Genomic DNA, 124,236 nt, shown 5'->3' with positions numbered 1-124,236 from the left:
AATGCCCAAGAGCGATAGTCCTATCGCGCCCCGCGCGACGCATGCTGCGTGTGCGAGATAAAGCGTGCGAGAGTGAGCTGATGATTAATTAATTAAATTATGGGGTTTTACGTGCCAAAACCACTTTCTGATTATGAGGCACGCCGTAGTGGAGGACTCCGGAAATTTTGACCACCTGGGGTTCTTTAACGTGCACCTAAATCTAAGTACACGGGTGTTTTCGCATTTCGCCCCCATCGAAATGCGGCCGCCGTGGCCGGGATTCGATCCCGCGACCTCGTGCTCAGCAGCCTAACACCATAGCCACTGAGCAACCGCGGCGGGTCAGCCGATGATGGTGGCTTGGTGCGCGCCGTAATCGCGCGCGTCTAGTGTGGCAGGTTACGCCATCTAGCGCGTGCTAAAGGAGGAGAGCGCGCATCTCCTCCCCTGATGCGACCGTGGCTGCGCACGCCTGTTCGCGCATCATATCCTGGAGGTATAATGTGTAGTGAGCCGAGATGGCTGGTGGCTTAATTCGCGCTGTATTCCCGCGCACTTAGCTTTGGAAATCGCGTAATCTCAAGCTTCGGAGACGCGGTGAAGACAGACGCATGGCGAAGCGTTCTCACCCCTTCCATCTGCCGGCGCTCTTCATTACGCCAGCGTTGCGACGGCTAGTGCTCGCGATCGTGCAGTAAGATCTGTTAAAGTTTGCCCGAGTGCGCGGGACAACAAGCTTCTCAAGTAAATTAGTAAGCGAATGTCTGCTGCAATTTACATGACCAATAAAATTACGAACCTTACTTCGCGCAGTTGTCATAGCTATCAATGCTTCGCCTTGCGGGCGGAACAACCACTTTTTATTCCCATATTCGTAGCAAAGGTCCATGTCAGAATAGTCTCAGACCCACACGATACGTTTTAAGTATCATTACATTAAGCACTGCTTAAACTTTTGAAGCGCTTTTCATTCATTCACTTTATTTTTTCGATTAACGCATGGAAGGCGTGAAAACACTTATAGGAACAATAACCAAAGGTTAGTTAATGGTGCGAGACTGTCGCGCACAGTTGTGCACACAGCTTCTAAAGTGGGCGACCCAGTAACACCTCCCTTGCTGCTAAAGTACCACTATACCGTTTACGCCGCCAAGTGAACATTTACGCACGCAGAGTGAGTTGGGAGGTGCGAGAAATCGAGTGTCCGCAATTATTGGGAACATCGCCGGCTTCGAAGGTATGTAGCATACGAGCTTGCAAGAAGTCGAACGTTCGTAATTATTTGGAACATGGCCGCTTCGAAGGCACGGCACACTATATAAACGAGGACAAGCAGTCGTGACCCAGTGGGTACGTATGCCCGACTCGGCTGTTGGACGTGCGTGGTTCGATTCCCACCGGCAGACACCCACCGGCTTTACAAGACGGGCACAAGCTGTACACCGGGCCAGACGTCCAGCCTTCCAGGGATGCGTTGCTTGGTAGAGGTTAGTACACGCCGCTATGCTAGGTGTGCAAGAACCAAGACGAACAAATATATAGGGGAGAAATTTACGCTCCGTTTCCAGAAAATGACATAGGGTCTTATCTTTTTTTCCTCCTCCTGTTTTAATGTGTACCGGTGCTTCTTCTGTGCTTCTAAACAGTGGGTTCACGGCGAGCGTGAAGGGCAAATTTAAAGCGCCATCCTTGGAGACCCTATCACCCGTCTTACATACAACTTGTTGAAGAGATCAAGCGCTCGAGTCCAGCCACTCGCGCTCTAACTGAGCTGTCAGGAAGCAGCAGCAACGAATGTCCAAGCGACGGGTCAACTCAGCCCTTTTCGAATTCGTGTAAGCATCGCTAAAGCAAGCCTAACGAAATAGATGGTGCACATGTTACACGTGTGCACACGTCTGAAACATCGCTTGCTTGAGGAGTTTAACTTGACCCTGTAGGGTGCTTGAGCGGGGAGGGAATCAGGTGGAGTTGGCGAACTGCTCGCGAGAACAGCTATAGCTGCGAGAAGGGCACATTACATTACATGGTCGTTAAGGACACAGAAGTCTCTACCATGAAAATGCGCTACACCTGCTTTTCGTTCTTCCGCGCTTCAATAAAGTAGTAGATCATTTTGCTGCTGTAGTAGACACGAGAAAGAGACGCGCTCTTCGAGGCTTGCCGCCCGCACAAACACGCACACACGGCAGAAACGTTACTGTGACGTCACTTCGAAGTAATACAACACGGCCGCCGTGGCGAACGCGCACCGCGCCCCACCAACTATACGAGGACTTTTTTCGCACCGTCAACGAACAAGCGGGTCCACGCACCGCCCCGCGTGACCATGGTCGGGGTAGACGGGCCACAAGAAGCAAAGGCAACTGAGTGACGTATACGTGCACGCATGGCTTGCAAGTTGCCCGTGACGTCGCATCTGCCGACTAGTACCAACACCACCTGGACAAGAGAAGGCTTGAGCGGTCGGCGAGTGACGTCACGGAGAAGAGGCTGGCAGCGTGCTCGGGGATACGGGTTGAATGACGGGATCGCGCCCGTATGGGCAACGTTAACCAGAGCGCAGTTATCGTTTCTTTAGGCATGGTTAAGCAGATGGCCCGCAGAGAACAGAGGGTGTTCCAAGATTATTTTATTTATGCAAAGCTATTTACGAGCTGCATTATTAAAAAGCCCGCCCCAAAAAATTAAATGGTTCAACCTTAAGATTGAGAACGAATTTCGGGTAAATGATGACAGGGAGCATGGCTTATATTGAAAAGTCATAGTGCTGCCCTCTTCTTCAGAGTAGCTTCTTTGCCTTGATTTATCGTCGGCGTCACAGAGTGCCGTTCATGCGACCACAAAAGTTCAACAAAATGTTGGCACTGCACGATAGCACATATCTCATGACAACTTCACTAATGTGCGCTTCTTCACATTGGGGACACATGTATTTATCTCAGTCTAGATTAGGCTCTAAACGAATAATTTCGCATTGCCATTTGTTGGGTGTGTTGGTACACTGACTTGGAAAGCATATTTAGCGCCAGCGAACAAGGAAAGGAGGGAGACGACACCACAATTTCGCTTTCGAGGCATTATTACCGACAGTACCGCAGTCCACATATTTACAACACCTCAAATAAGTTTAGCAACGGAGGTACGAAACATTCGTGCAACTATTAACAAAAAAACAGCTGCCTTATTCCACGGAATTCCAGCTTCTCTCTTCCTTGCCTTAGCAATGGCACCCAATATTGTGCCATTGATCTTGCGGAAACATGAACGCATGATTTTTCGGCCCCGAACTGTAACTGCTCCAGCAATTGGGCATGCAGCACTTATTAAGAATATCATGGCATGAACGTAATCCACATTCCGCGGCAATGAAGGCTTGCCGGACACACAACCGTAATCGCAGCACAAGCGCAGAGACTACATGCACGGTTAGCGTCCAGAAAAAAAGTGCGTTCGGAAACACGTCGCAGCATGCGAGGACTTTTCTAACCCTGAAGCTATCCAAAGAGCGGCAGGGTTCCCGGAACTAATCGAATTGTTATCACCGTCGTCACCCATGGCACTCGGTCTTCCGCGTCTCATTTTCAACACAGGTGCGCTGCTCGTAGCTTTGTAGCACGCTGCACGGAACTTCTATGTGGACCTCTTTTGCGTGACGTACCTCACGGGGAGAGGGTACAGCCAGAAGGCCTTAAGTTCTCTAGAGGGGGTTGCTACTACGTGCGGTGGTTATGGACCACTGCGGCGGCCGCAACATGGCCGTGACCGCGCAACGTATGCGAGCGGTAAAGTGCACGATGGTGTGACGCGAACTCCCCAATCTTTGGCTCAGAGTGCCGCCAAGTTCGAGTAAACAGTGTTTGATGAAGCCGAGTGCTACTCACAGCTGATCGGATCGACGCATTCACGACACAGGGGGGAAATGCGGCACCGATAGATTGATTCGTACGCGTCGATACCGGGAGCAGAAACGACTACCGATGTCAGCGTCTTCCCGGAGATAACTCACGATAACATCGTTAGCTATCTTGTGTTCTCAGCCAACATTGTTATCCCCGAACAAACAAAAGTCTACAAGTCAATGGTATCTCAGAACTATTCTGCGAGCGGACGGGTGAAAAGCCTATCGGCGAAACGGTTCCAGAAAAGTAAAATGCCCCTACTTGAAGGTGTATACTGAAGCTTTCCTTGAAGTCTCAACTTCATGAGTGCATTCAGTGCAACGTGTCTTGTCAGCGACTGTTTCATCATCGATCGATGGAGTAGCATCTGCATGGGTACACGGTTCTCTATCCGCATTCTCTACAAACGCCTCTGCCGCGGCAGCGCGCTTCTTCACATGTCGCTTTCCTGGCGTAGGTGACACATGGAACTTTCGGGGTCGGTGTTGTAGCCCGGTCGAAGGGTTAGGTCGCACTCCATATGCGCATCCTCGAAAAGCTTCGACGGCGTCTTCGCAAATATGTCAAAAAAAGAAAGCGTATCTTGCGTTGTATCAAAGTAAAAACCCGCCTCGCGTGTTCCCATGATAGACACGTTGCCTAGTTTTCAGGCACTTTTTACGAGCTTTGCCTGTTACGAAGTATTCGTCACAAACTCGAACGCTGGGGCTCGCTGCGTCAAGATTCGCACGCTTTGTCCCAAACTGCGCCTTGCGCTTAGAGACTTTAATGCGCTCGAAACGTTCGTGTTGGTTAGCTGATAGCTTCTCTCTCCGTTTACTGTCACTGCGGTTGGGGCACCTTGTACAGCAGTGCAGATGACCATCTTAAATCGAAAAATGCACGCACGACGTCCACTGGCCATGCGGTGGTCACTGCATTCTAAGATCTTAGCTTGTACGAAGGCAGCGGCAGGAAACGAGGACGATGGTGGCACATAACATGACTCGACATGTACAGTCTTGGACACAAATTAATGCACCCCCAAATAATAACGTCGCTGCCCTTCGGAAAGTGAGCTCAAGCGAGCCTGTTACGGAATTATACACGCGATGTCGCAAGAGATTTGTGTTTGCTTGGGGGTGCAGGGGTCCCACTCGAAGCGGCGCTAAACGTACTCGGACAGCTAAAAAAAGGAACACAAACAGAAAAAAAACTACAATACAATATTATTTTTCGTCCGATACTTGTAATGATCATTACCTGCCACTGTGACTTGGTGCCGATTACGTTCGAGTAACGTAATTATGACGCTTCTGAGTGCAAAGTTGTTCGTTCAATTACAAGCCGTCGTGGCCGCGTTTCGACGGCGCCGGAAGGTTGGACGCTCGTATGCTGAGATTTAAAGGCGAGTTAACTAGGCGGTGAAAGTGAATCTCGCGCCTCTCCGTACGGCGCTTTTTGTAGCCAGTTTGGCAGCTTTCGTACATAAAAAAGAAAGCCAATCAATGTCGGTGTGCAATGACACTCAAGGGTGTGGGCTCACAGTACGTCTTCGCGCACGGCGTCGCCAAGTGGCCCCCGAGAAGTGGAGCCTCACGACGCGGCACGACGGCGCACGGCGATAGACCCACCGCAGGTTCGAGCACCGAGCCGAAAGACCTGGACGGCTTTGGCCGTACGCATGGGCGCTCTCCCAGGAACACACGGCGTCCAGGACAGTTAAGGCGTTTATTGATCCCCAATGGCCAACATGTGCCAGACTGCACCCAAACACACGGAGTACACTCGGCGCCCGCGGTTCCCGATGGCGAGGAAGGCGGGTTACACGCCGCGTCGAACAATGGTTTACGCGCGCGGGCCGAAATGCGTTCGCAAACGCTACCTAGCGCTTCCCGTCACCGACAATGGTCTGCGACGGTTCGGACACGCAAAATGTGACGCACTGAGCACCTGCGACTACCGCAAGGGCGGAACGCAAAGCCACTCAGCAAGCCACACTTACGCAAGCTGACAAAGCACGTGAACGTCCCCAGGCCGGGGCGTTGGGGACACAAATAGCTGGTCGCTCACGTACCTTGCAGCTTGCCTCTCGTGACCGGCGCTCGTCCCTCTCGCAGCACGACTCCCCCGCGCACCGCGATCGTCCCCAGTCGGGGCTTCTTCCCTACGTCACGCCCCACGACCCAATCGCAGGGCCGCGTAGCATGACGTCACGGGACGCGGCCGCGGCGCCCGGGGAAAACGGCGCGCGGTCGAGGGGTAGGCATTTGGGAGAGGTTTTCCTCGCAATGGCGAATAAGTCCGGAGCCTTAGGCACAGCAGCGACTGCGCCCCGGTAGACCGAAGGACTCCCACATCCCTCTCCCCTTAAATGTCCCTACCAGCTGAGAAATAAGCCGGCGGCATGTAACACAAAGGAAAAGTCCCCTGTATCAGCCAGCATTAGATATTGCAAGGACGGCTACCCGTGGGAGTCCTTCGGTCTACCGGGGCGCAGTCGCTGCTGTGCCTAAGGCTCCGGACTTATTCGCCATTGCGAGGAAAACCTCTGCCAAATGCCTACCCCTCGACCGCGCGCCGTTTTCCCCGGGCACCGCGGCCGCGTCCCGTGACGTCATGCTACGCGGCCCTGCGATTGGGTCGTGGGGCGTGACGTAGGGAAGAAGCCCCGACTGGGGACGATCGCCGTGCGCGGGGGAGTCGGGCTGCGACAGGGACGAGCGCCGGTCACGAGAGGCAAGCTGCAAGGTACGTGAGCGACCAGCTATTTGCGTCCCCCCAACGCCCCGGCCTGGGGACGTTCACGTGCTTTGTCAGCTTGCGTAAGTGTGGCTTGCTGAGTGGCTTTGCGTTCCGCCCTTGCGGTAGTCGCAGGTGCTCAGTGCGTCACATTTTGCGTGTCCGAACCGTCGCAGACCATTGTCGGTGACGGGAAGCGCTAGGTAGCGTTTGCGAACGCATTTCGGCCCGCGCGCGTAAACCATTGTTCGACGCGGCGTGTAACCCGCCTTCCTCGCCATCGGGAACCGCGGGCGCCGAGTGTACTCCGTGTGTTTGGGTGCAGTCTGGCACATGTTGGCCATTGGGGATCAATAAACGCCTTAACTGTCCTGGACGCCGTGTGTTCCTGGGAGAGCGCCCATGCGTACGGCAAAAGCCGTCCAGGTCTTTCGGCTCGGTGCTCGAACCTGCGGTGGGTCTATCGCCGTGCGCCGTCGTGCCGCGTCGTGAGGCTCCACTTCTCGGGGGCCACTTGGCGACGCCGTGCGCGGAGACGTACTGTGAGCCCACATTTTGGCGCCCAACGTGGGGCCCGAGGAAAACGGCGCGCGGTCGAGGGGTAGGCATTTGGGAGAGGTTTTCCTCGCAATGGCGAATAAGTCCGGAGCCTTAGGCACAGCAGCGACTGCGCCCCGGTAGACCGAAGGACTCCCACAAGGGATAGTAGCAGATAATGCATATTGATGGCAACTTGCACTACTCGTGCTCGCACAACGTGTACGCCAGACATCAATACAGGTAAAACAGAAATCACGCGTAGCACTTTGGTAAAGCAAAGCAACAAGATACATGGCGCGCGTACACACGAACACAGAGGCCGAAACAAAGCGAGCTACCGAAACACTGGCTTCTCCGCATAAACACTCCCGTTGTGGTGAAGCCAGCTGTAACGAGTGAGGAAGATGCACATTTCACGCACGCGCACATTGACAAATTTTCTTAGGCGCGTCGCAAGAACTGAGTTGAGTTTAAGGCTGTCACATAAGAGGTCTTAAAAACGATAGGAGTGGCAGTCAGATAAGGCGTTTTCGCGTGGCGGATAGGTGTGCCCTTCCAGAACCTAACGCGTCGTTTGCTGTCGCCCCCATGCCACCTTTTGTAAAGCTAAGCATTTGCCAACATATTTTGCCACAGTGGTCCGACGACAACACGGTAGACGAGAGACACAGCGAATCGCACGCAGCTCAATATCGACTGAGCTGAACCATACACCCAATCACCCCCTGAATATATCGAGTATCACATGCGCGCCCGAGGCGGTCGCGCCCTTGTCGTGTTGCGTGAGCCGGAAGAGTTGGGGTCGGGCACGTCAAAAGGCTGGCCCATGCCATCGTCCGAGTCATCCACGCTGAGGGCGTTGCTGAAGGAAAGAACAGGTTCTTATCGAAAACGAAGGGTACTGGGTTTGTTTACAATATCTACCTGAGGCATAGAGAACGTTACATCTCAACAGTCTAGCATGCCTGCGTTGTAGTACCACTGAGGACGATGCGGATAGCTATAGGGGCTTGTTGGTACGGCATATCTTATTTTGTTGTAGCGCAAGATGAACAAGGACAACAGACGTGTATCAGATGTGCCTTTCTGTTGTCCTTGTTCAGCTTGCGCTGCAACAAAATAAGACCACTGAGGAGCCGAAAAAGTCGTCTTAAATCTCCTCTGTCCTCCCGAGGTCCCTAGGCCCGGGAAATCTGCCGTCACGCCTTCGTCCAATCGGAGCGTCCAAAGTCGCCGAAGCCTCGAGGGCGAGGGTGAACACGATCGCTCCGGCACCTTTGTTCACAGAACACAAGCGGAGAAATACCCTCGGAGAACCCTGGTCACTGCTCCAGAGAAAGGAGGGGGGACGCTCGGTTGTCACGCTTGACTCAATTGGCGCGTCTTGGTTCCTGCGATGGCCCAGCAACTGGCTGGCGTGTCTGTCAAACGACCTTGGCAGCAAGCAGGGGCCGTGAAGAAGCGGCTTGGAACGCCCTTTTCCAACAGTTTCTTGGTCCCAGCGTCGGCGGCAGAGAGAGAGAGAATAAACATTTTTATTAGTAAATGCAGCGGGAGAGGCGTCCTCATTCCAGAATGCCTTGAGCTCGGGCCGCGTCCTGGGCCCTCGCAATCAGCCGTTGCTGATCCTCGAGGTCGGAGCTGGCCAAGGCTCTCTCCCAAAGCTCGTTAGTGGGGTAAGGGCTCGGATGATTGAATGGTGCCGCTCTGCAACCCCCTACTATGTGCCTGAGGGACCCGGGCTCTGCGCAGAAGCGGCATTGCGGAGAGAATTTTGTAGGGTCTATGAGGTGATTTCTTGTTGGGTGGGGGAAAGTATTAACCTGTAGAGCTCGGAGGAATCGCTCCTGCTCTCTAGGTAGTGACTTGTGTGGGGGTGCATATGTTCTGCGGGTTAGCTTGTAGTGTTGTGTGATGTCTTGGTAAGAGACTAGAGGGTGCATGCGCTCGGGTTCAGATTCCTCGGCGTCGGCTCGGTGGGTCAGATCTCGAGCCACGTGGTTGGCGACCTCGTTGCCAGGAATGCCTTGATGAGCTGGCGCCCAGATGATCATGACTGATCTCGTTGGCGGCTTTTGATTGATGATCCGGAGTGTAGTGGCATGAATTCTGCCGCTAGCAAAGTTGCGGCACGCCTGTTGGGAGTCGGTCACTATGACTTCAACCTCTGTTTGGGAGAGAGCGAGGGCTATGGCCGCTTCCTCGGCTTGGAGGGGATTGTTTCGTGTGAGCGAAATGCTGCTCCGATGTTCTGTGTTGACGACTACGGTGGCTGTTGTGGCTGCGCGTCTGGAGTAAGAAGCCGCGTCAGTGTAGGCTGTAGAGGGTAAAGTTCCGTATCGCTTGTGTATGGCCAGGGCGCGGGCCTCCCTTCGCTCTGCGTGGTGCACTGGGTGCATATTGCGAGGTAGAGGACGTACGGTGATGTTTCTCCGGATGACATGGGGTAAGCTCACAGCCTGAGGCGGCGGATGGCTCAGAGGGGCAGAGAGCCCCAGGCGTAAGAGAATGGACCTCCCTGCTTCCGTAATCGCCAGCCTTGTTCGCTGACTGGATAAATGTGCCTCGATCAGCTCCTCGGCCGTGTTGTGCACACCTAGTCGTAGTAGGCGCTCTGTGGACGTACTGATTGGCAGACCCATCGCCTGCTTATATGCCCTTCTGATCATTGTGTTGATTTTCTTGAGTTCCGCCTCGTTGAGTAGTGCGTACGGAATAGCGTAAGTTATTCGAGACACGACGAAGGCTTGGACAAGCCGAAGCGTGTCCGCCTCCCCCATGCCTCTTGTCTTGGTTGTTATTCGCCGGATCATGTGCGTAACTTGGGCTGTTGTATTCTTAAGCTTTTGAATTAATATTGTATTGGTGCGATCCGACTGGAAAACCATTCCCAATATCGTTACGCTCTGAGACGGAACGATGGTGTGTCCCTCCAGTTGTATGTTGATAGTGGGCGAGTCGCATCTGTGCTTCTTTCGCGGTGAGACCAGGAGTAGCTCCGACTTTTGGGGGGCGCAGCTGAGCCCGCATGACTTAGCATAGTCGCTCACCACGTCTGCAGCTTCCTGCAAGCGGTTCTCCATTTCTCCGATGGGCCCTGTGGACGACCAGATGGTAATGTCGTCGGCATATAGGCCATGCCGGATCCCTGGGATGTTATCGAGGAGCGGCGGTAGCCCTATTAGGGCGATATAGAAAAGTAGAGTATTATTAGTAAGTATTAGTAAGTAAGTAAGTAAGTAGAGTATTAGTAAGTAAGTATTAGGGCGATATAGAAAAGTCATTACTGCGCCCTGTGGTGTGCCTCGCCCGCCCAGTGGGAAGGGGTTTGTGGCTTTGTCCCCGACCTTTAGGATGGCTTTTCTATCTGAGAGGAAATCTCTGATATAGGAGTACGTCCTGGCCCCACAGCCCAGCGCGTTTAGCCTCTGTAAGATTGCTGTGTGCTTCACGTTATCGAACGCCCCTTTAAGATCTAAGGCGAGGATAGCCGTGGGGGAGTTGCGTGTCGCTGGTACAATCACCTCCTCTTTCAGCTGAAGTAGGATGTCTTGAGTTGATAGGTGTGGACGGAATCCTATCATCGTTGTTGGAAGTTTCCCCGAGTCCTCCAGGAATGGTTGTAACCGATTGAGAACGATGTGCTCTAGGAGCTTTCCTACACACGAAGTGAGGGAGATCGGTCGTACGTTCTCAATGGTTGGTGGCTTGCCTGGCTTCGGTATCAGACGAACCTCGGCTATTTTCCAGTCCTCGGGAAGGTTTCCTTTCCTCCATACTTCATTAAGATGAGCGGTAAGCTCTAGTAGCGAGGGGCTGTCAAGATTTACGAGTGCCTTATCGGCAGTGTGGCATCCATCAACACTTTATTCGCCAAACGTGTCTCGATCGCCTTGGTGTCACCGCTGGTCTGTCCGAGAGGCCGCATTGTTAGCTTTACGAAGAGATTTGTCGCAGTCGGGCAGGGGAGGGTGGAAGGTCACTTTCACACGCTGTTCGATCGTAACAGAGCTTCTAGGCCTGCAGTTCCGACGTGAAAACAAAGAAGGCCATCGTGTGGCCTGAATACTACTTTACTGTGGCGCTCTTATTTATACGCCTCCTTAATTCTTACTGGCACCCAAATGCGGTAGTCACGCGGTCACCGCCTACTTCCAGCGTTCATCGGTAGACGTCATGCCGGCGGACGGTACATACCGGTATTATACATTGGTTGTGCACCGATGTACATTTTCCGTTATACACAGGTACACACCGTTTTACACTGGTTGTGTGGAGTGTGTGGCGGTGCTGCGGGTGTGCGTCCGAATAACCGAGTGGGCAGTGTGTTCGAAGGGGCTGCTTGGTTCATAGTCAGAAGAAAAACAAACAGCGCGACACCGTATGAGCGAGCAAAGAGCACAGGACAGAGCGCTTTGTCCTGTGCTCTTTACTCGCTCGTCCTGTGTCGCGCTGTTTGTTTTTATTCTGAATCGAGTGGGTCTGTAATATCTGGCTCTGAAAAATCCGTCGCCGTCTGTATCTTTAAAGCGAAACTTTCTCAGCAAGCTATCCATTTTCCTGACCGTGGCTGCCGCTTGCTCGTGCGTTCTCGCCGAATAGCTCACACTCAGCTGCGAGACGAGGCCGCCGTCTAGGAGAGAGTGCCGCGTGTAGTGATTCAGCCCTATTCTCACCCCACCGTCGCTCAGGAAGACATCGTCTTTGATCGACTTAGACTGGTGGTTGAATAAAAAAAACTGAGGTTTTACGTGCCAAAACCTGCATCTGATTATGAGACACGCTGTAGTGGGGCACTCCGGAAATTTGGACCACCTGGGGTCCTTTAACGTGCACCTAAATCTAAGTACACGGACGCTTTCGCATTTCGCACCCAACGCAATGCGGCCGCCGTGGCCGGGATTCGATCCCACGACGGCCCCCCATGCTTTGCAGCCCAACACCATAGCCACTAAGCAACTGGTGGTTGAATCGCTTTCCAATTTCAAAGCAAAGCTTTCCCTGCGATCTCCTCTACTGACCGTGGTGTCGCTTGCTGCTGCTGCTCGTGCGTCTTCGCCCAATAGCTCACACTCGGCTGCGGTAAGGCGGTGCCATGTAGAAGAGAGTTGCCGTGCGCAGCGATTCAGCCCCATTCTCACCCCATCGTCGTTCAGAAAGACATCGTCTTTGGTCGACCTAAACTGGTTGAATCGCCTTGTAGCTTTAATGTGAAGACGGCGGGGTCATCTAGAAGTGATGGCTCATACTATACTTCGCCCACAGCCGTGGAAGGTAGAAGGTGGGAAGACGGTCTGCGCATACGGGGCGTTGATAGAGAGGGCGAAAGGCGGCCGCGACGCGGAGAGACGGCACCGGAGGAGATGGCCTCACGTTGCGCATGCTTCGCGCCTGGACGGTCGCATTTGCGCCTCCAAGGGGAGGTAGGCTATTCTAAACAAATTGCGCAGAAAGTAAGCTTGCCTTTTTCAACCTCTATAAAGCTGGTTGCGTTCAAAGGTGCATTGCACTACAGAGATCCTTCGGGGCACCCTTGCGCCAGATGAAAACGTGCGCGTGAACACTGCCTCGTAAGCTTCGCTGTATTAGATTCCAACAGGGCACGTTGAATGTGCTACATTCTTTATAGAATTTGAATCTGTCCTAAACTAGACAGGAAGATAATAATAGTAAATTAGTTAATGAAAATTAAGAAATATTGTAAAATCATCCGTGTCATTACAACCGTAAACAAGTTCTAAAATTTGGACTGTTTACGATAAACTCGTCAAAGTTGGCAGCTATGTTCATACTTCTCAACCGAAGTTCTTACGAGCTGTTGGAAGTTTATCTGATACATTTTTACAAAGCATAGGTTATACTACCTTGGTCCAAAGTGTTGTGAAGAACAGAAACAAGCAGTCTATTTTCGTCAGTGCACGAAGTTTCTAAAGCAAGCACCAAAAGAAGATAGAAGCAGCTCTCGGTACTTGGGATATACAGAATTTCTAGTAGAGTTATGAATTTAGGATTTTCTGATAGGCTTTTAAAGGTGTGCATTCATAGTTTCCAAAATATATAACCAGATACATAGAGAGAATTAAGCTTAGACAAAACTTTTTATTTAACCCCTAAGTGTTTTATTATTTTATCCAAAAGTCACCTTACTTAGCCTTTTTTATGGCTTATTTTCAAACTTCACTCCATCAAAAACCTTTTCAAAGCTTTTTCAACCAATTTGCTTCGTGTTATAAGTGTCAAAATGCTGCATCATTGTCGGGACAAGTAAATTATGTCTTTGTTTTTCGAATCATCACTTTGGTAAAGAAGCGATGAAAAGACTTTCCCTCTGTTTCCCTGTCAGAGCAGAACAATGACTTTCCTTTGCATGTGCAAGCTGTCAGTGACAGACACCATTGTTTCAAATCTGCCAAAAGGCTCAAAAAGTGTGCTATTCCAAGAACGGGGTCTTTGAAGGCTGACAAAGTTCTGCCATCTACGAGCAGAAAACTAAATGTGTATACATACGTCTCCAGCACTGACGAAATGGCTGCCATCTATGTTGTAGAACATGAAGACTAAATCAATGCAGCCTTCCAGGTGTTCCAGGCGCTGAAAAAGTGCCGACATCCAGGTAGTAAAACAAAACAGAGCAGAATAACTGCATATTTCAAATGCTATCGCTGCAACCATCCGTGTAACAGAAGAAAAACGAAGTGGACATGCCGAGTTCATCCAAATCACTTTGAAAACGCTGTTACTCAGTTGAAGAGCTGAGCTCGTCCAAAACATTTAAGGTGTTAAGGAAGTTTTCAGTTGCATGTAAATCTTCCATGCCTGTCGCTAGGTGCAACAGGTGAACCATGCATGCCAACTAGCATACCGGTGAGTAAACGGGAACTTCTTTACTCCCTTACGGAGTACCATTCAGCGAATGGACAACGTACAGTGTGCAGCTCTCTGCCCCTTTCCATTACACGATCCCGACTGTATTCTCGGAACCACGTGCACCCAGACACCAGCATCGCCGTTTGCCTTCCAAGCACTGTCCAAGCTGTCATCACTGCCTGCAAATGCAGCATGCAGGGTTTTAGCGTGTCGCAGTTTAAAATGAACCAATTCCAGTAAAGTATCGCTACATGCGGCTGGGCTGTTATCGTTATTGTAATAGTAAACAAGATAATAAAGACAGTCCTATCCTGTTTTTCATATAGTTTTGTGTCCTGTTACACCAATAAGAACCCCAGCAATGAGTGTCCGTGAAGCATCTATTTCATTGGCCACGAATGAACTTCATTACGTATGAATCGACAGGTGATGGTGATGTTTCTGGAGAGAAAAAGTAAATGGAAAAATAGAAAGTAAAATTGAGTACAGTACTGTTATCTAGAGAAAGCATGAAGGAAAGTGGTATGGCTGTTTTTCTTAAAAATGAAAGAGCTTGCGTTTCGCAAGGCTTATTATTGTGTTTCTTATGTTTCTCTTGGTTTTATAGCAGATAATTTTTCAACTAAATGCAATTGAATTAATGGTGTGTTTTCTTTCACTGCATTTTTTTCTTGCCGTCTACGCATGCTGCGCATACGAAATCGGGCGACATCGGCACCGCCACTGAGCGAAGGTAACAAAAATGGCCGACATTGCAAAACGTAAAAGCACGTCAAAAATGCTCGAATTGACGTAAAGTTTCTCAGGGAGGTTCCTGTAAAAAAAGTAAATTCATGGCTTTGAAAAGAAAATTTGGTAAGTTTTGGTCTGGGTGGGAATCGAACCCAGGCCTCTGGGGTGCATTTTTTCCCGATGCCGCAGTGGCTCCACAGTTCTGGTTGACTAAACCTGTGCCTAATGCGTGCGTCATTGCACACGTCATGTCGAAAGGTGTGGCCTAGTTCATGGGTCATTGGGTGCGTGATGGCACAGCCACCAAGGAGGAGGTGGCACCAAGTCATGAGTGTATAAAATAAAAAGCATTAATGTCCAATTATTGTGAGGCGCTCCCTAAGGAGCGGTCATCTCCTCCTTGCTATTCAACATAGTAATGAAGGGCTTATCGGAGAGGCTCAGATCCCTTCCTAATATAGGCTACTTGCTATACGCGGAAACGATACCACGATCTGGTGCCCGGGAGGATCACTCGCAGAGGTAGAGCACGTGCTGCAATCAGCCTAGATGAAGACACAGGCCTCCGACTGTCCCAAAACAAATCTGAGTGGTTACTGTATGGGCCGGCCAGGCAAGGTGTTAGAGGGCTCACCCCCCTTAATCAACTTCCCATATCCCTCTTTGCAAGAAACGAGCAGCCCATTCCTCAAGTCAAATCTATCCGAATCCTAGGATTACTGATTGACACAAGAGCATGTATCGCCAAAACGCTCACGCGCATCACGGGCAAAACCAAAAGCATGCTGAGACTCGTTGCTAGAGTATCCGGACAAAAGAAGGGACTAGGTGAAGATAACCTCCTCAGAATCCATCACGCTTTCCTAATGAGTCACATCAACTAAGTAGCCTTGGCCCTTAACTGGACCAAAACCGAAAAGAATAAGCTTAACATTTTAATGCGCAAGAGCATTAAAAAAGTACTGGCGTTACCAGTAACCACTCGCTCGGACAGGTTAAGCAAACTCGGTAGGCACAACGACACTGATGAAGTGATCCAAGCGCAGGTCACCGCTCAGTTAGTCAGGCTCTCGTCAACCAGGGCAGAAAGACGCATCCTAGACGGGGCCTGCATGGCTCCCAGAATTCTCAACGAGCAGGAAATCGCCTTATCATTCCCCTCGCGGGGCTTTCTCAGCTGTATCTCCACAGACATCAATTCAAACTGTCCGGATTGTAATGAGGTTTATTGTTCCTTAGCGCACATGCTCTGGCAATTGCCCGCATTACCTAACGGATCCAGCAAAGCCGACTGGAAAGAGGCACTCCAGAGAACATTGCTCCAGACACAACTACAGGCAATCCAGAAGACCCAAGAAAGGGCGGAACATCACGGTATTCCTGCCCCAACTTGGACGCGGCCAGCGGCTTTCGCGGGTCTCCGATAGAAGCCCCCGCGGAAACTCCTCAGGATCGAATAAAGTTCACTGTCTGTCTGTATGTCCAATGGAATGCAACTCAGCGGTCCTTTGAGTTATGAACTTCTCGCAGGCAAGTGAGTGCACTGAGACGCATGGTGCATCTTGATTTGGCCTTATCGAGATGCAGATAGAACATAGGCGAGAACTTGTGCGGTCAAGGAACACACAGAAAAAAACATCTGACCAAAGGGTCTATAATGCTTTTGCATTTCTACACATATGCAGACTTAGAGGTCTCTACCTAATTTTTAATAATCTGTTCCTTTTCGTTGGCATCTCTTTCATGTTTCTTCGGAATCAACAAACGGAGCGCAACATTTTTCACTGCAATATATTTAAGATCACGAAGCCATTTTGACAACACAGACAACATGACAACATGTAGTACACAAAGCTCATCAGTTGCTGTACAAAAACAATGCCGATGACAGGGCGATCAATGAACCAAATGCAACAAAAATGAAGAGAAAAAAAAAGGTATGTGGTGAAGATTAAATGAGAACATGTGCAAGTTCATGCTCATGGGCTTAAAGTGCCAGTGAGTAATTATGTGTCAATGAACCTGCATCGCCAAGGTTGAGTGGAAATGTCTCACACAAATGCTACATTAGTTGGTTATGCTACCATAAAAATAAGGTACAAAAAAATAGGCTTTGGTGTCAATGCAGCACAATTATTACAACCTTTAACACTCTTTCCTAGAAAGGAGCTCTACCCCAACGAACCAGAATTAGAGGTACAGGGAATATACACGAGCACATGCTTTTGCGGACAATAAGACTTTCTTTTCCCCCCACTGACAGAGAGATTTGTCCCACTTCTCAACCTGCCAAACAGGACAAGGTATTGCTGTAGACTGGGCTGTTCTCTACAATAACATGAGCTCAGGGGTTCAGAAGAAAAGAAAGCCTATTACAAGAGGAAACCTACGAGATGACATGTCAACATGTTACACATCAATCAGTACCTCCTAGGGGACAACAATATATTCATATCACTGATTAACACATGGCATGAATGAATAAATGCAACACATTAAGACACTGAGCACACTACTACTAGCACTGCGCATTCAAACAAAACATGTACATGCAGTGGAAATTGCGCAGCACCAATTTAGCCATGACAAACTATGTGGTCATGACTAGAGCAGCTATCAGTGCACCCTCTCGAAGGAACCCCAATGCAGTTGCTGAAGAGTGTGGGAAGACATCAAAGCATGTCTTCAGTAAGCGTGATTTTGTGGTCACGCTTACTATATTTACACAAAATGCGCTTGTGTGGACTTGTGCAAATGAAAACTGCTGCAAAACCCAGTTTTTACTGGTCCAAGCACGTCACAGTTGCAAAGTTCAGCATATGTCATGGGCCTAAATTGAATAGTTCCTTGGCAGGGAAACTATGAAATGCCATCATACCTTGCGAGCTAATTGCTATTTCTTGCTTACTGAATGACAACCTAGTTTTTTTTATCAGAACACGACTGACACTACAGTGAAAGGTTGATTGTGCGGGAAGGCATTGGCAGAGTTAAGGCAGAACTACCTTAACTGTCTTTGACAGTTAAGGTAGTTCGTCCTGCACACAGAAGCTATTTGCTATTTTGCTGCTGTGCCGATATGCTCAGCATGCCATCATCTCGCCTGCTGATGCAATCCTTAACAATACATTCTAACATATTGTTAGGAATTGTTAAGCACTCGAGTGCAGTGCTGCAGAGTAAGCAAAAAGTGATACCGCAGCAATCAGAAGACTTGGGGTGATGAGATCAACATTATGTGGCACACGTGTTTGTGGGGCTGCTGCTTCCAGCAAGCATTGTCTATCAGACTGAGCACAAACACAAAATATCACCTGCTTGACTTCGCAGTGCACCAATCAAGTGCTCCGAGTTAGAACTACGAACATCTGTACATGCCAGCTACATGTGCATGTTGATCCTACATTAGTGTATTACTGAGGCAGTGGCTGCAGTTGTGCTGCCAGCCAAAATATACTTCTGTCTTGCCCTGATATGTTACAAAGAGGGGATGGAGGATTTGCATTTTTTTTTGCCTTCTGCTAGCTTCCCTAACAAATAGTGTGGATTTGCCTTTTAAAGTTACAATGATGTGAATTGTTTCAGTCATGAAACTGATTTGGGGTTCCCTTGAGAAGGATGGACTTATCAGCCATTCAAAAAATAAAGAAATACAATATGTACAAGTTAATATACAATACATGTAAACAGCTGATGCTTCATCTGGACTGTTAATCAGTTTCAGGTCACAACACATCAAGATGACTGTACACTGTGGATCAGCATGATGAAAAGCAAGCAGTTTATGTCTTTTGGTAAACACCACCTTCGTCATTAATATACACCCCCATAAAACATACACCGCTACTAAAGAATGTGCAGAAACTGCACACATATTCATCTGAAATGAATGTATGCTGTTTGAATCAGTGGATTAGAAATTAACCTGGCATAGTTGTTCTTGAGCCTCATGTATTTATTTTTACAGTCTTCCCATTACGCAGAAAAGTGCCAAAACACACCACAAGCTTTGGCTACACAGTTCTTGGAACATTGTCGTTTTATACCATAAGACGTGACAACACTATTGTACAGCAAACCAGGGTTCCTACATCAATAAGCTGATGACATAATTAATGAAACAAAGCATGAAGGAACTGTGAACAGATGACGAATAATTGTTTTCCGTCATATTGGCCCCAGCAGGCTCACAGGCTTACCTTTCAATGTTGCCCATAACATTACACCATTGCTTTCTTCACATGATAATGACTGCAATGTTCAATCCTCGTGACGATGCCCCACACTGAAAATGGATGCGAGAGCTGCACCACTACCTCCTGCACAACAAGCCTTGCAACAAGTAATTCAATGCTGTTTTTACAATTTTACACAACTCCACAGGTTTCTGATGTCAGCGAGGAAAACCAAGCATCCAACGTACTTTGTGCGAGTGTCCATCCACCAACACAGTTGTCATCGTTAACTCGGAGAATGCTACTACCATGATGGAAGTCAGAAACCAGATGATTCAATCTCTAGAAATTTCTTATTCAAAAACTGCTCGACAGTTTCAACAGGGTGGACAGCTACATTATGGCAGTCAACTCAATATGACTGTGCCATCTTCTATGCATTCGATAAATTTACTCTTCATTGCCTCACGGACAAGGGCTCTAGAATACGAATCCTTCAACGTTCACACCTTTGACTTGGTCAGTGAATACAATCAGTATTTTATCGCAAAACTAGACAGAAGGGAGAGAAGGGACCTTTGCTAACCACTTGAATATGACAAATACCAGCTTCGTTTGTCCTTGCTCAATCTTGAATGCATTGGAAGTTTTATATTGAAGCTGCAGTGCTTCCAAGAAATTGGCTGGCTTGATGCTGGCAAACAAGATTACCCAAGAATGCCAGTATGAGCCAATATTGCAATATACAATTGCCGCTTGTTTGCACTTGCTAGCATAAAATTATTCAGTGATGCTGCTTGTAACAGCAAACAGTAATGGAGAGTAGACACATTTGCACTAACATAATGCGGCAACTAACAAAACATCGACAATGTCTAAAATTTCAGATACAAGGGAAGCTAGGCGGCGGTTATTACGGAAACTAATGATGTATCATGCAGCAGACCGTGTAGAAGTCTGCTGCCGAAGCAGATCGAGCTGGTGGCCTTGAAGCCCTTAGATAAGCACTCCCGACAAATAGACATTACCTGAACCTCATTTCTCACTTGCTGCATGCTTGCTTGATTGCTGACTCTCGCCCTCTAATGTGCATGCGCACATCTGCATTCCCCATAGGACACTAAAAAACTGGCTTTCCTGTGTGATTCGGTTAATTCGTGGTGGAGGTCGCTGAATTTTTAAGTGTGAAATAGCAGTAAAAATCTATTGCGTTTTATGCAGAACACAGTTAAATATATAATGCAAGGTATTTTTTATGGTCTAATAGATCTAAAGAAAGAAGCAGTCGTTCACATTATATTCGTGCAAATATGTTAATACTTGAGATGGGGAAGCACCTTATGCAAATTGCTACCTTGCAATTCTATAAGTGAAAAGACGCTTGAAGATTACAATTTAGTGCGATCAACAACAGCATAAACATTTACGAAGGCACCATTCCTCATATGAAAACAGCAGCATCAGTACCTGGAGCACAATGATTGCCATATTCTCCCGCGCATAACCCAGTCATGACAACCGACACATAAAAAGCAAAACATGGAATATGCAATATGCAAAAGTAACCACATGAAACAATGCCTCATTATAATCAGGAGAGAACAAGTATCCAGAAACAATTTTTTGTACATTCGGGCAACAACCATTTCCCAAATGCTCTTTGCACTGGCACGGTTGATAGCAATGCACAACGTGTTGCTGTGAAGCCAAATAGCAAGGCTAAATTTTTTTATCGCTTCATCACTTGCATACCTGCTTCGAAGTTCAACTTCTTAAATTTCTAGTGCAGGGAGGGAGTACACGAGAAAATACAGCGTATGTATGCTATGTGCTAAATCGAGGCAGTGTAGAAAAGTGTGACAGGCCTGAGGATGCTACAACTGACGTAAGTTTTCTTTTTTTGTATATCACAAGAAAATAAATGCAGATGTGAACATGCCAAAATATTCTTTGTAAGACAGATTTTGCTCAAATGATTGAGCAGCGGAATGATGTGAAGTAACCTTGGAAAACTTGGAATTAAAAAATTTTCTGTTTTTGCTTAAAGGGATACTGATGACAAATACTAAGTCCAACTACAGCAACAGATTGTGGCCCAGAAAGCCTGCCAGTGTCCAGTACCACAGTCGTTAACAAAATTGCAAAAAGAAAGGGCAGGTTTCCTGACAAAACGGGTGAATGTAAGGTATAAAAATGCAATCTGTAAGTTACTGCCGACAAAGACCCCTGCGTGTTGATGGCGGTCTTAAAGGTCATGCTTTGGCAGAAACCGCCACCCTTGTGAGTATGGTACCCTTGCGAATACCAAGAATGTGCGGGGTATAATACCCCAGTCAAACGACCAAATTAATGACACTTCAGTGGTGTGATGCTAGATGGCAAAGCGAAGTGTCATTTGGTATTGATGACAATGACGATCTATGAAGCCATAGTGGTTGGTATGATTCTCGGCATTTTGAACTTTAGAAAGGGTTACCGTTTCATTAGGAAAAAATAGAATGCTTATTTATAAGAACCTTTGCGATTAGAAATAGAAATACTATGATCCCATTAACGTGTATACTTGTTTTGAGCCAATAAAAGCAAGGAACATATGAAACATTCCCAGGGTCAAAATGACGGAATCGACGGAAAATGAACATTTCAAGCCTGTTTGGGCTTCATTGACGACGCAAAGATGCTCATAACAAATGAAGTCACGGAAAAGTGGTCTAAGAATTAGTGCCGACTCATCTGTGGCATTCTGTGAGCATTTATTTAAATGTTCTTGAAGCACGGTTACCGAAACTACACACTTGATTGCAGCAAAGTGAGTTTGTCAAACACACTCACTGGCAAGTGCACACCGCAGTAAGTGTCATTAGAGCTTTCCATCTCATAGAGTGACACTAACAGCGAAGCGAACTCGCTCAAAGTGTCACTAAATTTAATCGTTTGATTGGAGTACAAGACCACACTGGGAGACGATTCTGTACTTCTGAAGCGGTGGTGCCAATCTAGTCCACACATTTACATATTTTCTTACAAAATCTGTGTTCTAGGAAACATTATGCTTTGTACATTTCAAAATACTAGTGTGACACGTTAACAGCACCTAATATTTGCCTTTACTGTCCTTTTAACATGGAGTATGTAAGCGATTTCTGCTTTGAAGGTTTACTTTGTTGGAACACTTGGCCAAATTTGCGCAAGAACTTGTAAAAAAGGAAACTTGTGTGTTGCCTTTGCCTGCTGTCCCTTGCACCATCCATCATTCCGGCTCGTTCTATAAGGAGGCTACTATGGTGGTGCCACCTCGTTGTTACGCCGACCCTGCATATCCCTCTTTGCTGAAACACAAGCACTGACATTGTGCATAACAAACCACCCTTAAACCAACAAGGCATCTAACTCACGGTGCACAGGTACCGACAAATGGATCCGTACTGCACAAAAGTTGTGAGCTAAGGTTCACTGACAGCGAGGGGAGGCTGTTACACTCATGAAAAAGCAGCAACAGAGTAGCACAAAAAGGTAGCATTAGTGACTTCTTAGTGGTGTGAAGTGATAGATGGGCAGGCGGGGTGATGGCAGAAACACTTTGCAGTTGCTTGTGCTGCCCTGAAGGAAATAAATTTCTTGCTACAGCTGCCATTCAACAGTTCACAACATTCATCACTTTAAGCACAGTACAGGAAATCTCAATTTGATGAAGAAATAAAGCAGTCTTCTGAAAAAATCGAGGCAACCATAAAATATTCCGCGCGTAAAGTATATGCAGTTCCTCACAATCATAATGAAATAAAGATATAATTAGCACATCCCAAATGCAATCACAGCATACTTGGAAGGTGCAGAGCAGAAATGTGCGAGTCTGTCGGAACTGCCGTAACGCGCGCTGTAAGAATTCCAAGTAACCAAGGGAACTTGTTGGCATGCAGGCATGTGGCCACAAATGTAGGAGATCTGTATGTGACACACGCTGCCAGCCTCCAATTATGTTGATGACCATCACAAGCAACGTCTTCCAAATAAAGCGTACAATACAAGGAGGCATGTCTATGCTTCACAATGAGGTGGATTTCATTGACACAAAACTAGCAATGCCGGGCGCACTGCTAAAGGGACGGTGGCACAACTACCGCTCTGCGTGCTTGGTCAAACTTCTTGAGCTTGCTTTGAGAACACGCCACAGTGGGTGCTTCTGATACCAAGAATGTCTCAGTGACACCAGTGATGTGCTATGGTACTGGCTCATAAAGGGGCAGTGCGTGAATTTACAGTGGGAAGTTCATCTATGTAGTTGATGCATACAACAATGTCGCAACCTGGGCAACACATTGCTATACCAGTACTTCACAAGGAAAGACAGGGAGCACAGGGACAGGCACGCAGGAGCAACACAGTGGGCATGCAATGGGTGAAAAATGGCCACACAATGGAGGTCAATGAACACACGTCAATCAGCAAAAAAGGTGAGAAAGAAAGACTGAGTGGGAGACGCACTTTCAAAATCCGGTGCACTTTCTTTTCTGGCGGCGGTAGGATCGGGAAAGATGTGGTGCTGATTGATTCACTCCGAATGACGCAGAATGACACGCAAAAACTGTGTCGACCAGCACACATGGTCGTCGTCTCTTTCGCAGTGGTGTAACTGTCTGCCAACTGTGCTTCCCGAATCACGATTCTTTTCCACTGTGCAAGGCATGTGCCATAGAACACAGCTTGAGTAGGGCTGCACTGTACTGGGTTCAAGTCTTCCACTTCATGGACAGAAAACAAGCCTTTTCAGGTCTCTCATAGCGATGACCGCCCATGAGGCAAGGCAGTCACTGTAGCAGCACTGAGCATGAATCAGCAAGATCCAGCTGGAAAGCAAAGAAAAGACGATAAAGAATTGTTCACATTCAATGTGCATACATGCATACACAATGGAGGGAGGATAGACACTGAAATTTAATGCAAAGGGATAGACAGTTGGGCGAGTTGGTACGGTAACATGATCTTGGCTTCTAGTGCGAAGTGAATTTAGTTCAGAGTTAGCGCTCGTCCTGTCTGCTCCTTTCTGTGTCCGTGTTTCACTTCGCGCTAGAAGCCAAGATAATGTTACTGAAATTTACTTGGGCCTTGCCGTCACCCTTTGTAAAGCCTTGCACAACATATAAGCGATAAGTTTACTATTATTAAAGTGAAGCTTTTTTTGCTTCTTCCTTCGACTTTTGCGCTGCTGCTGCTGTTTTCTTGCACACCGTGTTGGGAAGTGGCTCAGAGAGTGCATATACATGGCAGGAGCGTGGTAGAGAGGATAGGCGATGTGAGATACTCTTTTGGACTTTTGCACTGCATCGAATGTGCACAATGCCCTCTGAAGCTCCCCGAGTGTCACCACAATACCCTCAGATGGCTGTAATTATCCGTGACCCCCTGCAAAAGCATTGCAGATACTGCAACATTCTACTGAAGTGCAACCGTCCAGAAGGGAGATATATAGAATGGCAGAGAGGAAGCGGGAAAGGAGGCAGAGAATGGACAGAACACATGCAGCCACGAAACTCTTGGCACTCTTCGCCTGCAACTCGCATACATGGAGGGAGGGTGGGAGAGGGAAAAGGCAACATGAGAAGGCAAGGAAACACTACTACTTGAGTGCTTTGATTCATGTGCCCCCAAGGCATCCTAGCTCCTACTAGACACGACAGTGGTTGCACAAAAGCTGGATAAATTCATGTTCAAGGTACGGTACAGTACACTTCTGCTATATCTGAAAAATAAACACCATGCAACTTTGTCAAGCGGACAACTGACGTACAGCCTGCAAACTCAAAGCCACATTAAAGCATCGTAGAGTCTAGGCACCGCACTTAAATTCAACACTTCTGTGCCCGCCGTGGTAGCTTTGTGGCTATGGCGTTGCTCGAGGTCGCGGGTTCAATCCAGACTGCGGCAGCGACATTTCGATGGGAACAAAATATGAAAACGCTCATGTACTAAAGTGTAGGTGCTCGTTAAGGAACCTGAGGGGGTCAAAATTAATCCATAGTGTGCCACTATAGCGTGCCTAGTAATCCGGTTGTGGTTCTGACACATACAGTCCCACAATTCAAGTGAAGTTTAACACTTCTGCCCCAATGCTATGTTGTAGTATAGTGTCGCCCCCTGTCAGATCTATGTGTCATCGCACATGTATGATTTGTAGTTGTTTAGCTAGATGGCGCACCCCCCTTCTGTCATGTGATGAGCATTGGACCAATCGGGAGGTGTCATCTGGCGTGTGAACCCTTTATTAGAAATAAACGGCCGAGGGTGGCCGAGTCTTCGTTCCGGTTTTCGTCGGGAGCAGTTGGCTCCGAGTCTCCTTCACTGCGCCGGCGTTAGCCGCGCGTTCGCTGGTCGGGGCCCCCCGCTTGCCTGCCGCTGCCGACACAACATCTTTTGGCGACGAGGATGGGATTCCTGCGACGGTTCCGACCGAAGCCCCGGGAAACCAACGAGCTTCGTAAGTGAAGCGTCCCTTCCGTGTCTGCACGGCCGGCAAACGTCGCCGACGCACTTGGCGTCGCGAGGCTTCCGAGCCTAGGCCTACTCGCCCCCTTGTTCTTCCGTGCCCCATTCCTGCGGCGAGCTCCGGCTTGCCTCCGGCACTGTCTCCTGCACGCTACCCGGCATGGCTTTTACGGCGAACCTTCCCGTTTTTCTTGAACTGCCCGGCCCACCGTTAATTCCCTGGTATCGCTGGAAAAAAATTTTTCAGGCCCACCTCGAAGCGGCTGGCGGCGGCGACTGGACGGACGCACGACGAGCGTCCGCGCTCGTCAGCGCTCTCGGGCGTGAGGGACAACGGAAGCACTTTGCAGCCGAGGAGCAGGAAACAGCAAGGCAGTTAACCAGCGCAGCGTCAGCTTCAAGCGAAGCAGAAAGGCAGTCGACCAGCACAGCATCAACGTCAAGTGATGCGGTCCCGCCAGCGTCAGAGTTTCCGAGACTCTTGCAGCGGCTTGACCGGCTGTTCGCCGCGTCAACAAATGTCCTGGCGGAACGGCACGAATTCACCAGCCGAAAGCAGTTCGAGGGAGAAGGATTCCTGGAATTCGTGACCGCATTGAAGGAGAAGGCGGTACAGTGCAACTTCGGCGCAAGCTATGACGAGCGCGTCCGAGACCAAATCATACATGGGGTAGCGAACGTCAGCGTTCGCGAAAAGTTGCTGGCTCATGGCGAAACCCTCTCCCTGGACAAGGCAGAAGAAATTGGACGCTCGTTAGAAGCCTTGCATCGAGCGAACCACGCGTTCGGCTCCGAAAATGTACGAAGAATCGAGGCATCGCAACTTGGCGTTCCGTCGACGAGCCAAGATGGCCGACTTCTTCCGGGGAGCCGCCAAGATGGCCGACGTAGTCCGGGAGGCCATGAAGATGTCCGACTTCTTCTGAGAAGCCGCCAAGATGTCCGACTTCTTCCGAGAGGCCGCCAAGACGACGGACTTCTTCCGAGAGGCCGCCAAGACGACGGACTTCTTCCGAGAGGCCGCCAAGAGGACGGACTTCTTCCGAGAGGCCGCCAAGACGACGGACTTCTTCCGAGAGGCTGACAAGACGACGGACTTCTTCCGAGAGGCCGCCAAGAGGGCCGACATTTCGCACGTGGCTCCTCCGGGAACCGTGGTGCATGCGACCGGTGTGGCAGCACGAAACATTGCCACATACAGGAATTGCCCCGCAAGGAACCGGCGGTGCAACGCCTGCCACACGTTGGGCCATTTTGCATCCGTATGCCGAAAAACCCGTATTGTTCAACACGTCTCTTCCGCAGAGACGCTGTCTTCAACTTCCGCAGGGCAGCCGTCCGCGTCTGTCTTGATGGTAAGCGCTTTTGAAAAAAAAATTTGGAAGTTCCGGTCGTAGTGAACGGCGTCTCCATGCGACTGCCGGTGGATACGGGAGCGTCTGTCTCATTGATGACGGCCGAAGATTTTGGAAAGCACTTTGGTCGACAGCACCGACTGTCACAAACAGTGGACTTGAAAAATTTCTCCAAGCAACGCATCGACATTCAGGGCCTGTTTCAAGCCACTGTCCAGTTTTTCCAAAGGTCATGCTCCGTCACGTTCCACGTAACGACTACAGGAACATCACTGCTGGGTTTAGACGCCATCCAACGCTTGGGCATACAGATCGACGGTACGTCGCTGACATGTCGTCTACCATCGCTTCCTTCAGTACAGAGCCCCACAGGTGTGCCTCCGGGTTTTAATCACCTTTCCAGTGACGAGTTCGGTCTCGTCAACAACTTTGTGCACCGAATTCATCGGCAGCAAGATGCGAAACCAGTATCGTCAAAGTTGCGCCGACTACCCCTGGCTCTCCGTGACCAGGTCACAAATGAATTGCGACGTCTCGAGGACTACGACATCATCGAGCGCGTCGACGCTTCTGAGTGGGTGTCTCCACTCGTGGTGGTGCGCAAGAAGGATGGAACCATGCGGCTCTGTGTAGATCTACGGGAACAGGACAGTCTCGTGTCTCACATTAAAGAAAGGGTCTTGCAGAAACAGTGGCAAACTAAGCAGTGTATAGACAAACGTAGAGGTGCTCAGGCAACTCGTATCAAGGTGGGCGATACCGTCAGAATAAGATTTAACGGGAAAGGAATTTTGAAGTACAGCAAACCTCGTAAAGTCAAGGCCCAGATAGGACCATCTACTTTTCTACTCAGTGATGGGAAGACGTGGCATGTGTCTAAGTTAACCCTAGTGAAGAAGGATCCAACAGGTAGTACATTGTGTACAAGTGACAAAGATTTTTTGTACTCGTATTCAAACCTGGATAGTCATTCCGATGACTCGTCTGGCGTGACATCATCCTTTCCTAGGCATCACTTAAGTAGTGCATCTGACTGTATCGCTTCCGAGTCTACACAGTCAGCAATCGTTTCTGATTCCGTGGGGGAATCGGTAGCATCCCAGGACTTGTTGGGACTTCGAGAGGAGCGTCCTGGGCAACCCTCTCCAGCTTCGAGCGACAACCACATTCAACTTTCCAACCAGGGGGAGGGAAGTAGTAGTGGGACGACTAGGTCTTTAAGGTCGACCGATACGCGTCGCAACCCCCAAAGTTCTTCTGAGGTACGCACGCGTCCTCATTGTAACAGAAAACGGCCTCCGTGGCTCGATGATTTTGTTTATGTAGTGTAGAGCGCATTGCCGTCTTTGAAATGCCACGGCTAGGGGCCTTGTTGTGACATTTAGGAGGCAGTTCATATTTTTCGTTCACACAGGTAAAATGTGTTCCTTGTTGCGGTGCAGTGAGTTTTGTGCCGTGTTTCTTGTTGAACTTTGTTTGAGTGACTGCCTATATTTTGGTGCCCAAGACTGGTGCGCGTGTATGTGAACTTGGGCAGGGACGGATTGAATTTGTTGTGGACTTAAGTGCGTGCTTTGTGTGCAACTGGTGCGCGTGTGTGAACATGGGGGGGAATGAACTGAAATTGCCTTTGGACTTAAGTGCGCGTCTTGTGTGCGCGTTTCACTGTATGTTTACTTTGTTTCCAGGGGGGGATGATGTAGTATAGTGTCGCCCCCTGTCAGATCTATGTGTCATCGCACATGTATGATTTGTAGTTGTTTAGCTAGATGGCGCACCCCCCTTCTGTCATGTGATGAGCATTGGACCAATCGGGAGGTGTCATCTGGCGTGTGAACCCTTTATTAGCAATAAACGGCCGAGGGTGGCCGAGTCTTCGTTCCGGTTTTCGTCGGGAGCAATTGGCTCCGAGTCTCCTTCACTGCGCCGGCACTAGCCACGCGTTCGCGGGTCGGGGCCCCCCGCTTGCCTGCCGCTGCCGACACAACATATGTACCGTGTGAGGCAATGACAATAGTAAACTTCTCGGAGGTTATGAGCAATGGCGGACAACTTTGGCTCAAACAAACACGTCTCGCTGTGTGTTCTGTATACTACAAAGACAATCAGCAGTAGTGCATGTGAGGTAATATTTACCACCAACTCACCACTCTTGTATTGCACTAAACGCTGCAGAAATGAAACATTCGCCGCCAACGTCACCGCTCATTATCGTCAATCAAAGCTAACAGCACAGAAAGCTTCGCTTACGTCGATTCCCACAGTGCGTGGGATCCACATAATTTTTTTTTATTCAACAGTTTGCTTTGCAGCATAGAATGTTTGGCGCGTGCAAGTTATATATATGTGTATAGTTGGTCATGTCCAATGAAATCTAACTAGGGTCTATGGTGCCGACCATAGATCCACATAAGTCAGGTGGGTGGCTTGGTTGTAGGCCCACTTTTGACAGGTAGCGGTGTCTTGATGAGTGCAGTCTAGGGCAGTTCCACAACAGGTGCGGTAGATCTGCAAAGGCAGCTGGGTGAGGGCAGAAAGCACAAGTTGCACTGAAGGCAGACCTACGGTCCTGAGCCCATAGACAGGTTGCAGTTGGCGTCAATGCAGCACCCACACGTATCCTTCTTAATGCAATCTCTTTGCGGTGGAAGAGACCGGGTGGGAAGTCTGATCCACATGGAGTAATCAATGGCCATGTGGAGTGTCAAAAGACTTCCTCTTCTGATAGCCAGGTGAGGGCGGGGTGTTGCAGGAAGAGTGGCAGTGGACATATCATTGGAGGTCAGTGACTGGCTGCGTCTGCATGATGTGTCCTGATGAAGGGTATCGAAACAATTCGCATAGTGCACAGGAACATTGACATTTCACGGTGTACTTTTTCTGACAAAGGCGATCCGTTCAATACCTCGCAAAGGTCTTTCACTGCTTGGGCTGAATCTGCGAACATAACTAGTTTTGATGTTTCTTGTAGTTCTCATTGCAAGGTGGTGAATGCATCACATATAGCCTGCAGCTCGGCGAATATAGACAGCAGCATAAGTGGAATGTAATAGTGGCAGTTTACAGTTAATCAAGCTGTATCAAAGGTTCCCCACGAAACCTAGTTTTGCAAGCAGCTGCAAGAGATGCCCTAAAATTTAGTTTGTACTCTATTTTTTAGATGATGAAGTCAGCATCAAGTCCAAGTAAGGTGACTTGTCTAGCTTGGCACTTGTCTGTCCCTATAAAACTTCCCGTGTTAATACGAAATAAAGCAAACATTACCTATTCTTGTTTCTCAGTTAAGATATGTCTCTATGGAGGTTCTGTGTGCTTTCAAAGCTATAAATCAGGCTTGCAAATTATGCATCATGGCAAAGCATGCTATTGACAACATGGAGAGATGCAAGCACAAGTAATTGTCAAATGTGGAAGAAAAACTGCCCTTGCTTGTGGGTAGGCCTTCCAAAATTGTTTAAAGGGAAGCAGGCTACTGACCAAAGTAAAAATAGAAATAAAACGATGCTTTGGGATCCATACGGATCCTGAAGCATCATTTTATTTTTATTTTGACCTTGGTCAGTGACCTGCTTCATATTAAGCAATGATTTTACCTGACCAGACGGTATTCCATCGAACTCTTGGCTGCCTTCCAGAATGTGGCAATGTTTTCACGACGCTTGCCTAGCTTCAAGCATTAGCGCTCGTGCTTGCTTTCAAGTCCTTTTGCGCAATCAGTTTAACTCATGCGGGTGCTCATGTGTTCAGAAACGGCTGCTCTGGGCCCCGTGCAACACTGGTCACAGTTGGCAGATTGCTTTGCCATGGGAATCACTTGAAGAGCCCCCAAAAGCGGTTGGAGTTAACATCATAGGTCGCCATACTCACTCACGAGTGCATTGACTCAGAATCTTTGCATACACAGGCACGACACAGATCATTAGTGAGTGATGAAGGGCACGAGTGAATGTGAGTATTAATGACAGTGGGCGCTGGTGAGCTAGAGTGGAGGTGACTATCAATGGAGTGAGTCCTGGTTAACATGAGTGCGAATGGAAGTCAGTGGCGGTGATTTTTGGTGGACATGAGTATCAACATGAGTGACTGCTGGCGAGTCGGAGTGGATGTGCTAGTGAGTTAGAAGTGACATGAGTGTGATTGCGAGCGGGTACAGCACTAACCACTTCATGCTTTGCCTTGGCTTTGAATTGTTTTGCACGCCTTTTGGAGAAGCATCTTCAAGCTAATTCGTACCTGGATGGCCTAGAGTCATTGAGATGGTGCTTCGGAGCTGGCTTTGATGTCTTCGAGCAGGCTGCGTGCCGCGCTCTCCATGCTGGCTTGAAGCTGCTGCCCAGTCGGATCTATGGAAAGGTAACACAAGGACAGCAACCATCGTTATGCCATGTTCACTACAGTCGAACCTATATACAACGAATGTGAATATAATGAATTATTCAATTTAAAATGTTCCTTGTTAACAACAGCATTTTATGGATACAGTTGACTTCTGTTCATTCGATCCTGACGGGGTCAGCAAAAACATCAAAACGTCCTGACGGGGTAAGAAAAAACGTTAAAACAGACCGCTGCTTCATTTGGCAGAATTGGCCCGATTATAACATGTCATCGAATTGCACGCCCATCCACTGTGTATAGATTTAATGTAGAAAGCTAACATAGAAATGATTAGAGCTCCTAAACAAAGTAGACGTCAAACAGGTACACGATTTTTAATAAGTAAAGCGTAGCATGCCTCCAATTCTGGCTATAAGAAAAAGACGAAACCAGCAAACTTTACCTTCACAAAATGCAAATTTATTTACTTAATGTTCACCACCGTCACTCCCAGACAGCACTTTATCGCTATTTATGAGGAGCCACAAGACGTCATCCTCCGTATGGTCTGCAGATCGTGTCATATTCTGCACTTATCAAACGACTCCGCAACAACTGCAAACGGGATGGTGGCCAAAGCCTAGACTGACCAATTCCCTAGTTTGCCCTCTGACGCATGAAATTCTCGAGAACGCCAAGGTCATGCGACATGACTAGCTGTTGCTAGCTTAATATGTAAAATAAATGATTGTTTGAACGTGCTTTGGTAATTAGACTACAAGCAGTACATGGTGACATTATGAGACAAGTTTTTCTGTTGCCATCCACGGTTGCCCATCTTGTGATGAAAATGACAATGATGCTGGCTAGGCTGGATCAGAGTGTAGACTGTTGCGAATGCGGTTTTGGTTTCAAATCAGATGGCACCGTGCAGGCAATTTTCAGATGAATTTTCTTGGCGAAAAGGGTGACGCGTCTGATTTGGGTAAATAGTACCAGGACCGCGAATACCAAATAGTAGATTTCAAATCAAATATCAAATCGAATTAAGAAAAAAAAAGGCGTTTATCACAAAATTTAGTGCTCACAAATTTTGGTTCAAGAAAAGATAGTGCTTCTCATTCTCGAGAGTCTCCTCTCCTAGCATTGCATAACAAGAATGTAACAAGTTATCAGTAACTAGGGCACACAGAATTCAAAATATACAGTACAGTTTACTCTTGTTAAACGCAACTCCAAATTAGCACTGATTACAGATCAATTATAGTGTATGAAGGTCTGGAAAATATTTTATTGCGGCAGCAATTATATGGACACCCCAAGCGAATTTTCGCTGTCGTCGCTGTGAGGTTCCATATATATTTAGGTACATGTAAGGTATATGCCATGGCATGCTATATGTGATGATGATGATATGTGGTGTTTAATAGCACAAGGGCCAGGTATGGCCAAAGAGCGCCATGGCAAATGGTAAAACCATGCTATATGTCATGCAGTATATGTGGCTCATATTGCCATGCCATCCTATCAATAAGGTTGCTCCTATCAGGTCTTACATTTTTGAAAAAATTATTCCTCAGAATTTTGAGAATGGCAGTCCACAAACAAATGTCACAAAACAAAACACCGACAGCACATGCCTTTTATCTTAAATCTTCTCAGACTTTAATACGAAAAGTACGAAACAATAACAGAGCTCAAACATGATAATGATGTAATTTTATCGGCACGGCTGTACACTGGCTCCGGGATCGGCCCATAAAAGACGTTTTAAACATGCCTGATATGGAAAAGTGGTGGTAAAGCCACTAAGAAAGACATTGGTTTTAATTAATAAACATAAATGATATTATCTGATGGCAGAGGACCATTCAAACAGAGGACCCCTAGCACAACAGCTTGTTTTTACTTAGTCCGCATGCATTTGCTTCAATTCATACTGCGACTACAGCTATGAGTCTTACACTTCGTGTAATATTCTAAGATGTTGATATTGCATTTATTGCATTGCCCTTATGGTGAAACTGAAATTTTCTTATTAACAGAATGTCTGTTGATTAAAATATAGAGATATTTTCCCTACGAAGTTAAAGAATTAGTGATGTTATGTTGTACCGAATAACATTGAGGTTCTCAGTTTAATAGCGGACCTGTGTCCTAGGGCAAACTTTTAAAGCAGACAAAGTTTTGCTTCTCCGTTTTCTTCCAAAATACAGAAGGGTTTTCCTATCTTAACCGCAGGTAGGTTAGAATAAGGCTAATCTGTGTGAAAGATGAAAGCTCGGACCGCGCATCACGTGACACGATCACCTTTATGCGCATAGCTATTGTTGGCTGTGCAAGTCCATTGCGGTAGACATCGATGGTCAACAGTATTGTATTTACTCGAATCTAACATGCACTTTTTTCCCGATACAATGGGTCTAAAAATTGCACGCACGTTAGAATCGAGTACAATTAGACCCACTTATAACGATACCGGTTTTAATATATCGGTTATAACAATGAGAAGCTGCTGCAACGGCGACTTTTGTATGTTTTCCATGGTGAAATAACCCGCTTACTACAATGCCCTGATGCAGCATTATTGGTTGTAACGATGAAGTCTGGCTGCTGGGTGTCCGAGCTGAAAGGCGGTGAAATGCGAAATCCTTGACAAGAAAAAAAGAAAATGAGAAATTTGAGCCAATGCACGATGGGCCACTGCTCCAACAGCCACCGCCACTCATTTTCCAGCCATCTCCACGCAGCTCTCTTCCGTCGCCCTTCCACCCCTGCGAACAGGAATGGGCTGCGCCCATAACTCTATGCCGCCTTACCCTTCAAAACATGAATGGACTGTGCCAACTGCATCGCAAGCAGATTGCTCGCATGTTGCTCGCTGGCTCCTCATTCAGCGCAGTTCTGCGAACAGTTTAATCGCTTGCGTTCGTCTTTGTTGGTTGTGTCAAAGCTGTTCCTGGCCAAGCAGTTTCTCAGCTTAACTTGACCTGCTGCCGAAACAGAAGATGGTTGATCCACCCGCTGATCATCGGCAATGCACGACGTTGCCGGTGAAAAGAAAGTGCACGGCTATAGATTTGGAAACTAAGTGCTTCTAACCAATGAGACGATCGTCGTGAATGTGCTTGCATCAGATAGCAACGGCGGCAACGATGACACGGTAGGGCAGGCTGCCTCAACGTTGTCCTCACAGAAGGCCCGGCAGATGATTCAGTCCCTCTCGGGCTTTGTTTTCGGAGGAACCTACCGCTGCACTACATGGAGCACTTGAATGCCTTAGAGAAGGGTGTCGGCAAGCTTCGTGTAAATCATGCATGGCTGACGAACATAGGTTTTCTCGTGCAAGCCAGTGAGAAGTACGCGGCAAGATCCTTGTGGTGATCTCTCCTCAGCGTTTCTTGCAGATTTGTCAAGCTGACAGGCTCACACAGCTGCTTCCTCACAAATTTTAAAAGGCCCCATTTGGGGCCAACAAAGCGACGCCCCGGCTGTGCTCGCACACATGTCACTTGCTACCTCTTTGCAGTTGTTATGGCAGTGCCATTCTTTAATGCCAACAGCCGTGGTTTGTTACATGCAATTGGAGCGCCCAGGAAGCAGTTAAACGAGTGAACACAATCAGCAGCCGGGGGGAGGAAGGTTGTGGGAAAGAGCACCAGACTCCCCACCTATACAGTTTTCTCACATAAGCTCTGCCATCCCCCTATTCTGATTTTTTTCATGCAACCTGGTTATATAACAATTATCGGCTATAACAACAGAATTTTCGTGGCACTTGAAAATTGTTATAAGTGGGCTCAACTATATGACCCCAAATCTGCGAAGCGTGTACGGCCGCTTCGTACGCGCTTTGAGCCTAGCTGCTGTAGCTTCCTCCAAAGAATGGCTTAGGTTGGTCCACCTCCCCGTCTTCCCGTATTCTGCGTTTCTTCTATCAGCATGGAAGTGCTGACTGCGAAGACACGCTGAGTACATCACAATGCTGCAATTAAAAGGAAAGCGATCATGTGTGCGGAGACGGATGGAAGTTGGGCTGCCTCCTGGGCATTCGGAGTTCCTGAAACTTGCGTGCCAGACTGGTGCCAACAGGAGAGGTGTTCCACTCCGGTGGCTGCTGCGTACGGTGTGGCCCCTATCTTGAAAGCGATCTGTGATGGAGATAAGTCTATGCATCTAGGCGCACCGCACTGTGTTCTTGTCGCTTAGTTCGCGTTGAAGCGAGAAGTCGCACAAAGATCAATTCGCTCAGTCCTGCTACCGCACTTCCACGCTCCAGAGTTTTGATAAAGAGTTTCCACAGTCATTGAGTAAGACGTGTTCATGTTTGCTTGGGCGCACTTGACGCCATGCTTGTTAATTTAATTAGTAAGCGAATGTCTAAAAGTTTACACAGCCGATAAAACTACAATCCTTACTTTTCGTGTAGCTGTCTACTAATTTGCTATTGCAATCAATGCTTCGGCTTTAGGGTGAAGCTGCACTAAAGGCGAAGCTGCAACTTTATGTATTTATTGCGACTTCTGTGCATTGAGAGTAAATATTTCTTTTTCCAAATGAGAGAAAGTTGTATTTTTGTATGAAATAATGAGATGTGCGGTACTGTAAAGAACTTTTTTTAGGTCACGACAAACGTGTGTGCGTTACAGTTCAGGGCGTTTTTTTCTCCTTTCTTTAGGATACGGAAAATGACCATACGTTACAATCAACGGCGTGTTAGAATCGAATAAATACGGTAGGTGCCTTTTCATTGTTAAATTCAGTCTGATTTGCCACATGCCAACGATTGAGAAATCGGGAGGTTACGGCAAGTTTGCGAAACGCTGCCCCTAATCTATGTAGCTGGGCAGCCAGCGCACTAGTCACATGACACTTTCATGTCTGCTGTGTAAGTCCAAAGTGTCTTGTGACGGGTTGCACAAAGCCACAAACAAGAGACCAATGTGCATATACTAACAGCGCTAGGGACGACAGGCCGCAAAGATGGCGACTATGAGATGCTATGTTGTTATCCCATATACTTCTCGCTTTGGCTTGTGAGGTGGTTTGTCAGCTTTCCGGGTGTCATGTGGCTGCTGTGAATAGAACTATATCGATTCGGTGACAAACCGCAACTTTAGTCATCGAAACCCGACGAATCAGCGTCAATTAGGCAGTGTGGCCGTGACGAAAATTCGTCACTTCCATGTGCAAATGACCGCAAGCCATTATGGAATGCTTGCCGCTAATTTGTTTGCACACGTGACTCATCAGTGATTGGTCCCAAGATCATGTGTACGGGTTAGACTGATGGCTACTGAGGTGGCATTAAGTTTGTTCTGGTGGCTAATCGGCCCGATCTTTGCATATGCTTTCTCACTTTTCAAAATACCTGCTGCTTTTGGCAATGTTCCGCGTCATATTATTGTTTCAGTCGGCCCTTTCGACCTGGAAGAACCTTGTACCGACAAGGGCAGCCCCCGGCCAGAGCGGCACCGTTCTGTGAATTGTGGTATTCAGGCGCAGTGTGAGTGATCCTTGCATCAAGCCGACGTCTGGGAATGCTCGCAAAGACAAAGTCTGCAACCATGTCTGCAGCATGCTCGGCGTTCCTTTTGTGACGAAAACAATGAAGGGTGGTACTCGCTTGCGTGGCTTCATGCAAGAGAGGCTCCATGGCTCATGCGACATGCAGCGCTGTGCTAGTCTCTACACCGAATGTAAAAAAAAAAAGTGAATGTTCAATTCGCGAATCAAATTATTCGAACTATTTGATTCAATTTGGTGATATCTGAGTGTTCACACACTCCTAGTAAATACTGTAATAATTAATTGTGAGCTACCATTCTCACTTTAAGATCTTCCTGTGGAAGGCTGAAGGTAGGTATTTTTTGACGAGAGATGACTTAAGTTCAACGCATTCACTGCAAACCAAGTGACCCTAAGACAGCCACTGCCGCTATCAAAGTCCCCACTAGGGTCAGGTGCGTGGGGCTGAACAGCCAAGTTCAAATTATCCGACCAAAGTCAATTTCAGGATAGATAGGCCCATAGAAGTGCACAAGCACTGGCTAGCACCTTCAAATTAACTGAAAAATTGAACTGACCAGAGTAGAATTAACGGAAGTCTACTGTAGATGCTTATAATGAATAATGAATATAATTAAGATATTTTTGTGCAGAAAACAACTTCTATGCAATGACTTCAAACTGTACTGTCATTTTTAGCAGTTTCACATTAGATGGGGTAGATCTTTTACAACAGAAAATGTTGTAACCTGCCATAGTAATGGAAGGGCTTTGTTGCTGAGCTGCTAAGTCCGAGGGCACTGAATCAATTTTTGGCCATGGCGGCTGTACTTCGATGGGGGTGAAATGTAAAAATGCCCGTGAACCGTGCATTAGGTGCACGTTGAAGATCCCCAGGTGGTAAAAATGAATACAGAGTCTCCCACTACGGCGTGCTTCACAATCATATCATGGTTCTGGCATGTAAAACTCCAGAATTTAATTTTTTGATTTAGAAAAATTGTAGCAGGTTATATATCAAAATTTTTTCATCCTTTTCAAACCTGTCAAATATCTTCCACTTTTTCTTCAGGCTTTCTCCAATCATTATTAAAATAGATTCAAATTGAGTGCTGAACAAAGCTTTGCAGTAAGGGCACCATAAAGCTAAAAAAAGCACTTGTGCTTGATATTTTTTATTTCTACTGTTAGTGCTTTAAGACTCTTACGAGCATAAAGAAACAAACTTCATATAGATACCCAAAACAACTACAGATGTTGAACAGCTTGCTAGTTTTGTGGCGAGATCTGGGGGTGGCTTACAACATCCCAAGAGCTGAGAAAACTCGTAATGGTTATGATTTTAAAAATACAGACAACTAATGCACATGACAGATAGTCGGTTTGATTTTCATAATGGTTCTTCATGCACTGCATTTTACTTGACATACGCAACTGGGCAATTTTCATTTGCTGCATTGTAGGGCTACGGTGTGAATTCAACCAGCGAAGCAGAGCAGCAAGCGCAACCCACCGGTAGCCATCATTTCGTCTGCTACACAGTCGAGCTTCTCCGATGCATCTGCTTCCATGATGCTGTCCAGGAGCTTGTAGCTCTCCTCATTGTCCCCTGCAGAAACACCCACATCAAAGAGCTGTGCATGCTTTCACCAATCCTGCTTGCACAACTGACCACACAGATGTCACTAACAAAGGCTACAATGAAACTATTTGGGCCATCGGCAATGTTACGCTGAACAAGGTAGATCTAGTCAGATCACTGAAGCTAAGCAACAATGTGTTTGCTTAGACTCTGGGAATGCCAAGTGTTGATGGTTTCTTGCTGTAGAATAGTCAGGTCTTGACCTTGGGCAGGACAGTAACAGCATTCACAGTTGTCCGCATTCTACCATCTTCAACAAGCACTACTGTTAATAACAGCAGTAGTGGGTTTTGCGTGATGAGAAAATGATGTCATTGAGCATTACTAAGCAACACTGGTGCACAAGACGTGGGGTCATCTTTTGTCCATCCCAAGCCTTCATTTTGTCCTGTCCAGTTTTCGACTGTCTCAGCTAGTAGCACCTTGTAGGCGAAATAAAATAAGAATTTTATGCTATGCTAGTGGGACACCATCCGCAAATCCTCAAGTGAACAAAATAGTTGGATGGGGAGGAATAGGCAAACATTAGCAGATAAAACATTTCGCTGCGATGATGATTACAATGTATCAAAAATCGAGACACTGGCTTAACGAGGAACCTTATTCCAGGTCTCCCGGGCACCTATGGCAGACTCTGGTTTTGGCCAGTGTGGGCTTTTCAATCTGCACTGAAATTTCAGTTCTGAGCCATTCTTGTATTCTGTCCTGTTGAAACCTACCTGCAGTGCGGGTGAATTGATTTTACGAGACTGCTCAGTGGCAAGATGGTTGGGATCAACGGGCAATGTGGCACACATTGATGGCTATTGGCCAAGCTCAATCTCCCGGAACTGTTGCGGTCAAAACAAGGTGGGCATGGCAAGTGCACCGGATGAGCTACTTTCCTTCACAAACCGTGCTTCCCCCTACTGAAGTCGAGTGACATGCGCAAGCACATGGCTGGTTCAGGAACTCCTCATCCAGGGGCTTCAGAACCAAGGGGGCAGTGGGCACAAGAACCCCCACAGGTTTCTTTTCAGGGGTTTGAGGGGGAGCAGAACCGCCCTAACAACCCTGACGGCTGACACCCTTTTGATATACTACATTAAGCATTGGTTTGACAATAAAACAAAAAACAAAAAGTTGGCGCAGGTGAAATGAGCTGCAGATCCCACCCCCACACTCATATATCACTTCTGGAGCACTGCTCTCACACTTGGCTCTCAATTCCACTTAGCGCTGTGTTGCTATGGCAGATGTCTTACAGGCCCACTTCGAGTTGGATGTGAGCACTTTGCTTACACCAATTGCTGAGCTTGGTAAACTGCTATCCTGTCAGATTAGAGTAGCGTCTATGCATAGCCTACTGTTCTTGCAAAAGCCGTAACCTGTTAAGCTGCGAGTGTATCGCTGTCAAAAAAATTTCACGCATAAACAGGCAAAGGCATACAGAAGAGAACACAACATGAGCACCACCTCCAACTAAAGGTTTATTTCTGAAAACATGGGTTATATGCTGTTTATATATTGAAAGTATATATACAGTCAACAACAAATTTTTCGGACATGCTTAATAATTCGGCTGCCTTTACGGCACCGCCATGTACCCCAAGAGTCAATACATAATTTAGAACGCCGAAGCCCTTCACCGTATGATTTCCATTTTGCCATGACCGCAGGTTCGAAACGGCAATAATCGAAACCACAAATGCAGCCATTTGGATTATCTCGCAGCATTGAACCAGCACTCTTGCACGCCCATCCGCTAGCAGCCGTAGCCGCTGTGGCAACACGAGGCCTAGTTGCTTCAATGTTCGCCGCCAAGCTTCTTGCTGTTCGATGCAGCGTTTTTCATCAAAAGAATTCCACGCTGTCAGCAATGGCCCCGACTCCGCCTTTGTAATCCTCGCTGATGGCTTCGAAGCACATAAAGTACGGCACGGGTCAAACACTGCATAGTGCCTGCTCCCGAAAGCCAGCTTCGCCGCAATACAGAATTGTTAGGCAGTCGAGCATAAGCAATGTATTGCGGTGATGCACACCAAGAGCGGAAAGGGGCCACTGTTGTGGGACACAATATACATTCTTTAATTATACATGCCGGCATCCATCATTTCCTGTCACAGTACAAGAACTGATACTCCTAGTAGGTGTACTGGCAGGCCTTCAGAGCTGTTTCAGACGGGCCTGTGGTGATTACAGCTCTTCGGGGCAGTAAGAGGCGTGTATTCTCTTGTACTGGCAGGCCTTCAGAGCTGTTTCAGACGGGCCTGTGGTGATTACAGCTCTTCGGGGCAGTAAGAGGCGTGTATTCTCTTTTCGTACTGCCCGATTTTTCGGACATTTTCACGGCACCAAGGAAGTAAAAAAAAATCAGATGTTGACTGTACATGTTTTCCAAAATAAACCATCAGTTGAAAGCAGTGTGCTGTTCCCTTCTTACATCTTCGTCTATTTATGTGCCAAATTTTTCGGCATGAAACAATACCAACTTGCTGTGTAGCATCTCTGTCGTCGATTGTGTAGCAACATGTCGTCGATAATGATACAACTTTGGAACCTTCTCTGCGCTATGTTTGAGAGTCAACAAACATTTCTGCAGTGTCATACACACTAAGACCTCTACTGACCGTCGCATGCTTGGTGAGTGCTGTGTAAGCCAATTTCTACAGAGTGTAGCCACTCAACAACTGTGGTGGCCAACTTACCAAGATTAAACTGTTCAAGCAGTGTAAGAATTGCCCATGTCACAGTGCTTCACACCTACACATGCATTAGGAGAAAAACTTAAGCACAAGGGAAGTAGCTCAGGGGTTACTGCTGCTAAGCATGAGGCCGCCGGTTTAATTGCCAGCCGTGGATAGAGGCCACATTCCAAAGCAGGCAGAATGGAAAGACGTTTGTTTACCTAGTATTGGGTGCACGTTAAAGAATCTAGTTGGTAAAAATTATTCCAGAGCCACAGCTTCTTAGCTTTCTTGGGAAGTACGTAACATTGACTGCAGAGCAGCCAACAGGATGGATTTGATCTTGCTACAAATGAAACCGATCCGTTCTCACAACAATGCTCTTCAGTTTCTTCTTCGATCATCGCGAGTTGCCAAAGCCCTCTGCCAATTGGTCTGTTGAGCGTGCCCGTCTGCCTCAACCCAATGACACAAAGTCAGGCATTTATGTGCGATGCTTTTCTCAAAAAGGAGTCATCTACTCGTGATTGATTGCAAGTATATTCATCCTACACTCCACACCTAGTACCACGTGACCTCTCTTTTGCTGGCTGTATGCTCTTGATGTGCCATCACGCATGTACCATGTGACCTCCCCCTTTATTTATGCAAGCTCCCTCCCTAACATGCTATGTGCCTCCAGTGTAAACACCAATTCTACAAGATTAAGAAGAAAAAAAAAATTTCTAGTGGAGACTCGAGGTGTAGCGATAGAATGTGGGAAGAGGTTAAGCTTGGGAAAGAGTGGTGAGGCTACACTACGGAGGTGCTTTATTTGCTCTCGGTTTCATTGCAGCCAGTTCGCCAACGCAAGGAGTATGTGCCCGACGGTACACACCAAAGCACTCCACTGCATTACAGAACACCGCAACACAGTGACACATGAAAATGTCACTCACATTTTATGCGTGCCACCTCCTTGGAACCTGGAAGAGCAAACAAAATGAGAAGAAGAGGTCAGAAAGTCTAATATTTCTAATAAGGGGAACTGCCAGGTGACACTCGGAAGGAAATGAAAGCCTCCTTTGTGTGAACCAATTAGTAATATTGCTATTTGAGCTTGATGGTGATCCATAAGAACAGTAAACATAGCGTGTCAGTTAGTGCTAAGTGTGTCCAGTTCATTCATTGTTTGATGTTGTCTGCAATGGGTTTTGTTTACTGCTCTTTATGGACCAACGAAGTGTCAGTCAAGCAAATTTGTTGGTCAGGCTAGGTGATACCATATACGCTGACCATTTGTCCCATTTACACAAAGCCGATTTTGAGGGCTCAGACAGCAGTACTGTTTTGTGTTGGAAGTGGGCCGTGCAAGAAGCTACCCTTAAAGATCGCAATAGGCTGCCACTTACTAGGACCCAACCCACCTCGATATTCCCTTGCACCAATCCCCTAGCAACATGGAACCTACGTCTAGATTCAGGATTGACAACCCAACTTTGTTGGCTTTATGCAAACAAGGCTGTGTGTGTATATATATATATATATAGCTTGGACATTTTCTACGCAAGATGCAAAATATGAAGCAGCCAAATTTGTTTTCGAGAGAATGGTGATTCATTCTTGGAGTGCCGACTACTGTATATTGTGTTGATAATTCAGTCCTGCATAAATTGCTCTTCTGACTGAACTGCTGGCTTATTCGCACTTAATTTTACACTGAATTCATCTTCACGGTGGGATTTACCCACATGCTTAGATGCAGTGCTTGCACGTTCCTCACAGAAGAATTTAGATGTACAGACGACTTCCTTTAATTTGACCTTGATGAGACGGACTAAATTGATAGAATTATCCGGCGGGGCGACTTGCCCGATTCCTAACATGCCCCCGAACCCAATTCGCGCCACCTTTTTATGTGTACAAAGTATAAAACTAACACAGAATTGATATTAAAGCTCCCAAGCAACGTTGAAATGCAACGCGAACCCGATTTTTCAGCTAGAAAAATGGGATGTGATGTGATGACGCATGTGATGTACAATGGTGGCCGGTTTTCTAAAGTCAGCTTCACCGCAGCACATTAGTGTTATGCGGTAAAGCATACGCCCACCGCGAAGGCGGTTTTGGCTTTTGCATTTGATTGCACCGTGCAGGCGACTTTCGGCCCAAATTTCTTGAAAAATATATAAATATGGGCCTTAGAACCAGGTAAGTACCGTAATCAGACATTGTGAGCTCTGGTTATTGCTTGAAAATATTTCTAGGGCAGGCCATAAATGAATGTTTTCGACGGGAGATGATGCCTTAAACACGCTCACTGTAGCCTAAGCTCCGACGAGACAGACACTGCCACTAAAGGGGTCGCTATTGGGGTCACCATAGGGGTCAGGCGCGTGCGTACTGACTGGTCAAGCTTGAATTATTAGGCGAAGGCCAATTTTAGAGAAATAACGAAAGTTTGGGCCCATAGAAATGCATGGGTTTAGGCCGGGACCTTGGTTGGGGATCTAATTAACCGAAAAATTGTGTTAACTGGAGTTGAATTTCCGGAAATCTACTGTATACGTCATTTGCGGGATACTGTATCAAAAAAAGGTTATTTCTTCAGCAAAGGGGACACTGGTGCTATCAGTCCAAGCATGGCAAAAAGTCTGCTGTGGAGATGATGGAATGTGGAGCTGCTTTGCATTACATGTAATAAGCAGCACCCTTATTAGCAGTGATGCAAAACTATAAGTAAATTGACTACTGACAATATTCAATGTTTTTTAAAACTACAGATAGTGTAAAAAAATATCAATACTATCAATAGTCAATTTACTTATAGTATCGCAGCACTATCACACTGTTGATGGCATAATACTATAGATAGCTTAAAAAACAATTAGTAAGAATATTATTACAGATTACGTATTACAATGTTTCACTATGAAGCTATTGATAGCATAACAAAATATATAGATAGTATTGTGATAGTTTGCTATTGATGGTGCAATCAACAGCTTTGCAATAACTGACTATCAGTAACATCAGTTCATGCTACTGGGAACAGGAAAGCGTTCCCAGTAAGTAACATGAACAGGAAATGTCACCAAGTTTATGTTATAGTGTTTATGTGCGGTACTTCATGTAATTTTGCAGCATTGATAGTGTGCTATAGATAGTTTGGTAATGATCGTACTGTAGATAGTACCAATAGCACTACTGATAGTTCTGCATCCTTAGCCGCTGTTCCTTTGATAGGTACAAATGCACTGTCAGTGCTGTGTCACCGGAGAAAACAATGATTGGTGATTTATAGGGTTTTACAATTCAAATCAACACAGGGGCTACGAGAGACACCCATAGTGAAAATGGCTTTGGATTAATTCTGACCACCTGGGCCAAATATGTGCACCCAAAGAAAGCTCAGCGAAAAGTGTTTTTGCGTACTGCCTGCATCAAGATGTGGCAGCTCGGTCTAGGAACCAAACCTGCAAACCTCACAAATAGCAGAAGGACCACAACTGTCACCAAGCCACTGTGGCAGGTGATTGTACGCAGTCCACAGTTGTGATTTATTATACACAGAGCAGGCACATTCTACCATCCAAAAATGGTGTTAAACGAGACCCACCACCAAAATTCAAATGTAAGGGTGAGGGACACGAGCTACTTTTCATTTACGCAGACTTTTAGACGAAAGTCACCAAGGCCCACCATGGTGTTAAAAATGAATGATGCCGAGGCGGTGAGTGACATAATATATATAAACACGCTCATCACATAATATATATTACAAAAAAGCCGTATTGTTGTACATCAAGGTTAAAAGCTTTGCTTCCTGAAGGAAACTGGTAATGAAAGACACTCCGCAGGTTTTATGCTAAATAATAATCCTGTGACACACGTCTTTCATTGTCCTACAAGTATTACAACAAAACTATTGGATAAAGTAACTCTTTTATTGACTTAAAACCACCAGTTTACCTATAAAAAAAACACACTCGATCCATCACAATGAAAAATCTAAAGACTTGAGAAACATGCACACATGTATTTGCTGCCTTCTGAGAGAAGTTGTTATGCGCCTAAGGCATGCGTCTATGTGTATCTCTTGATGGTGGTGCCAGTGTGCTACATTATATCATTAAGCAAACAGCAGCCAGTGCAATGAAATGTCCTTGTGCTCTCCCTCTACGTAACTTTTTTTGCTTGCCTACTGCTGCAATTCATCTGCATGATATCAGCGACATTACCATTCAGCGAATTGTCACACACCACCAATCAGCCTGCCAAAGAAGACCGAGCCTATGCAATCCCCATGGACAAGCTGTACTCAAAGGGGCTTTAATTAGGTGTGTTGAGCAATTTCCTGAGCAGTCAAAACAGTTTTCTTTATTTTTTTTCCCTCATTCCAAGTTCCTTGGCATTTGAGATGCGATAACCTACTGTGAAGTGCTCTAAGAAGGAAGCAATGATTCATGAAGAAGTAAAAGCTCATATTTAACAAAAAGTTTTTTGGCCTCAGTGGGACCTCAGGACAACAGCTGGCATGTTTCTGGCTTACACTAATGCCTGCATTTCACCCAGCAATGAGCTGAACTAGGCTGAACGTCACAGAAGCTTGCCAATGCCACGAGATGCCATGAAGCTGCGCTAATGTCTGTTTGCAAGGTGCCGTGGTTCGATGTCAGCCACCCACAGTGCCTCTACAACTAGGTCAAAGATACCGCATATGCTCGTATATAAGCCACACTTTCTTTCATTGAATTCTTTCAGGTGTGGGTTACACATGAATCAGGCCCATAGCTATACATTCACACACTGTAGTGCCACTGCGACTACTGTGTCAGATAATAAAAAAAGCTCGTGACAGATATCAACCTTTTATCTTACTATTTATTGTCGCTTTTAAGCTAATCACTCTCAGACGAGCTCAGCTCATCAGCACTCTCACCACTGTCGGTCAAGCTCGCCTCATCAGTGTGCTCCCAAACATGGTCGTCCTATGCGCCATCTATGGCGTTTGGTAGCCCTGCGACTCTAAAGCTCTTTGCAATGGTGTCCACTGACACGGAATCCCACGCATCCAGAATCCAACCGCACATTTGCTGAAGAGATGCTCGCTTCAGTCGCCCTGTAGGAGTTGTTTTGTGGTTGCCCGCAGCCATCCACTTGGTGTAGCGCTGCCGAAATTCTGTCTTGAGTAGCTGGTTTACACAAACACCAAGCGGTTGTAGCACGATTTTCAAACCGCTTGGAATTATGGCCAAGTCTGTTCGGCAGTCGGCCAGCCGAGCCTCAACTCAGTCTGTTAGATGCCCTCTAAAGCTGTTGAGCACAAGATGGGCTATGTGGAAAAACTAACTGGCGCCATCTTGTAGCACTTCGTGGGACTTTGCGCGTTAAAGAAAAAAAAAAAATGTGTGTACGAAAGTGGGGCGTGCGGGCTATACATGGGGGTGGCTTATATACGAGTTTATACGGTATATGCGTGTACAAGCAACTGAATGATGCCGCCTTCTAAACTTCGAAATTATTTGTTACTGCTTTTATAAGACAAAGTGGATGAACACACATGTGCAAAATACTGTGAAAACTGGAATGCAGGTTGATGCAGAATACAGGTTGACCTTTGGCTTTGAGGTAAATAAAACGAAAAAAAAAAGATTTATATATTTAATACATATATATATACGTATTTCAATGTAATAACTACAGAACATACTTTGTTTGATACATATGCTCTTTTGTCATCAGAAGCAAAAACTGCACTTGAACCGTCAGGATGCTCATTCGGGCACGACTGCTAGTCAGTTATGTCATCCTACAGAACATTATCGGTGATATCCAAGGAATTTGTTATGCAGGACTAGGCATGCACAATGGTGTCATTGTGCGATGAGCGGCACAAGCTGTGCCACGAGGTGCTCTTCGACCACCACTGCAGCAGAACTGCAAGCTTCCTCGTGTGACTGCTGGCCATTCAGGCATTTTGGTGGTCTCTCGTCAATGGCAGCTTTAGGTTTTTTTGTGCTCTGTTCGCAGACTGCACTGGCCGACTAGAATTGTCTTTTGTGGCGCTGATTTGTTATTCTGCATTCTACACCGCACTCCTATTACAAAGCACTAAATGTTCATTCACTTCTGCAGATGCTATTCCTCCGGCGAAAAGTCAAGCCTTTTTCTTTTGTGAAGCAAAGTCAACTGCCTTTGCAATGAACTGAGTCTACTGCTACCGGGAGAACTCGCATACAATGCTAGTGAATAAGTTTCACCGTGGTGTCTTCAAGTCCAGTATAAACAAGGCAGCAGCCAGAGAGCAAAGTTTGAAGTCAACAGTTGCAACCACTGTGGTTGCATAGTTTTGCTTTGTTTGACAAAATGAAATGGTGAAATATTCTCGTGTTTCTATTCCCTTTCACATATTCTTACACATCGTTTTTGAATCCGGCACTAAAGTTAAAAGGGTCCTGGAACCACCCCCCGGGCTCAGCGAAAAAGCGCAGTCCGTGAATAGCACACGATGCTGTGAAGATCTCAGCCAAATTTTGCAGTCATGCACGGCGTGTGCAGCTCACAAGCAAAGTGCCAAATCACCTTTTTGCTCAAACACTCTCTTTTCAAATGCGGCCTTCTCCTCACCTGCTTTGAAGATGCCTGCGGCTAGCATATGTTGTCATATGAAAGATTTCTATGGATGGCTGCTATTGGCTGATAGCTGAAATTAACCAAGAAGCGTGTTTGGATTGGTGCGCTTCTTCTTACTGCTATTGTGTATATTTATTGAAGCAGTTTAATAGACACACTGGAGTAAACGAAAATCTGCATTTCGAATTTTGATAGAAGTACATACTTGCGAAAGAAACAGAATATTGTCTGCTCACGCTTGGCCGTGGCCATCTGCGTAGGAATGAAACTTTGGCCTCACTGATAATCGGCAACGTAGCTGTCAGGTGTCACTAGTTTTGGTTAATTCTGAATACTCAACAAGCACTGAACCACACATACATTTGCCAGCACGCGCTCACTCCTGCCAAACCTGGCTAGATGCCTTGGCAGACGTCAGTTCATATTGACCTATTGACAGCTTCAATAGCAATTTGGATACGGCTACTATCGGTTGATCAAACGGGTGCAGGACAATGATGGTTCACACCACATAGCACGGCCAGAGTGGAGCACATGAGTGCGAGCGCCATTCCATCTCTGTTGTGCAGATAGCAAACATTGCGCACAGTTGCATGTAGCCGAGTCTGATACGTAGCGTAGATACTGCGTCTACCAAAGGTTGCCACGATGAGCCCGCTCGCTCAGGCTTGCTGAGTACAAGTGACAACCACATGCTCCAAGACGTCTCTGCTGCACACCTTCAAGGTGTGTCGCCAACTTCGTTACATTAGGAATTCTTTCAACGTGACTCTCACGAATCACTTACACTATGTGAGCACTGCCAACATACTCATACAAGAAAATGTAAAGACATTTCATTTGAACCCCCTCAAAAAGTGTGATTGCCTTAAGATAAGTTCAGAAGGAAATGTGCTACTTTCCAATCGGTGCGAGAAAACAGAGCTGCACATAGCTATCTACAGTAGAATGTCGGCGATACGAATCTCTAAGGACGGTGCAAAACAGTCGTATCAGCCAAAATTTGAATCACCTAAAAACATAAAACAATTTAGAAATTGCTGAATTGGCTAAATTTTCGATATCTTAATTTATTTCTCTCCATAATCCTAAGACCATCTTTTATCTCATGGCATAATATTACTAAGAAGTTTGCAGCAGAATTTTTAGTTTGCGGTCTTCGAAATCTGGAAGAAAACTGGGCTTTGCACTGATGATTACAGGGCTTTCCATTCACACAGTGCCCTAGCCACGAGAGATCAGAGCATCAGATGGCTGCAGCGCCATTTCTCCAAAGAAGAAAAAATAATAATGATAAAATCAATAAAAGTGAGCTCAAAAAGTATAAGCTAGCATTGCAATTCGTTACTGTAGTCATGTGGTGTGCAGGGAGCGCTTCTATTCGCTGACGTGGATTTGAATAACTGACATTTTTGTTTCGCACACGTTTTGTTAGTAGGAGCTGCACAACTTCGCATGTTCCAAGGCTGACATGTTAAGAAATGCCTGGTTATTTTGAGTTTCTTTTGTTGCTGCGTCCTCGCTGCTGCACGATGATAAGGCCATGATTTGTCCAAGTCAAGAGAATAACAAATTTACTGGAATCTAGGCCGACCCCGATTCTAAGCCGACCCCTAAAGTCCGAAGCCAACAACAAAAAAATACATTACCTCGAATGTAGGCCCAACAAAAGAAGCAAGCACAGCCTTCACAAAATGCAAACAGCATTTGTTGAATCTCAACGTGCAGAGCTCATTCAATGTCGTCACCGCTGCTAGACTCGTCGCTGTGTTCCTTGTCACTGTCATCTTCAAACAGTGCACTATCTTTGGTACCGTCAAGCGCATTAGATATGCTGCACTTTTTAAAGGCGCGCACAACCAAAGTACCTGGGATGTCGTCCCACGCTGCAGCTACCCAGCCCGCCAGCTGTGATAGCGATGCACGTTTGATGCGGCCTGTTGCCATTAGCATGTGGCCTTCGTCAGACAACCAGTCCGTGTAATATTTCTGCAGACGATCCTTGAAAGGTTTGTTGATGCAGCCACCAAGTGGCTGCAACTGGCCCGTCATGCCACCCAGTTTGACAGCGAAGTCCGTGTTCGATTGGGCGTGCGCAGCCTTCACATTGTCGGTCAAGTGCCCACAGTAAGAGTCGACGACAAGGAGCAAGTTCTTTGTCAGAAGGGCTCCTGGACGCGATCGCCACACAATCTTAACCCACACTTCCACCATCGCACCCGCCATCCACCCGTTCTCATCTGCTTGCACAATGACATTTCTTGGGAAAGTTTCTTGAGCAGGCAGTGTCTTCCTTTTAAATATCACATAAAGAGGGAGTTTATGTCCATCAGCTGTACAGCACAGCATCACAGTTGTGCGCTGCTTCTCGTAGCCTGCAGAGTGCACCTTCACCTCCTTGGCACCCTTTTCATTCATGGTGTATGCCACTGGCATATCAAAATACATAGCCGTCTGGTCGGCGTTGCCGATTTGCCCAAGGTTGTATCCTGCCGCTTCTTTCTTTCGCAGCACATAGTGCTGAAAAGCTATCAGCTTTTCTGCGAAATCGCTTGGCAGCTTCTGGGTGATTGAAGTGTGATGTCGGAGGCTGAAGCCGAAGCGCTTAATGAATTTCTGAAGCCAGCCCCAGCTGTCTTTCAAGTCCTTTGGCGTTAGGCCAAAAAAAGTTCTCTAGCTTTCGCTTGGAGCACTTCTGTTGTCACTGGAAGGGCAGCTGCTCTCTGCGTTCAAACAAAGTCGGCCAAAACTGTCTCCACTTTGTGGTGACGGCCTTTCTTTGGTCCACTAAATGCCATCCTTGTTGCGGCGCATAAAAAAGCTGCTGTCGTTGTACCCTCCAACGACGAACGTTTTTCTCGTCGGTGCCGAAGTCCCGCCCGGCTTGAAGGTTCAACGATGCCTCTGTGGCTAGCACAACTTTTCGCTTGAAAGCGGCACTGTAGTGGCATCCCCTGCTTGGTGCCATCGCGATAACACCACGCCGCACACCGATATGGCCGACACGACACAGGTCAAAATCGCGACCTCGCTTGTGTACGGTTGGCTACTGGCATGGCTAGTAGCGGCTGCGATACTGGCTTCTCTAGATGGCGCTAGCTATGCACCATATTTAGCAGTTTCAATAAAAAACTGGCCCATTTTTTAAAATCCTCGAATCTAAGCCGACCCTAGAGTTTGGAATATGATTATATGAAAAAAAAAAACTATCGGCCTAGACTCGAATAAATATGGTATTTTAATTTTCTTTGCGGCGGTGAAGCTATCTCATATTGTGCAATCTGATGGGTGCAAAGGCAGAAAAGTATCGAACTGTCATCGGGCATTGAAGACGATGGAAGGCATGTGTCATGCGCTTGGTAAGATCTGCCACCCTACTACCAGTCCTCGGCAAAGGTTTATAGGCTTCCACTTGACGCTTCCGTCAGCAACGCCCTAAAGAGGCTCCAAGTGGTGAATCACAAGTTTGTTTTGTTTCGAAGGTCGACCTGTGTGGGGTGCACCTGTGGCGATGTCGTGGAGGAATGACAGAAACTCAAAGCGGACACGGCTATTTGCATATTCGAGAACAGAAAAAGCATTTAATTAAAACAGAGTGAGATCGCTCGATGATATTGTAATAGTATGAACAAAGAAAGAGATCGGAACGCACGACAGGAGAAAAAATCACACAAGAGCTTAGAAATACACTCTACACGAGAGAAAGGAAAGACGACGATGAAATATTCTACAAGATGGAAGACAATGAATTACATGCATGACAAAGAAGAAAAAAATATGGTCTTATAGAAGTCTAAGAACGGGTTACCTGCACCACATGGGCAAGCAGGACTAGGCCTTCGCATGGCGTAACACAGCGCATACTATTCTAACCGAAATTATACATGAAAAACAAAAGAAAAAGAAAAGTTCTGCACGGACCAACAGATTGTCCATCCTCTGGTTCTTGCGTACGGGAGCCGACTCGGTGTTGAAGGTGGACTGGTGAACGGGATCGGCGACACTGATAAGCCCACGAAGTGAGTGGGTACCAACTTGCTCCCATCGCTGCCACACGCGTACCCCCTCCACCAACTGCACTGATTGAAGTCCAGAACTCAACTGCCGGCACAACCGAAAAGTTCCTACACCCTTCTACATTGACTTCGGCCACCAACATCTCACTGCGTCCCCCAGGTACAGCCGCCCTGATTTTTAATAATATAGCGCGAGCGTCGACTGAACTGCTGGTGAGCGCCTTATAACGGCGATAAGCGTGCAACAAGAGCGTGCAACAAGGCGAGTGCAACAAGGCAACAAGGCTCGTGCGCGAACTCTCGCCTTGTTGCACGCTTATCGCCGTTATAAGGCGCTCACCAGCAGGTCAGTTGACGCTCGCGCTATAATATTAAAAATCAGGGCGGCTGTACAAGAAAAGGGCAACACTTCTATGGTGCCAGTGTTGCCGATGGGGAGTGGCAGGAAAAAGAACAAAAGGGAACGGATGCGGTGAAGATATGCCAAGAAAGGGGCCATAGGGCAGGTTCTCAGCTTAAACATCTCCCTCGGCGGAAGGAGGGCATGTAGGGATGTTAGCCGTTTGCGAGAGTGTGGAATACAGAGAATAGGCTTACCCATGGAAACGATTGCAGATAACCTTGTCGATGCATCAAGACAGGGTCGTGTGTAATTGCTGGCTCCTGACAAAGTTGCAAGACTTTTGAAAATGGCCGACAAGCAGCATGGTCCCAAATCATTGCACAGAAATGTAAAGAAAACATAAAGAAGGCTTTGTGAAGTACAAAGCAAAAGTTTCTTTTTTTTATGTGTGTGTGTTGCGGTAAAAGTGAAGGGGGGGGGTGGGGGGGAGGGCTATGTGCAAGGTTTGAGTGAAGCAGGTTGCCTTGGCAAGAGGATTGCCATCGGTGCATCGGCGCAACCGCTCTGCCGGACTGACAACGGCCAATGCCTGGTGCTACCGCCGTGCTGATGCCTCCGCGTCCGCTTGGACGGGGATCATGAATTGGCCCATTTGTCCATATCATCTGCTACGGTTAAAAAAGTGGTTTGCAGCATCCGAACTTTACCATATTGTAAGCTAATGAACTTGGGTAGGTACTTTTCGAATATTTGCGTCATCCCAAAATTTGTATCAGGCGTGATCGCATTATCGAGATTCTACTGTAGCACACTGAAGCACAGCAAAGGGATGAGACATCATGAACTAAACCACAAGTTGAGGGAATGTCCTCAGAGTCTGGCGCTTCGTAGGTGTCAAAATAGGAAGCAGTGGCATCTACGCGAGCATCCAGAATCAAATCTAAATTGTGCGCCACAGTGACGTTCAGTTGGCGGAGCATTATGCATGCCCTGCTGCGCCATAGCCTTTGCAGTGTAAGGCGTTGAAGGGGGAGTGGGCGCACTCCAAAGGGGATCAAAGGAGATCTTTGAATTGCCAATAACTCTGCTTCAGTTGACTGCATTGAATAACTTCTTGCTTCGAAGTATTTCTCAAATGGTATATTTTTATGTGAAACACATTTCTCAACTTAAAAAATGTTTCAGGACCCTTTTAATCCAATACCTGTTAAATTTGCGCCCCGAGACAGCAGTTAACGCACATTTGCACAACATATATGTAGTCTACATGTTAACAACAGCAACAATAACAAAAATGGCGACGCTCTTTCAGTTTTCTTTTTTCCTCGTCCAATAGTGCCCAGATGGCAAGAGAAATCGTGCCAATGACCGCTACAGTCACCGACCGTCTATTCGGACCTCACGGGGACTGCGGAAATGTCCGAATAAACAGGAGTTCAAAAAAGCAGATTAAGAAAAAAAAAAGAGAGAAATCCTTTATTTCCACGCACTTATTCGGGCTCGGCAGTAGGTTTGAAGAAATTGTGAATGCGTCGTTGCACGCTGTTCCGTATAGTATGCGCAATCAGATAAGCCTGAATCTCGGAGAGGGTCGTACGGTCACTATAGGTGGCTGAAAGCACAGTCACTGCTTGTACATGCTCCGCATGCGACTGCAGTGTATCATATGGTGCATCATCTTCCGACTCGCATCGTCCGGCAGTGCATCAGAAACCTGACGAATGACCTTGCCGTCGCTGAGTTCTGCGCATGTCAGTACAGCAGTGTCAGCGCCTGTGAAACTGTCAAGTGAGACGGTGTCCGGAATCGCAATGCAACCACTGTGCAGGTCTCGGCAGAACATTTTTGGCATCAGTAGGGAGCACATCGGAAGGCGACAAATCTTAGGCCTTCCGGCACCCGCTTGCCGGCATTCCCCAGCGCAGTCTACGCGGGCACTGTTGGCGCCATTAGACACTTGACGCAATGTTTCCGTATACCGCGCTGGATCCCCGCAACCTCGACACAGCACACAAAGCAGACATCACCATGCCGTCACGCCGACACCAGTCGCACACACAAAAAAATGTGGCCTACTCGCAGCGTCGTGCACGAAGAAAGAAACAAATGAGCTGCTGGATTGTCTTGATATGGCTTACTAAGCTGAGACCGGAACTGCTGTAGCCACGAACCAGGCACAAACGATGATGATGAGCAAGGATTTGCAGTAGCACCACTTCATGGGGTAGCAAGGAGGCTCCGTTCAAAAAAAAAAAATGGCATTCAGCAAGTCGAACCATGCACCGGTCTGAGTTGGTGCATGGTGCTCTCGATCGAGTTGACTCAAGGACTGCCGATAAATTGGACGAGAAGTTGCAAGGTGTCCGAACTTTTGGCAGTTGTTATACGTTATGGTCTATGGGGAGAATGGCGGTGCCGCGAATCAGACCGAATAATCAAGCATGTCTGAATTTTCGGAGTCCGAAAAATCAGTTGGCGACTGTATATAAGACGAGGGGGCATTTCTCCTTTAATATTTTTTAAGGGGGGAAAACACTGCGTATATTCCGGTTTTCATGGCAAATACCGTATATACTCGAATGTAGGCCGACCCCAATTCTAAGCCGACCACCGAATGTCCGAAGCCAGAAAAAATAAAAAACTTACCTTGAATGTAGGTTGAACAAAAAAGTGAGGGCAGCATTCAATAAATGAAAACAGCATTTATTTAATATGAACATGCCGAGCTCACTCTACGTCATCATCGCTGCTAGCCTTATACACTTGCAGACGCGCAAGCTTGCCGCGTCCGCGCACCCACGCATGGGCAAACGGTGCTACATGGCTCGTACGTGTCGAAACGGAGCGCGATATCAGCGAATAACTCCTCTCTGTTATCGCGTGCTTATCTTCCTTATCGCAGCCATCTCCTCGTTGCAGCAAATGCAAAAAGTGTCTCCTGTTGTCCCCTCCAATGACGGACATTTTTCTCATCGATGCTGAAGTCCTGCCCGGCTTGAATGTTTGACGATGCCTCTGCAGCTAGCATAAGTTTTCGACTGAAAGCGGCACTGCAGTGGCATCACCTGTTTGGTGTCATTATGATAATGCTGTGCCCCACTTCAGTTGGCGACTGGTGCAGCTAGTAGTGGCTGCGATACTGACTTTTCGAGATGGCGCTAGCTACGCACCACATTTATTATTTTCAATTACAAACTGGGCGTTTTTTAATATTCCTGAATCTAAGCCGGCCCTAGAGTTTGGCATGTATGATTATTTGAAAAAAAAAAAACTATTGGCCTAGATTCGAATAAATACGGTAACAAGGATAACTTGACTTCAAACATTCGCATCAAGGCTCTTTCCAGAAATGCCACTGACAGAAGGAGATGAAGTCACTTACCGTCACTGAGCTCATCGTCCTTGATGCTAAGCAGCACGGGACTGTCCCGACCCTCGGCCTGGAGGCCCTTGGCAAAGTCTGAGCCGTAGCCAAACAGGTCTCCCAGCTGCTCTCCAGTGGCTTGTGCTCCCTCGTTACCCCCACCGATGCTGGCAGTGAAGCATGACAGGTCTCCAGAGTGCAGCCGGTAGACTTCTTCCTCGGCCGACAGCTTCGCCTCCTCACACGCTGGTCCCACGGGAGAAGAACAAAGAGATGTTAAGAGGTTCATTTCCACATTCTGAAAATGGTACGACTGTATACAGTGCGAGGGCCTTAGAATTCAGAGCAAGCTCCACCCACAAAACTGCATTTTCCTTCCACGCTCCAAAATATAGTTGATGATGATCATCATCATCACCATCAGCCTGGTTACGCCCACTGCAGGGCAAAGGCCTTTCCCATACTTCTCCAACTACCCCGGTCATGTACTAATTGTGGCCATGTTATCCCTTCAAACTTCTTAATCTCATCCGCCCATCTAACTTTCTGCCGCCCTCTGCTATGCTTCCCTTCCCTTGGAATCCATTCTGTGACCATGACTCTTAACTCTGAATGACCATCGGTTATCTTCCCTCCTCATTACGTGTCCTGCCCATGCCCATTTCTTTTTCTTGATTTCAACTAAGATATCATTAACTCGCGTTTGTTCCCTCACCCAATCTGCTCTTTTCTTATCCCTTAACCTTACACCTATCATTCTTCTTTCCATAGCTCGTTGCGTCGTCCTCAATTTAAGTAGAACCATTTTCGTAAGCCTTCAGGTTTCTGCCCTGTACGTGAGTACTGGTAAGACACAGCTGTTATAAACTTTTCTCTTGAGGGATAATGGCAACCTGCTGTTCATGATCTGAGAATGCCTGCCAAACGCACCCCAGCCCATTCTTATTCTTCTGATTATTTTAGTCTCATGATCCGGATCCGCAGTCACTACCTGTCCTAAGTAGATGTATTCCCTTACCCCTTCCAGTGCCTCGCTACCTATTGTAAATTTCTGTTCTCTTCCGAGACTGTTAAACATTACTTTAGTTTTCTGCAGACTAATCTTTAGACCCACCCTTCGGCTTTGCCTCTCCACGTCAGTGAGCATGCATTGCAGTTGGTCCCCTGAATTACTAAGCAAGGCAATATCATCAGCGAATCGCAAGTTACTAAGGTATTCTCCATTAACTCTTATCCCCAATTCACCCCAGTCCATGTCTCTGAATACCTCCTGCAACACGCTGTGAATAGCATTGGAGAGATCGTATCTCCCTGCCTGACGCCTTTCTTTATTGGGATTTTCTTGCTTTCTTTATGGAGGACTATGGTGGCTGTGGAGCCGCTATAGATATCTTTCAGTATTTTTACATATGGCTCGTCTACACCCTGATTCCGCAATGCCTCCATGACTGCTGAGGTTTCGACTGAATCAAACGCTTTCTCGTAATCAATGAAAGCTATATATAAAGGTTGGTTATATTCCGCACATTTTTCTATCACCTGATTGATAGTGTGAATATGGTCTATTGTTGAGTAGCCTTTACGGAATCCTGCCTGGTCTTTTGGTTGATGGAAGTCTAAGGTGTTCCTGATTCTATTTGCAATTACCTTAGTAAATACTTTGTAGGCAACGGACAGTAAGCTGATCGGTCTATAATTTTTCAAGTCTTCAGCGTCCCCTTTCTTATGGATTAGGATTATGTTAGCGTTCTTCCAAGATTCCGGTACGTTCGAGGTCATGAGGCATTACGTATACAGGGTGGCCAGTTTCTCTTGAACAATATGCCCACCATCCTTCAATAAATCTGCTGTTACCTGATCGTCCCCAGCTGCCTTCCCCCTTTGCATAGCTCCCAAGGGGTTCTTTACCTCTTCCGGCGTTACTTGTGGGATTTCAAGTTCCTCTAGACTATTCTCTCTCAGCTTATCGTCGTGGGTGTTACTGGTACTGTATAAATCTCTATAGAACTCCTCAGCCACTTGAACTATCTCATCCATATTCGTAATGATATTGCCAGCTTTGTCTCTTAATGCATACACCTGATTCTTGCCAATTCCTAGTTTCTTCTTCACTGCTTTTAGGCTTCCTCTGTTCCTAAGAGCATGTTCAATTCTATCCATATTATACTTCCTGATGTCAGCTGTCTTACGCTTGTTGACTAACTTCGAAAGTTCTGCCAGTTCTATTCTAGCTGTAGGGTTAGAGGCTTTCATACAATTGGTTTCTTGATCAGATCTTTCGTCGCCTGCGATAGCTTACTTGTATCCTGTCTAACGGAGTTACCACCGACTTCTATTGCACACTCCTTAATGAAGCCCACAACATTGTCGTTCATTGCTTCAATACTACGGTCATCTTCCTGAGTTAAAGCCGAATACCTGTTCTGTAGCTGGATCTGGAATTCCTCTATTTTCCCTCTTACCGCTAACTCATTGATCGGCTTCTTATGTACCAGTTTCTTCCGTTCTCTCCTCAGGTCTAGGCTAATTTGAGTTCTTACCATCCTATGGTCACTGCAGCGCACCTTGCTGAGCACGTCCACATCTCGTATGATGCCAGGGTTAGCGCAGAGTATGAAGTCTATTTCATTCCTAGTCTCGCCGTTCGGGCTCCTCCACGTCCACTTTCGGCTATCCCGCTTGCGGAAGAAGGTATTCATTATCCGCATATTATTCTGTTCCGCAAACTCTACTAATAACTCTCCCCTGCTATTCCTAGTGCCTATGCCATAATCTTCCACTGCCTTGTCTCCAGCCTGCTTTTTGCCTACCTTGGCATTGAAGTCGCCCATCAGTATAGTGTATTTTGTTTTGACTTTACCCATTGTCGATTCCACGTCTTCATAGAAGCTTTCTACTTCCTGCTCATCATGACTGGATGTAGGGGCGTAGACCTGTACAACCTTCATTTTGTACCTCTTATTAACTTTCACAACAAGACCTGCCGCCTTCTCGTTAATGCTATAGAATTCCTGTATGTTACCAGCTATATTCTTATTAATCAGGAATCCGACTCCTAGTTCTCGTCTCTCCGCTAAGCCCCGGTAACACAGTACATGCCCGCTTTTCAGCACTGTATATGCTTCTTTTGGCCTCCTAACCTCACTGATCCCTATTGTAACCCATTTACTGCCCTCTAATTCCTCCAATAGTACTGCTAGACTCGCCTCACTAGATAACGTTCTAGCGTTAAACGTTGCAAGGTTCATATTCCAATGGCGGCCTGTCTGGGTGATGACATGTGGTGTTTTATGGCGCAAGGGCCAGGTTTGGCCAAAGAGCGCCAAGCCAATGGTAATTAGATCAAAGTGAAGCGATATATTATGAGCAATGAATATTACAGGGCTGTAAAGGGGCCTAAAAGATGGTCACTATAAAGTGCGTAAGAGCTATATGTAATAAAACTATGACAATGACTATGAAGTGTGTCAAGGACATGAAAGGTGCATTGTAAAAGAGTTACAATGCGCTAAAATTGGTCATTTGGATAAAAATTCTAAAAAGCACTACTGCCTTAACAGATTCCTTGAAGCGCAAGGACCTGAAGGCGTGTGCTATACAAGGACTACTATCACAGCAGTATCCTCTAGAAAGAGGATGTGCTACGATACCATTGGGCTATTAACATGTAAAACCGCATCATTCAAGAAACCTAGGACAGCTTTGGTGGTAAAAAGGCGTTCCTTACCAAGAAACATACCGGGATGGAGAGGGAGACAATATCGGTATGCTAGAGGAAAATATTTCGTTCTTTCCCTTTCGGCTTCCCGATACTCCACTAGGACGTAGAGGATGGTGAGCCTTTCACCACATCTACCACAGGTAGGAGGTTCGCTGCCAGTCAGCAGAAAATTGTGAGTACCATATGTGTGTCCTATTCCGAGTGTACAGGATAGGACATCAGTCCGTCTTGTTTTTGTAACGGGGGGCCAGAACCTATCCTTGGCTTAATCAAGTGCAGCTTATTATTTGTTTCTTTGTCCCACATGCGTTGCCAGTAGCTTCGCAGTTTCATTCGCAAAAAAGGCTGGAGGTCTTTGGCTCCAAAATATAGTTACCAAGAGACATGCATACTAAAAGAATTTCACGCAGGTCGGCCTCTTCTGCGAAATCACAGAAATGAGTGAACATGATTGGCTGGTGCATCTATAAAAATTCTTTTTGAGTTGGATGGCACTGTGTTTGCCACTGCTTTTTTTTTTTTAAGGTTTTCAATGACTGCAGCAGCAATCACGGAGTAAAAACGTGAACTGTCTGCACCAGAAGAAAATGTAGCTGATTTCACATTGCCCCAAAATGAACCAACACTTTTCGTCATGTGTATTTGAGGCTGATTTGAGAGGTAACTGAGATGTATATTTAAAACCAGTGACCGTTACGGGATAACCTACTCAGTAGACATGTCGCCTTGAGCTTCAGATACCGATTCCAATCTGGCATCACAATACGTGCTCTGAAATAGAAGCATGCGAGTGTTTGAAAATTTAGAATACCAGCAGAATATTTAAAGAAGGAACATGCGCTCGTGTGTCTCAGCCTTTTCTTCACCCTTGTCTTGTGTGCAAAAAGCTGCATTCATGTCCTACCAACATGCCCAACAGTCACCTTATGTATAATCTATTTGACATACCATCTTTCAAAGCTTTAGAATAATCCACAAATAACCAAAGCAAATCAAACACATTGCTGGCCATGCGGGAGCAGATGCAATTGCTAGTGTCTGTCTCTATGTAACCTGTGAATATATGCCCGATTTTGAGCTACTGTGTTCCTGCCATGGCATTATTTAGCGCATAAGGTAAGCTTAGCCACTGAATGACTATGGTTTTTGGGAAAGCCAACCTCTTGGTAGCAGAAAAGGCACAGTCTGCATAGAGCACGGGAACAACTTAGCACAACAAAAGGAAATGGAGGAAACTGCGGAAGTAATCGCAATAATAATGCTTCTCTAGGGAGTAAAAATCCAATGAGCCAACCCACTACAGAAACGCCCCGTCCATGTGGTTTAACTATTCTAATGTGCCAGCTTCCTGCTACGCACTCATCTGGCCCCTCAGTGAAGCCCATCATGCTCCTACAGCGTATCAGGCTCAGCTAATGGGTAGCTTTAGAAATAATGTCCCCAAGCAGCTTTGTGTACCCCAGAGCCCAAACTCCTTTCTACATCTTTTGCATTATTTTGTATTTTCCTTGCTTCCCTCTGTATGCCTGGCCGATAGCACCTCTCTAACTTTGGGTATATTTCTATATCTTGCTGTTCACGCCTGTGACAAATGCACAGAACCACAAATTCTTTCTCTTTCTTTTACGAAACAATGGGTGAAGAGTAAGAACTGTGCTGGCAATATTTATAGGCTGTTTGTTCAGTAATAAATAATAATGAGTAGCAAACTTTCCACTTTGTAGCCTCACAAAATGCAATGCTCGTCACTAAGCTTACATACAATGTGGTGACAAACACTCCACACAATGAAATTTCACACATTGGCTTTCTACTGCATTTTGTTGACCACAGCAAAGCAAAAAAAAAAAAAATTTCGTTACTACTGGCACAATTAGTACAAGTTGTTTCTCGTAGCACCAGATGGTTTAGTCTAGCTGTTCTCAAGTGAGACTATGTGAGCATCTTGGAAATGCAAAGACATTTCTGGAGACCTGGAGTCTATGCAGCCTTTACTTATTATTGTGATAGCAACTATAGGGTTGCTTGAGGTGCGATCCCGCTACCACCGTTGCGCTGTCCTGTTATTGAAGGTGCAAGCACATGGCCCCTGCGTGAAGGGTTACAAGGCCTCCGAAGATGCTCAGTGTGTTTGGCTGCAAAGACGACGGAGCCAATTGGATGGACACACCCTCACGCTCGAGGTGCAATGCCTGTAACGTCACTGCTCATGCTTGTCATTGCACCAAGGTTGCAACAAGCCTGGTATTTGGCAGGGTTCCCGCTATGCAGCAGCAGTTGTCTCCTATGCTGTGTTGATCTAATGATCTAATAACATTTTTTCGCATGTTCTTAGATCACCGTGTGAGGAGCTCGAGTGTGACATGAAAACCTTGCTATCCCTTTCAATGCTTCGTTTTTGGGGCGAAACTACTAATTTATTTAGAGAGCACTTTCCATATTTTTTTAGTAGTTGCTGTACACAAGGAAAACGAGTGTCTCGAAGATAAAAACTGGAGGGGATTAGACAAAGTGCACGGTACAGAGCACAATGCTGAAGAACCAAAATTAGTGGGTGGTAGTGAATTTATGCACAGATGAAAAAAAACTGACTGATCTTGAACAGATGCATGAATAGTCAAAAGTGGAAAGGGGCAGCTAAAGCGGGCTTAGCTAATGTTGTTACACGTCCTTGTGTCACGGACAACATTGTGCACCCCTCCTCCAGCTCAAACACACCGTCTTCCCTTGAAGTCTGCCATCATGGTCACTATTCCACCTGGATTAGTGTCCTTCAAAAGCAGTTACCATCTCACCAATGTCTACTTCTGAACATTTAATTCATGTCCAAATTGTTGCTCCATATTTCTCCTGGATACAACACTACAGACCCTTTAGCTGTTTACTACCATAGGCCCTGGATGGCTTCCAGTATTACCCACTGACAGGACCCACTAAATTTAGAAGGGGCAGAAATGACAAGGGTGAGTATCAGGAGCGCATTAAAACAGAAGCCTGCAGATTTTCTTCACTTTTTACCTCTGTTGAAAATCACAATTTTACAAGATAGGTTTGCTGTAAGTTACACGAAAAATTATAAGCAGTACGCACCTTTCTTTTATCTGGAAATGTCAAGTGAAGCTTCTTGTACATGAAACCCTTGAAAACAAATTTTTGTTCAAGCATAGTAGACTTATCGATAAGGCATGTGGCCGTGAGTTTCTTGGGGCCACAAGATTGTTGCTGTCATCGCGCGCGCGCACTTGAAACTGCCTACAAATTGTAACCCACTCACCAGGCGCACTGGTTGTGGACGCGGTCGTTCCAGCCACCGTGGAGACGACGCAGTGCTGGTGGTGGTGCTCAGTGCTGTTCCCCGCTGCCTCGGTCGCCCCGTCCTTGAAGATGCCCCCCGAAAAGCCAAACACAGCATCGTCGGGCATCTTGATGTTGCCCAGGCCGGACGCCGTCACGCCGTCGCCACCGTCTCCACTGCCCTGGTGGTGGTGGTGGTGGTGATGGTGGTGGTGACCACTGGGCACATTGAGCAGCCCGCCGGGGGAGCAGGGGGGCTCGGTTTTCTCTAGCTGGGTGGTGCCTGGGTGCAGCATAATGACGCAGTGAAGTCGCACACGTGGGAGGAGAAGTACAGGGGACTTCACACCAAAGTGAATGCAATGCCTATATACTCCATCTCAACTAATTCATGTAGTGCAAGAACGATTACGGTAAAAGTCAGCCAATCAGTAACAAGAGCTGGCTGCGTTTTTTAGAGAAGGAAGGACCCACCCATTGTGTGCTACTAATCCTTCAGTGAAGCTTGTACTCAGTGTCACACAGAGCCACCATAAGCTTCGCCTGAGATGTTCACAGCAGCGTATACTATGCCCAGAATGTGCTTCTTCACCAAGCCGGAGATGTGGTTCAAGGCCCTTTTAAGACGAAGGGATTTGCAAGCTTGGCTCGGTGATAGCGGGCATTTCGGTACAGTGCACTAAAAACACAAAGAGGGAAGAATGCATAACACACAGAGTGCACTGTGTGCTTGTTGGTTCTTGCCTTTTTAAACACGTTTTTAATGAATAGCATTAAAACGCTCAATAGGTTCAACGCATGGAGCTTTCAACTACAATGACGAAGGGAAAATCTGGCACTGCAGGTACTCCAGCCACCATGAGAGTGGTAGGCAGGACACATTTTTCTACGAGTTGACATGGCTTCATATACACAATCAAATGCAACTTCTCTTATTATTTTTTGTGGTTAAGCTGTACACTGTGCTAGTCGCACAACTTTTATTACGAGCATTTGATTGTTATTGCGTCAACAACAACTGTTTCCTTTTGTAATGTAATATCGAATGCATAAGTAAGTATGCATAAGTAAATCTCAACACCTCGGGATATGCCTGTCGCTAGGACTTGATGCTGCATATGTAAGGGACCTTTTTATTAAATTATAGCCATTTGCTTATCACCCATCCTAGCAAGTGGCTGATACCAGCATTAACGAAGGCATGGTATTGTGCCATACAACAAAAAACACAGAGAATGAAAAATGGAAAGAATCATTTTGTAATACGGCCGTCGGGTGTGTTCTGGGTAGGGACACCCACTATGGTTGACTATTTCAGATATTTTAAAATTTAGTTTTACTGGTAATGTTTTTAAAGTGCTACAATGGTGAAATTAAGAGATGGCAACATTATGCTAAGCCAATATCCTCAAAGCCAGAAAGATGAAGTTTAGGCAAAACCCATGTAGTAGTATGGTCTATCATTTTATGCAAGGCTGTATTACCGACACAAGTCACTATCACATTACCCTCTAGTATTTTTAGCACTAGACCCTATCACTCCAGGTGCACAGAGAATATGCAGAGGCTACATTATTTGGCTATAAAGTACTAAAGTAGTATTTGGCTCTAAAGTCTAAAGTAATTTCTGACTTGTCATATCTTATTTAACATTAACTAAACGTCAAAGCCCTTATAAATCTTGGAAAAAAAAGTGCTGGCAAGTGCCAGTATGGCCTAAATAACTTTACATAAAACATTTGCTCCTATGAAACAATTGAAGTTTATGGAGCCAGGTGATGGATGCATCATAACATCATGATACAGGGACTCGTTTAATTTCTGTGTTTACTGCAGCTGCCACCTGCATGCATAGCTAAGAGAAATGTATGTGGCGTTCTTGCTTATGTTTTAATGAACAGCGTCACACTTAGTTTTATCGCTACAAGATGTCAAATTTTGCTCCGTGTCATGATGTCATAATAATGTTGATGATGTCGGGCCTCACATTTCACGATGACTTCGTACCACTTTAAAATATCTTATAAGCATTTCCCAACCTTCATATTTGATAAGCCTGATTCTTTTACATAGAAGAAACATCTAGTTGACTTTATACAATTTCGAAAAATATGTCAGTAATTCTCTAAGCTATGACGCCAAGTTCACGAAAAATGTTTTTTGAGAAGAATAAGAATACAGATTATCAGTCTATTTTCTGTTCTATCAGTCTATAAAGCACATTTTTCTAGGCAAATTAAGGTCCTAAAGAATGCGTAATACTTTAAAAAAAATTTGATATTTGAAAGATTGTTAACAAATGTAGGTCTCATGCCAGCACTTATAATTGAAGTTTGGCTCCCCATAACCAAAAAATGTTCAGCAGTAACACAGAAGAGGTTTTCATCTATGCAATGAACCAAAAATAACGAAATAGAAATAATTCTGGGAGTGTAATTAAAAAAAAAGAAAGCATGCTTTTCTGAGAGGTTTGCCTTGCTATAAAACAGAGCCATGTCAGAAGTTTTCATACAATTTCATTTTTGGTCGTTCATCAGATGACCAACTAGGCATGAAATAAGTGTACAATGTTTTATTTAATAATATTTATTAGAAAAAGAATTATGCTTGTTGGCATATGAAAGAACAGCAAAAGAACAAGGAGGGGGTTGAGGGCACTCTCAGGAAATCAAAAAGAACGAATTGAAACACCAGAGGCGCTAACAAAAAACATCCTAGAGCGCTAAATATCCCCCAGAGTCATAGCTTGTCTCCTTCCAATTCTTAATTTTGTATAATTTTGCCCATGAAGCACCTTGTATAGCATTTCCTAGCTTGTTTTGCAGCATCAGTAATGGTAAAGGGGGGCCCTTATGTTGAGTGACCAGCGATTCGTGAGACAAGTTTTGACAGTGTAAAGGTGAAGTTTTATTCTGTATTGTTCCAGCATACTAAGTATGCCTCTCTTGCAACTGCTGAAATTACAAAGAGCGTCATATTGTTTGCTTTTAGTGTAGAGCTTGACTCCAGAATGCTGCAGCCACCCTCCGTATTAATAACCAAGCTTCAATGCACTTACTAAAGCGCTCCCGTCACCGTGTCCATAGTGCACTGTGATTTTTACGTACCAACTCCCAGCAAACTTCTACCTGCCTCGCCTTTGCACTTCGAGCTTCACCATACTGTCGCTACTAGTATAGATCAGGATACTACAGTGCATAAAGACAACAAATAGAGACGCTCCATCGTTTCTTCAATGTGCAAGAAGTCTGCAGAGTATAAACACATTTCAGATGTAGTGTATCCTCCATGTTAAAGCTTCCGTTTATCACAGATGGAAACATGCTGCAAACACATTTAAGTTCTTACTACCTGTTAGAATTTCATATTAATGTTAAAGAACAAAAAGATGCAGTAACAGCACGGGCATTCAACCCTCATTAACTCTTTCCATACCACACCCATTGGGCATCGTTAGCCCACTAACGATGGTTTGAAAGGCCATTTTCGAGACCTTCCGCGCTGCTCATGGACACACTATACTACCGGATGTGAAGTAGAACTATACTTTTGTTTTCTAAGCAGTTTGCTTTTCCCCCCAGGTTGCGATTTTCGAACACACTCCGAAGTTTTCGCAATCGTCAAAGTAAAAACAAAAAATGGCTGCTCACTATTGATGGTTTGAAACGCCGCTTTTGAGACCTTCCATGCAGATCACGACGGACACCGTGTGCCATAGGACATGAAGGAGGAGAACTACATTTTTGTTTTCTAAGCAGTTTTCTCCCCTGCCAGGCACTAATTTTTTAATGCACTCTGACGTTTCGTGATCGTCAAAGTAGAAAACAAAATGGCAGCTTCCGGGAGCAGCGCACAGGCTTTCAAAAATTGCAGATATTGTGATTCCACTGCATCTGAAGCTGATTTTATCGATGGATCGAGCAGCAGCGAGTCTGAGGATGCTGCCTTTTAGTTGGACTTTCACTCTAAGAGCGACGACGACGTAAGCCAGCCTGGAACATTGGTGGCAGCAGCCTGGCACAACAAACTGTAGTGCTTCCTCTTAAAGTTTTGTAGCGGAATACCTCTTCATTGAAAAATTTGGATTTTCGCGGAGATAGTGGCTATTAGACGGCAGTACATTTTGTATATCTCAGAACTTTTGTTATCGTTTTCTTAGTAGATACAAGCTTGTCATTATAAACTGTGTTCAATTTTACCCCACAATCTTTATTCTGACTTTACTCTATCTTTCTTTATGATATAAATCTCGTTAATAAAACTTTTATGCGTGAAAAGCGCACTCATTCTGCCTTTTGTTTTATGTCATAAAATATTGAGTGCAGCAGTTCTTTCATGAAAAAAAAAATATTTGTTGTAACCTACAAAAAGCACCTATTTTTCTCATCGTAGGGAAAGAGCTAATTCAGAAAAACGAATAATTCGAACTCGTCCTCTGGTCCCGGCAGGCGTTATTTGATGCAATCAAGCTCTCCTTAATTTGAATGTATTGGCCGCACGTCGGTTAACTAGGACAACTCTCGGAGCTCGGCGAGCGCCGCAAATGTGCAATGTAAAAGAGCACAAATGGCGCTAGCGTCCAACCGAAATGAAGCGGCGGAGTCCACATTGCCAAAGACATTAGCGGAAATCATATGTGAATGACAGCAGGGAGCACCACGTGCCTATTTGTACCTTTAAAGCCTTTAGTTTTTCGCTTACCACATCGCATAACACTGTGTTGGTCGCATGCCCTCATAACTGCGTAATCGCGACCCATGATCGTGTTGAAAGGCACCATGGTTTAGGCTGGGCAGTTGCGGAAGACAGTAGTTTCGTTATGAATCGGTGCGCGTGTTGGCTGCGTGTCTTCCAAACTGCGTAGTCACCACCCATGATCGCGTGCGCCGTTGCTGCAGCAAATGGCTGTATTGTTTTTATGGTGCGTGCGTTGGCCACGTGCCTTCAGAACCCCAAGGTCTCCCTCCACGAGAGCGTCGTCAGCGGCTGCGGTTTCATCGACAGCAGTTGCGGCAAACAGTTGTTTCATTTTGAGTTGGTGCAAAGCTCTCGAGGATGAAGAGCACCGACTACATAGTGAAGAATGGGCAATTATTTGGCAAGTGGCTCACTGGCGAAAAAATAATCTGGATGTGTGCACAGTACTGAAAAGTGTGTCTCAGATGAAGGCACGTGCAATGGCTGCGCTGCGAAGGAAGTTGCAAGGCCTTCACTACTACGAGTGCTAATCAGTCACGTGATGGCGAGGATTGCAGCTTCCGCACTGCGTTTGTGCAGAATAGAAATGGGATTTGCCTTTTTATTCAGCAAATAAAACTGTGTTTACACAGTAAGCACCTGTTTACTACTTTCTTGGTACCCTCGATGATTCGACTTTCAGTTAATTTGGACATGTTCGTCAGTCCCATCAAATCCAAATTAACGAAGTTTTACTAGTACGCAATTTGGGCATTTTTATGTTACACGTGAAACTGTTACCGTCAGTTTCAGTATCAAGGACACTGGGTGGGTTACAAGCTTCACTATATCTTTTGAAAGGAACAACACAGGCACATAGTTTATTCATTTTTGTTGCAAGATGTTCTCCAATGAATTGCACATCTGATTAAAAAAAGGAAGCTTTCTCAAAAAGAAGAAGAATACGTGTACAACTGAACCGTCTGTGCCTAAACTTTGAACACTGCATTAGGCAGTTTACCTATCTAATAATGCATCTGCCTGGTGCGTTCAGGTGAGTGTGAACCAAACTACAAATTAGCCATGATAAAATGAGGGCAATGAGCCAAAGGGACTGGCAGCGCTATCTGCTGGCAAAGCATGCAGCAGGAAATTTCACCACTGCTCTCAGTGTTGCTTGCTGTGCTTGACTATTATCAAGATAGTACAAGAGAGTTTTCACCTTATCAGAACAAACTGCGCAGGCACGAATATCAAACAATAGTTAACAAATACAGACTTTGCGTAAGAGTTAGGCATAATGAAGTGAGGAGTTTCGTATCATAACTTCTTCCTTTCATGTTGTTATACCAAACATGCCATGCGAGTCCCAAATCTTTTAGTAGACACTGCAAATCAAGATAAAATGACATATAGTAGTGGGCATTTTACGTAAGCATCAAATGGCGTTTTATGCCAACTTAAGCATATTTCAGAAAAGAAGCCCAAGATTTGGAAGATGTCAGTGAAATCCAAATCCATTTTGAAACGCACAATCCATTCAATGTTGAAATGAACTTTAGGAAAGCCAATGGAGATTCAATCAAAATCAACAAAAAGTAAGAATTGGAAATGAATGGAAATTCAGTGGAAGCCACATGAATCAAGAGATGAAATAATTGTTCCACTACATGGCATAACAACATTCAGTAATTTGTGTGCATAAGGTGCATATTGGTTTCTGGATGTCCGAGCAGGCAGCCTTTTTTCTGTGCAGCAAGTGAACAACTAGGTGCCCATGTTCTAATCCAGTAAACTTGCCTAAAAGTATGCTTGCTTTGTCTTTTTCCAGCCATTCTTTTCACTCCTTTGAAGTGACATAGAGTTGCTGAGCATCCTTCAATTTACAGTGAGCCATGCTCATTACGCATTCCTTTCTTGTGTTTACCCAAGACTGCATTAAGGTTTGGGGTGTCACTTCTTTGCTTCACTTAGGTAGTATTATACAGACTTCTTGCTTGTTAATGATCGTGGCCACCAAGGAAAGTACGGCATTTTGACGCTGCTTTGTCAAAATAACAGCACACGCACGAACCCCACATAATTTTCTGTAAAGGAGCAGTCAGCAACAAATGCCTACATACTAGGTTGCTTGCTTTGTGGAACTGTTAAGTCCGATTATTATTCTGTTTAAAACAACAGCCACCAGCTCTATTTGAGCATGTCTCATAGCTAGGTGAAAGCAATGATTGTGATTCTCAGTAAAGGGCCAATTAGTAAGGAACGCACATTTGGCTGTCTTCTTGTTACATTAAAGAGCTGTCAAACATGTTCATTATTGCCTTCAGATACACAGTGGTTGAATGCTTGCTGCGAGTCATTTCTTGTGCGGCATCAGCAATAAAGCCTTGGAACATTGTAGTACATTGACTTGTTTGTGTAAACACATCAACCCTATTTCTGACGGTTAGTTGAGCTCAGCTCAGCTGATCAGTTCAGCGGGCATACCGGCAAACACGTTGCTCTTGACGCTGTCACGTGGCATGTCGGCGTCATCGTCCGAAAGCATTGCAGCGTGGTGGTTGTCTTCCAGGCCTGAAGTGAGGAACAAGTATAATGGCAATTGGTACCAGCACATGCTCGCTTGTAATGAGTGCTGTCGCATACGTCTTGTGATGAGCACACTGCTTTTCATGCACTCAAAAGTGCAAAGCAAGCGGGTAAAAACAATGATGTTCAAGTCATCATTCCTTTCTTCTTGGTACTGATATATAACTCAATACTAGCAAAGATTTAAAAAAAAAAAAAAGATATTAAGAACTCCACTTGATAGAAATGGCCCTGCTTTTGTAATGAATCATAGCCTTGCTCCTTTGACATCATTGTACTGGATTTTTACATTGAATAAAAGGGTGAAAAGTTGCAAGGCAGGCCGCTTTTCTTATTCCACGGTGCTGGATGCGAAATTACACCACTGCAAACAAGAAAATCAAACGACAAGTAAGCATTGAAAATTAATGGCTATCACAAGGCGTGAAACAAGGACATGTGTGCAACATGGGAGCAGCCTGAGAGAGTGAAAATTGCAGCAAGTCAGACTACTGCCCAGAGCACGAATGGCATGGCAAGTGAGAAAAATTTCCAAACACTGCTTTTTTGCAGTAAAGAATTGCTGACATCATCGACGACTGCCGATAAGCAGGAACATCACCACTACGTATCTTTCGCACACTGCTAATATTTATCCAATAACTAAACACTAACTATTATGACAAAAAGACTGTCTTAATACATCTAAATTCATACTGCTGTGTGTGCATCCTCTCAGTTGCTTTCAAAAAGATGCACAGTTTTATTCTGTTTTCCTTTAAACCCGACAGGTGCTTGACAAGCATGAAGTGAAAGTAATGTACAGTCCCCATGCTTGTAGTATCTTAATTTAATTGTTCAAGGCCAGAGGACACTGCAGATTTGACCATACAAAAGGACTCATGAATGGAAGAACATACATCCAATTAAGTTAATTTTCAACTAACAACAAACGGAAGAAACTGTGATAGATTACTGGAGATGTTGCCAAGAGACTGCGAAATTAACAGACCCGAATCTGTTAGAAGTGAGACTGGCTGCCCTGTCCAGATTACGCATAGTTATAGCCACATCTAGATGTTGGTAAAAAGAAAGCCTCAGTCGTGCACATAATAAAATGAATACAAAGCTTTACATATAACAACAGACAAAGAAGAGAAATAAAAAAAACAGCAAAAGGCTAGCTCATGCCAAAATGAAATGCAACATCACTGGGAAAGTGTTACAGCCCCCACACGTGACTGTGGTATACCTAAATGCAGTGACTTGTGGAGACTTTGCACTCTTCTAAGGGCGCATTCACACCGGTGATTTACAGAGCTCACGTGACCGACTGCAACTGCGCAACCACTATTCACATCGGGAACCGCAACCTGCCCATTGCCACACCAAAATGTCTCGTGATTAATACCATTTTTGCCAGCTCTAACCGCCATAACAATGTATAATAACTGTCAACATGTTCCAACGTCCTGTTCCTCTGCCACTAATTGGTTCAGCGGCTTTGCGATTGACAATGTCAGGCTGAAAATATGGCAGCGAGCAACTGAAAAAAACAAAAACAAAAAACAGTTGCTCTCCTACCAGGGTGACCATTTGCGACTGGTCTCTTTTCAACCAAATTAACAGTGCAACCTCTGTGAGTCGCTGAGGTTAATGAGCCCTAATGGTGTGGCATTGTGTCGTGCTGACTACCGTGAATACACTGGCATTCTCACTAAGCATTTGTGGCCTAGAAAGCAGTGTCTTTGATTTCAGCAGAAAATGGAGTGAACATTCAACCAGGATTAAGCTGTCCCTGCTAAGCAATGCAGTGCAGACTGAATGATCTGACTGTTTCATGGTAAAATTACGGAAAACTGATGCGACGTGCAGATTGTGGTACTGCCCTACTGGGAACGTTGACTGTTGTGCACCAGACCACTGTGTTTAGAAGGCCGCCGTCTAACTGCCCCCATGAAATGTCTTTTACGCAGACAGTGCTTTACATCCCTTTACAATATTTCCATAAGTACAGCAGAACTTCATTGATACGTTGCCCTTACGTACGTTTTCTCGGTGCCAATGTTTGCAATAGAGAACACAAAGAAATGACCCAATAGTGTTACGCTTAATTTTTACTAGTTCGTAGGTTCCCCGGCAAACACGATTTTTTGTCATCAACGTTCAGTACGCCGCCAAACTGCGATCGTATGATACATTTTCCGGCCACAAGATCCCATGTGAACAAGAAAATGCAAGAGGCGCGCGTGATCAGGAACAGTATATAGCTGCCCATCACAGCAGCTTCACTGCAATACTCGCCCACCCATCTCATGTGAAAACGCCAACGCGCACTCAGTTTCTTAGTCCGGTACCAGCAAATCTCCGTTCAGGTTGTTGCATGTGGCATTCACAGCTATTAACACAACCGTCTTGCGATAAGCATCTATGCTTATCTGTTTCACAGTATGTGGTGCCATTGGAAGCATAGCGAATGCTTTTAATAGGCGATAAATGAAATGCACTACCGTTTTCTGCTGGAAATTGCGACCGTATACGTTTTCCAGCTGCTAGATTCCATGTGAACAAGAAAAGGTGCAAGGCGCACTCTACTGGAAACATTATGCCCATCTCATGTGAAAATGACGGCACGTACAGTTTCTTATTCTGGAGCCAGCAAATCTCTGCCCGGGTTTTCGAACACTGCATTCACAGCTGTTGCTGCCAAACCTTATTGTGATAAGTGTCTTCACCTCTCTCTTTTACAGCGCGTGGTGCGTAGTGCCATTAGTAGTGTACTGCACACTTTTAGTAGGCAATAATCCAAATGCCCTGCCGTTCCCTGCTGCAGGCAGCGCGATGTGGGCATCACGTTTCGCTTTGGCGGCATCCGGCATTGCCCACCAGCTCGATTTGGTCTAAGTTTTCCATCACCCTCTTTGAACACCACGCAATAGGAAAACAACCATATGCGTCTCGGGCTGCCGGAGCAGCACCGGATCGACGCACGCCGGCGTCTTGTGCCACAACAATTCCCGCGAGACTTTGCATTACATAGAGGTCTTTGGCAAATTTTTTTTTTTACTTCGGGTCGTACATTTTCCCGGTTAGTACGTTTTTCTCACGTTTCTTTTTTTTTCAATATGTATGGACGAGGTTCTACTGTATATGGCAATATCGCTTGTGATTTTGCTATGTTCCATTATAATTGGTAACCTTGTGCTGCTCCCACGAATGATGGCGCTAGAGCAGAGCAGCTCACAAAACTAAAGGTGCACATGGGGGCATAAAGCAGGAGAAGGCAATTCAATTCGTCCCTTAAGCTCGCTGAAAGGGTGGCAAATTTGCCATGCAATGTATGGTCTGCTGAAAAACTTGCAGACGAGTATCATCAAAGGTAGCTCAACATGATGAACAGCGCAAGTGATAAGCACATGGCACAATGCTCATGTCACTTGACAGCTATGCTTCCATGTTGAACACATAACTAACCAACACTCGTATGAAAGGCAGATCATTCAATTCATGCATGTTGTCGAAGTGTATGGAAGAACGAGTGAAAGTTTTCTATTCATTGAATGAAATACTCCTGAATGGATTTATATGAGACACTTGTCAACATGTGCTAATGCGAGCCAACAAATGATAATGAATGTGCCAAGGAAGTGGGTGTGGTGGAGGGGACCCTTGGCAGGTGCCCCTGTGTATGCCTACTTACAGAACAAAACCAGAACAGTAGAATGCAGCAATACGGCAACATGCAACACTTCAAGAATGCCACACAAACAGTGCCATGACATATGGGGTGTGAACTTGTACGCGTTCCAAAATCGAACGGAGGCAGTCCGTTCTTTACGTCTCGAAATAGGCGGTCCGTTCCGTTGCGTTCATCCGATAGCGTTCACGATAGCGTGGCGTTCGTCACTGTTCAAATTGACCAACTGTATGGGGCTCCATAGAACGGAACGCCTCCGTTCTATTTTGGAACGTGTACGAGATCGCACCCATGGTGTCCCAACCCCCTTATCAAACACATATTGTCTAGTTTCTCTGAATGGGCAGTGACAACTGCTGCCATTGTGCTTTTCATAACACCTATTTTGTTTGCCTAAGTCTTTTGCTGCTTAACCCTTTCACTGACAGCTCAACAATATTATTTGTTTAGGCAAGCTCTTGTTTTTTATCTACATAGAGGTGCATTTCAAGAACATTCACTGAGCTTGTCAAATCAAGTATCTCACACCAGCCTTGTACCCTACATTCATCTTTAACCAGCAGCTCAACAATATTTTTGACCTACTGTATCCTGCTTAGATTTTGCAGAAACATTTTCGTATTTCGTTTGGTAGGTAGGGTATTTGTGCAATATGAAGAAGAAATAACAAAAAGCAATAACAAAATGCCAGACCAGGTGTTTCGCGTCCTGTCAGTTAAAGGCCTACTGCAATGAAATTTTGAACCAAGTAAAAAGCCTAGTTTAAGAAAGGGTAGAGATAGAGGAGCCTCTGTGCAAAATTTGATGTTCCATATAAGAGCGGAAGCATTACAAAAAGCTAAAAAAAAAAGAAAAAGCTGTTTCTGATGCCAAAACTGAAAAAGGAGCTCAGCCATTACTGCTCGCCAGAAGTGACGCATGATTTAATGCATGGCACCTCGGCGTTACCTCCAAGATAAGTTCTCACCGCAGATATGTTTGCTATTCATAGTGCTCTAAAATGCACAGTGTGGATTTGGATACTATTCATTGGTCAAGCTGGCACAGGACAAAGCAGCTCCGAACCACGTAGTACGACCAGACTGGAGCGCACAAGCAGTGTTACGTACTCCAGCTATTGGAGTACATATGCTGTGTGGTGCAGACGCCACAGGTGGCATGGGGGGCTGCAATGAGCCTGTTCGCTGTTGAGACACTCGGACAACGGCTCGCCCCGACTGGTCTCTGTTAGTGACCTAACCCCAGGTGCTTGGTGACGCGAGCCAGCCCCAACGCCCGGTGCCCGCAGTTGGCCGCGGCACACTAAATACTTCAGAGGTGGCGTGTTTGGATTTATGTGCTAGTGACAAACACACCAGGTGCACGCGCCATCTGCTTGGGTGCTGTCTAATAGCTGCTAACAAGAAAACTACAATTACCAGCCCTGCAGCTTTGCAAAGGTTGGTTCAGTGGTATATGCAGTTGAATGCGACTATACAGAACTTGTTTATATAAAATTATCCCTTATATCAAACGATTTCTGAACATCATAAATTTACGAGAACATACAGCAAAAATTAAGGTTACATCGAACAAAAACAGCAGCCGCCAACATTTCGAACTTTTTAAAAATAATTTTTTTATTTAGAAAGTTTGCCCAACAGCATAAACTATTAAATATATAAATGTAGGCCAGTTTCGGCAATGTACACCAATAGTGCTCAATGATATCGAACTTAAAACAGCGCAAAACAGCCCGAGAAGTTGTCTTTCCTACATTTCAACTGGACAAGCTGCCAATGTCCCCTCGGGAAAAGTGTTTCAGCCTAGCTGCACCTGTCCAGTTCTGCCGCACCATGGTTGAGCACTGTCCTGCAGAAAGGTCACTGACTTGTGCAACACACGAAGCGCAGTCACTGTGTAAGCTGAAGGATCGGCTTCAATGGAGGTCCATTTTCAGCAGCACCCACTTGAAGGTCTTTGTGGCAAATTCTTTTTGCGTCATTTTCTCGAGAACGAACTGAACTTTCTACCCAGCATCGAGGGCGAGCTGTGACTTGTGCTGCTCTTTGCACAGCAGTCTGCTGAGCCGGACATTGCCTGGCTGCAGCCATGCATGTTGCTCTACGATTCGCTTCTTCAGCAGCTGTTCACAACTTGCGAGGAGGCCCCACAACGTGTACCGAAAAGTAAACACAGGTACTAAGATTGTGCAGCGCACATAAAAATCCCATGACCCATGGCACAATACAATGCAACTACTATGGGTCGTGACACCTAGTGAAATATAACGCAAAGGCAACGCAAAGTTTGAATGTATCGACACTACGCAGCACACATCTCACATCACTTGACAAATAGCTGAATACGATGCTTCTGCTGTTGATGATGATTTGTTGGCATCTCCTTTGAGATGGAGCATTGAAAAATAGTCACCTAGCCTTCTGGATTTAATTATTCATGCTATATATGTTTTCCATTCTAGCATTTTTGTATACATCTCCTTAATGTTCTTTTTCTACCTCAATACTTCTAAATCTACCTTGTGCCGATACCTATGCAACTTCTACATGCCTTGCCACCTGATGCAATAATATGCAACTGCAATGCAAAGTGCGCACATATCGACACTATGAGGCGTGCACTTTGCATTGCGTGACTCCTTGTGCGCTAGGGCATTGTCACGATCCGCCTGGGTTCGTGAACAAGGGAGGGCTCGAGGCACCCTCCATTAGACGGACGTTCCACAACGTGGTGGTGGTGACCGATGACTGACCCCCGAGCAGCTTGTGCTTGTCGGTGTTTACTGCGGTGCGGTGACCATTGTTGCCTACTGAGCCTGGCAGGCCACCGAGCCTGGCGGGCCAACGAAGATTATGCCCGAGGGGGCGTCACATGCTTGTTACAGGCGTGTTTATAGAGCATGTTTGCGCAGCAGCTAGCAAGCACAGGTGTGGTTCAGTGGTAGAGCAGCTGACTCCCACGCAGAGGGTCCAGGTTTGATCCCAATGGGAACTGGGTATCTGTTGTTCTCAATCCTGGCAATAGCTGCAACAAACACCGGTGGCGGCAGACAACATCGCCAACCAAGACAGCCATTGGAATGAGCCTAACAGTTTATACTGTAAAAATGATTCTGGTTTGTCACACAGCACCTGCCCACAGCCAATCAATTTTTCATCAGCTTCATTTTCTGCATGTATGTGGCATGTGGAGCTTTGCTTGCATTGTTATTATCTCCCATGTTGCCGTTTATTGTGTGTGATGGCTGAAACAAAGTGGCAGAATCCGCCATCTACCACAAAGTTGTACATTGTCGAGTCGAGTGCGGAGAGAAAAGAAATATGGCATCGCTGCAGTGTCCCGGAATGACATTCAGAAGGAAATGATCCAAGATTGCTTCTGTTATGCTGGTTTCCGAATTCCCGATGACAACAGTGGAAAGTCTTTCAATTAATGCAATGAATCCGTCACCAGGTTTGACAAAGTTTGGTTTGACAAAGCGTGGAGCGATTTGTCAGCATTTCCAGAAGGCATTGATGGGTCAATGGTTGACAAGTTTTTGTCCGCGGACGAAGTTTGTGGCTGCAGTAACGAGAGAGCTTGAGAATGAGGAATTCATCGCCGATGCCGTGAATCACAACGCAAGTGAAGGAAACAGCGAGTACAACAACCTAAATCCTGCGTCCACCTGCTGCAACTTGATGTGTGTGTGCGCCCTGTTCCAGCACTCCAACCCGAACGTGGAAGGCTGCTTGCTACCTTAGCTCTTCGAGTCCTTGGGCAAAGTGTAAAAATTCATGCTCTCCCAGAGGAAGAAGATTTGGGACTATTTCGTGCCACAGTAAGCCACAATTAGTTCCCTTTCGTCAATAAAGTGCTGTTACAAATTGTACGTGCTTTTATGTTGTCAAATACTTTAAAAGTTTCATATCGAATTACACTATCTATTGAACTAATACCCGTTTCTTTTTATGTGAGTTCAATATATGTGGGTTTGACTACTACTCATTTATAACAAATTTAGCTAAAGTTAAATTTTGCTGCAGTTGACCTTAATAGTCAAGCCATTTTTACAGTCCATTGTGTACGCTACTATTAATTTAGGTGTTGAGCAAAGCAGCATAAGTTTGCCATGTGCCACACATTTGAGCTGTTACCAGACACCTCTATGCAGAAGAAGCAAAATGAAGACACCAAAGATGGTCCTCTCCTACAAATGAGGCACTTGCCATACAAAGGCTACTTATATCCAGAGGAAAAATATATCTGGAGGAAAAAAGGTCATCCTTCTCATCACCAATGAGAAGCAGACCCCTTCATCACAAGTAACCTGACCCTTGCTTGCCTGTAAAGTGGGGTCTTTTTGTTTTCTATGGTGGAAAGTAGCATGCCTCAGTTTCCCTACTCTGACTGAAGGGCCCCTAGGCCAGGAATTACACAGTGGGGGGTGGGGAGGAGGGGTCGTCTCACCGGAGGCCATGTTGCTGGTGTCCTTCTGGGAGAGCTCGAACTCATCCATGGCGTCGAGCAGCTCGTCCTTTGGCACCACTGGCTGGCTCTTGGTTCCAACACCACTGCAGGGCACTGCTGTTCCAGGGGTGGACGAACAAGGGGCAGGGCAGAGGTTTGCCACGCTTCTTGAGAAACGCAGTTGGCATATGAGCTGACTGGTGAACTTTGGCAATTAGTATCAGTGTTAATCAGGAGAAAGCTATCAAGCCATACAGCAGACTTACGTTTACTCGACTCCTGTTAATTCACTCCCGACGGAATGTCCTGGCTGGCACCCAAACATTGTTATGGGCCCAAATGTCCATTCTACTGATCTCAAAATTGGCATATGCCAAATAATTCGAAATTGACTGTCCTAGTACGCGTTTCCCAATTCTCAATGTGTGCACGCACCGCACATGGAAAAGCAGAGAAAAGACATTTGTGTTTCGGGAAAGCTAGTGAAAAGGAAGGTGGTAGGATGAAAAAACACAGTTGAGGGGATGTTTAAAACCAACAAAAGAGTGAGGATATATCTAAAAATTTGAAGGGCTGCCAGTAAACTTATTAGGTTTCTTGGTGCTAGTACTGTGCCCAGAGACTGTGCATGTGAATGAGCAAATTAAGAAACACGTGCTATGTCCTGTAACAATGGCACATTTCCTTGCTTGGTACACTTCACCACATAACATGGCGGTGTTGCAGCGAAACTAACTTTAAGCAGAAACGCTGCCAAGTGAATAAACGGTCTATTTCCATGTTTTTTCTGCCTTTTGGCTAAGTCGACCAGCCGGATAATTTGACTTATTTCATCGGTCCCGCCAGGACCGGATTAACGGAAGTTGACTGTATATCTAGTACACTGGACTTGCTTACATGTGTTCAGTAAAATCCCACATTTTTGGTCAGCACTGTACGCATCTCTTTCATTGTGCCGGGCAGCATTAAAATTAGATTAGGAAAAAGCTTTAGCTCAAGGTCATCACTGAATTCCCTCGGTGACTGCATGTGAGATATGAAAATGCTCCCCATGGGCAGTTGCTGGTCTAATTTGAACTAAATTTGATGCATTTAGGAGTGAAAGTTAAATTGTGTGAAGAAGCCATGAAATCTCAAGCTGTCCGGTGGTGCCATTTTTTTAAGACCTCAGCTGCCAACTTGTTCCAGAATAAACTTGCTCCTGCTTGTGCTTCCCCATGGACTTTGTGCCACCATCTACCAGAAACACAACAAAACGCGAGAAAAATTAAAAGTACTGTCAAAGAGCAGAGCTCAAGCCGTTTTTACCAGGAAAGGGACAGACGAATCCAGCTTGTCCAAGGCAGGAAAGGAGTTAAATGTTGGTCAAGTAAGCTGGGACAACCTGTATATAGGGCTTTTCTGAATAGAGAACAATGTGGTTTTTAAGTTGGTGCATCATACTTTCATCTTTGCTGTCATCCAGTTCCAGCGCTGTTGTTTTCCAGTAGCTATGCACCAAATGGCCCACGTTATGCACAATATTGAAGTATTCATTGCTAGTATAAGTAACCACTAGCAGCTTGGATCTCGCAGCATAATGTCCAGTGTGCAAGAATACAGAATTAAAGTGAAATATGCAGTAGTAGACAATGGATTAAACAAGCCACCCATTGCTACAGTGATGAAATGAGACAACAGCACAAGTCTGAGTGAATCATTAACGGAGTCGAGACATCAATGAGCAATGTAAGATATTGCGAAATGGTGCAATGACACAAGATGTTAAGTTACATGGGTACTTTAGGAGAATTTTATCACCATTGCCGACCTTGTACTCGGTACTCGCAAAGGAATTGGGGTGAGTAAAACAACTCACTAGTGGACTGCTCTCCACACAGTCCCAGGCTGACCAATGCAGCATCAAAACCATTAAATCACCACAAATCAGCTTTCTTAGCAGTGTCTCCCTTTCCCCTAGTGTGCTTGATCACTGCGTGGCACGGCTGATACTGTCGCCCGCAGTGGATGACGCTAATGATCCCCGCATTGTCCAACCAAGGCAGCATTGAAACCCATCAGACACCACAACGAAAGCTTCGCTTTAACATCGCATGAGGCGATGAGTAATAACCGATTGTTCATTACACTGCAACATTTATATAAATTTGACACATCTGCAAGCATGTGTCATGCCTGAGAAATCAAGCAAGATCTGGTATGGCATTTGAAATTTTGGTAGCAGTATCACTCAATAGGTGAAGGATTGATAAGATTAACTATTAGACTAGTAACGAAGGCTTGTAGTTTTATCAGTTGAATATATTGCAGTAAACATTAGCTTAATAATTAAATTAACAAGCGTGATGGCATGCATGCACAGGTAAATATGAGCAGATCTCAATTGATGACCGTAAACACTCAGTACCACAATGCTGGCGTGATGAAGGACGCTAGGCAGAGCGAGCAAATGCTTCTCCCTCACCTCTCGCTTTTCTGCTTCTACTTCAACGTGACTCCAAAATTTGAGATTACGTGACGTCCAGCGCTGACCACGCGGGAAGACAGCTCATTACCTCCATAAGGTCATAAGGTCATTACCTTCATAAGGCTGCGTATGCGCCCAGCTACTCCGTGTGCAGTGACGGCTGGACTAGAGGGAGAGGCGATGCGCGCTTTTGCAATTAAAACAGTTACAAGCCCCTCTGACTCCTCAATACATTTAGGAAACGCACATTATATTGAGAAACCTTTGCTACTCCTACCCAAACTTTAAGAGAACTTGAGGGCCTTCAGAAGTACTCCTGTAAACTTCTGAACAAAGGTAAGAAGTTTGCCCCTAATGTGGCGAAACATGCAGTTTGCCTGTTGCTACAGATGCGTGCTTTTTGCAGTGTCACCCGTTGGCAAACAGGACATACAGCAAAACCTCGTTACTTAATTAAATTTTTCATCTTAACGAACTCTTCAGAAATCTCTTGCTGACTGCTTACAGTTTCAATATAAAAATATATCAGCATTACAAACTTCAGAATACCGAACCTTTCAGAATAACGCTCATTATTCAGTTTCTGTGTCATGTTAACAAAGCCTCAGTACCATCTGGGAATTCTCAGATTTCCATGTATCATTTACGGCAGCCAAAACAGTAAGCTAGCAGATGACAGGGTGCAGAAAGCAGACACTGTGGCCCACGGGTTCAGAAAACTCGAGACAGTGCTGAAGAGGAAGAAAAAAAAAAACAAAAAAGAAACACAAGATTACTTTTTTTATCATGGAGGTGACGATACGTCAGGTTTTGCAAGCACATGCTCTGCCCAGACAACTGCTGCCTAGCAATGGAGGCGCATCTTTTCCCTTTTTCTGTGCATCCCTCTTCTTTTGTGCTTTTTTCTGCGGTTGTACCAGCTACCTATGTGGAGAAATGTAACCTCCATGCTTGCAGGGATTATAGGCACTTGCACTTTGGAATGGTTGAGGTGTCCGCCTCAAGCCAGACAGTTGCAATGTCCTCGGCAAGGAATGTGAAAAACAAACTTAACAGAAAGAAACAGTAGGCTTTATTGGCGACATAGAGCTTCTTTGTCAGTGTTTTTCTCACCGTCAGCGCCTTTTTTGCGCATGCCACTCTATATACGGTGCTGCGGTGGTACAATCTATGATAAACAGCAAGAGTGCAGTGCAAGAGCCAACAGCGATGTTTTTGGGGATAGCTCATACAGTGACAACTAATGGGGTGAAGGGTGAAATGGTTAATTTTGGGGCTTTCACAATAACAATCTTTCAGAATAATGAGCAATTTGCCATGGTCCCCTGAAGTTCGCTATATCGAGATTTCACGGTACAAGAATGCCTGGTTATGAAGTCCTCCGCAAAGAGGCCTTCAATGAGTTTGTCTTTATGATTTTTCTGTTCATGCATGAACCCAAAAATCTTGCAGAATGGATGTGTGCAGAAGGTACCTTGCGTCGTGTTAAGTCGTGTTAAGAACCATGCTCTTTCTACCCTCACCCCCTCTCAATTTCGCGCCTCAATATGTGACAAGCTCCACCACCAGGAAAGTAATCTTTATGAGAAGGCCAGTGTCTTGATGTCAGGCACTGCTCAACTGGACATGACAAAGGGGAATGGTTCCACTGCACGAAGCGGTATAACTATGGTAACAGGTTTATTTATCCACATACATCTTTTTCCCAATGGCCCCAATTCAATACAGCACTGTGGGTCTCTGAGGCTTCACCAGCCTCTCTTTACCAATGCAGATGCTTCGTTGTGCACGCATCAAGGTGAAGGATCTGCTATGGTGGCATATAAACAAACGTACCAACTTGGTGCCATTGTGCAACGTTAGTTTGAGTAATAACACTATTACTTTTTACCAATTTTCTGAGTTATCAAAAGCTCCTCCTAGAGTTACATTCGTGGCTTTGTCAGGTTCGCACAAATAATTTTAGCATAGTGTTACCATTCTAGCGTTACCAATAGCACCTCCTTCCAAGTACGCATGCACAGTAAACCCCGTGTACACATAAGCTAGCGGCTAGTGGTATTGGTAACATTACGCTAACACACAGTCTTTTGCGTATACAATAACTGCTCTGTGCTCCAAAATGAAGAATAAAACTGCCACTCAGCCAAGGGACTGCTGTTTCACCTGTGTGCTGCAATGTAGCAGTGGTCCCTGGAAGTGGTGATGGAGGACTGATGGGCAGCGGCGTGCCATCCTCGAGGGCCAGCGTGATGCGTGCCGCTGGGTTCCGCGCCCAGGTGCGGTACAGCTGCGTGAGCACCGCCTGCATGTGGTGCCAGCCGTCGGGTGCGCTGTGCGCTGCTACTGAGCACAGCGCCTCAGAGAGGTCACGGGCCCGTGACATGCGCTCCTGGTACTCGCGCTGCCCTTCACCCGCCCACCCTTCGCTGACCTCGCCGCTGGCACCGCCGGTGCCGCCAGCAGTCAAGTCGATTGGGAATGGGCCACACCTGGCGGGAAATGGATATGCCTGTGTCACCTCTATACAGTGTCTCAAAATTAGAATGCACAGCATCTCTATCATTGTACCAATAAAACACTTCCCATCTAGCCTCTCCACAAAGCAAGGTGCTATTCTATTTATGTCATGTTGGGCTTCAGAGGCATTTGCTTGTGAAACTCTGAACATGCTCCTTTGGAAATGATCTTATGTGCAGAGGTCGTAGAGTCATCTCCCATCACAGATATGTTATTCATTTGCTTACGCTGACGGTTGTTAAAAGTGCCTCCTCCAGCATTTCTGGAGTCAGTTTTGGACAGTAACATCGTGTTTGTTACAACAGACTTCCATTAATTTGATCGCTAACTAAGGCCCTGGCCTATGCCCACGTATTTTGAAGGGCCCAAATGTTCGTTATATGGATCCTAAAATTGGCATTCCCCGGATAATTCGAACTTCACCAGTTAGCACGCATGTGCCTGACCCCTATGGTGAGCCCAATAACAATCTCTTTAATGGCAGCTTCTGTATCGGTGGAGCTTAGGGTACAGTATGCGTTTAACACACATCAACACACATTGAAAACGTCGTCACACGTCGCCCGCACTGGGATGACGCTATCAGGAAAAACGCTGGCAGCGAGGAGCGAATGCTTGGTCTGCCTCTAGTTCTAATGAGTCAGCAAAAATCGATATTACGCAACTTCCAATTTCTAAATGCGCAGTAAGACAGCTTACATGGTGCCACATCATCTTGGCCCGCCGACTCTTTGCACACGTGGTAGATTACATCTAAAGCACGGTGCGTGGCGGCGTATGCGTTCAGCCGCGCTTACAGCCATGCGCAGCCATGGCCGAGACACGTGCCAGAAATCAAGACGCGCATAAACTTAGCCCTCCACTCCACCACCTCAATAAGGCACTTACGTTTGGCAGAGGGCCTAGAAGAATGAGGATGTATGCTGTACTTCTACACACGTTTGCGCACATTACGTGTGTCGCTTATGATGATGGTGCTTGTATAACACTGTCTAACGTTAGCAACAGCTTCACTGTACATTCGCTTCGCAGGGTGGAAAGGAGGCAGATTTTTTTTTTACAGTGCAATTCTAATGTGCAAATGAGGTCAGACAACAACACAAAAGGTCATCTGCCACTGACCTCCGCCATCGCTGCGCCACTTCGTCGAGTGGTATCTCGATGTTGCGGGCATGCGCCACGACGAAGGCATGTGTGCATGGCAGCCGGTATGTCTGGCGGAACACGCAGTCGCAGGCGAAGCCACCAAGGGGCAGTGTGCCCTTTCCCGCAATAGAATTGACCACGAGCTGTGAGCCTGAGGCCAGCACCGAAAACTTGTGGGAGCGCGAGATGCGTATCTGCACCAGCACATGGACGGCGGCATAGTCGCAGCAGGCGGCGATGAGGCGCGCCTCGTAGTCGAGCAACTGAACATGGTATTCGCGGATCTCGTCCAGCATTGCCTCAGTGGTGGTCTGGGCGAGCACGCCGTGCGCCCCGTAAGCCAGGTTGCACACGGCCTCGCACAGGCTGCGAGACTGGTTGCACACCGCCTGCAGGGCAGAGGAGCAGTTAAGTGACTTCTCTTACCTACTTACCGACATCACAGGCTTCAAATGGTGCAACAACTGAAGAGAGGGAAGGATACAGAAAGTAGTTACAAACAGGGGTGTAAGTACAACATTATGCAGTACTTAACAAAGAGTGGAACAACAGTGAAGCAGAAGGATATATGTCAAATAGAACATTACACAGTACAAAAGGGCAGACTGGTGGGCTAGTTGGAATGACATTATTTACACAGTAGTGCAGAAGTACATGTAAAGTGAAAGAAAATCACGGGACACAGCCCTACGTGCCATCTTTTTCTTTCGTCATCTGTGTGCCTCTGCGCTACTATGTAAATAACATTACGTAGTAGTAAGCCAGAGGCAGATTACATGAGGAAGTACTTGTTAAAAAAACAGTAGATGTTGCAGCAGGATGGAGAAATGGGCTAGCTGGTTCACATTAATCTAGAGAACTTGAAGTACAACGAAAACACAAAAGAAAAGGAAATGACAGGACAAGGCAGTTACTCACAACTGAAAGATTTATTAACAGGTTTGACATACATAGTCAACAACCAATTTTTTGGACATGCTTGATAATTAGGACCCTATTCGGATGCAGGGGTCTAAAGCATTGCATAATGCCGATTCCTGTACGTAAGCTTCACAGGACTACAGTGGCGCTATGCGGTTAAGCATATGCAGTACAATCAATGATTCAACGAGATTTTCCGGACATGCCCAAGAATTCGGATGCCTTTGCGGCACCAGCCACGGTATCCCACAGAGTCAATTCATAAGAGCGTCTGAAATTTCGGACGCAAAAACCCTTCACCGTTTGCCATGGCCGCAGGTATGAGACTGCATTGATCGAAGCCATCACCGCCGCCATTTTGATTATCTTGCTGTCTCGAGCAGGCGCTCTTGCATGCAGACCTGCTGGCAGCTGTTGCCACCACTGCGGCAACGCTAGGCCTACCTACTTCGACGTTCGCCATGAAGCTTCTTGCTGTTTGGTGCCGTGTTTTTCATTAAAAGAATTCGCCGCTGCTAGCGATGGCACCGACTACGCCTTTGTAATAGCTTTGAGGCTCAGAAAGCATGATGCGTTGCATGATGCCAGTTCCCAAAGTCAGCTCCGCCTCAATACCGCAGTGTTACAAGGTGAAGGATACAAGTATTGCGGTGAAGCATACCAAGAGTGGAATTGGGGCAATTGTCACAGGAGACTACGTATTCCTTAATTATACATGCGTACACTCGCCGCCTCATGTCACAGTACGAGCACCAATACGCCGGATAAATGTACTGGCAGGCCTTCAGAGCAATTTTGGACGTGCCTGTGGCAACTTGAGTCCTTCGGAACAGCAAAAGGCATGCAGTCATTTTTTCGGACTGCCCAATTTTTCAGACGTCGCGGAGTCCTAAAAATAGGACGTTGACTGTATTACAGTGAAGAATACCAAGAGTTTAAAGGGCCCACTGTCACGGGACATAAAATGTGTTCTTTACTCTACATGTGCATTTTACACCTACATGTGCTTTACACGTAAAAAATTGCATAATGGGCATTCTCAAAAGTCAGCTTCACCGTAATACAGCTGTGCTATGTGGTCAAGCATATGCAATATTCCTAATTATACATACGCGCTTCCGCCGTCTCCAGTAACAGCAAGAGCACCGAGATGCCTAATGTTATAAAATAGCCTATAAAGCTATTTCGAATGTGGCTGTGGCAATTTGAGCCCTTGAGGGCAGTTAAAGGCATGCATTCATTTTTTTTCAAACTGCTGAAATTTTAGGACGTTGAGTAAAGCAATGAAGGGGGCTAGTTGGTGAACGTTCATGGTTATATTGCGCTCAGTTTTACACAGACGATATTAAGAAAGGACAGGACGTGGACGTTGACTGTATACATAAAAAGTGATTGCCCATGTGGAGTAAAAGAAGAAGTAACAAATCAAAATGATAACCGAGAGTTAACCTTGAAGAAACAGGGAAGGTAAAGTCAGATGTGCATGTGTGCAAACAATTAAGAAAAGTTAGTTCATTATGCTATAGCAAAAAAGAAAGGTGGTTAATGCAGGCATCCCTTTTAATAAGAGAGGCCTCCACTAATTCCCAAGTAAGCTGGTTATTGCTTTTAAAAAGAACCTCTCTCATTAAACGCAGGATAACACCTATACTCTCTACAATGGGCAGCCAGGTGCTATGCCCCAGATGATAGTAAATGCAATGTCTAAGGTTATTTAGCCAAGAAAGATGGTGGCTTGATGCCCACTGTCTTCCCACACATGCAAGTGGGGAGAGGGAGAATGTGATTGGGATTATGACCATGACAACATGATCAAATGCACAGTAGAAAGGGGGGAGGGGGCAGCACAAGAGTACACGTAATCCTTTTCTAGCTGTGCATAGCTGTCAGCATGAATATGCGAATTGCATGCCCCATTTGGAGCTAATCTGTGGTGAGTGTAAACTTTGGGCAAACTGACATGGCTGGTGGCTTTATGTGTGGTGTTTTCCAGTGTGCCTAGTGCTGGAACTACACAAACCTTTGTGTAGTTGCCTAATACTTCCATCGCTATCAATACTTCTCCTTTCAGACAAAGGCAAAACTGAAGGCGACTTTTACTTATATAACCAATACTAGAAAAAGTGTATAATGACTACCAAACTTCTGAGCACTGTATTGAATCTTGCTCAATTTCTTGGGTAATAAACATGCACCTAATGACAAAAATTTACAAAAACATTGCTGCTGTGAACAGGTTGTCACCCATTGCCTAGCTTTGATGCAAATTTAACCCAAACCTTTCTCTGCAGCCTCCAATGAGTTTTGATGCTGCATTGGTTGGGCTTTGTGGAAAGTGGCTGGCTGATGGCCTCGTCCCACTGAGGTCGACGCTATCAACCACAGCGGAGGAGTGGAAGCGAAAGCTTCACAAAGCTTCTTTTTGTAGCGTCGATGTGAGCACATTGTTACGTGAAGCTGAAGCCGAATACTATTTACAATTTATTTACAGGGAAGCTCACAGAGGCCAAAATGGCGACGCTATATCAAGCCGGCACACACATCGTCTTCGTCCTCCTCAGTGCAGCCACACTGTGGCGGCTGTTCCGTAGCATCACCCCCGGCTGTAGAAGCAATGTCCCAGTGCTTAATCTAAACACCCACGGTGAAAGGTGTGTGGTATGGTTTTAATCTTGCCACATGAACGATGTCACTTGCAGCTGATGATGACGCGGAGAGATCGGCGGGGATGATTTCATACGTGACATCAGTCACTTGTCGCACCACACGGTAAGAGCCAGTGCAGAGCGACAGCAGCTTTTCGGAAAGGCCCTCACGTCGAACGGGTGACCAGAGAAGCATCAGAGAACCCGGAGAAAAGTGCACATCACGATGGTGGCAATCATAGAGGCATCTCTAATGCTCCTGTGAGGCCTCGAGACGGGTGCGGGCGAGCTGGCGCGCGTGGTCGGCGTGTGGCCGAGGGCAGCAAAGTGTCCAAGGGCAACACAGGTTCTCCGCCATATAGGAGATAGAATGGTGAATAGCCGGCGATGTCGTGACGCGATGAATTATACGCGAACGTCACATATGGTAAGTGAAGATCCCAGTCATGGTGGTCGGTCGCAACGTACTTTGAAAGCATGTCGGTGATGGTCCGGTATAGGCGCTCCGTGAGGCTGTTGGTCTGCGGGTGGTAGGACGTGCTGAACGTGTGCTTTGTCGAGCAGGAGCGGAGGATGTCCACGACGACTGCCGACAGAAAGCTGCAGCCACGGTCGGTGAGTAATTGGCGCGGAGCACCGCGCACTAAAATGATGTCATAGAGCAGAAAGTCCGCAACGTCAGTAGTGCAACTTGTCGGGAGGGCTCTGGTGATTGAGTAGTACCGCGTAGCATAATCGGTAGCGACGGCGACCCATTTATTTCCAGAGCCCGAGAGAGGAAATGGTCCAAGAAGGTCTAGACCAACACGAAAAAAGGGTTCGGGTGGGATGTCGATCGGCTGGAGACATCCAGCTGGAGGTGTGGAGGGCTTCTTCCGGCGCTGACAGGGCTCACAAGCAGCAACCTAGCGCCGCACAGAGCGGGCAAGACCCGGCCAAAAGAATCGACGGCGTACACGATCATATGTGCGCAAGACACCCAAGTGTCCAGCCAAGGAAGCATCATGAAGTTGCTGGAGGACAGTCGAACGCAGGTGCGATATGGAATGACAAGCAGGAGGTCAAGGCCGTGTGGATCAAAATTGCGGCGGTATAATACCCCCACCTTAAGGAGAAACATCCGGAGAGAGGCGTCACCAGGAGTTGACTCCAGACGGTCGATGAGGGCTCGTAATGAAGGATCGCACCGTTGCTCGTTGCCGATTTGAAGCAACTGGGACACAGAGAAAACGCAAGCGATGGCGTCCGCATCAGCCGGTTCGTCGACGGGGTAGCGGGACAAACAATTGGCATCCTGGTGCAAGCGTCCCATTTTATATAACACGGAGAAGGTATATTCTTGCAGGCGTAACGCCCAGCGAGCGAGTCGTCCCGTGGGGTCCTTGAGCGAGGATAGCCAGCAGAGAGCATGGTGATCAATGATGACACAGAAGGGGCGTCCGTACAAGCATGGATGAAATTTCGCAACAGCCCACACAAGAGCGAGGCACTCGCGCTCTGTGATTGAATAATTGCGCTTGGCGGGTGATAGAAGTCGGCTGGCAGAGGCTATAACGCGATCATGTCCACGCTGGCGCTGTGCTAACACTGCTCCTACGCCGTGACCAATGGCATCAGTTCAAACTTCCGTTGAGGCAAACGGGTCAAAGTGGGCCAAAATTGGAGGCGTGGTAAGGAGAGTAGTCAGCTGCGAAAAAGATGCGGCATGGTCAGGACCCCAAGAAATAGGGGCGTCTTTCTTCAAGAGGTCGGTAAGGGGACGTGCGATGGTCGCAAAATCCTTCACAAAGCGTCGGAAATAAGAGCACAACCCTACAAAACTATGAACGTCCTTGGTAGACTTTGGAACAGGAAACCCTACAAAACTACGAACGTCCTTGGTAGACTTCGGAACAGGAAAATTCGTAACGGCGCGAATTTTGTCCGGATTGGGTTGCACGCCTCTGGCGTCTACGAGGTGTCCAAGGACAGCGATTTGGCGGTGAGCGAAATGACATTTTGACGAGTTCAAGTGGAGACCGGCGCGGCGGAACACGTCAAGAATCGCTGAAAGACGGTCTAGATGCGTGTCGAACGTGGGCGAATATGACATCATCCAGATAGCACAAACAGGTGGACCACTTGAACCCCTGAAGCAAAGAGTCCATCATTCGTTCGAAGGTGGTGGGCGCGTTACAGAGACCGAAAGGCATCACCTTGAACTGATAAAGGCCGTCGGGGGTAACAAATGCAGTCTTCTCTCGGTCCATGTCATAGATGGATATCTGCCAGTAGCCGGACCGTAAGTCGATAGAAGAAAAATAGGTGGCAGCGTAAAGGCAGTCTAGAGCGTCATCAATACGTGGGAAGGGGTACACGTCCTTTTTTGTGATTTTGTTCAGGTGACAATAATCTACACAAAAGCGCCACGTTCCATCCTTCTTTTTGACAAGTATGACGGGAGATGCCCAGGGATTACAGGAAGGCTCGATAATGTCCTTTGCAAGCATCTTTTTGACTTCCTGTTGGATAACAGCTCGTTCCGACGCAGAAACACGATACGGACGTCAGTGAATAGGGTTCGCATCGCCAGTATTTATGCGATGGGTCACGACGGACGTTTGACCTAAGGGTCTATTGTCAAAGTCAAAAATGTCGCGATAGTCTTCAAGAACACGGCAAAGAGCTTCAGCTTGAGCAGGTGTAAGGTCAGAGGAAACCATCTTAATGTCAACGTCAGTACCGTGCGATGACGTCACGGTATGGGCTGAGCTGTAACGATCTTCCACTGAGAATGGCTCGACCTCATCATGCTGCAAAGCGCTAATTATAGCCAAGGAAATCCCCTGAGGCAGAACTTGCGCGGTTAGTGTGAAATTGACAAGTGGAAGGCAGGTGTGGTTGCCAGTAATTTTCAGCACAGTGTGCGGCACGGTAACACCATGTGTAAGCATAAAGGCCGGAATTGGTGAGGCCACGTAATTGCCGTCAGGTACAGCTGGTGAGGACAAGTTGACGTGTGTCACAGAGTGAGGCAGTAGGTGAATAAAATCCATGCAGCTGAAATGGCTTGAAGGTGGGTTCACAGGGTCGGCAAGAAGAGGCAAGTCAAGGCGAAGTGAGCCGGCCGAACAGTCAATGAGGGCAGAATGATTGGCAAGAAAATCCAGACCGAGAATGAGTTCGTGAGGGCAATGCTCGATGACGGTGAAGGGAACGACGGTGTGTCTCTCAGCAATGGTGAGTCGGGCAGAACACATGCCAACAATAGCAAGTCCCTCCGTCGGCGACTTGTACAACTCGATTCGGGGCAGGCGTCAGAACTTTCTTGAGCCGACGGTGAAGAGCAGCATTCATAATGGACACACGCGCCCCAGTGTCAATCAACGCGCACACAGGAACATTGTCGACGAGAACGACCAGAAGATTCTTGTTCGTGGTTAAGGTGAAGCGAGGATTTCATGCCAATGTTGTCAATGCAGCTTCACCTCCAGAAGCTGCACTGTCTAGTTTTCCGGTCGGGGGTGCGGCGAGTAGGTCGGAGAAGGAGCACGGCGTGATGGGGGCGAGCGAGATTGGCAGGGGGAGGGGGAAGGCGAGCGGGAGTAGCGGGGTCGTGTCAAAGGCGTCACAGGGTCAGACGATAGGGTGGGCGTAGAAGGGGCGAAAGAAAAGGACGCGTTAGAGGGGCGAGGGGGGTAATCAGGCTAATAGAGCGTCGGAGAAGTCCAACGGCTGCAGCAATGGCGAGCGACATGTCCAATGCGTCGGCAGTTAAAACAGATTCACTTGTCGTCTACGGTTCGCCATACGGAGCGGTTGCGCTGTCCATAAGAGGAGTAAGAAGAGTGCGGTGGGGATGTGCGTGGAGACAAAGGTTCCGAGCGTACGGAACGAATGGATTGCAGGCCGACATTGGACAACACTTGATGGACGATGGCCTGGATCAAGGAGATTGTCACCGGAGAATGATCAGGTAACTGGAATGAAGGGGCCGCCGGGAGTGCCGCTTCAACCTCACTACGAATGATGCGGGTCAAGTTGTCACATTGCGACGGTTGGTGGAAGAGGTCGTCACAGGATGACATAGCAGCTGTGTTGGGAAGTCGCGTGATGTGCTGGGATACCCGGCGGCTTTTAGCATGCTCGAGACGGCGGCACTCCTTGAGGATGGTATCGATGCTGGTGACGTTTGTAAACACCAGTAAATTGAAGGCGTCGTCAGCAATGCCTTTAAGCACGTGATTAACCTTATCGTCCTCAGTCATGTTCGGGTCAGCCTTGGCACAAAGGGCCAAGACGTCGAGAGTGTACGACACGTAGGACTCAGTCGACGTCTGTACACGTGGTACTGACACGTTCGTATATGCGGAGCAAGTCGTCAACATCAGGACTTCTGACTCTGTTGAAAACACCAGGATCCCGTGTTGTGGAAACGGTGACGTAGGTCGGGGCTGCAGGTGGAGATGCTTGCGTAGATGAAGGGCCGCTAGCAGGAGCCAAAGTTGCATTGTCGCCGTTGCGACCACTGCGAAGCTCCATGACAGGTACTGGGAACGTCCACCTCCACCAAATTAATGTAATGTGAAGCTGAAGCCGAATACTATTTACAATTTATTTACAGGGAAGCTCACGGAGGCCAAAATGGCGACGGTATATCAAGCCGGCACACACGTCGTCTTCTTCCTCCTTAGTGCAGCCACACTGTGGCGGCTGTTTCATAGGAATATCATTGACATGATATGAAATTGTATCTTTGGTTGCTGACAGTGGGTCGTCCGGTGGGTCGAATTGGGTTGAAAGATGCCAAAACACACCACTCATTCATTTGGCAGTATTTACCCTATTCTAAGAAGTCTCCAAATCAAATGCACGCATGCTTTCTATGTGCACAAAGTAGCAAGCTAACACAAATATGACATTAAAGCTACTAAACAAAGTAGGAATCAGTGTGCACCCAATATTTGTTCAAGAAAAATGGGCAAGGCTGTAATAAATTGGCAACCGGTTTCCTAAAGTCAGCTTCACCACATGGTTCTTAAAGCCAGCTTCATCTCAGTACAGCCATGTTAGCAGTTTTCCAGTCCCGTCCAGTCAGACCGCAGAGTGCAGGCAATTTTCGGCCTGATTTTGCTTGGTAAAAAAAGAAAGTGTGCATAATAATTCGGGTAAATAATGTTTTTAGAAACAGGGAGTTACCGTTGCTGCTTGAAACTCTTCCTAGGGCAGGCACAAACTAGGCATTTTCAATGGGAAAGGATGTCTTCAACGCATTCACCATCCCCTAAGCTCTGCCGAGACACACTGCTGCTAAAGGGTTTGCTAGTGGGGTCACCACAGGGGTCAGGTGCTTGCATGCTGACTGGTCATGTTCTGATTTATCTGGCGTAGGCCAATATTAGGATTGAAATAACAAATGTTTGGGCCTATAGACTGTTTTTTTTTTGTAGGCGCCGCCATATTGTGAACGCAGTGGCACCGCCTATGAGCAGCGCCATAATGGTTTGGGTGAAAGCGGTCTTTTGCATGGCAGGTATACGCTCGGCAGTAGGTTCTGGCGTTTGTTTTCGCGGTCGTGCGGTCCGTTTAGTATGACGTGCGTCTTCTACATGGTAAATGGTTCTGTGACATGCGCTGAAGTGGTTTAAGGCGTCATGGCCGGAATTTCTGCTGGTGTTGAGGTGGACGGTACACGCAGGGCGAGGTGTGCGTGCATAATTGAGCCTACAACCAGCCTCGGAGATCAATTGTGTATTTCTGAATGTTCCATTCACTAATGTGACCTTATCGCAGTATTATCCTCTATTTCTAAGCTGCGGTTTAGGAGCCATGAAACATACGCGATGATCGTAACAGCATGGGTACCGTTCTGTTACGATAGGAGCTGTGATGTTATACTTTGACAAGCGTTCAAACTGTTTGCTGCAGGTAACATTGCGTGACTACTTGGTTGGGTGGATGAGGTTTCCGCCCCTGAATAAAATAGTTTTGGCAAGTAATAGCAGCATAACTTACAGTTTGAATTAAGCTTGTCCAGCAAAGGGACTGTTTACGAACTGTGCGAGCGTCCTAAGCAGTGGTAGGTGCTGGATTACATATATCTTTGTTCTATATACCGCGTGGTCCAAGCATACGACATCAGCGGTTATATATTTATAAACATTGTGCGGCGTGACTATCAGGGTGTCTACCAAGTTGACATTTCCAAATTCCCTGAGTTTTCCAGGTTTTCCCTGAGCACCTTTGCGAAATTCCCTGAATGAGCCAGAACTTTGTTTTATGTCAAGACAGGCCGACACCACGTTGCCCGATGCTGTCACTCTCTAGTAAGCATACTGAAACAAAAAAAAAAGACTTAATCCAGTTTGAATAGTAAGGAGTAATATCTATTTTATTTAAAAAGAAAACAGAAGGAAGGTGTAAAATGCACAGAGAAAGAAATGGTAAAGCCCATTCCAAATTGAGTCGAACATTTTCAAATACGAATGAAAAGGAGATGCATACATAAGTAAATATTTTTTTAATATCAGCTATTTCCATCAACTGATAGCAAGCTCATCTGTATGAGGTCCTGAACTTTGTCACAACTAATTATTAAGGTTCTCTCTCAGCAGCTGGAAAGTCAACCTCAACTGTCCTGACATACTCTCAGCCCGTACACAACATCTCAGTGTTGGGTTTCACTGCTTAAACAATTTATTTTGGTTTGGATGAGGGTCACCTGTGTCTCAGCGTCAGGCAACACTTAGTTATTTTAGCTCAAGCTCCTTCAAAAAGGCGCCGGCAATTCCTTTCCTGTTAATTCCTCAGTGCGTCGGTCCTTTCTGTTCTCATCCTCCTTCTACCACGCTTTCACCACATGGATCATCTGAAGCATCCTCTTGGTCAGTTGTACAGTCAACATTTGATTTTTCGGATTTCCGAGGGGCCGCAAAAAAAAAAAACGAAAAAAAAAGGGCAGTCTGAAAAAAATTAATGCATGTCTTTAACTGCCTTTAAGGGCTAAAATTACCACAGGCAAGTCTGAAAAAGCTCTGAAGGCCTGCCAGTACGCTTATTAGGCATATCAGGGCTTGTACTGTGACAGGAGACGGGGTGCACGCATGTGTAATTAAGGAATACATACTATGTCCCGTGACAATTGCCCCCTTCCCACGCTTGTTATGCTTCACCGCCTAACACTAGTGTACTGAGGCGAAGCTAACTTTCGGAGACTGGCATTACGCAACGCGCTGTGCTCTGCGAGTTTCAAAGCCAATCGCGAGGATTACAAAGGCGGAGTCGGTCCCATTGGTGATAGCGGCGATTCTTTCAATGAAAAACACGGCACCGCACGGCAAGAAGCTTAATACCGAACATAGAAGCAGCTAGGCCTAACGTTGCCGCGGTGGTGGTTACGGCTGCCAGCGGATCTGCCTGCGAGAGTGCCGGTTCGAGGCGGCGAGATAATCAAAATAGCGGCGGTGGCGGCCTTGATTAATGCCATTTCAGACCTGCAGTCAGGGCAGTATACATTGACTATATGGAGTACGTGGTGGTGCCGCAAAACCGTGCAAATTATCGGGCATGTCCGAAAAATCGGGCGTCTAGAAAATCGGTCGTTAACTACTCTGGCAATACATCGTGCCGATGACACGGCGTCAATGACGATTCGTTGCGATTCCTCTGTTACTGGAGCCAGCATTAACACGACTTTCGTTCCCTTTCAATAAAGTTACAGCTAATTTTCCCTGATGGAAGCACAAATTCCCTGAGTTTTCCCCGAGTTTTTCCAGACTGTTCAAATTCCCTGAGAATTCCCGGTTTTCCCGGTTGGTAGACACCCTGGACTATGCGAGGTCCTATTGCGGCGTTAGCCTGTTTTCTCTTGCTTTTTCGAGAAAGAGAATGATAAGCGAATTTTTTTTTCGGTTGTGTTCATTCCATTCTCTACGACGCACTCACAAGTTTTACGGAAATTTTGTCCTCAAAAATAGGTATCGCATTCTTTTTATGCAATCCCTCCTATATATTATGGCTGTATGCAGGCCAAAAAGGCAATGCCGAAGGGCATAGCTTACATATGTATCCTGCTGGTTCACCAACCGCAGTGATCGCTGTGTTGAGCAGCGCCATCGGCCTCATGCAGGAAGGCTAGTGTAGACATACGGTAATTTGAAGCCTACTAGACTTGAAATGCGCGAGAACGATGCCGGTGCATCACAAATATTTGATAGCGCCTGCCGCTTAGATGTTTCGTGGTTGCCTTAGGTTGGCCGCGCAGAGCATGCGCTCTTACGTTTTATGTTTTACTCCCCACACCAAGTGATCAGATAGTGAGCAGATTTACCATTTCATGCTGCTAATACAGACACTGGTTTTCTTTGCTGAATTAAAACCGATATAAGCAAAATAGTTCACAACACATACACACACCGCGACTGATAATGCGCGTACACCGCGGCTGATAAAGCGCGTCACATTTTTGTGCCCCCAAGAGATATTTCCGCCTACTGTGGTTACAGTGATTACTACTGGTTACTGTGTGTTACTGTGGTTACTACTGTGATTCACCGAAAGGCTTCCCTGACGAGCTTATATGAACGAACATGGTGTAAATTTCACAAATTACCATCTAAAACATCTCGAAGTCGTTCCGCAGCGCGCAACAGCGATGCTTTCAAGCAGCGCCGCACTGGATCGCCCAAGCCAGAGAGGAGAAAAGACTCCCAGCGCGCCCTATCCTCCTCGCCCGATGAAACGGTCTATAGATATGCATGGGTGGCGGACACGACCTTTGGTCATAATTGAACGAACTAAAAGATCGAATTGACCAGAGTCGAATTAATAAAGTCCACAGTGCATGGTTTTCTCTGGTTAACCCATAAAAACCAGGCACTCATTATATTTGGGGGCCCATTGGAATTGGATAAATACTACAGAACGGGACAGCAGTGGGTTTGGGAGGTGTTTTTTGCCTTTTATAAACTGGCTTGTTAGATAACTTGAACTATTTTGTCAGTACTGTCAAGGCCAACTTAACATGGGTCAACTGTATCCCAGTTAACACCTCAACTTTTTAGGAATGCAAACCAGCACTGCGAGACAATTTCAAAACTGAATGGTGTGCATTAAGGCAGATGTTGTGAAAGCAAGACTGCATGCAAAGCATTCCATTCGCATAGTGCTAGTTGCTTACCTGCAGCCCCAGATAACTTTTGGTTGCACCTGTCATGGTGGTGTAATGGCTCTGGCATTGTGCTTGCTAAGCCTGAGGGCACGGGATTGAATCTTGGCCGTGGCAGCCCCGCTTTGATGGAGGCAAAACGCAAAAACAGCGGTGTACCGTGTATTGGGTGCACGTTAAAGAATCCCAGGTGGCTGAAATTATTCCAGAGTTTCCCACTACGGTGTGCCTCATAATCAATGGCGGCTTTTGCAACCAAAACACTAAAACTTGATTTTGAATATTTGGTTGCAATGTTTCTGGCTCTCGATTCTACTGAAAGAAATTGGCAGTTTCACCTCAAGGCAAACCACTGAAAATGATAGTAAGGTACAGCGATTTGCTGCAGGCATCTCAGAATGCTGGCGTGATGAGGAGCGCTGCAAGTACTGTTACAGGTGTCACACCTTGAAGGTGCACCAGATCAGAGCGAAGGAAAATTGCTGCCATTTGTCAGTGCTAAAAAAAAGTGCGAGATAAACTTAGCTTCAAGTTTGCAATTGGTTCGACTCAGATCAGTGATAGCACCACGGTGTGATATGTGCACAGTTGTTCGGCAGGAACACTAATGCGTGCGTGCACAATGCTCCTGCCCGCCAAAACGCTGCCCTAGCTCCAGCAGAGCCATCTGAGCAGAGCGCCCCGGTACGTTCACTTGGCTTTCCTGCTTTTGCCTCCAAAGGTACTGCGTGTCTCTGGAGAGTCAGGATTTCCATTAAAGTGAAGACGCTTTCAGCACTCGCCAGTTTATATTTAAGACTAACGACCTATGTGGTTTAATGTCACTAACTATAAACTAAATAGTGAACATCACAAACTTAGTGGCAATTATAACACAATTCTTGATACCTGGCATCAAAATGTGTGTTAAAGAATTTATTTAAAGAACAGCAGAAAGGTTGACCTACACCTACTCTACTTTGAGGAACAAGGATGGCCAAGGGAAAAAAGCAATGAGTGCAGTTGCATTAGTGAACCTTTGTTCTCCACTACACTGTATTATTATTAATAATATCAAGCTTGCATACGAAAAAAGCTAGGCCATGCAGGGCAGCATTGGGACACAAGTGCGCACCCCTCCACCCTGTACAATGCCAGTTAACTCAAGCTAACAACGACTTTATAACACAGAACAAGCAATGAGACTCTCTCACGAGTTCGAGTGGATTAACTAAAATGGTTTAACATCCCAATTGGCTACAGCACATACTGCTATGGAAGGTTGTGGGTTAACTGCGACCCCCTGGGGTCAATATAATGTGAACTCCAGTGCAGTACATGAGCGTACACGCATCTCCTCGTTACTGGAACTTTGATGCCTCAGCGAAGAATCGAACATGCGACCATGTGTTCAGCAAGAAACATCAAGGCCACTCAGTTGCAACTGCAGACCTGTTTACAAGCACTTTGAAAGCTGGAAGATTCCCTGGATTCCTTATTTAATCAAGTAAAACCCACACTTATCATTTTTTTTCAGCTTTATAGGGTGCAGGCCTTGTGAGAAGCATGGCTGCTTAACGAAGCCTCTAAGAGCACTGAGACTGCCATGTGGAACACAACCACTGGCAGCCGACTGCAAATACTTTTATTCAGTTGCCTTCAATGTTTCCAACTTTGAACTTCTGCCCAATTGCACATTTATTATGTTGTTTCGAATATGCAATCAGTTGGAGCCTGGAGGCCATAATACATGCTGTCAACCACAATACATGCTATTGGGTACTTCCCCATCATCGAAAGCGCAACACAGGTAAAAAATGTGCCACAGCGCAACCAATATCGTTGACATCTACTAGATTTATGACATATGATACAGTGGGATACGGTGATGATGTCATAGGCAGGAGAGTAACTGGTGCCATTTAGTAGTGGCTCGAAATAATTACTCAGGTAATTGCGCAACGTTTACTAAAGCCTTATTTTTTTCCAGGATTTTCATGTTTCAAAGTGGACATGTGAGGCTTTGACACATAAACACGGCAGTTACTGCAGTAAAAAACACCAACTGGGTGTGTGGTGTGACGCACCTGCTGGAACTGGACGAGCGCCTCGACACGGTCGTTGACACCTGCACACCAGGGCACGAGGCCCGACCGGCGGAAGCCGGCCCAAAGGTCTCGCTGCTCGTGCCACACGTGCTGGAAGTGGTTCGAAAAGCGCCCCTTGGCCATCAGCAGCCGTCGCAGGTTGTCCATGTAGGTGCGCTCGTGCAGGCATGCCAGCATGGCACGCAGCGTTCGGCACACCCGCTCCTGCTCCGCCGGCGGCATTTTCAGCTGGTCCATCTTGCCCAGCAACGAGCTGCGCGGTCAGGTTAAGACTTTGTCAAAAGTTCTGCAGCCACTATGTATATGGACCGACACGCTGTCTTCCAGAGTGCCGAGGACCCCGTGGAACAAATAATTGTGGACGTTATAACGTCCCAATTCACCACAGTGGGGTATGAGAGACCACTGCAGTAAAAGGCTCTGGATTAATTTATATCACATAAGCTTTTTTACACGCACCCAAAGTAGTGTTCTTGCATTTCAGCACCACTGAAGTGCAGCCAGAGTGGCCGGGAATAGAACCTGCAACCTCGTGCTCGGCAACACAACTCCATAGTCGCTGAGCCACCCAGCAGGTGATCTCATGGAAGTAGCCCCGACGGCAGGATGGGCAAACGGATAGACAGCCACCATTAGGGGTTATGAAAGAGTGATTGAATACCACAGACCCGGTGCTATACTTTCAGAATGGGCTCAGAGAAAGTAGGAAATGCAGAAGGTACTAGCAAGAAAATTAGGTGATAAAAAGAAAAGTAGAAGGAAAGTATAGGGGAGAGAATATTGCAAGACCAGTGAAAGAAGGAAAGAGGAGAGAATAAAGGGAGTTACTCTACACCATCAGCAAACAGGAGAAGGTGCCCATTCTGAGGATTTGTAAATGAGTGCTTACAAAAGCTGCACAAAAGTTGTGAGTACTTTGGTTTTCCCTTAATTCATATAACTTTAGCTGCTCTTGCCTTAGGACATGTCATGTGTTCTTTTTAAAGGGACACCAAAGACAAATATTAAGTTAACGTGGATTGTTAAAATATTATTCCAGAAACCTCGAAGTGCTTGTTTTGTGCCGAGAAAAGACTTGGTTAAGGAGAAAATTGTGTCTGAAGGGTGCACATATATTCAGTGCAATTTAAATCACCTGCCCCTGAGAGGGGGGAGTTGTAATGATGCATACACCATCACCGCCTTTTATTGCCGTTGGTGAGTAAAATGGTGCCCAACAGATAGCACTACTATTTTTTGTGCAAGATGCAGAAATGTGGACAGAAATCAAGCCAAGACGGTGGAAAATGGTAGAGAAAGCTACTCACAGTTTGTGTGGGTTTTGCGAGCCAGAAAAACCAGTGCCGCGATATGCAATAATGAAACTACTGAAATGCAAAAGCGCAGGCAGTGAAAAGTCGAGCACGAAACCTTTCGACTGCTTGCGTCGTATTCAAGGGTAATGTCAAAAAGCTATTCTTTCTAAGATTCGAACAGAAGTTGACAAGTAGCATTTTCTTTTGTCTTATATTACAATGCAATATAAGACAGAAGTGATAATAAAGTGATAGATTAATGCTCCTAAGCATTAATCTAGCACTTTAGCTCGACTTACTATTTGCCTTTAGTGTCTCTTTAATGATGGGATTATTCTCTGTACCTGCGCTGTTTTTTATTCTTGGCTATTGTATTTGGAAGTTTATTTTTATTATTATTTATTATTTTTATATTTGTGACAGCCAATATTCTGTTTGAATAATTAGCAGTTGCAGAAATCAGTAGCTGAGTGTAAACAAATTCGTCATTGCCTGGTCTTGGCTATGAGCTACATGACTTGCTCCCCAAAACTGAGGCTGTCAATAATCACCGAAGAGATGGCAAAGCTACTACAAAGATTTGGGAGTTGTATGCAGTTATTTCTGCAGTTTATGCGCGTACTCTTGCACACAAACATACATTGGTTACACATATTGGTTACACACAAACATGTAACCAGCATAGAGAAATATGAAGTTGAGCCTTGGATATAATGAATTACGAGTTACTATAACAAAGTAAACTTAATATTTAGTTGGTCATACTCATGGGTATCCTTGTGTTATAATGAAACCGTGAATGTGGGATCTTACACAGTATTGGTTAGAGTGAAGCAAACTAATGTTTGCACGGGGCTCTGAATAGGTTCAGTGATATCTCATATCTAAGAACCTCATATTAACAAATCTTTTTTTAGATTACTGAAAATTTGAAAAATGCCCAGCCAGAAGCATATTGTTTAACGTAAAACTGTTTAATTGCTACAAATTTTAAAAAACCAGGATACATGAAGATAACGACCGAAATTGCATGATTTCTCAGTTTTAATAGCACCTCAAAATAACAAATTTGTAACCTGAAATATTACTCATAAATGTGACTTATAATGCTGTGAAAAATCCGGTGTGCCACGATCAACAGCAATTGTTCTGGCATGTCTGTGATTACAAATCCGCACCAGCCTCATTGCCAATGCCAACAATAACGGCGGCCCGTAGCAATAGAAACTACACAAATCGGCACAGTTGGCATGGCATTAAGAAGTGCAAGATTGTGATCGTACCCACTGCATCTTTGACAATCGCAACAATCTTGAAGGACTCAAAAGTAATACCGCCAGCAAAAGGCAGGTATGCGATGCCACCCAAACCCACGATCAATAAGCAAGTAGGCGAAAAATACAAGGAAAGGACAGAATTCGTTTATGCTTAAGGATTTTGGCACCATACGGCGACAATGCGCAGTGGTGCATCATGTGCAGATCTCAGATATAACAAGTGCTTGCTGTTCATTTTACTACCAGCCACCGGCGTTCAGTGACGTTAGGCGTAGTGGGTGAGATGGTTCGAGGTGCATTATCCATGCTCTGAAGAAATACACCGCCACATGGCTCATATGTGACAGTTGGCCCTCTTAAACATAACCCTGTCGTTATCGCTAGTGCCCTGGAGCATCAACTTTCATCATACCACAAGTGAAACAAACACAATAATGTGGCACACAATCCCACTAGCGGTGACTCTTGGTATGGTGCGCAGATGTACGGCCAGGCACGCTTGCACATTATTAGATTCAAGGTCTGCATGAGCTGTGTGTGCACCGGATGGAGATGACTTCCAATGAAAGTGCGTTTCCACGAATATCCTTTGGAGTTTTCGCCATTAGCATAAGCGCACTTGTGGACGTGCTTCTTTCAAATGTAGGCGATCCCTTTTGTTCGATTTAGCCTCTAATGCCAATTTAGGTGTTTTCGATACCACAATACAACAACAAATAACTGTCGGAAGTCCTGTGACATTTGTTGTAGCAAGATTTCACGGTATTCTGTACTCAGCAAGAGCAACTTAAAATGCCACATTCTTGACATGCATATGTGTTTCTGTCTGTCGCTTGGCTTGTTTTGGGTGGCACGGCTGCGTAGTATTAGCGACAGTCCAAAGCACATACTAATATGTAATTTATTGTCATTCCCGCACAATGTATCGGCAAAGCAAGCCACCAATGGGGCATCAAAATCTGCAGGATACCCTTTGCTGGCCCTTCAGTGGCGTTACACACGTTTCTTTCACTAGACCTGATCATGAATTGGCGTGTACACTTATAACGAATATAGAATACCATAATGAATGTGCTATTGTGTAGGATGTGACTTTATTTTAGTGAGATTCGACGGTACTTATGTCAGAAACCAAGACCTTGTTTCTGAACATGATCATAAAGTGGAAAGTGGGAACAGGTCTACATTCATCAGCAAATAGTACTAAAACCACGGAGGAAGACATTTAGGAAGTCAAACTTCCGTCAGCGCGAGCGAGCGCAGGGAACCAGATAAGGTCACAATTGTTGTATGCGCCGACGGGGCCCTATACAGTGGCGGCGCCATGCGGCGCGTCGTAGAAATCGCAGCAAAAAAAAAAAAATGCAGCGCCCGGGCAGGCGGCTCAGGCGGCTCAGGCGCGCTCTCCGGCCACTTCCTCCGAGCCCTCAATAGAAGTCAGGCGCGCGCGGCCGAATGGGAGCAACACGCTCGACCGGTTGCCCTGGCAACCGAAACAGCCGCCAGCATGATAGTGGCTCCGCGGGCTTGTGACCTTTTCTGGTCACCGCAAACAGCGGAGTTTCCACTCCCAAATGTTTCTTGCTCCGTGACTAAAACTAACACTAAAACTCATGCCAATTTCCACTTTAGTCTTAGTCACTCTGTGTGCTGATGCATATAAATGAACCAGATTTCTTTTTAATAGCAGCTATGTGGGCTAAGGCTACAGTGCGCAAGCATTTGTGCACCCTGATCTTATTCCCACAGCGCATGCCGAAACAGATTCACCAAAAAGAACAGGTGCACCAGCATAATGAAGGGGAGAAGCTCACCGAATGACGTGGTAGTGACACAGAAGCGTGGTGCTTGCCTGGTCGAAGAAGTTCCGCAGGCCCTGCAGCTTGAGCTGCTCTTTGCCCAGCAGCAGCAGACGCACCTGGGAGGCCACGGGGTTGGCCTGTGTGAACACGCTCATCAGCAGACCTACGACAAGCCGCACGGGCCGCATAACGAGCGCGAAGGCAAATGGGCAGCCCAGGCCAGCAGCATCGTGGCCGCTCCACGAGGCAAGCGAGAACCGGGGCCGTCCCCCGGGCCCCGTCACCATGGCGGCGAATGTGTAGCCACTGTCGAAGAGCAGCAGCTCGGGGAACTGGCGTAGCGATCGGCGCATGGCACCCGTCTGGAAAAACACAGCTGTCACGGCGTCACCGGCACCCACGATGACAGAGACTGCAGCGTCAGCATCTGCCTCCTCCAGCTTCTCTAGTTCACGTAGCAGTGACGCGATCTCAGTAGCCTCACGCAGTGAGCTGTCCGTGGCTGCACCATTGCCGCTGGCACCACCCAGAGTAAGCTGCAATTGCCGGGCATGACGCACACTGAGTGCCCGGAACTCCTCACCAACGCCAGTGTGCAGTGGATCCATGCCATCCTCATCGTCATCGCTTTCATCACTGGAGCTGGACTCGGGTTCACCTCCCTGCTCCCCATCGGCTTCAATCTGGGCATCCCCATCACCGTCGGCCTCCAGGTCACCCAAGTTTGAGTCTTGCAGTGCTGTGAGGCCCTCCTGGCGAGACGAAACGGGCAATAATGACAAACGGGACAGCACCATAAGCCGATTATACTATCAATTACCAAAGCAAACAAGAAGGTCGGTGCTAGAAAAACCACAAACAAAGCTCTGCTATCTCTGTGTTGTGCTGTACGTGAATAGGTCCCTTTAAAACCTACAAAATATTGCCAGAAGCTACTGGGATATTATTGTCTAATAAGCCTGCTAAGATGTCCAATTGTGTATACATGTATGACAACAACGACAAAAGGGTGGCGGAGATAATGGCATGGTGATGGCGTAATGATCATGGTGGAATAACAGTGACAATGACAGCATGACATTGTTTCTAAACTTCTCTCATTTGCTCATACCTCCGTTCCAATGCTGCTTCAGTTTTAGTGGCATCAGGCATCCAGCGATGAGCACTGTACGAAATCAGTGGCTTGCAGTGATTAGCACACTTACGAAATGCCGATAAGCTAAACGATCCCAAAGAACATAAAAGCAGGACATGAGGCAACAAACCTCTTCATTGCGCATGTGCAAGAGTTAATCTTGACAGAAGTTAATACATGATGGTTTCCTACAGGACCTTAAATACTAGGCACGTAGGAAGACAGCCTGCATGAAGCCACTAGCCGTCTTGGTTTGTTCTTGGTGTTGACGCCTGCCACAGATGACGTCCAAAATATAGTGCCTGGGGCAGCCATTGTGCAGCCATGGCTGGGCTAAAGGCGGACTCGCCCACTCTTTGCACATAGCGTGTGCTTGATCACATGACCTCCAACATTGGATGTGCGGGAAGATTGCACGCATAAAGGCACTTTTCTTCTCTGCTCACTCATGTGCCTACCTCTGCACCTGCCGCATATCATGTGCGCACCTCTAATCCTTGTCACACTCAAGACTTCATATGGAACATCACAGTGGTGGCCAAAATTTGCCAGGGGTGTTTGCATAACAGCTAGTACTGCGACAAAAAAATATTAAAACAAAACCTTCCCTCACCGTACTTACCCTAACCTAATGCACACCCTTTTTCTGAGAAAATTGATCCGAAAGTTGACTGCATGTAACAATCAGATATGAAACCAAAGCTACGCTCTCACCGTTGGCAAGAGCTATCAGATGCAGCGCCTTTGCCATCACAAGATGATAACAAAGCCTGTTTTCATGGAAGTTGCTGTGTATTCATTTTGTGCTTGACTAAGATCTGGCGCAGTATTCTTGGTAACCACCTTCAGTGACACTATTGCTAATGTGACATTTCACACAACTCAGCACCGGATGCATCATGGTATACGGCCGCCAGCGATTATGGTGCTATGCCAAGCTCACTATCTGCAAACCATGTCAGGAGCACTGTCGGCCATGTACTTCAACAAGTCCAATGCAGTCTCGTAAAATCTTGCAAAAGTAATGGTAATATCTCTAAAAGTGATCACTCGAAATACCCAGCATACAAGGAATACCACCCTTGTGTGCTGGGTATCTTTGGCCAATGAAGCACAAATGGCAATGACGATGCACCACTTTCATTATAAAAAGTAATTAAAAAAGAATTCCTTTCAAGAGGATAAATTCCGCATGTCTTTTTTTTGCAAACATGGGGGCATGCTAAATTTTTTCCTTTTATAAATCGGGGGCATCTTACATTCAGGTGCATCTTAATTTTTTTTTTTACTTTAAACACGCAAAAATTAGGTGCGCATTAGATTTGGGGATGCATTAAAATCAAGCACAGAAATACCTTCGGCCTTGAGATGAGATGACACACAGCTTACATATAACTACATATAGTTTTTTCAAAAGTACAGGCAAACCTCGATATAATGAATTATTCAATATAATGAAGCAAATATAAGATTTCTTGCCAATATCAGTGCATAACAAATAACTTGTTTATAACAAATATTGGATGTAATAAAGTCATGGTGTCAGATTCAACTTTGTTATAAAGAGGTTTGACTGTAGTATTGTAATGTTCATTCCTGTGTTTATTTTACTCATAAATGGAAAGTCTTTAAATTTCAAGCCCACTGCTTTCTCTATGTTATTTTGTTGCCCTATAAGGATTTGAACTGTAATCTGCCTGCAGGGCCAATCTTCACAAAGAGGACATGTAACTCCATCACACCTTCGCTTTAGAAAATCACTTTGTTGTATTAACATGGTAGTTGTGAAATATTGTTACAATATGAATCTCCTGAGCCAATTAAAGGCAAACTGCAATGAAATATCAGTTGGGCAAAATTTGCCTATAAATGCATAGCACATAGATACTATCAAAGTAAACTTGGCAAAGCTACAGGGCTGGCGATTGTCTAATTTCCTTAGTAGCAGCATTTAAAGAGACCCTGAAATTATTATGACAATGTTGCACAAACATATTGAGTTGTTACGGTACATCCTTCGGATCTTTAAGTGACACATCTAAGCCCTTCGCATGAAGTGTGTAGTTTATTATAAGGTATTATAAGGTTTTAAAGGTGTGCATTGCTACTGATTGCAGTGGAAGCACTCCTGTGAATTAACAGCCACCCTGATACAATCCACATAGCTGGCACATGTGACGTCAGTTGGGCGAGCTATTTTACGGGCTACCCAGGTTGCATCATCGATTATCTTTAGAAATTTATGGTGAACAAATGTTCGTAATAGTTGGAATAAAGGTTAATTCATTTCTATAAAGAAAAAGTAAAAGAAAGAGAATACACAACAATCTACAACTGCACTGAAGCCCTTCGGGCACAGTAAGTGTTGTCTACGTCTGTTACAACATGCTCCGTGTTGATGTGAGCTGCGCAGTCGGTGTTGGTCTTGAGCTTTGTTTCCACGAGGACCATGAATCGCCCTTGTTAAAGTGTGGGCTGCAAATCTAGTGATCAGTGCCACGTCAAGCTGCAACATCATATCCCTCTGCAAGGCAACAAGCGAGCAGAGTGGCTGCAGCGTATTGGGTTGTTGGTATCTGATTGGCACCAGGATCTACACGTTTGGGGCTGTCGCTTCCTGCCAGAGGATTACAATCAATAGAGTTTTAGCAAATCCAGCATTCTGCTAAATGCAGGCTGATTGGGCATTTTGCCCTATCAGTGGAGTTGAAAACGTAAGCTGCCTGCAGGGTGCAGCCACCTGGTGGCAAAGTGGTCAACCAAACAAACACAGAACTAATATAGCGGTAAGAAAGTGTATCCTACTTTGCTGCTGGTGCAAAGGTTTGACGGCAATGTGACTGTGAACATGTCTTTTTAAATGTTCGATATGTTTTACCTTTGGTTACAGCAATATTAGCTCTGTGTTTGGCTGGTTGCACCGTCTACCACCAGGTGGCTGCACCTTGCAGGCCACTCTCACTGACAGCTGCACCTATCCACCAGTACACCCAGCGTGTCTACGCTTACCGGAATACCAGACACGCTTGGGACTGCAACAGAACGCTCTCAATGCATGCTGCTTGGATAGCTCTCGCTGGTGATCGATGGCCAGGCAGCTAGCAGAGCGGTTGGAGATGCTTTGCATGCTCGCTCCAAGACACCGAAAGTAGACAACACGACGTCACATCATGAGGCAGAGCCAGTGAAGGTGAAGCTTAGCCCTAGGGGTGGGCAAATATTCGAAACTTTCGAATAATGAATCTAATAGTGTCCTATTCGATTCTGTCTACAAATCAAATACTCATTACTCATACATGCAAATATTTTTTAAATACCTTTAGAATATTTCAGAACGTAAACTGTGCCCAAATTAGCATAAAACAGGAGTAAAACAAATCATATTGACCGCAAAAAAGACGGGGACATAGGAAGAAAACACATAAACAGCACAGGCGGTAACTTTCAACCGCCTGTGCTGTTTATGTGTTTTCTTCCTATGTCCCCGTCTTTTTTGCGGTCAATATGATTTGCAGTAAATACCAACTAGGCCAAACTGAAGTTCTTCTTCTGCAGGAGTAAAAGTACGGTACATTTTCACCCCACGGGCATGGTACAGACATGAGAGCTTGCGCAGTAGAGCAGGCTATGTCGCTTAGGTAGCCGTACTTTACAGGCTGTACTGTGATCATTCGCACTCTCTGAAGAGCCCTGTAATCTGCTGTGGTGGTGTAGAGGCTTTGGTGTTGCGCTGCTAACCCCGAGGGTATGGTATCGAATTCCAACTGCAATGGCCGCATTTTGATGGGGGTGAAATGAAATTAACACCCGTGTACTGTGCATTGGGTGCACATTAAAGAACCTCAAGTAGTCAAAATAAATCTGGAGTCCTCCACTACAGTGTGCATCATAATCATTTCCTGGTCTTGGCACATCAAACCTAAGGATGTTTTTTTAAGAGCCCTTATTTGCTTCTAATGCTCCATCTGTACTTTTAATAAACAACGCTTCCTAATGCACTATGCAACCACAGAAACTTTATTTTATAATATTGTGATAATGGCTGTTCATTATGAAAACTATTCGAGAGAGAGAGAGAAACAACTTCATTTAGTCGCCTGCAGAACGACACCATGACTGAATGGCGCCATGACGCGGACCCTGACGTCTTCTCAGCAGGTGGTCTCTACTCAACTCCAGCGCGTGTTACTCCCGCAGTCGGTCGCCCCGAAGGGCAACGTTCCATCGGTTATGCTCGGCCTTTGTCTTTCAAGAGCCGCCGAGACCTGCTGGACGGCCCAGGTTTGGCTTTCGTATTCATAGCATTCCGCCGCAGCCGCGAGTCGTGGCAGAATCATTGTACTTGTCGAAGCTTCGTCGGGGAAGTTGGTGCAATCCCGTAGGATGTGCGTCAGGGCGGCCCTCTCCCGCTGGCACACGCGGCACACATCACTCACGTATAATTTCGGGTACAGATGATTAATTAATACTGGGGTGGGTAAAGAACCAGTTTGCAATTGTCTGAACAGCACGCCTCTGCTCGGCTCAGCCCCGGGTGCTGGGGTGGGAAAGTCCTTCGCGCCAGGCGGTGGAACTGTGCAAGTTCGTTGAATGTCATCATGCAGTCCTTGGCACTAAACCACGTTGGACGGTCGGTTGTAGCGGAGTGGTTGGTTAGCGCTCACGCCACTGCGTGTGCCGCCTTGTTGTGGTTATCGTGCTTCTCCAACGCATCGTTGCCCGCGTGCGCCGGGAACCACTTGATTCTAACATACCTATTCTCTCGTTGCAGGTCAGCCGAGCACAGAACGCACACAGCCTCACCACACACTTTGCCCTTGGCATAATTTCGCACTGCACTTCACGAATCACACAACACCGTCTGGCACCCGGGGTCGGCAATGGCCACCTCCTCTGCCTGACACGCCCTGCGGACCCGTAAGCTCGTCGCTGCCCTTGTCGCGCTGAATGACGCCTCAATGACGGTAGCTATGAACGCCGCGCTGTGTCCCGGGTATTCTGCCGCATCCACAAACCTTGTGTGCTCGTCCTTGGCATGACAGTCGATGAGGTCCTTGGTCCTTGCTGCTCTTCTCTTCTTGTTAAACACCGGGTTCATGTTTCTCGAGACGAGGTCTACCCAAATCCGGCGCCGGGTCCCGTCTGGGACAGAAACGTCGCTACTCGCCTTTTTCGCCCCGGGCGTGAAGCCTGCACGCTTCAGTCATAGAGGGCTGCTCCAGCTGGGCGGTCCGTTGCGCTCCTGCAATTTCCTCGAGGGTATTGTGTACCGAGGCTCAGGAGCTTGTTGGTGTTGTACACTCGAATAGTCCGAGCACCGCCTTGTAAGCTCGGCGTATTAAAGCGTTGATCTTATTCTTTTCACACTGCATCCAGTTGTGCAAGGCTGTAACGTAGGTGATGTGGCTGATTACGAAAGAGTGCACAAGCCAAATCAAGCTTTCCTCGTTCATCCTGACCATGCAGTTGGCGACCCGTCTGACGAGACGTATTGCGTTGGTAATCTTGGCTGTAAGGCGGGAAATGGTCTCACCGTTGCCCTGTCGCTTGTCTATAATTATGCCGAGAACCCGGATTTTGTCGACCTCCAGGATCCCTTGGCCGTTCCTCGTCTATACGAAAAGTATTTAAAATTCGACTTGACTCACTGCCGGCACTATTAGATTTGTATTCGATTCAGTGTCAAAAACCACTATTTGCACACCCCTACTTAGCCCCAATCACTCAGTGAACAAGTTGAAGAGGAAAAACATGGCTAGGGAGGAAAGTAACTTGTGATAGTCTGTAGCTCTCTTAATATGAGCCACTTCACTTCAATTGTGATGTGAATCTTTTACTGTAGCTGTGACTATACGTCTACAAAATTTGTCAAACTGTTTCAGGGACTCCCCAAATAGCAACTAAGCAGACAATGCGAACACCTGGTGGTGAGCAGTAGTTATGCCATAAATGGTGAAAGTCCGAACACAGCACACGACTGCAGATCTCTCGTTGTGCCTAGGCACCCAGGTGCATCAACACATCACTCGCTTAATGTTTGCTGGTCGATGGGTGTCTCTCTTGACATGGTTTCTCATTGTTCTGTAGGTGATTTGAGCTGCTGAAGAACGCTTATGTGTTTCGTGGCCATTCGATGCTTGAACACAAGCAATGGTGGTGCAGTACACATTGCGTAGTATTCTTTTTTTTATTTGACCACTATCCTTGTACGTTTTCTTTTTTTTTGTATATATAGTGCGTGAAAGTGGCTTAGTTTGTATGTCAGAATGCAGTGTTAGTAGTACTTGCTGGGCTGAGGTTAGCATTTATCTAGTGCATGAAATGCTCAATCGCCTTTGGTGCACAATCCACAACCAACTGCTTCGACAGACTGGTAGGGGAGGTAATTAAAGAGAGGAGGATGTGGGGATTCAGGTATGCCTCATGGCCTTTGAGCGGGCAGTAACCTGTCCAGTCATCCTTACGCCTCTCCCCCTTTCCACTCACGATAGTTGCTGGCAGTGGCGCTCCACTCACGATGGTTTCCGGTGAGGGCACTCGCGTCGCGGGGATAGCCACTGATGGTTCCTCCCAATGGGAGTGCGGGTTTTCTCTCTGGGACCAGCACTGGGTACGAAAACGCTTTCCTCTTGTCTATCAGCCCCTTCGTGTCTCTGACTTGAGCTCGTGTACGGTGCCTTGGCCATATGGTGAGCGTGTACCTTGTGTTGATCCTTTCTGGACACTGCCGAAGAGCGGTGCCTAGCGCTCGCATGTGGTCAAACTGCACTAAGCCACACTTATCGAAGGGCCAAGCTGAAGGAGAGCTCATGAGAGTTGGCGCATTGGTTATTGCGAGAGCAAGCACATAGCCATGGGGACTTTTCCTAGCGGCAGTATAGATGCCCCTGTCTGTATTTTCGCCTGCGGCGTGAGGGCCCTTTAGTTCCCGTGAACCCCGGGACCGGGCACTTGTGCAACGTTGGGTGCCTCGGGAGACAGTAAATGGTTTTCACCAACTCAGTGCAACACTGTTTTCCTGTGTGCGTAGCACTTGGCAGCCCCTTTGTGGCCTGAGCACATGTGCAGTGGCGTGCTAAGCGACGGCTGACGCAGCCCTGTGGCTCACTACGCTCGAACCCGTAGTGGTTGATACTCCTGTGAGACCCTAGGACCCTCATACAGTATATGAACTCTATAGCTAATAGACATGCAAGAATTGTTCGCTGATCAGAAGGGTTGAAATTTGGGCCAGTTGGTACATACTTGAACAAAAAAAACAATAAAAAACCAGTCGTTGTGGTGTGAACCTCTCCTCTTATCCTTTGTGTTTTTGACTGTTTTTTTCGTTCATGTTCGCTGATGCGTGGGAACGATACAAGCAAGGGAAGCAGATGACCCAGGTGCTGGTTCTTCACGGTCTAAATTGTACATCATTTCCGCAAGTGGCAACGGCAGCATTTTTTTTCACTTTCTGTATAAGACACAAATTTTTGCAAGCGCACTGCGACACATCCACTTTATGTCAAGCAAAAAAATTCACTGATGATTAATATACTCCCTAATGCGAAATTTGAGTGCAGCTGTATATGTGTTTTCCTTTCACGATATATTGAGGCATTGCAATGATCACTGCACCAACTGGCAGAGCCGTGACGAGCGGCCCTAAATATAGACTGGCCACACAGTTGCTGCTTCTCGGCAACTAGAGCTTATGCAACTGTAATTTTTACAGGGAAACGCTTGCAGCAAAAGCTATGTGCAAAGGCGAACTTTTTGGTTCTTTATTTTATTCCCCCCGCATGGGCGGTGCTGTGGATGCGTGTATGTGAATGCCATCTGGTGGTGCTTCAAGGTGGCTTCCTCCGCTTTCCTCCTCATGCTTCAGCTGCCCCCTGCTCCTTTGCTTTTCTCCTCGTGTTCTCCCTGTTCTCGCCGTCTTTCATCCGCCACTGTGTTCTGCGTTTGCTCTTTCATAGTTCACTGCGCTCGTTTGCTCGGTTATGCCGAGGGAGGACGAGACACACCGATGCTCAATGCTGGAACGCACGCCTAAGAGCTGCGCTCTAAACCTTTGCCCAGACTGCTGCATGTCTAAACAATCTGAAACTGGGTTTTTTATGCAGTCAAGAATTTCATTGCAGTTGGCCTTTAAAGTACCAAATTATTTAATCTTGGCATTGCTGTAGGACATGAAGCATTTTCAAGTACTATCACACTATGCAGAGAATAGAAAAACATCACACTTCAATGACGCAGCAATATGGAAATGGACAGGGAGTGTGTTGTAATTGTGATTACGGGCTGAAGATATATGCCAGTCTTACATTTTACTGGGTCACGCATGGCAGTTGTTGCTTATTGAGTGGTTCGTGTTTATTGGGTAGTTTCTAGTGAAGATGCAATAAGCATGTTTCTTACTAAATTGTAAGCACTGTTTCTAGTAAACATGCCCAAGTAAACATGCAGTTTTGCAAACAGAGTAAAAACTGAAGGCCATACCTGTGAGAGGTCGTTGGTGCTGTCAACTGCATTAGTGTCAGGGGCCTCGGGCGGGTCTGAGTGATTGTGCTCCAAGTTCACCTTGATGAGAACCAGCTTTTCATTCTGCTTGTCGAACTTGATACCCAAGGCTGCATTGCATTTTTTGTATGCTATCCTGCACAGTGAATAGACATCCAGAGGGCTGTTATCGGTATTCTTGAAGTCTTACGCACATGTAACAAATGTGAGTTGCTATTTCCTTGAAAGGAGCCACAACACCAAATTTTCAAGCTTGAATTATGCATTGCATGTTAAACCAAATGCATCTGATAGCAAGCTGGCAAAATTTTAGTGAATTTGGTCCAGTGGAGATCTTGTGTATCTAATTTTTTTTTTATATTGCAGTTGAACCGCACAGCAATCTGGAAAGACTGATGGGTGACAAAGTGAAGTGTGTTCTCTGCATGGTCAATGTGCACGGTATATGCGTGCTTTCATCTTCACATCAACATATCAGTCGGCAGTTAGCCCTAGATAGTTTCTGAAGGTGGTCTTGGTTCGTGCCATTTTTATCACACATCTGTGAAAGAATTTTGGGTGCGATGCAATGTCGACACCTTTGCTGCTCTGTTGGATGTCAGAGTGCACAGATCAAGGACAGCCTACCACGGCATGCACGTGGTTTCAGAATGGCCCACAGCAGACGACACAGGGCTAGCCCCACACTTTCTGACGTTACACAAGTCATGCCAAACTGGCAGCCACAGAAAGTGGAAAGGGCTTGGGGGCAGCAATTTCAAATTGATTTTTTTTTGTAAGTATAAACATATTGGCCCTCGTGCTCTCTGTTAGAATGATAAACCGAGAATAGTTAAACAACCATGTCACGGCATGTTTACCAACTATATGAGAGGACTGTCATGTCCATTTTTATCATCATATTCTCCATGGTGCAATTTGAACACGACTGATGCATATCAATCGTGTTTGCATATATCTTGTCTCATTATCTGCGCTCTTGTTTATGCTGAATGAAAACAAACTAGCCCAGCTTGGAACTATCACACCTATGCCCAACTCATGAGCCCGCAGCAGTAGCTGTTGAGGGTAATTTCAAATCGTAACACGTTAGTGCAGTTTGACCTTGATATAACACAGTCAATCTGAAATTTGGTTGGTCTTGCTTTACTTCAATTAGCACTCTACTGCTATAATGAAACGTGAAATGCTAAATCCAAGAAAATATTGGTTACAGTGTAGCGGATGTTAATTTGTTCACAGCTTGAAGAATGCATTCTAGTGGCAAAAATGCTGAACACTTGATGCAGCACATGCTGGACTCGCTTACACGTTTTTGCCAACAGTTGGGCTTGGCTGGCCCATAGCCAGCAAGCCAATGTGCCGATGTATCACACGGACTGCATATTGCTTATTAACGGCTGTTCAAAGCACATTTGTATTCTAATGCTGCCAGCCTGTCAGAGGCATATGCTTGCATTTGTTTTGCAAAGACCTGACCACAACTTTTTTTTCTGCCAATATCAGTGTATGCACTTATAACAAATGTGGAATAAAATGAAAGTAGTTTCATTTCAAATGGGACTTTGATATAATGACATTCAGGAGTATGTCAAATTAGGATACATCACAAAGTGGCTTGCCTTACTAACCCTTCCTAATTGCTTCAGTTACTCCATGCAAGCTGCCTATTTTTTTTTTCAACACTTGTAACAGTCATATTAGTTTAGGCTTCATTGTTTACTTTTTACATAACGGTCATGCCACCACTGTTGTTTTGACCCAATGCAATGTCATATGTAACCTTACAATATCTAGAGGAAGCATATACAGGGTGTCCCAACTACCATGCACCAAGATTTAAAGATATGCAAATGCCACGTCGCTGGACAGAACCAAAGCAATGTTGTTTGCCGTCGTGTAGACTTACTCAGATTATTTTTTAGCATTTTCCCTAAATACATTAGTCTTAAATGTTATAATTAGATGAAAAGCGTCAATGAGAAAATTGTAGGCCAACATGAAAAACTCCCGATACAGCTTTCTGTTGCTCAATACGTGCCACATAAAAGTGTTTTTCCAAGCGTGAAAGAAGCCCGCAAATACATGCAAAGTGCCTCAAGCGGCCAATCACGCAGTAATTTTACATGTATTCACAGGCTTCTTTCAGGCTTGGAAAACACTTTTAAGTAGCATATATTGAGGAACAGAAAACTGTGTCAAGAGTTGTTCATGTTGCTTTACAATTTTCTCATTGACACTTTTCAACGAATTACATCTGAGAAGTTGACTGATTAATTAAAAATAACTATGTCATTAGGCGGAATGCAAAAAAAGAAATAATCTGAGTATCTACAAGCGACGGCAAACAATACTCCTTTGGTTCTGTCTAGCTACGTGGCATTTGCATATATTTAAATGTTGGTGTATGACAGTTGCGACATCCTGTATATGCTCAAGTGACATGCATCGAAAATTAATGTGCATCCCACAAACAGCAGTGTCAGTAATTATAGCAGTAAGGTTACACTCCAAAATGCAGTTTTGTTTTTAGTGAAGTGCAAATTAAGCAGCATTATCACACTAAGCTATATAGTGTGCCACGAAACTATGTTATGTGCAGAGACAAATGGTTACAATAAACGACAGAATTTGTCCTGTTGAGTGAGCAAAGTTTGTGGCAATGGCAAACTTTTGTTTCATCATTCAGAAATCTGGTTTATATGTTACAACATTCAAGGGCATGGAAAGCTCTGTGATTTAAGAATGTTTCATATGGGTGTGATGAGAGAGTAATGGCTGAAGGATGTGAAGGATGAGGTAACAAAGTATGAATGTGATAACACCCGTCATGCTACCCACAGCATGCTAAATCTGGGGTAGTCTAATCATAACAACGCAACCTCATTGTGGTTTTTAATGTACAATTATGCTCATAAGTTTGGAGGCCATGGGAGTACGCGGCAAATAGTGTTGATGATGAAGCTGCAGAGCAGCAGCCACATTTTACAAGGCCCGAACTCGGCAGTTTCTAAATTACAGACATGCCTGGTCGCACTGCAATGGCTGTTGAACAGTGACATTCAGAATGTGGCCTTCCTGACTTTGAAAAACACATGTATCATTTCGTGTAAACGTCACTGTTAATAAGGCCATACTCTTGTCTAAAGTTTGACAACTCATGAACTAATTTGTGTCTGCCTTTTCTTTGGGCACAGAGTAGTGATTTTACAAATTTGAGCAATTTTTGTCTTCAACGCATATTTAATCAGGTTTGTTGGTCTATACTTTTTTTTCGAGTAGTAATGCTTACTGTATTCTGTAGTATAACTTGCTCAATTTCGTTCCCCATGTTAATTTTCTCCCCTCCTGCTTGGTTTTCGAAGTGCAGTAGGTACTAAATAAATAAAATTAAGACATTTCAACATTCTTAGTTACCGTGAACATGCCTCTTTCATTTCTATACACATTTCTAATGCGCCTGTCCATTGCGAGTTCTGCACAGCGGCCCACTCTCTGCACAAACCACTGTCACTGGCTGAACGCTGCCATAAACATAAAGTGCTGGTCAATGTCTCTCTTTCAAAGTGCCAGTACTTCCAAGAATGTAACAAACTCTAAATGAAAGATTGCACGCATGATAACTTCACGACAGCTTTCTTTTTATGGCCGACACTAGTTTGTGTTAGGCATGTCCTGTCCCACAGAAAGCATGGGCAGCATTTACAGCCTAAGCAGTCATGGCAGAAGCACCAGCAGTGTGACCAGGTACTTGCATAATTAAAAAGTGGCAATGAACTCAGCCCTCGAGAATCGTGGCTGTGGCGTTGAGGCTGCCACGAATTCTGATGAACAGCATGCACATCGGCATGAAGCGAGTGAATGAGCAGGTCAGCAAGTATGGAAGGATGCGCATGCGCAATGCTACACTCTCAACAGCACCGCGCATGTGCCATTTGCTCCCATCACCTCCAAACTTATGAATGCGACTGTACATACAGCAATAAGGTTGCCAGATGAGCCAGGACTGCAGTGGTACAATAACATGATTCTATTCTATGTCAATGTTTACAATGTCTACAATGTCGCTGTAAGTGGAATGCAAGCTACCACAACACTATAGGTGGTGTGCACGCCGATGGCTGCGCCACTGGTGGTGGCCTTGTGCAGAACGCACGGGAGAGGAGCGCGCCGCGCGCCGTAGTTTGTTGCATCGCTGATAGTGCTTGTCCGTCTTATTTGTGTTTCCAGAGCAAAATAGGCAACACCCTTCGCATGTGTGGGATGGCCAAAGCTTCAAGAAATGTCGAAGAAGAATTGTTGCAGGGTGGGGGGGGCTCAAATACCAGCGAAAACGTGCCGGCGATACGGTTCTAATTATTCCCTGCAAAGCCTCATCAGCAGGAGTAACGGTGGCAATAAATCGTAGCTTCGGCGCGAAATTTCTTGTTCTCATCCTTTCCTTTGTTGCTTTGGTGTTTTTTTTTGTTTTACTCGATCGTAGTTAGACGCATAAGCGACGAAGTTCGTCTGCAGTGCAACATGCGGTTTAAAAGCATTTCGCTAAAGTTCGGAATGCCGTTCGCTGCTTATATTGTTTTCCGCTTCTTTACCGCGTTGGGCTAGCTAGGCAGCATGACTGCATGAGCGCATTGTGTTGTATGTTAAAGCTACAGAAATTTGCAAGAACTGAAATTGTGAGTTTTATGTGGCCCGGTAAATCCTCGCACCAGCTGTCGCACACTTCATCTTTTTACATCTATTTTATGCGTGGCTTCGCACATGTTTAACTGTTGCTAGTTGCCTCATGCATAACTCTTGTTGATTCTTTTGAGCTGCGAGGTTTTCACCCTGTCTCGTTTGTAAAGGGTATAAATCACGCTGTGTCTCATCGGAATGACACCAAGCAAGTGCTTCTTTAACAGCTTTATTCATTTCGCCCGAGGGCATCTTAGATATTGTGGTTTTTTGGGAAATGTGTTTAGAAAATAGGTAGCTTAGGGCGAGAATTGCTAATAGTTGCTGCATATGGTAGTTTTGTTCCATTTTTTGCTGATCCATATTTCGCTGAATAGTTCGCGTCAGGTTTGGTAAGTCATCACACCTTGATGCTGTCTGAGCAGACGTAACACGCCGAGTGATTTGTTTGTTTTCACAACGTAGTCGCTTCTTGCAAGTGAATTTTGTACTCAACTGAATTATTTCTTATTATGCTTACGCCGCATAGGACTAAACCCGGCCTTGCCGCCAGCGCTGGATCTACTTTGACTGGCGCTGATCTGCCTTTAAATATATCATGTGGCACCTCTCTCTAGTAACACTTAAAAAAAGCACTGAAAAGTTAGTCAGACTATAGCTTTGTACGTTTCCAAGCAGTTCCCTTAGGGAATTTAAAATTGCAAAAACTGCAGCGGGAACGGCAGTTCATCGGCGGTACAGCGCTAACACGCGCTTTTATTAACTCGTGCATTTGGTGGCTTCGTTGACTATAGTGTACGCGTTTCTATCAATAAATTCGCAATTACTCTTCTTCAGGCGACTTTGACTACACTTATTCGGCGGCGTCACATGTATTCATCGGCAGAAAAATCAAAGCAGCATATGCAGACATCGCACTGTGTGGATTTGTTTTCTAAGTCTGCACTAACGACGGGTGCTTATTATTGAGGTACAGAAGCAGCATTACGGCAAGGGTAGAATTTTAAAAAAAACCCAGTCGAGACATCGCATTAGTCAACAAAATTTGTCGGCTAGTTCACATGAGCTCCACATCATGTAAATGGTCTTCATGGCGTTTGTCTGCAGGACGCACCTGGCGCGTATGTGGAACATGTCCCAAACACCGGTAACATCATGTTCATACCCGCTCCCTCAGAGGTCTGCGTCTTCCCTACAGCTGTCACTACAGAAGAAGCAGTCTTGCGCCCGAACAAAGGACAAATCGCAGCCGCCAACTTGAGTCACACTTGCTGCAAAGCATTGTCATCTGCTACTGCTCCCGCACGTATTGTTGGAAGCGCCTGCTAGGTGGCTATCAGTGGCGCCTCTATAGGCGGTGCACGAGGCCTATAATTACTGTTGCCTTTTTGCTTTTCACTGGCGCCGAACTTGGTGCAATGCTTTGCTTCTTATGACGAGTAGCGTCACAAAAGTGCTACTAAAATGAAAAAAAAAGGAAATGCACTGATGCGCGACCCAACAGTAAGTAAAAGCTTTGCAGCTTCTTGTCAACATGTTGGTGCACAAGAGCATTAGGCGCTTCAATTTCTGCTAGGTCGCGCACCGACGTGCTGAGGTTGTAGCACAGAGTTTCAGTTACTTCTAACTGCAGCGGCACTTCATGCTTCGCCTGCTCATGGTAGAACTGGACAACCGCCTAGAAAAGGTATACTTGTTCAGAACAGTAAGTTATGAAATCGGCCAATATTTACTGTTAAAGTGTCCCCCACTGAACTAGACAGTGCGGTCGGCTGGAGGTGCGGGCACAGCGCACAGAACGTTTGTGCAAGCTACAACATTTGACAACGAACGTGTGCCGCACTACGAACATAGCACACCACCAAAACATTCGCGGAAGCCGTAAGCACAAATGAAAGAACAACGTCATGAAGAAGCCACAATCGCCGGAGAACCCCAATGCACACAAATATCTGCTACGACACACAGGCGGGACTCACTTTCCATTGGGATCGTCGCGTGCTTTGCTCTTGCCGCGCGACAGTACGCAGCAGTACTGGACATAGGTGAACTGCCATTTCTCATCCACGGTCTCCGGCGCCGGCAGCTTGGTCTTGCACTTGAGCCGGCTCTGCTCGAGTTTCTTATTGTAACTTTTCACCGACTTGGACGCGTAAACCTTAAAGCCCTGCTCGGTCGCCTTGCAGAACTCATCCAGCGTGCTCTTCCATTCGGTAAACGAGTCGAACGTGTCGCCAACCTTTAGTTGACGCATGATGCAGCACTGTGGCGGTCGACGCGTAGATCACTTATCGCCCGAGACAAGATTCGCACCACGCACACACATCGGGTTACTGTTGCCTTTTTGCTTTTCACTGGCGCCGAACTTGGTTAGCCTGGCACAAGAGCAAGACGTGGCAAGATGGTTGGGTCGGGTCTACGTCGTGAAGACCGCTTAAACTTCGCACTGAACGTTTTCTGCATCGAGAGACAGCCGTACCTGGCTTCAACAACACTCGGTGGCACTCCTGTCTTAAGAGACGCAACACACGCCCTTGCTAGTTTAGCGTATCACTAGCGCGGTACTTGGGCGCTGGGAATTTCGAAGGTTTCACCCGTCCCACCTAATTGTTTACAGAACCTCAGCCACCCGCGTGGCTTGGAAATTGTCAAGCGAATCGCGAAACCATGCCAGAAAAAGCGGCGTAAAAAATCGCGGAACGCGCACCGCCATTTTCAGAGTTGCCCGACCCCGGAAAAGAAAGTGGTTGAAGTGAGCGGCCCTGGATGTTGATGCCGTGCGACCTGCCCAAGGACGGATCGAATGGCTACTGATAGCAAGCAAATTTTGCGGAGGTACACGTCGCGTCGCAACATGGTTGCTAGGGGTAATAGAATGGAAAACTGGGCTAGTTGAATCAATTTCTACTTTCAGCAAAGATACGGACACCTGTGGCCATGCCTGTGGCAGGTGTCGCACGAGACCTTCACTTGAGGAATCGCCAGCCGTTTTTTGCGCAGGCTCGAGTAAGAGCGGGCGCGCGAGAGAAAATATGGGAGCTTTTGCTACTTTAATATGATTCTGCCTAGGCTAGGCACTACAGAGGAGGTTTGAACCTAGGCGTGCCGGAGTGGGGTCGAGTTTGATTACGCTCGGACGCTGGCTGCCTGCGCGGTAAAATAGGTGAAGCAGCAAGCACGGACGCCCGATGTGGTACCGCTGTGTAGGACAGGCTGTCTCGCACCTGCGGCGCTCGGGCTAAGTCAGCCATGGCGAATCATAGCTTGCGACCATAGTAGTGCCCGGACCGCATATTATTGAAAATCTAGAAGGCAGAGTGCCTTAGCAACCGCGGTTGTACGCAAGTGGGTGAAAGGCCGCCGGTGACGATGACTGACTCAGCACAAGCGCCGCATGCGCGAGAAAGTCTGTCCGACGTATGAGGCAAAGTTCTGACTGGTGTTGCAGCTGAAGTCACGGGGCGTGGTAGTGCTGAACTTATCGTCAGAAGCTGGACGTAATTATATTCATTCAGTGGTCTTTTTTTACTAATTTTAACAACGTGCCATTATTTCGCATTATTGGCGGCACCTCGAGGACACCAAAGCTAGAACCCGGACCGGTCTGTGGGTTGGGGCTCGCCGAGGCCGGCGCGTGCCAGGGGGTGTTCGCATAAAAAAAATTTAATCGCAGAAAAAATCGCATAGCCAATTTTTTATGCGAGCACCCCCCGGCACGCTTCGGCCTCCGCGGCCCCAGCCCACGGGCCGCCCTGCTTCCAGCTTCGATCCCCCCCGGCACCCCTTGGGTGCCCCGGAGATCTTGCGCCGCCTGCTTTATTATAACCTCAGGTGCTCTCGTGAGGTCTCCGTTTGGCGGTTACATGTGCCCTCCTGGAGCAGTGCTTGCGAAAAATCCAATCTATCTTCGCGACGAAAAAAAGCGACCCGCGACTTATACAACACCAGTCAGAACCTTGCCCCCTTCAGACACAGCGACCACCATATGGAGAGTCCATGCCCACAGCCGCACCGCGCGGACTCTACCGCACTCCGCAATGCCGGCTTGTCTAGGGGACAAACGCATACAAGACGCGCTAAGAAACCACCTCCGTAGTGCCTAGGCAGAGTCATATATTCAAGGAGCAAAAGCCCCCCAGATTTTCTCTCCCACACCCGCACTTCTTCGCGCCTGCGCACAAACGGCTGGCGATCCCCCAAATGAACGTCTTGTCACGTGCCGCTCAGCAGAAGCGCGGCGACCTCCGGTGACTCCCACCTAAGGTCGTGGGTTCGAGTGCGTTAACTCTATCGTAATTAACTGTGGCATAATTAACTTCACCTTAATTAACACAAAAAGTCGTTGGACTCACCAATGGCCGTTGGTTCGAATGCCTTAATTAACTATACCCGGAATAAATATGCATTAATTAACATCTGCCTAATTAACACCGAAGCTCGTGGGTTCGACTTCTACCAAAGGTCATGGGTTCGAGCGCCTTAATTCACTCCTAATTATCTTTGTCTTAATTAAGTTAGCTTGAATTAGCACCAAAGGTCGTGAGTTCGTAGCCTTTTCGTACCATCGTGTGGTCACGCCGCCAACGCCGAATTTTTCTGCCTCATGAGTTAGTTAATGCTTCCGCATTAAAACATGGCAACCGCCAATAGGCTCTGGAAATTCTTGTCTGTGCCCACTGTACTTGTGGTGCAGCCTGCTAGTGCAACGGGCTGCCGACCTTGAGGAACCACTTGTGACGTGGGCTCGATTCCTCTCTGCATCGGATAAATTTAAGGTAGATCTCTTCCGTCCCTGTGGAGCGGCACATTCTCAGTGGCACATACCTAGTTAGTCAAGTTGGCGCTTCCGCCCTTGGACGCAGCTGGAGTTGAACCCACTCGCCCAGCAACATCTTCTACTAAACGCCCTCGCTGCAACAAATATACGCCTTCCAGTGCATCGTTTCCTTACTAAAACGAATAACTACATAAAATCATTCGCCTCTATTAGCTTGCACTGACAATCATCGACCGGCGGTTCCTGTGCGTGTTTTACTTCGCAAGACAAGCGCAGCTTTCTTTGCGATCACTCCGGCGACTTTCCTGACAGCGGCTGCTGGTTCCTGTTATTGCCTTCCTGAATAGATCAAACTTAAAAAGAAATAGAAACCTCTGGAAATACGCGCCCGATAACGCGTTTGAACCTCGGTCCTCTAAGCACAGCAGCCCAATGCTTTAACCATTAGGCTAAAATGTTTCGTATACTTCTGCCGCGCAAACGCAAAGTAGTACATCTTTGAGATGATCGCCTCGTGTGTCGCATTGCGTATAGCAGGGGCGCACGAGAGCGCATGCGCAGGCGCCAGTTTCCTTTGCGCCAAAGAAGCAGGAATGAAAACGGGCAAAGTTATAAAGTCTCGCTTCAAATACGCGTCGATTCGAACATGTGCGTTGAATCTGCTTAATCATTTTTTTTCGTAAGATGTTCTATACGCCACCTATACCCGTAGGGGCGTGTGCGTAAAGGCGTTTGGTGTGTTTGTGACACCACGGACCTGAGCACTTGGGGTGGTTGAACCTTCCCACGTTTGAACGTGCGTGGTTTAGCCGTGTCCGGGGAAAATGGTATCCCGGGGGTTGAGCCGATGCTGCGTGTTTGGACCTATAAGGCTCCTCGTCAGAGGCCACACACCCTTTTGGCCTCGGCTTCGCGTAGACGGCATCCCCGGACTGACCCACCCCGGGGGAAATTGGTAGTTGCCTTTTCCTGCCCGCCTATCAAATCTTCGTCTTTCTCTCTCACTTTCAGTCTTTCCTTTCTTCTGCTCACTTCCTGCCACTTCGGTTTATCCTGCCAGCAAGGGTTATCCTTGTGCGTCATAACCACCATTGGCTGTACATATTTGGTTATAGCGGAAACGTACAGCTGGCGTTTGTGGGGCCGGTGTTTGCAAGTCATACAGCGCCCCCTTGTTGGGCTCCATGGTGGGTGGTTGGCGTTCGTCTCGAAACAATATTATTTTCATGGCTTGTTCGTTCTCCGCGTTACCCGATGTTGTGTCTTCGTCATGATAGTTCTGCGCATGCGCAGTGTACTTCCGTTCCTTCTTTCCGCTCCCACTTCCCTTCCCACTTCAGGGGATAAATGCTATCGCATGCCCCGAAATAAACGTCTTCTATGTTCGAGCGGTCTGTACCTCGTAACTGTTCGGGCCGTGTGCCGTGGCTATGCTACACCCGACCGCCCCCAGAAGAGGGGGCGCACCGAACAAGTTTCTCAATTATTTGGTCACCACAACGAAAACTTCCCCGCTACCATGTCATTCACAGAGTAAAACCAGAAAAGGCAGTGAGAACCGTCTATTCCTTCCTCGGTGGCGCGTGGATGGAGGGGCTTTAGTTGTAAAGTGCTTGAAAGAGGCAACAGGAGCCGGCTATAAAGCTACGAAGTTGGCTAGTGGCAAGCTACTTCTTGCAACTCCGAGATGTGAAACAGCATGACAAACTGCAGAACCTAGGGTCAATTGGAGAATTTCTTGTCACCGATCCCGCACCCCACTTGAATACCAGTCGTAGTGTAATTTCGAAATATACGATGCTTTGTTGCATGCTAAGTGAGACTGAAATATTCGACGTGACCGGAATGTCATGAATGTCAAAAGAAAAAGAGGTTCTGACCAAGCATCTTATTCTAACCTTCGGCTGAAGCTGCCTGGGGAAGCTGCCTGAGGAGCAGGCAGCTTCCGAGTCAGACCGTATATCCATAATCCCCTCCTATGCTCGAAATGCCAGAGGTTCGGCCAAAGTCCACGGAAATGTCGATGTCGATTGATTTGCGCCAAATGCAGTGTTTAGGAACACCCTTCTAAATTATGCAAGAATACTACACATTGTGTAAACTGTGACGGAGAGTACGTCGAATAGTGGCGGTCCTGCCTGTCGTAAAAAAACAGAAATTGTGAGAGTGAAAGTCAAAGAAAATATATCGTTCAAGGAGGCAA

The 124,236-nt window shown here is 46.3% G+C and overlaps 1 protein-coding gene across 6 annotated transcripts; it reads right to left on the bottom strand.

Annotated features, from left to right (window-relative positions):
• Positions 1 to 16,516: 16,516 nt before the first annotated feature.
• On the bottom strand, positions 16,517 to 120,558 carry LOC135900246 (uncharacterized). 6 transcript variants are annotated; one of them, XM_065429666.2, is made up of 14 exons: positions 119,236 to 120,555; positions 112,559 to 112,715; positions 102,955 to 103,694; positions 98,548 to 98,821; positions 83,747 to 84,159; positions 82,271 to 82,596; positions 77,638 to 77,754; positions 69,408 to 69,494; positions 62,224 to 62,526; positions 55,247 to 55,474; positions 41,829 to 41,855; positions 38,096 to 38,191; positions 30,991 to 31,100; positions 16,517 to 23,766 (listed from the first exon to the last, which is right to left on the bottom strand). In XM_065429666.2, exons 1-13 carry the CDS (start codon positions 119,508 to 119,510, stop codon positions 31,006 to 31,008), a joined length of 3,138 nt encoding a protein of 1,045 aa, XP_065285738.2. In that variant the 5' UTR covers positions 119,511 to 120,555; the 3' UTR covers positions 16,517 to 23,766; positions 30,991 to 31,005. The 6 variants fall into 6 exon arrangements, with proteins under 6 accessions (XP_065285738.2, XP_070388612.1, XP_070388613.1 ...); XM_070532511.1 differs by having other exon boundaries at positions 77,638 to 77,751; XM_070532512.1 differs by lacking the exon at positions 69,408 to 69,494 and having other exon boundaries at positions 77,638 to 77,751; positions 119,236 to 120,558.
• Positions 120,559 to 124,236: the final 3,678 nt, after the last annotated feature.

This window comes from Dermacentor albipictus, chromosome 1 (genome assembly GCF_038994185.2).
Source record: "Dermacentor albipictus isolate Rhodes 1998 colony chromosome 1, USDA_Dalb.pri_finalv2, whole genome shotgun sequence".
In the NCBI taxonomy this organism is placed as follows: domain Eukaryota; kingdom Metazoa; phylum Arthropoda; class Arachnida; order Ixodida; family Ixodidae; genus Dermacentor; species Dermacentor albipictus.
Note: the sequence above shows the minus strand (reverse complement) of the source record. Positions and strands in the feature narration are given on the sequence as shown.

Coding starts and splice junctions, on each gene's coding strand:
- LOC135900246 (XM_065429666.2), bottom strand. CDS start 119,510: ATGCGTCAACTAAAGGTTGGCGACACGTTCGACTCGTTTACCGAATGG. Junction 77,755..82,270: donor TGCTACATTGCAGCACACAG/GTGAAACAGCAG, acceptor CCCCTGGAACAG/CAGTGCCCTGCAGTGGTGTT. Junction 38,192..41,828: donor GGAGGTGGCACGCATAAAAT/GTGAGTGACATT, acceptor GTGTTTCTGCAG/GGGACAATGAGGAGAGCTAC.